Consider the following 113,567-nt stretch of genomic DNA (forward strand, 5'->3'; position numbering starts at 1 on the left):
CTGAGAATGACTTCAAATGAACCCCTGTGTGACAACCAGCTACCAAGTTGACATTTCATAAATGCTCGAATTATCAACCCTTAACCTATAATACAACCAGTGCAGACCAAGATCATGCAACACACATGTGCCATCTTAATAATTATGGTCTTCACAGTTCACTTTAAGCCAGTATGTATTTAGGAATTTTCTCCAAAATGATAATGGTTTTGTCCAGATTGAAGGACTGACATGTCCAATTGTGATGTATAGATAGGAAAATGGTTATAAGCTCCCTCCTGTAGAAAAGTAAGACAAATCTGACATGTTTCCAACCCCAAAATTGGCAAAAGAGGATTAATTCAGTTAGTTATCTTAACACCCCTGTATAAGAGGACACCCTGTTTAAGAGACCATCGTGTATAAGAGGCCACCCTTTGACACAGACTACTCTGTTAGACAGGGAACATATCAGGAAAAATGATGGGAGAGGCATATAAATATTACATAAAAATTACATAAAGGGGTGTAATATCAGTATATTACATAAAATCACAACTTACGTCGGCCATAGACGAGCCTGGAGTAACATAGTCCCCGCTACTGTCCGACTCAGTCAGGGACTTGGGATACTGTTTCTGTGTACCATCGGTAGTTAAGATCCTATGTGGTATACTCATTCTGTTACCCTCCAACCTGTAAATATACAAAAAACATACAAAAAATATTAATCTTTAAAACTGTTCACTTTTAAGAGGAGAAAATTTGTAAGTGGCCAGATAACTCAGACGGTAGAGCAACTTAAAGATATTCTGAGGGTCTCAGGTTCAAGTTCTAGTCAAGGTATTTACAAGGGTCTCGGGCTCAAATCCTAGTTGAGGTATTCCGAGGGTCTCAGGTTCAAGTCCTAATCAAGGTATTCCGAGGGTCTCAGGTTCAAGTCCTAGTCAAGGTATTTACGAGGGTCTCCGGCTCAAATCCTAGTCGAGGTATTCTGAGGGTCTCAAGTTCAAGTCCTATTCAAGGTATTTACGAGGGTCTCAGGCTCAAATCCTAATTGAGGTATTCTGAGGGTCTCAGGTTCAAGTCCTAGTCGAGGTATTCTGAGGGTCTCAGGTTCAAGTCCTAGTCGAGGTATTCTGAGGGTCTCAAGTTCAAGTCCTTGTCAAGGTATTCTGAGGGTCTCAGGTTCAAGTCCTAGTCGAGGTATTCTGAGGGTCTCAGGTTCAAGTCCTAGTCGAGGTATTCTGAGGGTCTCAGGTTCAAGTCCTAGTCGAGGTATTCTGAGGGTCTCAGGTTCAAGTCCTAGTCGAGGTATTCTGAGGGTCTCAGGTTCAAGTCCTAGTCGAGGTATTCTGAGGGTCTCAGGTTCAAGTCCTAGTCGAGGTATTCTGAGGGTCTCAGGTTCAAGTCCTAGTCAAGGTATTCTGAGGGTCTCAGGTTCAAGTCCTAGTCAAGGTATTCTGGGGTCTCAAGTTTTCATGTCCTAGTCAAGGTATTCTGGGGGTCTCAAGTTCATGTCCTAGTCGAGGTATTCTGGGGGTCTCAAGTTTTCATGTCCTAGTCGAGGTATTCTGGGGGTCTCAAGTTCATGTCCTAGTCGAGGTATTCTGGGGGTCTCAAGTTCATGTCCTAGTCGAGGTATTCTGGGGGGTCTCAAAGTTCATGTCCTAGTCGAGGTATTCTGGGGGTCTCAAGTTCATGTCCTAGTCGAGGTATTCTGGGGGTCTCAAGTTCATGTCCTAGTCGAGGTATTCTGGGGGTCTCAAGTTCATGTCCTAGTCGAGGTATTCTGGGGGTCTCAAGTTCATGTCCTAGTCGAGGTATTCTGGGGGTCTCAAGTTCATGTCCTAGTCGAGGTATTCTGGGGGTCTCAAGTTCATGTCCTAGTCAAGGTATTCTGGGGGTCTCAAGTTCATGTCCTAGTCAAGGTATTCTGGGGGTCTCAAGTTCATGTCCTAGTCAAGGTATTCTGGGGGTCTCAAGTTCAAGTCCTAGTCGAGGTATTCTGGGGGTCTCAAGTTCATGTCCTAGTCAAGGTATTCTGGGGGTCTCAAGTTCATGTCCTAGTCAAGGTATTCTGGGGGTCTCAAGTTCATGTCCTAGTCAAGGTATTCTGGGGGTCTCAAGTTCATGTCCTAGTCGAGGTATTCTGGGGGTCTCAAGTTCAAGTCCTAGTCGAGGTATTCTGGGGGTCTCAAGTTCATGTCCTAGTCGAGGTATTCTGGGGGTCTCAAGTTCATGTCCTAGTCAAGGTATTCTGGGGGTCTCAAGTTCATGTCCTAGTCGAGGTATTCTGGGGGTCTCAAGTTCATGTCCTAGTCAAGGTATTCTGGGGGTCTCAAGTTCATGTCCTAGTCAAGGTATTCTGGGGGTCTCAAGTTCATGTCCTAGTCAAGGTATTCTGGGGGTCTCAAGTTCATGTCCTAGTCGAGGTATTCTGGGGGTCTCAAGTTCATGTCCTAGTCAAGGTATTCTGGGGTCTCAAGTTCATGTCCTAGTCAAGGTATTTACGAGGGTCTCAGACTCAAATCCTAGTTGAGGTATTCTGAGGGTCTTAAGTTCATGTCCTAGTCAAGGTATTCTGGGGGTCTCAAGTTCATGTCCTAGTCAAGGTATTCTGGGGGTCTCAAGTTCATGTCCTAGTCAAGGTATTCTGGGGGTCTCAAGTTCATGTCCTAGTCAAGGTATTCTGGGGTCTCAAGTTCATGTCCTAGTCGAGGTATTCTGGGGGTCTCAAGTTCAAGTCCTAGTCGAGGTATTCTGGGGGTCTCAAGTTCATGTCCTAGTCGAGGTATTCTGGGGGTCTCAAGTTCATGTCCTAGTCAAGGTATTCTGGGGGTCTCAAGTTCATGTCCTAGTCGAGGTATTCTGGGGGTCTCAAGTTCATGTCCTAGTCAAGGTATTCTGGGGGTCTCAAGTTCATGTCCTAGTCAAGGTATTCTGGGGGTCTCAAGTTCATGTCCTAGTCAAGGTATTCTGGGGGTCTCAAGTTCATGTCCTAGTCGAGGTATTCTGGGGGTCTCAAGTTCATGTCCTAGTCAAGGTATTCTGGGGGTCTCAAGTTCATGTCCTAGTCAAGGTATTCTGGGGTCTCAAGTTCATGTCCTAGTCAAAGTTCAGTCCTATCGAGGTATTCTGGGGGTCTCAAGTTCATGTCCTAGTCAAGGTATTCTGGGGGTCTCAAGTTCATGTCCTAGTCAAGGTATTCTGGGGGTCTCAAGTTCATGTCCTAGTCAAGGTATATTCTGGGGGTCTCAAGTTCATGTCCTAGTCAAGGTATTCTGGGGGTCTCAAGTTCATGTCCTAGTCGAGGTATTTGGGGTCTCTATGTCTAAGGTATTCTGGGGGTCTCAAGTTCAAGTCCTAGTCGAGGTATTCTGGGGGTCTCAAGTTCATGTCCTAGTCAAGGTATTCTGGGGGTCTCAAGTTCATGTCCTAGTCAAGGTATTCTGGGGGTCTCAAGTTCATGTCCTAGTCAAGGTATTCTGGGGGTCTCAAGTTCATGTCCAAGTCAAGGTATTCTGGGGGTCTCAAGTTCATGTCCTAGTCGAGGTATTCTGGGGGTCTCAAGTTCATGTCCTAGTCAAGTTATTCTGGGGGTCTCAAGTTCAAGTCCTAGTCGAGGTATTCTGGGGGTCTCAAGTTCATGTCCTAGTCAAGGTATTCTGGGGTCTCAAGTTCATGTCCTAGTCAAGGTATTCTGGGGGTCTCAAGTTCATGTCCTAGTCAAGGTATTTACGAGGGTCTCAGACTCAAATCCTAGTTGAGGTATTCTGAGGGTCTTAAGTTCAAGTCCTAGTCGAGGTATTCTGAGGGTCTTAAGTTCAAGTCCTAGTCGAGGTAATTCTGAGGGTCTCAAGTTCAAGTCCTAGTCGAGGTAATTCTGAGGGTCTCAAGTTCAAGTCCTAGTCGAGGTATTCTGAGGGTCTCAGGTTCAAGTTCTAGTCAAGCTATTATGAGGGTCTCTGGTTCAAATCCTAGTCGAGGTATTCTGAGGGTCTCAGGTTCAATCCTAGTCAGACTGCACATTTTTCTCACCCTGTGACATTACTATAACACTAGCACTGAATTGAATCACCATGACAACCACTGAACTGATTAAAATTTGAGCCTGTGTCACATTTCTTTGAAACTGACAAACAATTTTTTTTCGAATCTGACAAATCATTGTGTGTCAGTTATGCCTAAATATTAAAGAACACACTAAATATCCAATTCTCCCATACCTCTTCTTTGGTACAACACCATCAAAGTGCTGTTTATAAACAATCATACCTTAAACAAAATGTCATAAAAAACAGTGAAATATCAATAAAACTTTTAGACAAAAATGTCAGCAAATACTTCTGACAAAATATCAGCAAAAAATCTTTGATGAAATGTCAACAAAAAGTTTTGACAAAATGTCAGTAAAACCTGACATTTGATAAAAGAGAACAAAATTGTTAAAAGTACAGCATACTAAAATAAAATAGTGCACGTACCCTAGCCTTTAAAGGAGAACAAATATTTCAATATTACAAGTATCATAAATACATACAAGGCGGAACCAGCCGTGTGTATATTTGGAAGATATCCAAATAATTCCTGAAACTGATGTATATCCATTTTCATTCATATATATATATCCGATATCTACTGTCAATTATTATTTATATATATATATATAATATCAAATATATACACATATATATATAAATATGTTATTTAAGCTCCATGCCAAACATTAAAACCGTCAAAAAACAAAAATAAAGTTTTTTTTTAGTCACAGATCCATTATCAGTTTATTATCACGCAAGTTAAGTATACATATTTTCGGCTTTACGATATAAAACACATAGAAATATTCTCCATTTCTTAAGTCGCGATCCAGTGTAAAATACAACTTGTGTAAAATAAATATACACTCCACTGATGTGTAAACACAATCTATTTTTCAATGTCACTCGTACACGTTCTTTATATTCAAACAGTACACACAATTTTTTTTTCAAACGCTTTAAAAATAGAACCAAATTTTTCTTTGGGAATTTGTCCAAAACTTGTGTAAGTTAAATTTCAAAATTTTAAATATGTTGTAAAGTGCAGTCGTATTCTTATCGCTTATAAGTCATAACTGTACTGACATATAATACGTCTTTTCCAATAGAATTAAATCAACAATACTGGCTGTGCCTTTTATCATAATATCTTCACGGATCAATAACCTAATAATATCATCCACTTAAACAGCAAATACGCTTCTTTAATTCACAATGTCTCCCCCCCCCCCCCCCCCTTATCTACGAATGGCTTCTCTCAAGCCAGGTTGTTTCGTCTTTTTTCCCCCCCATTGTTTTTTTTTAATAACCAGTTTGAAACCACTCTCTTGTTTATTATAGAGATTATGCCAGTCAGTGTTTAAAGAAAGAATTAATAACTCTGTAAAAAACTGGCTTCGAATCATTCAGGGAAATTAATATTATTCCCCTTTTGTATTATTTAGAGTTTATAACCACTTCTATATAAATATTCAATTTCAAAACATCACTCTGATTAATCTCAGTTTTATCAGTTTTAGATAGTTTTTTGACAAAAATGTTCATAAATAACAATATTAACATTTTAATTCAATTCATTCCATTTAAATTTTTTTTTTTAATACCTTGTATTATCAGAAACTTCAAAATTGTCAGAAAATAGCCAAACATTTGTGGTTAAATATCTTAAGTACATCAATCTTTAGTCTGTGACACCACCTATCAAGTATGTATTAAAAGATATGTCAACAATCAGCCTATGTTTTATATCTATCTTTCTCTCAGGTAAAAATATATAACCTAAGCCACGGTAATACTTTTGATTGTTTGTTTCTCCATCTATCTAAGTCCACTGGCCATCCATTTGGAAGTCTCAGACTTGACATTGAAAATCACATTATATATAGGTAAAAGATGAAAAGCATTATATTTTGGAAGTCACAAGGCAAATTCAAGGAGTTACAAATGACTCCCGAATGTCAATTAAATGAAACCCTGCTATTTTTTATATGTACAGTATATTTTTACACCTTTTACCGTCTTAAATTGTTTGTTACAGATAAAGGGCTATAACTCTAACAAAGGCCTGTCAGATCATAGTTTATTTGTCAAAGCTTTAACAGCTAAAATATCAATAAATTTTAAAAAGTTACACCCCCCCCACCCTCCTGCTATGCAAACATTTTATTGTTGCCTAATTGACACATTTAAATAACTATGCCATAGTGAAATAAAATTTTGAAACTGCATTAATTTTTGCATTAGAATGAAAGTGTAGAGTCTGCACATACCGTATGTTGACAAAACTATGTTTATCATAAAATCTGTAATTTTCATGTTGTACATTTTAATCAGTATATTGCCAGGTCATTCACGCCAGTTTGTTTTCATTTTATATGCAACTGGTGATATCATTTGAATTATTAACAAGAGCGATCAGTAATCACATGTGTCGCCTCATAATGGCCAATTTCATGTTGGGACAAATTTTGTGACAGACGGACAGACAGACGGACAGTGCACAACTAGACTTGGTACTGATCAATCATGTAAAGTTTCGATAAAATTGCACCAGTAGCTTATGAGGAGTAGTCCGGACAAGCTTTTGCGTATCTGGCAACACACAGAAAATAACACCTTTTTATCAAAGGGCCATAACTCAGCCAAAAATCATTCAACGGAAAACCCGTGCAATATGCGCAAGGACTTAAGCTACAGATCAATCCTGTAAAGTTTTCATTGAAATTGCATAAGTGGTATAAGAGAACTAGTCCGGACAAACTTTAAAAAATAAAAATATTAAAGGGCCATAACTCTGACAAAAATCATTGAACCGGAAAATGCTGACAATATGCACAACTAGACTTGTACTGATCATTTCCTGTAAAGTTTGGATGAAATTGCACCAGTAGTTTATGAGGAGTAGTCCGACAAGCTATTGTGTATCTGGCAACACACAAAAAAAAACACCTTTTTATCAAAGGGCCATAACTCGGCCAAAAATCATTCAACCGGAAAACCCTTGCAATATGCGCAAGGACTTGAGCTACAGATCAATCCTGTAAAGTTTCATTGAAATTGCATTAGTGGTATAAGAGAAGTAGTCCGGACAAACTTTAAAATTAAAAATTATTAAAGGGCCATAACTCTGACAAAAATCATTGAACCGGAAAATGCTGACAATATGCACAACTAGACTTGATACTGATCATTCCTGTAAAGTTTGGATGAAATTGCACCAGTAGTTTATGAGGGGTAGTCCGGACAAGTTTTGTGACGGACGGACGGACGGACAGACAGACGGACAGACAGACGACGGAGAAGTGATCCCTATATGTCGCCACTACTCCGTAGAGGCGACACAAAAACTGACTCAAATGGGGGCTCAAACACTCAAAAGAATCTCCTACTGCCTGTGGCCATTGACCAAGGAAATTTTACATCGCAAATTTTCAATTTCACAGCGTAAACAAACAATAAATTTCTAACAGCTGGCCCTTTAAATCACATAAACAGAGATAAAAATGATGTCAATCGCCACTCCTTGAGTGTCACCTAGCCCAAGAAAAAAATAATATTATCAAACCCGAAAACCAGGTCAAATATATCCCCACTGAGCTTCAATTTAACCAAGATGAATCGGAAAGTCAACAAAATAATACCTTTATTATCTACATAGTAAGTACAGTTGACAGTTAAACGGGCTTGTGTACAGATGATGTATTTCAGGGAATGGCAAATATGTTAAATATTTGATTAAATTAACCCATTTATGTAGATAAAAAACATCAAAGGTTTTCACAGCAAAACCGTTTTACTTCATTTGTTATGTCACATAGGTCATGTACTAAGGCACCAATTTGCTTACTAATACATTTCTTTGGGTTGAATATTACATATTGTGGCTGATTTTATTTGAAAGATGTATAGGTAACTGAAATATATACTTTTTAACACCTTGATAATTTTGAATTGATCCTTCTGAAATTTATCTAAAAGGAGCTATCAATATGTGGAAATGAATGAATGAATGAATAGATGGATGGATGGATGAATGAATGAATGAATGAATGAATGAATGAATGAATTGATAAATAAATAAATAAATAAATGATGAAGGGGAGGGAGCAAACAAAATGGGAAGTTGGTTGTTTTGTATGAATGGGTAAATAAATGAATGAATATGACAATGAATGAATGAAAATAACTTCATTTCCTTCATTTAATTTTTTCATTCTGCATCTTGGACATTACAAATTAAACAATACAATATATGGTAAACATGCGAATAAATCCTAGTATTTTTGTTGTTGTTTAAATATAAATGAAATTTTTATCTATAATTATGTAAACAATAATTACTTTAATAATAACACTTACAATAACCCAGCAACCATTGTGTAGTTATAATGAATCCGCAAGTTCTCCTCAAACTACACCATTTATAATTTAATGTCACTGTTTCTTTATTTATTTCATATTGTAAATCTTTTTATTTTTTTAATTCATATATATATATATATATATATATAATTTTCTGTTCTGTTCTGTTCTATGCCTCTATAATTCCTTCAGAAGCCATTATATGTGTCAATTTAAAACAAAGGAGGTTTTATAGATAATATATTAACACAGCCCCAGGCTTGTTAATCATACAATATAAATATCACCAAAATCTCATCTTTGTTAAATATCTTAATCTCTACTAATCCATTGATAAAAATCCATCGGAAGCCATCTTTTCTTATTAAGACGAAAAAATCACAACATCCCAGGTACAACAACTTTTCTCCCTCTTGTACTATAATGATCAAATATCAATCTTGTTTATTGAAATATCAAAAAAACTGCTTTGGAAGTCCTCTTTTGCAATCTTGGCATATTCAATACTGAAGATGAAAAAATACTCAAAACATCCTAAGTCCAATCTTGTACTGTACAGTAACAGATCCTATGTTGATGTAGATGGGTCAGTATAAAGGAATGACAATTATTTCACACAAACACATCAATAAACCTGTCAAACTGACCAAACGGAGGTAGAAAAACTGGAGATGTCACCTGGCCATAGTTAACTGACCAATGACTGACCAGCTGTCATATAAGATAAGGCTGCCCGTTTATTTATCTACTGTAAATAATCAAGACTGATGTAAATGGACCTCTACCAATATTTATAGTTACACCATTTCTGCACCCACTGTACAGAGGTTAATTTAACTAAAAACTGGTATCTGTGTGCCCACGATTTGCCTTAATGACCAAGTACCACTAAATAACAATTTGACCACGCTTAATGGGACAAATTTCCCCCATCTACTGTACCCTTTAATTCTCTGTCATAAAGTAAATTTTCTATTAATGCCATCTAACAAAGCTACATAAAACAAAATAGCAAATTAGATTAATAGCTTGTGAAACATCATAAGATAATAACAATTTTACATTTTATTCAATATTTGAAATTATTCCAACCATAATATACAAGTCTTAAAGTTTCTATTTTTGTTAAAAATATACGAGAAGAAAATTTAAAATTAGTTAACCAATAGCATACGTGTTTTAAACCGGATTACCAACCATCGGACATGGACCGATCAAATTCAATCAATCGACCAATCAAATCAACTGATTATTCAATCATGTAAAATACCCCTTAAATATACAAAGGTGAAATTAAGTGCCACCATTATAAATATGATACCAACGAAATGAGGGAACTAAAATGACCAAAATGAAATAAGGGAACTAAAATGACTGAAAAACACAATCTGACAATAACAATCTAACAAATCAAAATATGACAAAACATAATTTGATAATCTGACAAATCATAAACAAACTGACAAATCATGATCAGACAAATCAAAATCTGACACGTCAAAATCTGACAAACAAACTCTGACAAAAGATAATCTGACAAATCATAATCTGACAAAACATAATCTGACTTCATTTTTATGTTGACATCTCATGAGCTTGGAACAGACTGTCAGATTCAAATCAAGTCATTCAAAAGTCTTATTACAGAAAATTCAAATTCAGAGGTGTACAAGGTAAACACTACAAAAACAAGTTAGGACTGTAAAACAATGCAAAAACAATTAACACAGTTCAGTAATCAGATACAGGAAGGAAGAAGGAGATAAACAAATAACCTATATACAATATACCAGATATATCATGCTATATCAGTATCCAATTAGCTATATATACCATGCAATACTGATTATTATTGCATCATATGCCCTGAGGCTGGCCAATGGTTAACTGTCCATCAAATACTGTACAGTAATATAAACATATACTTACTGATGAGAATTGAAATTCTGAATGGGTACATTTATCATATACTGAGATTATATGATAATATATTAACTAATATTATTACATGGCCTGCAGATATGGGCCATTGTATGTAATTAATTTGTATGCACTTAAGTTATTCAACTATTCACTTATTGTAATATTATACACTTATTGTCATACTTAATGTATTATAATTTATATTGATGCAGTATTATATACATGTATAACAGCAACACTGCACCAGATTGTCTGGACAGCTGGTCTACTGCTTAAAGTTGATTGGCTCGTAAACTGTTTCCATTTTAAGTGATACTATCCAAAAGTATTTCAAAATAAAATAAATTTATGTCCACAGATCAAAAGCTATTACAGGAAGTGTCTTGTATATATAAAAAGATCTTCATTTATTACAACTACATGCTATGGGGCCCGTAATCTCGTGCAGTGCCTGAAAAGGTAGATATGGGCCATCAAATACCCTAAGAACAAACAAACACGTGCTATGGGTTCTGTACAGTATACTCTTAGTGCCTGAAAGGACAGAATGATGGGCTTGATATAAATCTAGAATGGACAATCATGTGCTACGAAGTCAGTACTTTTAGTGCCCCAAAGGGCAGATGGACCCTCTATACAATCAGATGCTATAGGGTCTGTACTCTTAGTACTAGTGCCTGAAAGGGCAGATGGAGCTGAGAGCACAGAACTTCATGATAAAGTTCAGCTGTCAACAATGTTGTGAGTGATCAGAGTCCTGGGTTTTCATTTCTCTTTCAAAGTCAAAGAAAACAACCAATTTTGCCAAGGTTCAAGGGTAATAGTTTGATATACAGGCTTGAAAATATAACCAATTTTAACAGCATTCCAACTGATGATATAGATCACTAACTTGTTAATAATGAAAACACTGAGAGTATGTCTGTAAGAATGTGTGTGTTACTGTAAAAATGATTATCTTCATCAGTGACCAACTTAAGGAATTATGCAGGCCTGTGTCAACGGGTGGAACACGCACACCCGCATTTTTGTAGACTTTTAAGCTCTCAACTCCTTAATATAATGGTCATTCAAGCCAGTACATATGTACTAATTCAACATTTTACATATACACCATTTACAGATTAGCATTTAAAATCTGTATTATAAAGAGATGTCCAGAATGTAGGTCTAAAATTCTCTAACTCCCACCGAAATACATGTACTATATAAGCGTTCTTATTTCCTTCAAATGTATGCAAAATTGCAATGTGACATTGTTATATCCCAGGTAACACAATCTATTTTCAAATTCTACTTTATGAGCCTAAAAAAATGTCATTAATTTTTTAACATTCGCAAATAAGCAGCCCCCCCAACACCGGGGATGGGAAATGCCCTTTTAAAACATTGATGTAATTAAAACCGACTTATTACGTTAACTGACCAAATATAACACAGGAAAAATTATGTATTTTATTTTTAAAGGTAGTTATATTTCAAAGTGGGGAAAGTGTGGGGGGTGGCTGACATTTAAAAAATTGGGAAATTTAGGTAGGGAGGTTGGGGGGGTTAAAAATTTTTCCCTTTTTACCTTTCCCTCCTGCTGTATCCTGATGATGTGAAGTCAGCCAGGCCATCAAACCCCTCCCCCCCCCTCCCAGTTCCTGTGTTGTGTTGTATATCTCAAGTGTATTTTATTGTATATTTGGCTTTTAGTTGACACGTTTATTGATAATTGGAGAATAAATGATTTATAATTATATATGTGTGAAATTATAATCAAGATTAACAATATGTTACGTAATAAGTTAATAATTATGTTTATTTTATTTTAATTATATTCGGCTTTTAGCTAACCTGTTTATTCATGATGTCAGAGAAAAAAAAATATGTATCAATTGATTTTAAAATGAGGAAATTAACATATATGTATATATGTTATGTAATATATGTACAAAATTATTCTAAAAGATGTGTACAACATCAAGTATAACATTATAATCATGACTGTTATGAAACATGTGTATTGTATTTGACAATCAATTTGGCTTAAAACTAACTTGTTTATTGACATAAGAGAAAAACATGTATCAAATAATGAGCTTTAAGTAAAAAAATATTGACGTCTGAGATATTTATGTTCTGGGGAAGAATCTAGTTTTTACGTCAAAACCAAAAGGTCAGACCTTTCTGTGGTGAAACGTTGATTTAGGTCTAAATGAAAAAATGCAGCAAATTAAAACTAAAAATTTATTCAACAACATAATTATAAGGTACTTATTATGTCGTAAGTAGAGGCAAGATATTGCCCGGTACGCGAAAATAGCACAATATCTCATCGCGCAGTACAATTATTTGGACTAATAATGAGCTTAAATTAAATTAACATAATTTATTATGTAACATAACACATTGTATTTGTCAAACATTGGTCAGATGTGTCTAATATCATTACTGATAATGGCAGTTTTATTACACTGGTCAGTTGTATCTATTTTATTATCCCAATAAATTGTATACAATAATAATTAAATAACATAATTATTTACCTGACATACAGTTGTTCTGAATTAACTAGGCATTTATAAGAGTTGTCCATTTAAGCTACTCTTGTCTAAAAATCATTAACATATTAAATTTTGTTAACAGTTATAAAATTTGCATAGAATCAAAAATTGCAGTTTCCATGAGATAACTACATTGTGACCCAACAGTTGTCAATTTTTTCACTAGACACAGATATAAACATCCCTATTTTAAAATATTATATCATAAAATTATATTATATAATTATAAATTATAAATTTACTTACGAACCATGTGAATTATGTAATGAAATCCATTTTTCCATCTGACCTTACGAAAAAAATTTAATGTTTAATAATAAAGATAACGTGTAACATCACCGCCTTTCTCCAATTATATACAAACAATAACCAGCAGATGACACTTAGATTAAAAAGGTCACTGATTAAACAAAGCGTGGGCCATTTTATCTCAAAATTTAACTTTAATATAACATATTTAGAGATTATTTTTTTAAATGCAATGCAGATATTATCAAGGAAAATTTTCTTTATTGTGATAGGAATTATCATTTTCAGATAAAACCTTTACTGTAGATCTATGGTACTTTTAACAGATTGCTAACAATTTCTCCATTTTTCCTTTGCCCCTCAGTGACCCACCTTATCAATAAAGGCCCAAAATAATCTTCTATTTCAGGACAATTTTTGCCTTTCACCTTTTTCAAAACCTTTTCTTTTAAACTATATATTTAATTCAAGTTACCTTAGTGCAGTCACAGGTTAACTTCTATTTAATAATATGTGTTTTTAACCCGTTACAGCACTTATGTGAAATGTGACAATATATCAGACAAAAATAATTTCTTGATATTCACCAGTACTAAAGATCTAAAAATAGCATACAACAGATATCAGACACTGCAATCCACTGGGAGACATTGTTACTAAAAGCAAAGATAGTTATGGTTATTAGGATCAAAGACAAAGTAATCTTTCTCAAGTGTGAAAAGTATTGATCATGGTTGTATAATGATTACCATTGTTATTTTATAAAGCCAATTCTAAGCCTGTTTGAACCACATAGGACTAGTCATATTGCCAAAAAATTTAGTCTCTTGAAAGCCAGGCCAGCCTGCACATTATGTGCTGACCTGACCTCACCTGACCTGTGACTCTATAAGGTTATTTCGTACCTCAATTTTGATATTTCCATATGAAGTTTTCTTTTAACTTTGAATGGACTGATCAAAATTAAAGCAAGCCAAATCAAGCAAGGCAAATCAAGCAAGGCAAGTCAAGCAAGGCAAATCAAGCAAGGCAAATCAAGCAGGTATTTGGGTAAAATGCTGTATTAACTCAGATATAAGACTGACCATTTATAAGTCTGACCATTTATAAGACTGACCATTTATTAGACTGACCATTTATAAGACGGACCATTCATAAGACGGACCATTTATAAGACACGGTTTAAGAAAACTCAGGCAGCCATTGAATCTTTTACAATTTTTATACTTTCTCTGTTTAAAACCTCCCAAAACAGTGTAAGTGTCTAAAACAGTCTAAACAATAACTGAAATATTTAATGTGCTACACAATATTCCAACTAATTTTCTGCCAAGAAAATTTAATATTAGCAAACAAAAGTATTATAATCTTTGAGACCACGTTGTCCATGCCAATTGCAGATGGAAATTTTAGTTTTAATCTTTAGTTTAAAGATTCTGTAACACAATTTTTTTATGGTTTTATGTCCTAAATATGATGCTCAAATTAAGATTATTTATAAAGATATTACTGAATTTAACATTTCATGTAAATTAAGGAAGGTAATAAAAAGTTTATTTTCTATAAAGTCTAAGTCAAATTTTTCAATAAGAAATGAATGCATATATTTTAATGATTACATATAATATGTACATATATTTGCAGTACATATTTTACATATTCTTTGATGTTTGAAAATCGTTTTATAAGCATAATTATATACACAAACATAATTTCACTTAAGTGTGGTATACAACCTCAATAACAACATACAGGATTTTTAAGTTAAGCGTATCATATTTTGGTTTTGATCAGTGTTATAAAGAAGATTGCATGATGACAATGTTATATACATTGTTGCTTTTTACATTGTATACAGTGTGAAAATATTGATCAGTGTTAGCTAGAAGATTGATGACAAAGTTAATACAGTGTGAAAATATTGATCAGTGTTATCTAGAAGATTGATGACAAAGTTAATACAGTGTGAAAATATTGATCAGAGTTATCTAGAAGCTCATTGACACACCTATAGTAGAGAGATACAGTCAAGTTAATTGATTCAACCAATTAATATATAATTGAAGTAGGCTTTAATACAATATTAAAACACATGTACTTCAAAACACTAGACATTGTTAACCCTGCCATATTGGTGCAAGTTTAGTATTATACATATCTATCTAAAATTTTACCCTGACCTGACCCTAAATATGTTCACTGGACAAAACCTTTTTTTTTCAGGGAATCTAAGTCTAAAATATGTACTGACTGAAAAGGGAATAGTGTAGCCTATGATCAGACAACACGGTTTATCTTGCATATTGGACTGGCGTTTCCGTTAAGTTTTACCCATGACAAAAATTTCATCTGGCATGTGGGGTACCCTTTACAATGACACACTTAAGATGACATAATTTTACCGTTATGAATGAAGTTGTAATTTCATACACTATTGTGAGAAAATAGTTATGGGTATAATGGCCTAAATTTCCATGAAAAATTGTTTTAATACAGTAAAGAATTTAAAATATAATGAAATATGGTAGAATATGCAAGATAAATATCTGAAACAATTGTTTGCGGTCCGGATCGGAATATCCCTCCCTAGGAAAACAGCCCATGGGCAGTAACTTGGCAAGCCTCGTTTCCGCCCAATTGGCAGTTCCCCTCGTGACGGATATTCTGAACTGAATCGCAACATATGACAGATACTTTTAATCTTGGTCTGCACAGGTCACATGGGTAGATTCAGACACTACCAGCACGCTAAACGTTAACACTATCATAAAAGTTGGAAATATTGTTTATAGATAATATTACCATTGTGTTACTTTCAGCAACTGGACGCCACAGCGTTCAAACACGTCGGTCATTTCTTCTTCCGGCAGTGTATATATATATCAATAATAGTTTATTCTTCTGTCATGAACTGTTAGCTAGAACATTACAATTATATCCTTCTGGTATCATGTCACATTACGGCAATCATGTCTCGTGTCATACAACTGCAGTCATGTCACAAAGTTAGCTATCATGTCACATAGCTGCTGTTATGTTGCTAAATTGTAATATCTCAAAATGTTACACCTTATATCAATAAGTCAAGTAATTGGAAAGTTTAATATTGGTAAATTCCAAGATCATGAAATAAATAGCACAATTATGTCTCCTAAACAAATCGCACAATAATGTCACCAAAATTCCAAGATTGTCTCACAAATCAAATCAAATAATTACACTTTTTAAATGTAAAACAAAATAATTTAATAATTTTAAATTTCGAAATGTTAAGAGGAATTTATTACATGTCCTTTCATACAGTTTTGGCACCATTATCTATTTCACCACCTATGTCATGTCACAAAAGTGTGACATCATCATAAAATTGCACTATTAAGGATGTCGATCATTATAATAATCCAAAGTCTGCATCCTTATGATTTATACACAGTGTGTTGAAATGCAGTCCAAAAACCACCACAACACTTAAATATACTTTAATAATGACCATCCACTTGAAGTATTTCACTACTGAGTCATAACGTCATATGAAACCCTTGTTGTTGTTGTTTTTTTGCTAGTTATTCTTTATTGTAATAAGAACACATTAAATCTTCCTATTAATTAAACTTCTGAATTATCCATAATCCATACAAGTTCAAACAAAAACTTTAAAATTAAAAAAAAAAACACAAAAAAAAACAACAACCTATACTAAAGAAAGAAATCAAGTTTTTTTACACAATGAAAATGTCCAAATTGTATCCAAATATAGCTATGTTCTCATTGAGTGATTTTTGTTGTTGTCCTGTAGGTTAGATTCATATTTCAAAGCCACAAGGAAGGATAAAAACTGGCCACAAGGAAGGATAAAAACTGATAATTTCGCCAATTTCTACCTGATTTTTATCCATGTTATTTCACACGATATTTCTTCCTGTTGCAATACAATAAAGGATAAAAATGTCATACACAATTGAAAAATTTCAACATTACAACTTCCTATTATTTAAATCCATTATCTTTCTTCCATCAGATAAAAATATTATCGGCAAATGATACTCAGAATTACAATTATTACAGTATTTCATCCCTGTATGGTTTTTACTTTATTGATCCTGGAATAAAAACTTTTTATTGAATATCTCGAATTACTTTAAAAAAAAAAAAAATTTGTTTCACTATAATCCCCCATCTCTCGATCATATTTGTACACATATATAACTGAACTTTCCTCGTCTCTGATATTATATACGCTACATCAAATCATCGCAACATCATTAACAATATATAAACGATCTATTTTTAGGCAAAAACATAAGTACACAAAGTACATCTCGGCACTTTACGCTATTTTTTAAGTGCCTGTATTTCCGAAAGCAATTCACAGCAATTAGGATTTGTGAGGCGACTCCAGTGTTTATAGTCGTTTGAACTTGACGTCTCTTGCATGAGGACAGTTAGAAACATCGCCACGTACAAATCAGGAAGTTGCAAAAGGTCACTACTTCCTGCTTATTTTTGTTTATACGCCCATTTAACACTTTAGTCGCACTTTAACATTTTGTACGTTGGACTAATGTCCTAATTTGAATCTGAAACAATTCGTTCAATTTAAATTAAACGGAATTCTGGACATTGAAATACCAAAATTGAGCTACGTACCAACAGAAAAGAGCCTTATGGTGCGACTGCACTGGCATGAGGGCGAAAGCTAGGGGCTATACTGCTGACAAGGCCACGATAATACGACTTAACTTTTAGTAACTGGTTATAGTAATAGCAGCCAAATTATATGCTGCAATTACTTGTCAATTATGCTACATTAGCGTAGTACTGCTAAATTCAAAATTGACCAGAAAATTACTGGAATAAAGGTTTTCCCAAACATGGGATAATTTGTGTATTTTAAACAACCCTTTAAATGCCTTATTTATTTATAACAGCTACCATTAAATATTTACCCACTCCACATTTTTTTAAACATCAAAATAAGATCATATAAGTTAACTATAGCTAAATCTACCATATTTTATAATAATATTTTAACTGACATTTTATATTAATTTTGTTCATGTAATAAAGCACTTCCATACACAAAATACATCTTGTTCTTTTAAATATTTTCACTAATTTGAGAGATAGCAAATTGCCTCAGGGGCATTTAAAAAAGAAGTTTTTTTTACCATGCCTTGTATGTCTGGACAATAATTTTGTTCTTATTAATTAGTCACTCTACAAAATAAAAACAAGTAAACAATACTACATATGACCCAAATAGCACATGATCGGGTTCACTTTTATTCTCATCGCCCCTGACAGATCCACCCACCCAAAGAATATTTACATATAACATCACTACAAAAGAGATGCCCCTCCATCAACTGTACAAACATCTACAAAACGTATTATATATTACACAATACCAATAATACATCCTTTGGTTAAAATCCAAATATCAACGCACTTTGATATAACATAAAATTATCATCCAAATAAGTTTATATAACCACCTTCGGAACAACTAACAATAATTCCAAATACGAAAGATATTAATAATCATCAAGAAAAAAATCTTACGAGAATGGCCAATTCCAGCATTTAAACATATACTCATTGAGCTTGAACTACGAACAGAAAACATGAACGCTGCAAGAGCCGTCGTGTTTGTTTCGAAAAACGAATAGTGGGGACAGATTTTGTCGGATGATCAAAAGGGGGGGCGTTATTGATAAGAGAGTTTGTGTGTGATATGTTTTCTAACGACGTGATTGAATCAGCATGGAGGTAAATCATATATTCGTATTGTGTCTGTACGAGCTATTGATTGATCGGGGAAATCAGCGTTATTTAAAGTCTCCTTCTTTAATTTAGATGTTGTAAATGCCAATAAATTAATTTTTTTCTAACAAACAAGATATTTTATTGGAAACTAAAATCAAAATGGAAGCTGAAAATTCGAAGATGGAAAAATACAGAAATGTGATTGGAAAAATACAGATAGGCGAAGGCCGAGCTTTGTGTCTGCGACATTGATTTTTCAGAAATCAGTGTTTTCATAATGGTGACTACATTTCTGTCAGACGTTATTATTGTCAATAGTTGTAATTTTCGTGAATAACTTTAAATGGTGAATAAATCTCTAATAGGTTATATAAAACTTGAAATAATTATTAGTATCTTTTACATGAAACTTAGTTACACAAATGCTGTTTTTAGTAACTTTCATGCAACCCCTAAAATAATGTTTTTTGAGTAATTGATCACTTAATGACTTAATATGTATATAATTTTGAAATTTATTTTTTGTTTTGTTCAGATTTTATAATTAAATGGCATTTAACTATATCGTTATGGGTCAAGGGGAGATATTTTTTTAATCTACAAGCTGAAATTAAATACAACCAATTTTAACAGCATTTAAAATCGCCACTATATGTTCATAATGATACCGGGGCTGTAAATTGTGTACATAATAATGATTTACGTATTTAATTCAATCAGATGATCAGCAAAACTTAACCTATAAAATGATAACTATCCCAGCTTTCCCTGCATTCTGATGAAAACTAAATGTACACTACTAAAATGTTTTTTCAATTATATTTGTTGGTCACTGACCCTAAGTGACCACTTAACAAGAATTTACACTTTAGCGAGAAAATGAGAAAATGTACAATAACATGTTTGTCCAGTTTATCTGAATCAAGACAACCTGATATATTCCCGCTCTTAATATATTACATGCACTAGATGTCCATTCTTTCATTAGTTTGTATATCGTATATATGTATATAGTATAGTAAATAATGGATGTGTCAAGGCCTGATCTTGTTCTACAGACCGTAACGTGTGATTCGCGTGTGTTGATTTGGTTGTGTTGATTCAGTTGTGTTGATTCAGACGGTAAATGGTGATTTGACATCAGATTATAACCTGATAGGTTACATTTATAGTTACAGAGTCGATCTATAATTGAATAATAATTATGTTCTCTGAATTATTGTCCTCGGACACAATGACATGTTTTCATTCATTGTTAAGCTATAGAAAATAAGCATGCAGCCAAATCAATATGATAGTCGGTCCAGACAAAATAATATATTAATATCATGCTAATATTATTGAAAATCTTTTGAACTTTCTAATCAACTTAGCCCTTACAACACAGGAAGAGAAAGTGATCTGCCTTGACCCTGCCATTAGTTATACAGCCAGGCTATCCATGGCTTTGATAATGCCATAAATAACTTCCACTCATGTTTTTTTAGAGCAATAACACAGGTGTACCGCACATTTGCCATGCCAATAATGGTCAAATTATCATAAAATAATCACCCCTTGAGCATCTAGAATAAAAAACTATCCAGCGCCCGTTTACTATATAAAATATATACATATATGACGGAGACTCAAACTCAAGACCCTTGGAATATTATACCAAACCGCAGCTCTATCGACCAACCTATCCAGCCGCTTACACACTTATAATCTCCCGTAAACAGTGAACAGTTCTGAACCGTGACATTTCAATTACTCTCAAGGACAACCAAAAATATTGTCTACAAAAAGGAACAACACCCTTTTCGTAGTGGTTGAACTGAATTAGAAAAACTTATTTATTTGATTTTCCCATAAAATGTGTATATCTAACAGATCTCATAAAGTATTCTGTAGCAGCCTATATTGCTAATATTACATCTTATAGCAGACACATCACACACACAGAATTCAATCAAATGTTATTTATGGGAACACACAATGTTTAAATTATAAGAAAACATCTGTAGAATTAAATTACACACCATTTTGACATGTTTACTGCATGTTACATGCATGAAATAAAGTAGGCATTATTCAGGCCACTCTTAAAAAATTATCTGTTTTGCTATTGCCGGGCCCGACCCCAGCGAAAATGGCCCGACTCAAAAGTTTTTTCAGCTTGAAAAAAATCAGATTTTTTTTATTTCCGCCAAAATCAGCCAGGGCATTCCACTTAAAAAAATTCCCTCGAAAACAAAATAAAATCGGAGGAAAATCACACATTTAATATGTAAAGTAACAAGTGATCATTCATGAGGGCATTCTGGGTGCGTTACTATTTAAAGTTATGTTACATAAATAGCAACCAACCAGGGAAGGATATTTTCCTTACGTCACGCCCAGTACTGCATGCGCGCGGCAATTAAGTCGAAATTAACTAATAATAGAACGTATCAAATTAGGTGTGGAAACGGGGATTAAAAATAAAGTTTGTTCAGTTAATGAATATTTGTAAAGCATTTATATATGGTCACTAGTTTACCATGTTGGTAATTTTAATGTGCTTTTTTGGAGTACATGTTCGTTTGTTTATTGACTGCCGACACAGATTAAATACTTAGCCCATGCAATAAAACATTTCTCGGTAGCAGCGGGGATTCTGTCATAAAATTTTACCGAAAAAAATAATTTTTTTGGAAAGCTGTGGTCATTATCATATGCATTATTGTTTTGATAGCAGACACTAAGTATTGCAAAATATCTTCAAGATCATAAAAAATGTAAATAAAATATCACAATCAAAATCACAGATTTACATACGTACTAATTTTAAATCTCCATGTCAATATATGCCACTTTACGATTTAATAATATGTTTCAATTTTTTTTTTGGTGCTGTAGAATTGACACGATAATATCCAACATTTTTACTTTGAGCAATAATTAAACATGTGTAAAATCATTCCTTGACAAAAAGAAATGACAGTTTTTTTTTCTGATATATAAAAAAAAGAGGTGGAAGTCAATTGAGTTCGGCATTTTCTTTTGATGATTCGGCAACAACTACAGGTGGTGTAAACATCGAAAGATCCACAGATTGCTTCAGAAGTAGCCGCGACCACTTCATTTGTCAGAGGTTCATTTCGTGTGTAAATTTTGTATTCATATTTAACAATGGAAACATTATATTCCTTTTATTTATGGATGCTACTTTTGCGCGAGTGTTTTTTGTGTCTTTTTAGCGCTATGTATGGAATTTCAACAATCTGCGATAATTTTCGGTAACTAACAATGAAATATTTTAACGATCCGCCATTCAGAATTATAGGGGAGACAAATCTTGCGTTTATTATTTTTTACAGACGTGTAATAAATTGAGTTTTATGATCATGCATCCGTGAGAACGAAATGTCCTCGGGGATCCACTATAATTTTTCCAGTTCGTACGGGACTTTTACGCAGGATTAGTTTATCACATCGGTAATTTGAACCATGCTTGAATTTATGTCCTACATAGTCATTTTTTTTTTATTTCATGTTATGTTACTAGTGAACATGTTTTTTATTGTTTTTTGACTGTCTTTTACAATGTTAGTTTTTGCCGATGATGATGGTGTAGCCCAAATTTCCACAATCTGTTACAACGTACTAAGCGTATTAACTTACGTTCAGTAAAAATTATATATCAAAAAAAAAAAAAAAAAAGCCTACCTACCGACCCACTCCTTATAACTCTGGGTCGGCAATAGCAAACATATATATTATTAAGGATGGCCTCAAAAGTAGTTTTTAGATTACCAACAAAATGTCACCTATATTTAAATACCAACTCTATATAATATAATGCTGCCAGTTGGATGATGTAAATGATATGAGCCGCGTCACGACAAAACCAACATAATTGGTTTGCGACCAGCATGGATCCAGACCAGCCTGCGCATCCGCGTAGTCTGATCAGGATCCATGCTGTTCGCTATAAGTTTCTCTACTTGTAATAGGGTTGGTAAGCGAACAGCAGGATGCGCAGGCTGGTCTGGATCTATGCTGGTCGCAAACCCATTATGTTGGTTTTGTTGTGATGCAGCTCATATATAGATTGCTAGGTTTGATTAAGGTAAAAACATTAGGTCTTCATTTACCCTTACCACCTTTAATATCCCTTATTTACCCTTAATACCACCCTAAACAGACTTCAAATTTCTTTTTTTGCTTCTCTCGCTTAATTAATCATATCTATAAATATTAAGTATTAAATATTGGTAGGATAAAAAAAACAACAATAGAACTTGTAAAATAAATTTCTTGTTTTGCTGTCACCTGTCTGAAGATTGCCAAGATTTGGTGTTTGGCAAGTTTTCAACATATTGCATGGTGTTACAAAATAATAAAGTTATCATTAATTTACAAGCACTTCAGTTAATTAATAAAATCTAATATATTATATCATTGAGCAGCTTGCTAGATGATGAAAACCTGTCACATTATGACATATAGTTGCCAGTGCTTTCAACCTTTCACCTACTGTCAGGGTTTTCATTATTAAAGGGACTCCACTGAGGTTTAAAAGCCTAAAAACATAACATTTCGCGAATGATCTGAAATTTTGCACAAAGATTAATGGTCTAAACCTACATCAAAATAAATGGTACATTTATCTGGAAAAGAATATTTTCAGTCCCATCATGTCATAAAACGTCAGTGGAGTCCCTTTAACCAATTGGTGATCCAAACCATCGGTTAAAATGCTGTTAAAGCTGCACGCCTCCAGATGAGCCAAAATATTTTAAGAAAATAAATATTAAGAAAAAATGTTTTAAGAGAGGTAAAAACATTTAAGATCTAAGTTATATTTAAAATGTTACGTGCTGTTTAAGACTGATTTTTTCAGTATTTTATCACCATATTTCTACTATATGTGTTACTAATGCTGTTAGGGCTGTTTTAAGTGTTTTTGCATATGTTGACCACTGTTTGGTAATTTTCATGGATTTTTTTTTGTTAGTGCCAATTGCAACATATAAATTACTTTATTTGTTCTCCTCACAATATTTTACTTTAAATACATTTCCAAAATTTTCATTAAAAAGTCAGAATTCTCCGGTGTCTGGTCATGCTCATGTCAAAGTATGGGGAAAACCCCTGTAGTCAGACCAGCAAGCAAATCCCTCAAGCACACAGATAGATACATATGAGCCGCGCTATGACAAAACCAACATAATGCGTTTGCGACCAGCATGGATCCAGACCAGCCTGCGCATCCGCGCAGTCTGATCAGTATCCATGCTGTTCGCTATAGGTTTCTCTACTTGTTATAAAGTTGGTATGCGAACAGCATGGATCCTGATCAGACTCAGGGCGGATGTGCAGGCTGGTCTGGATCCATGCTGGTCGCAAACCTATTATGTTGATTTTGTCATGACATGGCTCATATTTAAATGATCAATATTATGTTAACATCAAAACAGCCTCCTGTATATTGGGATGGATGGGGATGGGGGAGGGGGTAAATAATCATAAATCTGTCGGCGAGATAATCTTGGATAATAATTATTTACCTGTAAATCACAAAGAATATTCCCTCATCTTTACTCATTATCCTCCTCTATTCAACTTTTTCTAATGTCAAAACTGTTATCTAAGTTTGTATTGCACTCAAAATCTTTACTGAATGGTAATTATACACTGAATACCTAAGATCTGCACTCAAATTTCTTGATAAAAGACATTGCACTAAAATTCCATATTAAATTTAAGACATGCACTCAAAATTCCTACTGTTTTATAATATAACATCTGCACTCAAATTTTGATATCGAGACTTGCACTCAAGTTCCTTCTTCAACTTAAGACGTTACAATCAAAAATACTTCTCAATGCACTCAAATTCCATTTTTTTTACAGAAAGTATGCACTCAAATTCCTTCTTTATACAGCACACAAATGAATAGACTAACAAATGAAGGAAGTTCACTCAATTTAAACTCACTTGCAAGTAAAAATGATTAACTCAAATACCTTATGTCTTATACTTGAATATCCACAAACACACACTTAATATGTTATTTCCAAAACATCTGTAACTGTCTTTCATTAATAGAGTGGTGCAAATTTTGGCAAACAAACATTAATATATATTTTCTAGCTTCAGGTCTTGCACCACTAAATTCAATCCTTCATCAAACATTGAGATAACCATCTCTTTTCTCCGTTAAACACACACAACAAAAAAATCACTTTGCAGTGCCTGAAGCCATACTCTAACATTATAAACAAAACACTGTTTTAACTAGTTAAACAGATTTTATCAAGGGGATTAAGCACGAGTTAGCTCTTCATCTTTTCTCAGCAATAATCAAAGCACTTAGGAAGGATTTATATATTCCAAAAAAACAAATAAGCTTTGATAAAACATGTTCTGAGGCAGGAAAACTGTCTTGGAAATTCCAGCTGATATACTCTGAGGTTAAAATAGCTTTCCTTATCTAACTTATGTTTTCATGATGAGGGTCGGTCCATAAATATCAACACAGGAAAATGTGTGAATAAAAAATTATTCTGAGAAAAACGTCATGTCAAAGGGGAGGTAATAGATTTGTCAAAGGGAGGTAACAGATTTGTCAAAGGGTGGTAATAGATTTGTCAAAGGGAGGTAATAGATTTGTCAAAGGGAGGTAAAAGATTTGTCAAAGGGAGGTAATAGATCGATGTTCTAAACAAAAGCACCCACATGTCGTACCATGGTTCATCTGCGTAACGTTTTAAGGCACACAAACCCTGTCATTGAAAAACTAGACCATGGCTAATTGACACTGCAATAAAAGATTATGAAATAGTAAAGTTGGTTGGTTTTGTGTAAATTTTGATTATTTCTAAAGGAGTCTTTAAACTTTAGTTTTAAACAGAATTTATTTTAATTTGATAGTTTTTTGCTTTGTTTTTTTTAGTTGAGTTTTATGCTAACACAGAATACATAATATGGCGACTTTCCAGCTTTACTGGTGAAGAAAGACCTCAGGTGCCCCTTCTTGTATTATGCAGCACAATGGGCCTTTAATTTATTCAATTTAAATACTTTAACAAGCATACACCAGTAACAACCAAACCTTTACCATAAAATCATAAAAATACATAAAAATTGTGAACTTTTTGATTGGCCCTCATCAGATAAACATTTTAGCTGCTGTCATAAAGAGAGAGAGGGGTGTTTGTTGTATTATTTGGCAGAGGCTTATCAGGTGAGGTATATAAGCCAGTACATATAATGTTTGAAATGTCAGTCTAACAGAGTTGCTGCAGCAAAAAAAAGGTTATAAACACCTGCTATTGTGTAAATCTTGACCCCTCTTATCACCACCCATCCTAATGGGACTTTAATGTCCAATCTGGGCAAAATAGTTTTTAGGTTAAATTCAAAATATGTACATTGTACTGGCTTAATAGCCAACAGTTTCCATCTTCATGGAAAAATATATATATTACATTGTATATATTTCTTGCAAAATCACAGCAGTCTTGAAAATTAAACAATGCCATGGTAACGTGTAAAGTATGACAGCTAGGGGCTAAAGTCTATGCTACCAGCAGGTAAAATTGAGAAGTATGCCCAGGCCTTTATGGTAGCTTAATTTTTATTTTGACATTTAAAAAAAAAAAAAAAAAACCCAGACATAAACTAAAGCTAGGAGAACCTGTAGTAATGACAAAATTGTTTTGCAAAAGAGGTACTGGCATGCGAGCAGTTCCCGTACAGAAGCAGTACCCCTATTTTTCATTTAAACGCTTGATTTTTACTTGGAATGCATTCTTCAAAAATTCATTTCAAATCAAGCAGATACATAAACGAGACAAAATCTAATTGTCAGTTCGGCAGTACGTATATAAAGTCTCATTTTAAATCACTTTCACCTGTGCATCGTCAAAACGTGACCTTGTTTTCTCTGGGGGATTCCGTCCTTGCGCGCATGCGCAAAAATACTTACACGTGAGGCTTGTTAAAGGGTTTTCCACTAATACCATCTGTTTACAAATAAGTAGGCAATGAGATGAAAAATTGTTTAATTATTAGAATGTTGACCAATATTACTATAAATAATAATTTTATGGCTTTGATGCGTAAAATATCATGCATACAAGCATGTTACTGCATATGAATGCGTTGGGGTGATGGTACCGGGTAATAGATACCCGCGTTTAGTCTACGCTCTATTTCCTGAATTACATCTATCTATCTCTTAGATAATGGTCTGTTCAACAATTATTGTAAATGAAAAATAGGTCCGATATAATAAAATTGTATAATTATAATGGGTTAGATTTTATGTAAGGGAACTACTTCTCTTCATACAAAATAATGGATAATTTCGGTACCCCATATGAGGCCTCATAAATAAGGGTTATCCTATGTTTAGAACATGATGGAATTTCCATGATTTGTGTGACGAGCCGAATATTGATGTGTAACATTCAAATATTGGTGAGTGAGCGTAATAAAAAATAATGATTAAGTAACTATGATTTTTGTACGGGAACTGCTTGCATGCCAGCGGAAAAACTAATTGGTAACAAGTCAAATTTTACCTTGTTGCTAGGAGGGTACCAGATAGTCGTCGGATTAGCCGTTCCTGTTTCTTCCTTGACGCATTCTCACAGAATGAGTGCTGACGTTTCAGGCTCTGAAAATATACAACAACATTGTCTGAAAATATACAATGACATTGTTGATAAGTATGAAAATATACAACAACATTGTTGATTAGTAACAAATTGTTAGAAACTAAAACTTCAATTGCGTGGAAAACAGTGAATTTTAAATCCTAACAGAGGGCCTTAAAGGGTATTCAAATCCTGAATTTCAGGAAAATATTCAGGAGAAGTGGTGAAAGCTTCTACCAAATTGGAATATACTCTATATTTGTGAAAATGACCTATTTCAAGTTGGATTGGAATATTTTTCAGCAGCATTTCACTCAATTCTGAAAATGAAATTCATGTAATTATTCAAGTGAATAAGCCTTACAGAGTATAAAGACTTTGACACACTATAATATGTCTTGACTAAGATTTTTTGCTTAATAGTTTGAAGAAAAGGTATACTTATTGTATATCTGTTATTGTGAAAATGACCCATTAGGTTCTGTGGAAATGTGGTTGAAATCCCTACACTGTAATGTAGAGGATACCCATAGGGCCAGAGAGGAAAAAATTATGCTGGAGCATTTAGATGTCCCCACTCCATCCCATTGTCCCTTAATTTGCTGCCCCATCACATCTCATAGCCCCTTAATCTGCTGTCCCCACCCAATCCCATTGTCCCTTAATTTACTGCACCTACCCCATCCCATTGTCTCAATTAATCTACAGCCCCAACAGTGTCTATTCTAGGAGGGGGGATGGGGGATTAACTCATATTTTTGAGAATTCCCCTCTACTTTTTGAGAGGCAGGGGGGAAATTTTTCAAAGAGAAAGAAGGAAAAACAAGAGGGCCATGATGGCCCTGAGGTCGCTCACCTGTATATAGGCCCCCCCAACCATCACCCCCTCCCCCTAAAGTTGCAGAGCCAATTTAACCCAAGGGCTTTTATTTGCACAAACTTGGTAGACACCCATAAGAAGATGTTTCATGCTAAACATTTAAGCTCTAGCTCATTGGGCTTTTTAAAAGAAGATTTTTTTAAAGTTTTTACTATACACATATAGTTAAAAACAATGACACCCCTGGGGCCGGGCCAGTTTTGACCCCAGGGCTTTTATTTGAACAAACTTTGTAGACACTTACTAGAAGATGTTTCATGCTTAATATCTAAACTCTAGCTATTTGGGTTTTTTCAAAGAAGATTTTTTAAGTTTTTGCTAAACACATATAAAGAAAATCAATGACCCCCGGGGCGGGGCCAATTTTGACCCCTGGGCTTGTATTTCAACAAACTTGGTAGACACCTATTAGAACATGTTTGATGCTCAATATCTTAGCCATAGCTCTTTGAGTTCTTTAAAAGAAGATTTTTAAGTTTTTACTATATGCATATAGGGAAAATCAATGACCCCCCGGGGCGGGGCCAATTTTCACCCAAGGGCTTTTATTTGAACAAACTTGGTAGACACCCAATAGAACATGTTTCATGCTAAATATCTTAGCTCTAGCTCTTTGGGTTCTTTAAAAGAAGATTTTTTAAGTTTTTACTATATGCATATAGGGAAAATCAATGACCCCCGGGGCGGGGCCAATTTTGACCCTAGGGCTTTTATTTGAACAAACTTGGTAGACACACACTAGAAGATGTTTCATGCCAAATATCTAAGCTCTAGCTCTTTGAGTTCTTTAAAAGAAGATTTTTTAAGTTTTTACTAATATGCATATAGGGAAAATCAATGACCCCCGGGGCGGGGCCAATTTTCACCCCAGGGCTTTTATTTGAACAAACTTGGTAGACACCCATTAGAGGATGTTTCATGCTAAATATCTTAGCTCTAGCTCTTTGGGGTCTTTAAAAGAAGATTTTTTTTAAGTTTTTACTATATGCATATAGGGAAAATCAATGACCCCCTGGGGCGGGGCCAATTTTGACCCCAGGGCTTTTATTTGAACAAACTTGGTAGACACTCACTAGAAGATGTTTCATGCCAAATATCTAAGCTCTAGCTCTTATGGTTTTTTAAAAGAAGATATTTAAAGTTTTTTCTTTCGGTTGCCATGGCAACCAGAGTTTTGCATGGAATTAAATTCTTTGAACAATTTTTAAAGGTGACCACCAAAGGAACATTCCTGTGAAGTTTGGATAAAATTGGCTTAGTGGTTTATGAGGAGATGTCATTTAAAGTAAAAGTTTACGGACGGACGGACGGACGGACGGACGACGGACGGACGACGGACGGACGACGGACGAAAAGCGATCACAAAAGCTCACCCTGTCACTTTGTGACAGGTGAGCTAAAAAGATCAGCAAATGTAATAAATTCTCACAATTTGATAAAAATCACCCCTGTTTTTTGAATTCCTAGAATAGACACTGCCCCCACCCCATCCCATTGTCCCAATTAATCTACTGCCCCCCCCCACCCATTATCCCATTGCCCCCTAAATCTGTTGGACCTGTCAGTAACTAGCCAAGTGTCACCAGTTTAAAGCCTGCAGTCCTGACCAGGTTACATAATAATGGCATCATGACAGCTCAACTTTAAATTTGTACTTTAATATTAAAACCCCTTATAACCTCGAATGGACTATTCCAAACTAGAAGCAGGGCAAGTGCATTGCACAAATTCAGCAGGTAAAAGGTGTAAAATAAAATATGTCACTATGTCACTACTTAAAGACAATAAACATGTTTTTACAAACCTTCATTTCCAAGTCAAAGGATAAAAAATTCCATTAAAATGTCCAACACCGGAAAAACAACACATTAAATATTCATTCCATTGACAGAAATTTTAAGCAGAAAACTTAAAAATAACCTAAGAAATTTGTAACCTTATAATGTAAATTTAAAGAAAGAAAAAAACAACACAAGTATATTTATCTCATCCCGCTGTCAAAATGTCAGATTGTTAATAATTATAGTAACGTAATTAAGTATTCAATTATTATATAAATCCAACAAATTTTAACAATCCAATATACCAATAGGCAAGTCACAAATTCTCAATATATACACGTATGTCAAAACACATGCACACACACACAAAATGAAAACAAAGGAGCTGGGATTATTTTGTAAATTACAGAAATGAAAAAAAAAAAAGAGTTAAAAACAACAGCTGTCAACATTATAGGTCATCCTTATGTCAGGTAAATCTGACAACAGATCTTTCAAAGATAAAATAAATGATGACTGGGTGACAGTTTTTCCAGATGCGGCTAGTGTGAACAGCCGCACTGCATAATATGGATTGATTTCCAATAATCTATGGCCGACTCCCAAGATGACAATCCTTACGACCTTGGTCAATAAAGCGAGACCGTCTTTATTAAAGTGACATTTCATCGCTTCATCTTAATAACAAATCTCCATAAAAGGCCCATTTTATGCTTCAGAAATGCTTTTATTTTTATTTTTCAAAAGCTTTTTTGTTTTTGATGTTGTGTTAAATTTTTCCAAAAAGTTATTCATTTGGCCAATTACCTAAGCCATCTTTTTCTTCTGTTGCTTTTTGGCTATAAATACTGTTCGACTGATTTAGTGATTTGTATTTTAGGAAGTCAAAATACTACTTTGTTTGCATTTTGCGACCAATAATTTCATTTCTTCATGTGACATGCATCTAACATGACGCAGCTCATATCACATCATGTGACATGGAAGCTGCAAAAGTAATTCTGTCGGTAACATTATTACTATTCAATAACATGTACATAATGTAACAAGTGCAAGGAATTTGTTATCTGTGTTACATCACTATATTGACAACGAATTTCATCAATGTCTGATCCAACATAATAATGCTGTTACAGTCACCTCCCTGTCAGCCCCATCTCTCTCCCTCACATTCCAAAATGTGAGTATGCATTCAATTAAATTAATCAATTAATTAACGTAACCAATCAAGTATTCATGTAATTTACAGACAAAATGCCATTAACCAAATGTCATCCCTGTTGGCATTTTCTTAATAAAGCCTGGACATGAAATGTTAACTGTGAAATTATACACACTTGGTTAAATAAAGAATTTCAAGGGAGTATGAATTTGTCCGTTGCTATGGCAATACATTTAATGCATGGAAGAATAAAGCCTGTTTTATGAGCTAGGCTAGCATACTAAGTACATTGAAGATATAAAATATGTATGTCTGAATTACAAATTTCCTCGCATATTATCTATAATATCTAATACAGTGGACAGCTTTTGTCGGATTGAAGTTATTCAATTCTTCTTATAATAAACTAATAAATTGGAAACTCAAATCAGGATAAATCCATTACATTACAACAAGAGGTCAAGAATATAAATAACTACAAAATAACGAAATTGTAAATTCTATAGAAACATATTCTAATAAAATAATTCTTAAGTTATCAACAACAAAAAAAAGAATAAAAAAAATAAAAATACATAAATAAGATTACGCAGGAATGTAACTTTACCAAAATCAATAGTGTGTGAGATACATAATTATAATAACAATATCAATTTATCTGTCTGACAGAAAATCCCTCCATCAGAACACAATTCATCATGTTAAGATTTTAATGCAAATCGACTACAGGGCCGGCAAAATCTAATGTTGACCATTATATATGAAACATTTCTGTACCATATGATATTTATAGAAAATATTCTACAAGTTTTCGTTGTATTGAAAGTAGGTCAGTGGCAATTATTTTCCCACAGAAAACACTATCCTCTCTCTAAAAGACACTGTAACCTCACCTACTAGACATAATGATGCCATCCTTTACTTTTCTTTCCTATAATTATGTAATTTCAGATCAAAAATAGTTTTTGATCCAGTTTTATGTCTCTTGAAAAAATTCATCCAGAAATTATTTCAGAATCCATTAATCCATCATTTCAATGGTAAATTTTAGGAAATAAACAAGACTGAATTATATAAGCAAACAATGCAGACAATGATATTAAGACTGGGAGGATACACTGTTTGCATGGGAAGATTTAGTCTCTGCCCCAGGAAGTGACAGGGATGGGTGGGGGGGCGGGGGGCGGGGAAGAAGAAGGGCGGGTGTTTGTATATTTGGGCTGACATTATATACAGAATAAGTTGTAATCTATTCAAATAAAAGAGCCATTAAGATTTTACTTGCAAAAGCTGAGCACTGTTTAAGTGACGTGGGGTAAGCTGATTCCAAATAAAATTTACCCATTACACGTCATTTTTATTTTTATGCCGCACTTTACATGTTGTATTCAAATTATTAAAACATCATGCCCACATGTGCCACACAACAGGTGCTCTCTACTTTCGTTTTACAAAAACGACTTGCAAAAATTTTGTTAGTAAGCCATTTCATAGTGATGCTGCACACTTAAATTACACAAATTTGTTTTAACATCATTTCATCAAACTTTTTAGATGCTTTATAATAAACCCCAAACTTATATAGTCATTCAAAATTACTATTTTTATAAAGTAATATAAAAAATCTTTTCCACTCACCATCTTAAATTTACAAATATTATATCCAAATCACACACAATATCTGTAATTAATCCTTAATAGATTTCAACTAGAGAATACGTCTATAATATTCTATTAACACAATAAACAAAGAAAAAGGAAAACAAAAAGTAATTTCAATCAAATGAAAAAAACAACAAAAACAACACACACACTGAAAGTTACAACAAAATAATCTAATCTCTAAATTTTATGAACTATTCTCATCGCCACAGAAACAATTTGTCCTCTGTCTACACTATTAATGGTGATGACAACTACTTTATTGTTATAAGCAATTAAACATAAATCAACCCTTTGTCACTTAGTGTATAAAACAAGTGTTTTAATTCCCTCAGCAGTTCACATACACCAATCACTATATCAATCAATCAAAGAAAAATAAAATACCGTAAACTTTCTAGTTAACAGAATTACCGTAAACTCTCTGGTAAACCAAATTACCGTTAGAATTATAGACCTTGGAAAGCAGACTCCTGTAATGCTCTCAAATTAAGAATGTGATGTTTTAAACTATTCCTTCAGTAGTTTTGGATAAACCAAACCTGTATGCAAAAAGCCATAAGTATGATACCGATGCCTTGGTAAGTATACAATAGCTGTCAGTTGAGCTAAAAATCTCAGTTTTTCTTTATTGTTAAGCTTGTTGTAATTGGTGTTGTTACATATAATTATTTCCGTTTCAAAGTCGGTAAAATGTCGTCTGCTTATGTTTTGCATATTCATACAGCGTATGAATATTGGCGGGAAAATGCTCGTTTTTCTCGTGCTGGGTATAAAAGTACAACTCGGCGTGCTTTAGGCCATTCGAGGCTTTTACATTGGTAGCGAAAGATATCTGTTTAGAATGTCCGACACGGAAAATGCTTCGGGTAATTTCAAGGATGAAGTTGTTACCGAAATAAAAGACTTTTTTGATACAAAGTTTAGAGAATTGAAAAGGGATTTCAGGGAGGAAACTGAGTGGAACAACGAGAGTGTATCGTAAAAAGGTACGTGCTGACAATTTAGTTTCGTTTAGCAGTGCTGGAAATAAGAAGCAATACAACTTCAACACTGAAATTTTCGACATTTTGGATGCTTCTAAGAGGGCCATTGAATTAAGAAATGCTTCTAAATCTGTAGGTTATATTCAAGAGGCTCAGGATAAAATCAAACATAGAAATAAGATCATAAGAATTGCAGATAGCTCTTCACTTGGCTGGCCTGTTGTCGCTGAATATGAGAAAAATGATATTGCCAGCGACAGTGATGACGATAAAAAGATCCGCCGTGCAGAGGACCGAGCTCGTTCCAAGATTGAGAGGGCAAAGAAAGCTAGGGAGAGTTCTGGCTTCAATCAAGATAATAGTGTAAGTATTTACTGTGAATAATTGTGAGATTTACCCTGAAGTCATTCGGTTTAGATGCTAAATTTAATGTTATGTTTAGATAATTACGTAACTTTCATTTTTGCCTTAGATATACCCGTGATACACCGATAGTTGTAACGGTATTTTTATTGTATTTTTATCTCTATACTCTACTTTGTTAAACATACTATTACATGTATAACAGTATACTGTCTGATTTTGCGAGTGCGTATAAATTTGTATTTGTGATTTTTATCAAACAATTTATCAAGATAAGAATTGACGCAACTTGAGCTTATTCACATGTTAATTATTAATCTTGGTGTTTCTTCTAAGTCTTTTCGCAGCGTCCGTAACGCTAAAGCATTCAGTTCCGGAAGATCTTCCATGGAGAACCAGCGCAGGTACCAGCGGGATGTCGTCGTCTGCTATTCTTGCGGAGAGGAGGGTCACTTCGCTAACGGATGTCCGGACGTCTGGCGTCGAAAGCTTCGATCCATGGCTCCAGGAACTGTCCCCACAGCCACCGTTGGGTATGCAGCCGCTCAGAACGCAGCACGCCCGAAGTCTGAACAAGGAAGCGCTTCCGTCGGAAAACAGTGATTTACAATGTGAGGATGAATATGATAAGTACTGGGCATTTTCAGACATTTTCAGTGGGGTTGTAAGCATTGATTTTCGGGAAAATTTTTGTAGAAATTTTGAGAATTCTTGTTCTTTATCAGATAGTTCTGTCAAAGGAAAATTAAAAAGTAATATTGATTTTTGGGAAAAATACCATAGAAGCTAGTGATGACATTATTTCTATTATTGAAAATGGATATGTTTATACCGTTTATTACTAAACCTCCTTCTTTTTGTCTGAATAATAATTCGTCTGCTTTAAAAAATAAATCATTTGTTGAGAAATCTATTTTTTCACTTATAGAAAAGCAATGTGTTTATGAAGTGCCTTTCATTCCTCATAACGTAAACCCTTTGTCTGTAGCAACGAACAATGCATCGGGAAAACTTAGATTAATTCTTGATCTTAGCGTTTTGAACACTTATGTTCATAAAGATAAATTTAAGTTTGAAGATCATAAAGTTGCTAAAGAATTTCTTATTCCTAATGGTTATATGTTTAAATTTGATCTAACTTCAGGATACCATCATTTTTCTATTAAAAGCACACATCATACCTATTTGGGATTTTCTTGGGTTTTAAATGGAACTATAAAGTATTTTGTTTTTTCAGTTTTACCATTTGGTTTGAGCTCGGCTCCTTACCTTTTTTCTAAAGGTTTAAGACCCCTAGTCAAATATTGGAGAAAAAATGGGCTAAGATTGGTTTTGTTTCTTGACGACGGTTGGTGCGTTAATGCAAACTTCGAACTTGCACTTAAAGATTCCAAAATTTGTCTTTAATACTTTAAAGAAAGCTGGTTTAGTTGTTAATATTGATAAGTCAGTATTTGAGCCTGTGCAGTCTTTAGAATGGTTAGGTTTTTTGTGGGATTTGAAAAATGGCAGGCTTCTTATTCCAGAGCGGAGAATATGTAATGTCAGAGCGTTTATTACTCAGATTCTTACTGTTTTTCCTATTTGTTCAGCTAGGAAATTAGCACAGTTGGCGGGTAAAATAATATCTATGTCGCCTGTTTTAGGTAATGTTTGTTTGTTTCAGACTAAAGCGTTTTTTCCGTTTAATAGAGAGCAGATGGTCTTGGGACAAGCAGCTTAACGTTCATGATATTTATGATAACTTGGTATTTTGGCAAAAGGTATTTAGAAACGAATTTCATAAAAGTTTATTCAACGATTATTTGCCTACAGTGTTAGTATATTCGGATGCTTCAGCAGTAGCTGGAGCCGCTTATATACAATGTGAAGGTGCTGTTGCTCACAAAGTTTGGACGGATGACGAGAAACAACAAAGTTCTACATTCAGGGAGTTCTTGGCTATTAAGTTTGCTCTTTGCTCATTTAGAAATATTTTGTCGGGGAAAAAAGTGATTTGGAATACTGATAGTAAAAACTGCGTACATATCATTGAAAAAGGTAGTATGGTAAAAGATCTTAATCGTATGGCTATTGACATAGGTTCTGTCTGTGCTTCGTTTTGCATATCATTGGAACCAAGGTGGATTGAGAGAGAATATAATGTTGTAGCTGACGACCTTAGTAGGATAGTAGATTACGATGACTATGGTGTAAGTGATGAATTCTATCAGTATGTTGATGAATTATATGGTCCTCATAGTGTTGATCGTTTTGCAAATGACCAGAATAGAAAATTAGCTCGTTATAACTCATTGTTTTGGACGCCAGATACAGAAGCAGTAGATGCATTTTCGGTACATTGGGGAGGTGAAAATAATTGGTTGGTTCCGCCTATTTTTTTGTTGTCTAAAGCTTTGAATTTTTTGCTGTTTTGTAAAGCTATGGGTACTGTTGTTGCTCCATATTGGCCTTCCAGCTCTTTTTTTCCCGCTCTTATTTGCAGACGCTTCTATTTTTTGCGCCTTACATAGTAGAAGTATTAACTTTTAAGGAAGCTTCTAAGATTTATGTACAAGGCCAGTATAAAGGATCTATATTTGGCTCAGAAAGATTTTCTAGTAAAGTTATGGTTATTCGTTTAGATTGTAGGAATCAAACAGTTTAATCATAAACTTATAGATAATTCATTGTTTTAAATGTCTTTTCATTGTATAAAATATTTTTTATTTTGGTGTGTTAATTTTCTCTTTAAACATAACTTTGAGATAGTCCCTAGTTACACCGTGGGAAAATTTTTATACATTGCATTTTGATTTTGATTTTCTATGTTGATTACGAATATTGTTTTATATGTGAAAAGATAAAGATCGTTTTATTACTTAAATATATTTTATCGTTTACAGCATTGTTTAAAACTAAAGTTTGGCAAGAGGCTAAAGAGCAAGCAGAGTTATCTTCTCTTGGACTGTTCTCAGAGCTTAAGGAAGTGTGTTTACGAGGAAAAGAAATATCAACAAACAAGAATTATGCTTTGGCTTTTAAACATTTTAGTAAGTGGTGTGAGGCTTTTCACTTTGAATTTTTACCGGCTTCTCATGCGACTGTCGGTTTGTATTTGGTGCACGTAGTTAGAGAATCACCGAATTGCAGTCGTTCTAAGCTGAATCTGATTTTTTATGCTATTAATTGGGCTCATATTGTTTCAAATTGTGTTAGTCCATGTAGCAATGATTGGTTAAAATTGTGCCTTCATGGTTGTTTAAGAAAGATTTCTAAACCAATTAGTAAGAAAGAGCCTATCACAGTAGATATTCTTAAGACTTTTATTCATAAAATATGCTTCTGAGGACAGTTCTTTAGGAGACTTGAGAAACTGTTGTATGTTTGTATTATCTTTTGCAGGATTTTTTCGTATTAGTGAGTGTTTGAATATAAGGAGATGTAATATTTCTATTTGTGATTTTTACTGTGAAATTTATGTAGAAAAATCCAAAACGGATGTTCTGAGGGATGGAAATACTGTAGTTATTGCCCGGACCGGAACTTCCTCCTGCCCTGTAAGTTTATTAGAACGTTACTTAAGGCTAGCTAATATTCAACCAGATTCAAACGAATTCATTTTCAGACAGATTTATTTTGACAAAAGTTCCCGTTCGTATGGATTGAAAAATATTGATAAACCTATTTCATATTCCTGCATACGTGACGTACTTAAAAGGAATTTAACGTCTCTTGGCTTCGATCAAACAAAGTATAGTTTACATTCGTTTAGATCCGGTGGTGCTTCTACTTCAGCAAATAATAACGTTTCTGATAGGTTAATTCAAAGACATGGCAGGTGGAAGTCCGTGTCTGCGAAAGATGGATATATTAAAGACTCAATGGAAGATTGTTTGTTTGTGTCTAAACAATTGAATTTATAAGATGCTCCTATGATGTTATGTTTAAGTATACACATTTATAAATTAAAAGTTGTTCACATTTATATTTTGTTTACTTGTTTTATTTTAGATGTTAAATAAAGGTGGTGATGATGGTTATGGAATTGGATGACATTTACTACTGTATATGGCGGCCGTAGGCTGTAATATTTCTGGCGGCCGTAGGCTGTAATATTTCTGGCGGCCGTAGGCTGTAATATTTCTGGCGGCCGTAGGCTGCAATATTTCTGGCGGCCGTAGGCTGCGATTTATTTATGGCGGCCGTAGGCTGCAGAATTCTTTGGCGGCCGTAGGCTGTGTTTTTTAGGCAATTTGCCGCAAGTCAACGGATAGTATATTTTGATTAACAACGGACTTAATGCATAGGCTTTATGCTTTTCTGGAGAGAAACTTGTTACATAATATCAAATCTATGCTGCAAAATTAGAATTTTCAGGTTTGAACTGGGTTTCTATTGGATTTACGCAGATGCCCGACTTATTATTCGCAGCTGTTTTCATATAAGTATTTTCAAATTTTATTTCTTACAAATTGTTCAAAATAATAATTCATTTAAATTCTTTCTTTGTTTTTTCGCTATAATTATGCTACCAATAATAAGCCATAATCCTACTTGTGTCTTGTTTTGTATTAATTATATATTCAGTGTAAAGAATGTATTAAGGTTTTATCACTGTTAAGGATATTTACAGTTTGACGACTTTGATAAGGAAATAATTGTTTTACTCGCGTTCCAAGGGAGTAAATATAATTATTTTCGTTTCAAAGTCGGTAAAATGTCGTCTGCTTATGTTTTGCATATTCATACAGCGTATGAATATTGGCGGGAAAATGCTCGTTTTTCTCGTGCTGGGTATAAAAGTACAACTCGGCGTGCTTTAGGCCATTCGAGGCTTTTACATTGGTAGCGAAAGATATCTGTTTAGAATGTCCGACCCACCCACCCACCCAATTCATCTTAATTAGAACAGCTTATAACTAACTTTTTGTTTCAATGTATATATAGATCGGATTTGTTAAAGTTTTAATAATAAGTTTTTCGTTTCAGTTTTTCTTTATCCGATGTTTTCCGAGAGATAGATGTGGTTTTCGTCATTTTCTGGTATTCGATGTTTTTTATTTTTTTGTGCATATAGAGCTGATTCTCCAGTTCGACGAATGCTTTTAGTCCATGATAGCGACGAAGTATTACAGACGTCAGGCGATATATCTTGATTTTGAAATGAATTGTCGATATAATTATGCTACCAATAATAAGCCATAATCCTACTTGTGTCTTGTTTTATATTAATTATATATTCAGTGTAAAGAATGTATTAGGTTTTATCACTGTTAAGGATATTTACAGTTTGACGACTTTGATAAGGAAATAATTGTTTTACTCGCGTTCCAAGGGAGTAAAGGGATTTTTTTTGCCTTATTTTATAGCCAATATTCGGCATATTCCCAATTGAAAATAGTATATTATTTTCCCAATCCACAGGAAACATTCCCAATTGAAAGTTACAAAATGAAAATATTGAATAACAAATTCTAAAATCTTTGAAAATAAGTGCTTATTCACTGTTATGCTGTTTAAAAGTTTGAAAATGCCTTCATTGCTGAAATTCCCAATTCCATGGGTATGGGTCATGTTACCAAAATCCTGGGGAAAAAAACTGTTGTTTTTTATAACAAGCATGGTAAACCATCTGTTAAAGTAAACTTGAAAATCTGTTTTTCCAAATGTTTCAACTTTTCAACCAGATGACCTTTCACTGGAGTGGTCAAGCTGGTCAAGCGGTAAAAAAAACCACAATACAGTGGTCAAATTTTTTTCTGCTGCACTTGACACTATATCAACTTGTAAAGCTGTTACAATTATCCCCAAGATTTCGCATGAATTTTATTGGGTAACATTTCCACTGATCTGAATTGATCTTTATTTTTGTTTGTATTCTGCTATAAGGGATTATGTTTTACGGGTCACTAGATATTCATACTCGGCTCAACTTGCTAGTCATAACATAACATAAGATTATACAGGGATTTAAATACATGCTTAATTAGAGCAGATTTTTATAGCTGATAAAACAAAGTCTTGTAATCCAATCAAATCCAAAGAACTGTTATCCTTATAAATCAACATATCCGAAAACTGTTACACATTAAATTGATATAATATGCCCTACCAAGGTATATTGAGGGCATGAACTGGTGAAAGTTAAAAATGAGGCTTTATTTTGACAAAAATCCTCTCAATTTTATAATTAACTTTGCATGAATGTTAACAAAACTCATCAAGCCAAGAGTAATTTCTTTAAGTATTCAACAGTATTTTACTGTAATGATCATTTTTATAAGAATAGTTAAGGCACAGTCTTTTCTTTTTTTTATATTTTAGGCATATTAAAATTTTATATCTTATCCTAAACATTTTCAAGTATCAATTGTTGTTCAATCACTATTAGAACAAATTCAATCTTTTGAAATATGTGGTCAATTCAGCTCAACTTGAAAATGAAAACATCTACATAATGTCACTTTAAGGCCTTTACAATGCTGCAAACATAACAGCAACTTTAAAGCTTCAATAAAACTGAATTCTGTAAAAATGTGTCTGAGAGTGAGAGAAGCGGTGTTAAAATCAGTAACTGTGTCTAGCTGCCCTTCTAGTCCCACTGGGATCACAAGTTCAGGCCCTGCTAGGGTCATGACCATGTTCACTTAATGTAAATGCAAAAATTAACGTTAATATCAACACTATATAATGGGTTTAAAGTTTGTAGGGGGATTTTTCTGGCTTTTACTGGGAAAGAAGATCCATGGTTGGTACATAAAACATGCAGGGAGAGTAAAGTACATAAAACATACAGGGAGAGTAAAGTACATAAAACATACAGGGAGAGTAAAGTACATAAAACATACAGGGAGAGTAAAGTACATAAAACATACAGGGAGAGTAAAGACTCAATTATAGGCACCTGATTAAATGCACAAACCTTCCCTAACAGCTCAAAGAAAGTTCAAAGAATTAGTTTTGGCAACTTACATCATAACAATAAACAAGAGGGCCATGATGGCCCTGAGGTTGCTCACCTGTATATAGCCCCCCCTCCCCCCCCGGCCAATTTTTACCCAAGGGCTTTTATTTGAACAGACTTGGTAGACACCCATAAGATGTTTCATGCTAAACATCTAAGTTCTAGCTCATTGGGTTTTTTAAAAGAAGATTTTTTAAGTTTTTACTATACACATATAGTTAAAAACAATGACACCCCTGGGGTAGGGCCAGTTTTGACCCCCGGGCTTTTATTTGAACAAACTTTGTAGATATTTACTTAAAGATGTTTCATGTATAATATCTAAACTCAAGCTATTTGGGTTTTTTCAAAGAAGATTTTTAAGTTTTTGCTATCCACATATCAGGAAAATCAATGACCCCCGGGGCGGGGCCAGTTTTGACCCCAGGGCTTTTATTTGAACATACTTGGTAGACACCCATTAGAACATGTTTCATGCTAAATATCTTAGCTCTAGCTCTTTGGGTTCTATAAAAGAAGATTTTTTTAGTTTTTACTATATGCATATAGGGAAAATCTATGACCCCCTGGGACGGGGCCAATTTTGACCCCAGGGCCTTTATTTGAACAAACTTGGTAGACACTCACTAGAAGATATTTCATGTCAAATATCTTAGCTCTAGGTCTTTGGGTTCTTTAAAAGAAGATTTTTTAAGTTTTTACTATATGCATATAGGGAAAATCTATAACCCCCTGGGGCAGGGCTAATTTTGACCTCAGGGCTTTTATTTGAACAAACTTGGTAGTCACTCATTAGAAGATGTTTCATGCTAAATATCTTAGCTCTAGCTCTTTGGGTTCTTTAAAAGAAGATTTTTTAAGTTTTTTCTATATATGCATATAGGGGAAATCAATGACCCCCTGGGGCGGGCCAATTTTGACCGCAGGGCTTTTATTTGAAAAAACTTGGTAGACATTCACTAGAAGATGTTTCATGCCAAATATCTAAGCTCTAGCTTTTACAGTTCTTTAAAAGAAGATTTTTTAAGTTTTTACTATATGCATAAAGGGGAAAATCAATGACCCCCCGAGCCGGGGCCAATTTTGACCCCAGGGCTTTTATTTGAACAAACTTGGTAGACACTCACTAGAAGATGTTTCATGCCAAATATCTTAGCTCTAGCTCTTTGGGTTCTTTAAAAGAAGATTTTTTAAGTTTTTACTATATGCATATAGGGAAAATCAATGACCCCCTGGGGCGGGGCCAATTTTGACCCTAGGGCTTTTATTTGAACAAACTTGGTAGACACTCATTAGAAGATGTTTCATGCCAAATATCTAAGCTCTAGCTCTTACGGTTCTTTAAAAGAAGATATTTAAAGATTTTTCTTTCGGTTGCCATGGCAACCAGAGTTCTGCATGAAATGGAATTCTTTGAACAATCTTGACAGAGCTTCATACAAAGAGTATTCCTGCCAAGTTTCATAAACATTGGCCTTGCGGTATCATAGAAGATGTCCTTAGAATATTTAAAATGTGGACGGACGACAGACGACGGACGCCATTTGGTTGGCCATCCTAAAAGCTCACCTGCACTTTGTGCAAGGTGAGCTAATTACAGAGAAAGACGGTGGTAGGCAATGAAAAGACAACATTTGTATATACAAAAGCATATCCCAAGATAAATATACAGACATAATAATAACATCACGAAAATGAAACATGATATTTCTTTTTAAAAGACAACACTGGCAAAGAAAAACGCCTAGTAAATAACTCTTCAAAGGAAACATCTTAAAAAAGCCAAGAAAAACAATTGTATGATAACACTAATATACTTCAAATATACTTCAAAGATTTAAGTGACAGGAGACAAAACATTAAAGATATGAATTGAAAGAATTAACAATATACATGCTACAGGAGACATAGAAAACCATGAATTGTTTGTCGTTTGGGTTTAAATGTACCAATCTCGACACATTTTTGGTGTAATTTTGGCAGGTCAGTCCAGCTAACCGGTTTTGGTTTTCCTGGGGGAAAAAAACAACTGACCATCACTTGAGAATTTTTCTCCTTGAATGATCAACTACTAATCAGTATTCCCACATGATTTCTAAATCAGTAGTAACAAACATAAATAACCATTAAACTCAATGTCTAAGATCTACTGTCACAGAGAAATTTCCGATAGCCCAGGGATCAAACCTGGGGGGGGAACCCCATGATAACAAATCCAATGCGCTCCCTTTTGAGCACAGCTGGTGGACAAGAAACCCATGAAAGGTTGAAACAAGATATGTTACAGGACAAATACAGTAACAGGATATATACAGAAATAGTTACTCAACTTAGTGTACATAATTAATGTAAATAAATATGCACATAAACCTTTCAAAAGACTGAATATATATTGTGTTATATTACACAAAATACTAGTACAGCATTGATGATTTTTCAACCGGCTTAACAACTTAGGCCTATTTCAAGCCTCTTCCCAATCAAAATTTCCATTAAAATTGTACAGTTTTCCTTAATATTTAAACTTGCACCAGCATTTTTTTTGACTTCCCAAATTACTTTTCACATTAATTTTTCCCAAAATCAAGAGTCTATAAAGGTCTTAATTCCCAATTAGAAGAGGTACATACTTGTGTCTGCTGCTCTGTTGTCACACACTTTTCTTCCCAGAACGGTGATAATAAAGATCTAAACATTATTCTTGCTGTACCATTCAAGGCCCTATATAGGTGACCTTGACACTTGACCTTTACTTCCGGTTAACAAGTTCTCAAATGACCTTTGTACAGTAAGGATCACTCATAAAGATAACTCTTAAGATCTAGTCAAAACTGAATCTGTCGACTTTCAAACTAAAGATACACTGTAATACGAAATCCATCAAAATGTATCAAGTTCATGCAGTCAAGTTCAAACTTAACAGTTTTATGTAACGTCTCTTACAATAGAAGCTGAGAATTCAAAAGTTAGTGTTTATTCCACATTGAGTGATTGACGGACAAAATTACCTGATTCTAATCAATCTTATATTTGCATAAAACTAATCACAAATCCTAGAAATTTACATATACAGCAGTTATATTGCTTTTCCAAACGTTCCCAGTGCTCACACATATAGGTTATCCAATCCCAATTGGTTTTTGCGATGATTTAATATGTTCTTAAAATATCTGTTATGAATCGGACGATGTCAGCTAAACTTATATGGTGCGATGGCAGTAACTAAAATTCCAGAATAAAAACCAAAAGACAAAAAGCATGGCCTCCATTTACAATACAGTTGACACGAAAACCCACAAAGTTTGCGGTATGAGGCGATCCCAACTATCCCCACAAAGCTTTAAGCAGCACTAAATATCCAGCTCTTTAAATCTTGAGACTTTCAGAGGCAGGAAAGTGTCAAACACTAACATTTAATCAAGAAGATCCTGAAAACTGTAACTCAGAATTATGTCTATGTAGAATGTATAGAGTATACTTATTATACTCCATTAGCTATTTTTCTTCTTGAAAAACACATTTATTTTTACAATTTCTTTTACCGTATCCTGTATCCTGTGTTTAATCACTATCGGAGGCCTTCATTTAATGAACACAATTCATTTATGATATTTACGAAAGTTACGATGATGATTACCATAGTGCACAAAATGTGTATTGCTTTCCCTTCGAAAATCATAGCAAAAACATCACTGATTTCATCGATTGAAACGAAAAGCCTATACTGAAATAAGTTATGATCGAAAGTGTGGCATTTTTGAACAGAGTTCAGAGTTGGCAGAAATAGAAAGTATGTTATATTCCTTTATAACATATGGCAAGAGATAACATTTTATCTCTTTTACAGATCTTGCAATGATAATTTCAATCCCAGCAGTCTGTAGAGACAGATTACACTGTGGGTATATGTTTTTTATTTTTTTCTTACCTGGCAGTATATGAAAAGGTATGGGTGGTGGGGGGGAGGGGGGAGGAAAAAAGGGGGGGGGGGGTGTTTATAAATTTAGCAACAAGTATCTTAAGATTATAATGATTAGCTATCAATGATACGTGTATAAAAGAAAACATATCTCACATAAAATTGGCACATAGATCTTTAAAGCATCTTACATTTACTGATTGAAAATATTGGATGGGGTTGGAATGTACAACAATTTTTGTGGTTTTTTTTTTTTTGTACTTGCAATTTAACTGTTCCCAGTATACAAAAAAACAAATACACATTTTAGGAGCAAATAAGCAAACATGCACAATTTTTTCTACCTGAAAACAACTTTATCAGAGATAAATTAAAGGGGTCTCAGTTATTCATATAATGTCGTGACCATTACTTTGAAACAAACTGTGTTGAAATAAAAATTATGTTGATGAAAATGTAAATTCAGTCAAAATTTCTGTTTAACATGTAATAGTGTTAATTAATTAATCAATAAGTGTAACTGAATTAATTATGTAAGTTTTTATACATTTTTTTTAAATCCCTTAACTCATCATTTTAAAGTTCTGATTTATTTACATGTTCTGTTCTTTCTTTCAATTATCTGGAGGCATGCAGCTTTAAGTTTTGTGCCATGATAATGAGGATAAAATATCGTTATATTATGATGTTTCTTGCTGCAAATTACATGATAGATTTAATATTGTATAGAATTATCCCCTTAACATCTTAGTATCTTAAATGGACTTGTTATAGAATGTAGGTGCCAAGCTGGTATTACTTAGGTGCCTGGACTATTGCACAGAGAGGCACTGCCACCTGAGGTCTTCATCCAGTAAAGCTGGAATGTCACCATATAACCTATACTGTGTCTAAATGGAGGATATTCAAGTTTTTCTATAAATACACGATTTATTTTCATCGAGTGGTATGAAAATAAATATTTCATGAGTTGCGGTAGCCACGAGTGAAATATGGTAATTTTCATGCCACAAGATGAAAATAAATCATGAATTTATAGAAAAAACTTGAATTTTCTGTTTATTATATACATTTTTCTCTTTTTTGCGAGAAAATTTGAAAGACTTTCCCTTAAATTTTGTGTACTGGCAGAATTTAAAAGAAAGTAGTCCGACAAGACACCAGTGAAAATACGGAAAATATGTTTCACTGCAGTGAAAAATAAATTTTTACAGTGAAAATACGGAAAATGAAAATACACATTTTATTTCATCAATATTTCTCAATATTTCATTTATAAGTATATAATAAATTAAACTTATTTAAAAGCTCTTCTTTATTTTGTTTTCGTCATTTATTGTTATGCTAAATTTACACACAATTAAAATGCAACATTATCTGTTAGAAAAATGATACAAATTACTGAAGGGTCCAACATTGGACAAATTTTGAGGTGACTGTCACTAACAGTAATAATCAAGGTGCAACTTTTCAGCCACTTTTGATGAGAACTCAAAGATCATGAAAAGGTAACTCTGACAACTGCAATGTTAACAGTACAGCAGTAGTTATTCCCCTTGAAAAAAAAAATGCAAATTTAAGAATACAGTGCTTAAAAAATGTTTACTGCATGAAAACTGTAGGTAACCCAAATTGGTTAGAAAAATGGGAGTTGGGTGGGATATGTAATTTAAAATTTAACCCATCCAAGTGTCAAGTTACCTACGTCACAATAAGGAAACATTCTAACCCAACACAATACTACATGTACCTTCAATGAGTCCTATTAAAATTGGTTACCTCAGCTAAATACCTAGGCGTTGATATATCAGAATACCTTACATGCCCACATAAACAGGACATCTGAAAAACCAAATTTTATCATTCCTTATACATGTTATAATGCCAAAACAAATTAAACGGTTAAATCCTGCCCACATAAACAGGACATCCAAGAAAGCTAATTACCAAAGCTTAGGATTCCTACAAAGAAACCTTTAAAAAGATTAAATCCCAAACCATTAAGTCTGTTGCTTGCCAAACGTTAGTCAGACACCAGCTTGAATATCGTTTCGAAGTAATCTCCCCAACACCAAAATACAAACATATCAAATTGAAAATGTCCAAAGAAGAGCAGCCCGATGGATTAAGGTAGATTATGGTCAGACGTCTAGCATCACATTATAACTTCAATAACTGGAAATAACGACATATAGATGCTAGGTTATCCCTTTTATTTTTATTCCCCATTGTCTAGCTGTTATCCCAACAGTAAATATGTGACACCCCTCTCCTGAACATCATGCCTTCAGTTCACCATCTCTTGTGTTACAAGTTATTCATAGCAACTTAAGATTATTATAAATTCTCATTCTTTCTTAGGACTGTATACCATTGTAAAAACCTACACCCTGCAGTTGTCCTATTCCTAGAGCAGTTCAGTGCGGCCATAGTTTGCACTGAACGAGTCAAAATATATTGACTTGCCAAAGCTAGAATCTGAGATATTTTTGTTCTGGGTCAAAATCTCATCTGAATAGGGGAGATATTGCCCACACACAAAATAGCACATCTCTTTGCTTAGTACAAGTAGTTCGACCTTCTGACTCCGTTAATCTTCTCACTCAGTTTTGTTTATTAAGCATTTATATATGATACAAATCAAACTAAAAATATTTACGTTATCTTTTATTTTCTTAGAATTATTTCTCTTTTTCCACTGGCATCAGAGCTTCAAGTTGTGTTAATTATTTTTTTTGGTGATATAAATATGTGTTCCAGTTTGTTGGTACAAAACAAAAACTACACTTTTGTTCTTAGTCTTAATATTTGAAGTTCATAAAAATTATGTTGTAATGAAAAATTCTTAACCCATTACGCCATATATACGCCTTTTAATGCCTTTTTCACCCCCCCCTCCCACTTTTTTGTGTCTCAAATGGTGAAAAAATGCCTTTTTTAGGCCCCCAACACTTGATTTTGTTTGAGAAATGTTGTTTAAAAAGTGACAAATTATTTCAGCGCGGCCCCCCATTTAAAAGATAGATCAGGGGGTTGCCAGAAGGGGGTTGTACCCCCTTCTGTTTGGGGATATGAAGGGGGGAGTTCCCCCCATCGCCAAGAAAATTTTGGACGTGTGAGAGGCTAAAAATGGCCCCTGATTGATCATAAGGTAATGTGTAACCAACACTGAAAAGCATTTGACTCTATCTCAATCCATTGAGAAGTTGCGGCACTTTGAAGTCAATTTTGATGGAAAAAATCAATGCAAAATAATGATTTTTGGCAATTTTGAGATGCCCCCTCGTTGCCATGGTAACAGGAAATTTAAGCCTGAGCATGTTGTTGCAAAGGCAATGGTCCAGTCAACACTTGTGCCATAAGTTTGATTAGTATTGAAGCAGTTTTTATAGTTTTATAGCAATTTGAACTTGTAACGGGAGACTTTTCAATGAAAACACTTACAGCCATTTTTCACAAAATGCTTATGAAGTAATGGGTTAATAGAAATGTGTCTAACAACTTCATTATAATGCTCTAGATTATTGCCCCGGTATCTGTATTCTACATATTTTGATTAAATATTCTGTTTCTGGCATCTATATTTTGACAATGCTGTTGGCGCAATGAATTAGAGCATAAAGAAGTTATTAAACCTATTTTGTTTTACATTTTGCATATGTAAAATATTTTTTAAGGACTTAAAAAAAACTATGTGTTATAAAAACAAGAAAAAGGGGAAATAATTCTCACAAAAATGACAGTGGCCAAATATTTTTCTTTCTTTCAGTTTATGTCAAATATTATTTTCAAAAAACAAAGTGTTGCATCACCATATAGTTAAATGAGGTAGTAAAGCTAATCAATTTTTCAGATATGTTTAATATTTATTTCTAGGGGCGATCATATTGATTTCGAATTTTCCCTGCCAAAAATTTTTGCTATTTTCTTTTCCCCTCATTTAAGGTTTTTATCCCGGGAAAAAAACTAACGAAAAGATAAAATTTAAATCCCCCACCCCTTTTTTTAATGAATAAGAAAATGCCAAATTTTTTTCAAACTAAGGAAAGCAAAAAAAAAGTTAGGGTTAATAAATTTTTGCAAATTTATTGGCGAAATTTTGTTTGCACACCCTTTAATTTATGACGGGCCCAAATTTTCCCAACCCCGAAAAGGTTAAAATTAAAATAAAAAAATACTCAAAGTTTTAAATTTTAAGGGTACTTTAGGAAAACGTAACGGAAAAATTTTGCCCCCTATAAATTAAAAATGTTTAAGGGATAAAATTCTAAAAATAAAATGTACAAGAATGAGTATTGTCCTTTAACTTTTAGATTAATTTGTAAATGATTACAAAATTTATAAAGTCAAACGTAAAATAAGTAAAGGGGACACCTTAAATAGATATTATCATTGTAACAGGGTCTTATTTTTAAGATCAGGTCTAAGGGACAATACTCTTGCTTTACTGTTGGATTTTATAATTTAGCAAAGGGAGACAAAATCCGTCGGTCTTGTCTGATACTTTTCAAGGGAGATTACTCTATTGGTTTTAACTGATTTTATCTTGTGTTTACATTGGTCAGTATTCTAAGAATTCAAATGATTGGTTCATGGATCATTGGTTTTAAGCTATTTTTATGTCATGTGATTTCTTGGTGGGAAAAGTCATTGTGTCTTTGTTATGTTGTAAAGGAAAGGTTAGAAAAATTAGTGTTTGTGGTCAAGTTCTTTATTTCATAAGTTGGTATGTATTTATCCTGACTGCTGCTAAATGCTTTATTGTAAATATGTAGAATTGCATTATTGTGATTCTGTTGTATTTTGATTCAGTCCATTGATTGTGAAATTTGTAAATAAGTATGAGTTTCAGAATGACATGTATCTATCAAATCACCTTTCATCTTTTATTCACTATTAATATTTAACCTTGCAGTTAACAGTCACTGGTGTGAAAGTAAGAGAAGGTATTAGGTTATAGATTGATGTACTACACTCATCCCTCAGATGGTAAGTTACATGTGTGATGTATTGTGTATTGTTTAAAAGATAAGATATGTTAATTGTGTGTATAATTTCATAAGCTATGATATGATATTTAAGGACTGTTGCTGAGTGTAAAGAACTAAATTGGCCACTAGACATGTAATTGATTATGTAAGATATGATAATAATTAATGCATTGTTTATACTTTATTTTACTTTATATTTACATATTGTTATATACTTATTTCAGAGTGTTGTTGGTTTGTACCTTAACTTGATGTAACCACCATACAGTAATTGAAGAATGGATTGGAATATATAAATAATATAACTGTAAAGCTGTTTGTTGATTTGATTTTAATAATCCCGAACTCATTTGACCCTTAGGGGCTCGGATAGTTATATTTATATTGCGCCGAACCACCCCTATTACATCATCAATATCAATATGCTATAATTTAATTTCAATGTTAACCAAATGGGTACTTTCTTAGCTACAAGAAATCATGGAGCTAAATATTGAATAAATTTATGTATATCTGTGAAGAAATTATTATTATGCCATTATTCAGCAAGCATTGCCAAAAAAATTCTTTTTGTATTGAAAACTTACAAATAACATAATATAGTATGTTAACCAGTTTTACTTCGGCCGAGTATTTTTTTTTTATAAAGATACTTCTTGTTATGTACTTACAGTATCAGTAATCGATATACAATATAGAATATGAATTTCATCATGGCTCGCTTAGAAGAAGTATAAATTTGCCCATCATTTATATTAAAACTCAACAACTAAAGCCTAAATAAGGTACTTGTCAGGGGGTGTTTCAAATAAATCATTATATACCTTTTTTACAATTCGATATTTCCTTAGAAAGGGAAGTAGGATTCCGCGCATGTGCAATTTTACGTAGTTCAAAAAGCGAACCTTTGTACACCAGCAGTCTTGTAATGAATTAAGTGTGCTTTTCGGTATATACTGCTAAAAATTCAAGTATAATTTTGACCAAAAACTCGATATAAATATAGGCCTATATAAGATTAATTGAAAATGTGATTATTTAAAAAACAACAACAACTGCAGAACGTTGGTAAAATATGACTACATTTAGAGATGATTGTTTTTTTGGATATACGCAGAGCTCTAATTAATACAGAGAGAGAGAGAGTATGACATTTAAGATGTGAAGTATACCTGGCAATGTTAAACGAGATAGTTTTGTTGTGAAGTATACATGGTTAAGCACGATCAATAGTAGTTGAGCTTTGATCATTTTGTGTATATATCATAATGTCAAATGTGTGATATTCTCTTTCGGAAATGGGAGATTTAAACAGTTTGTCTCATTTTCTAGCTAAACTTCTGAGACATGAAGCTAAAAAAAGAGGTTTGGAAGTAACACCAGGTATATATACGTATACATAAGCATTTATTGAATGTTCATGAATATGTTAATATTATATAGAAAACGAAAGTAAAAAGTAAATTCTGGCAAAAAAATCATTTGTATTCATAAACATAAATTTTTTGATGAAAACAGCATTTAGATTACTATACGTGTATATTTCATTGATGTAAAAGCTTTATAAACTGTAATGATAATTTTATTATTAAAGTATATTGTCTAGTTAATTACTGGCACGATCTAAATCATTTTTCGAAAATGCTTTAAGTTTTTGCTTTTTGGAAAATTATAACGAGGTAATAAAGTGGCCTGATTTTCGGAAAACTAAATGCACTGGTTTAAATTGAATTATATGTAAGAGGGTGTCGGCCTAGCGGTTTAGGTTTCGTGTTCGAGCATGATACATAGACACATAGAAAAAAGAAGGTGCATTTAACATGCATGGAATTGTTTTATATACTAAGTATACTTCACAGAAAAGGAAAAGGTTGTTATATAGTGTTACATGTATATTTACATCTTTAACACTTTATATAAGCCGCTTTTTAACATTTTTCATTTTTCTTTCTTTCATCTGATGCGGCATATAACGGGTAGGCTGTCCGTTGTAGAATTTAAGCTAATTTAGATATATAAAACTGATACGTAAAATAATGATAGTTTAAGTCTATCAAATAATGTTGACGCCCCCCCCCCCCCCCCCAAAAAAAAAAAAAAAAAAAAAAAAAAAAAAACAACAAAAAACAAAACAAAAAAACAACAAAAAACCCCCCAATAACAAACAGCAGCAACCCCAACAATTATGACACAGCACTTTATTAATCTACTGAATGCAATCACAACAGTGTTTAGTAAGTGTATAGCACAGGTGTTCGGCACTAGCCGCCCCCACCCCGGTCAGGTCGCTGTCGACTTACACTTGAGGTGACTTCGATGTAACTTATCTTCTTATTGTTATGACAACTTTATTTTCTTTAAGAGTGATCAACTCCCTACCATCTGGTACCAAGTTTTGAAACTTGGTGAAAAATGTTGCAGTTGTGGAGTTCATATTAAGATTAGTCCTGAAAAATGAGCGGCGAGTTGCATACCTTTACTAAATATACTGACGGAAATTAAATTAAAAGCATATATCAAATATTAAAACATATTTCAAATGAAAATTTACATGGTTTTGAAGAGGTAGGATGGTTGTAGAGTGGGTAACGGGGGTCGGGAGGAAGGGGTTAGTGACCAATCAACGCGCCGAACACCTGTGGTTTATAATACTTGTCAGGTACCAACCATTTGTTTGGTAGTCACTATATATATTCATTATTTTCATTTCGTTTCATGTCGTGATAAATGGATGAATTTAACTAAAATTAAGTAATCAGGCAAACATAGTATTTTTCACAGATATATATTTTCGCATAACACTTTATATATCAGCGTTGAAACTATTTTATATTTATTACAGAGGGTTATGTCAATATAGAGGATATTCTTGAACTCCCTGAAGCACGGAGATTCTCAGTGTCTGACGTAGAAGGAATTGTAAACAGAGACGGGAAAGGGCGTTTTGGTTTACGAACTAGAAATGGCATGAAACAAATAAAAGCTACTCAAGGCCACACTATGAAGGTATACATACATCTTAGATTTCAAATTATCACCCCGTCCCAAATTGCATCTTCTCGGCTATTTCTGCCAAACTTAGGAAAAGAACCTCGAACATATTAGTAAGAATACGCAGAATGGGTGCAGCATTTCTGTCTAACTTACACTAAGAAAGTCAACATGGTATCATAGGAATACTTATATGTCTTCCTTTCTCTATCACCAATTAATGAGAAAAGGACCTAAGAGCAGCAAGACTACTCCTAAAGTTCAATATGTCTATACAGTTCAGATATTTTTCAAAATTATAATGTAATTATTATTGTTACATTTAAAATTTCTGTAAAATATTAGCTTTCTATTTTCTAAACACTCACGTAAATAAATAATAATGCCGGGAGTTGTTGACTTAGTTTATTCCAATATGTATAGGTTAGTGTTTAATAATATGTATTAACAAAAATAATTGGTCAAGCCTGCCACAGGCAGGCGACCAATTATTTTTGTTAATGCATATTATTAAACATTAACCTATTTAATGATCAACATTATTTTTTCAACCAAAAACAAGGCATTTCACTAAATCACCGATAACTCCGCCCTTTCGCTCTACAAGATGTCTACGCCTTGTCAAATTTCTAACATATCACATTTAGATATAAGCTAAATAAATGGCCCTGATCAACAAATAATCAGGCACATGTTTTCTGAAATGTCACAGAATTTATACCTTTATCTACAGTAAAACAGTTCTTTTTTTTCTGTGTATCAATTTAGGTTTACAGGTGGAGGGGACTCCATTAACAATCAGTTTTCCAGCCAAAAAATGTAATCATTGTATTCTTAATATCAATGATTGTTAATGCAGTTCATTCCTATCAAGTGGAAAAAAAATGTTTTGGAAAATATAAAGTTTAAAACAGTCAGCAATTTATAACAGACATTTTCTTACAGTCAAAAGGATATAAAAAAGTTACTATGTAATCATTTGTCTCTACATGCCCCACATGTATTATCTATGTAATAAATCAATTGATTGTATCCTCACATTTACAAACACCTGACCTCGACTGTTTTTTATGTTGCCATTGTTTTGCTAACCTTAACATTTTACAAATCAGAGTGTAAACCATACCTCTAACTCCTCCCTAATATAATGCATTATTGAAATTTGTTAGACTGCGGGTTAGACGACAGATAAAGTGAATTTTATTTAGTTAGTACACATTAACCAAAGTTAGACTAAGCAGAAATTTGAAAAATACTACAATGTGATTGGACAAAAAATAATGTTGATCATTAATACGAGTAAAAGACCACCTTAATTAAGTAGATTTATAGATATAAAGATAATCAGTAAAATATTTATATATTTATTTGTATGGTTGTTGAAACGGAAAGTACAAAAAAGTCTACCGGTTGACATTAATTCAGATAATTATGTACATAATTGTTTTTCGGCGGAATGTGAATGTAAAAGTTCACTACATATAATATGATGTTTTATATTATAGCTGGACAAACTTGAGTTGACACCAATCAATCGTCATACGGATGTCAGGACTGTTCTACATGGTACGAGAAAAATGAATTGGCAGTCCATAAAGACAGAGGTATAATACTGTATCCATAGAAACGTATAAAAATTCATTATTACTACCTGGGACATATATCCCAGTTACTACAATATATATTAATATTTTTAATTTTATCAAGGTAACATTTGATTTTGATCTGATTATATTTGATAATTGGTGGATAACGATGGGTTATAAAAACCATAAATCGGACATAATAATATTTTAAAGTGGAAAAAAGGAGTCTACTTTCGACGATCGCAACTTCTCGGACCTATCCGTCAAACTTCGGATAAGAATATGAATAATAGCCGAGATTTTCCGATTGTTCTTTCGATGCAATCGGAACACCTCGGCCGACTTCAAGTCAATCTCCGAACTTGACGGAGATTGCCGAGTTGTTACGATTGCTTTCGATGGTCGTGTCGACTTCCGGTTATCGCAAGAAAAAGTAGAAGCAGGTGCTTGTTAATGGCAAGACATGATACACAATGACTCGCAAGATAGATGCAACGATTTAGATTATCTTCTGGGTATATCGAACTCTTTGGAGTGGTGGTTAAGGCCGATGACTAAGTATCACTCAATTGGAACATCTCAGTCTTTATCTATGATAACGGTCCTTATCCACAAACTGGCGGAATGTTTTTATTTTGGTTTTTTAAAATTGGCTACAATTGGCTATTGTAATCTTTCTTTTCATTTCTAGGGATTGTCAAAAAGAGGAAGAACTCACATTCATTTCGCTGCAGGGGAAAATGTGCAAAGCGGTAAGTTTTAAAACATGACAGTAACTTGACCTAGTTTTCGGCTTTTAAAACTTTATTTTCCGTTTTTAAACAATTTGTTCCTGCATAATTTGTACCCACTTTGCCACAGTGTAAAATAAGGAACGCTGACCTATAAGCTCATCCTGTCCAGCTTTGTCGGTCATGTGAGGAAGGCAGGCGGTTTTACTAAGGTGCTCATTCGTACCTGAAATATGCAAATTCATTAATATTCCTTTACCAGTAAAGCTGGACAACCGCCACATGGCCAATATCAAACCATATTAAATCGTATACAACTTAAAAAGGCAGTCGTCTTAAGCACAGATATATTCTTATATTTAGCTCCATGTCTTAAGTATAGAATTTCTTACTTCATCAGGACAGTGTTAGCGTATCAACAAAAGTCTCGGGTTAAATACTTAGACCTGACTGAACATGAATTTATCTTGTAATATGCAAGTATATGACGAATTCAATCATGCGAGTAAATCAGGTAAACACCCAGAAACAAATACACAGATACCATCATCTGATATATGTAATTACTTTCTTAATTATGTGGATATCATGACATTTTTTCAGGATTCCCACCACGATGTGATATGGTTATAGAAATAGATCTACAGAAGGCATTGGCAGGTAAAATGGGATTTTTTTAGAAAGAAATAGAATGATATTCAATTTGTATTGACACTGTTTGAACGCATGCTAATAGGATACGTCTTTGAAAATGTAACTATTTTTGTCAAATTACCATTCTAAGGTCAGATTACTGTATTGTAACATAGCGATTTGCTGCAGAAACCCGAAATATTCAATTGGACAATTGGTGAGTGATTGGATGAAAATGTGATGTTTACAAGATGAAAATTATTTAAGAAATAAAAACTACATTGTTTTGTTAAGAAAATGAACTGCTTCATAAGTCTCTATGATAATTTTTCACTTGGATATTTGCATTTTAAAAAAGTATATGTCAGTCCTGTGATCAGCATACAATTTCAGTGAAAAGGGGGGTAATCGTTTTTAAGGACATTTTGCGAAACATTTGGTCGGTCAACCCTATAAGTAACAATGTCATTTTGATATGTCAGGCATGTCATTCTCCTAGAAAAATTACATCTTTAGCATGAATATTCAATTTTAAGGAAGGTTTAGAGCTAGTTTCTTATAATGTAAGTTTATTTGAAAATTAATACAGTAGTCTGGCCCTCATCATGCAATTGTACGTAATATTAGTTAAATTAAGCTTGTCTACTGTGTCGAGCATTTTAATCGTGAATGTGGTAGCTAGCACATTGTTAATTTGAATTTATTAGCATACGATTTATTTCGATTTTGTTTGTTACGTAAATGAATATGGGCATCTTGGCGACAAAATTTACTTTCGGTTTCTAAAGACATAAAATTAAGGTTATAAATAATGTATTTTTACTGGTATGTCTATAAATTTATTTTATTACAGCAGACTGTTACACGATAACTGGTGCAATTTCATCCGAAATTTACTGGAATGATCAGTGCCAAGTCTTGTTGTACATATCGTCGGCATTTTCAAGTTCAATGATTTTTTCTATCAAAAATATGGTTCAGTGATTTTTTATCAGGATTATGGCTCTTTAATGATTTGTATTTTAAAAGTTTGTCCGGTTATTTTTCTTATACCAGTTATGTAATTTCAATGAAACTTTATAGGATTGATCTTTAGCGGAAGTTCTTGTGCATATTACACGAGTTTTCCGGTTGAATGAATTTTTACTGAGTTATGGCCCTTGAATAAAAAAGGCGTTTAGGCATGTTATTGATACACAGTGGCTACAGCATTCTACAAAGTTTCCGCAACACACAGGGAACAAACTAGTCAATCAATAACTTCTTAATTGGCTCTCATCAGGCGACACATGTGATATCTGATAGCTCTTGTTTATTTTTCTCATTTTAGATGGCTATAAATTTTACAAATCGGAAAACGATGTTATTTTAAGTGAAGGGAATGGTAATGGTGTAATACCACCAAAGTATTTCAAACGTGCATACGACCTCCATTCTCGTAAGTGTATTTTTTAAATATATACTTTTTTCTTGTCCTGTAGAATTTTATGTATATGATTTAACTGCTTTGGATTTGAACAATCCATTCAAAGTTGAAAGGAATTCTTATCATAATACAAAAAAGAAAGAGGTACCACCAGTATAGAGCAGGGCTGGAATGCACCAATATGCAGATTTGCACAGTTCTGTATTTGTGGTATTGCTTATTACTCTAGGAGGGGGCGTCCATGGCCGAGTGGTTAAGGTCGTGGGCTTCAAAACACTTCCCCCTAACCGTAGGTTCGAATTCCGCCAGGGACTTTGGATTCCTTCATGTAAGGAAGCTATCAAGCTGGTACGGAACGTCATTGGTTCTTCTCAGGCGACCGCTCGTGCTTGATATAATACACGGAAGGGCACTACATGTCTTTTTTTTACCCGAATGTGTCCAGTATTGTGAGTTTCGTCCAAGACTTAAAATGTTATTCAGTGTTTGCTGGTGCGGTTCTCCTTGTATACTATATAATTCCCTGCTATTAACAACTTACAATAAGTGCCAAGCTTTTTTCTCTATACATGTCAATGAAAAGCTTTTACTCGTATGTGGTGTATTGTAAACATTCAAACTGTAAATATAATACTGGAAACATAAGTGTTTTGATGTATGGGAATGAAAAAAAATCTATTGACTCTTTGATCATATTTTCTGCCAATCTTTTTTTCAGATACAGATATCTCGTTACAGTGACTGCAAAAGAAATTTGATTCAATCATTTCATATCAATGCCTCGAAACTACGTGACACATTTTGTGCCTTCTGTTTATGGATTTTTTATCCACAAGCTGGGACGGAAGATAACTGTATCATTCTGTCCAAGCTACAGCACACTTGTAAATATATCACAGGTTACGGTATTAAATGAATTATAATCGGTATGTGCACCGTATAGGTATTAAATGAATTATATACGGATCATGTACCGTATAGGTATTAAATGAATTATATACGGAATGTGTACCGTATTTTTATCAGATTATTTATATACGGAATGTGTACCGTATGATGTTTAAATAAATAGTGCCATCTGTGATTATTTATACATTTAAACTGCAAGACGTAATTTATTTTAATAACTACGATGTATATTTAGTGCCATATGTAAATAGTTTAATCATTTTAAACTACTAGACACTTTTTTATTTCCTCCTTTTTATATTTCTATCTGCATAACACATTTTATGTCACCTGTGATAGTTTATTTTCCTTTGAACTACGAGACACATTTTGCGTCATCTGTTGTTTATACTTATACTTTTAAACTTCATGACCTATTTATTGTCATCTGTTAAACGGTTCTCCACCGTGGAACATAAAATTTGAAATTCTTTCATAGATCAACTGTGGCACTTAAAGCGGAAAACACGCAACATATGATAAAGACATTTACTTAGAATTAAACTGAAAACGGCTAGCTTAAGTGTGAATCTTCGTCTGATTTCAGTTAAATGCGTTTAAATGCTTTCTTATTTTTATCATTTTAATAGCAATAAAATCCTTATTTTTTTTTTGGAAAACGACAACAACAACAAAATATGAAAAAAAAACCAGTCCATTTGCGTAAAAAATCTCAGTGTAGTCTCTTTTAATATCTACAAAACACAGTTATTGTCATTATGTGGATACTTAATTAACTTAAATGTCATTTGTTTGTATCTATTTATACCTTTTCTTACAACGAAATACCTTTATTATTGAAATTTGTTAATTGTTATACTTTTAAACTTCGAGACACACATACCTACTTGTGCCTTCTTTTGATAGCCAAACATTTTAACTACCACATTTAAATTCTATTAAGTATTACTTTATGCTGTTATATGATAAGCTCTTTTTACTGATTTTTTTTATTCTATGAAGTTATTGTTATTCTTGTGACTTTGTGTAAATGACTGACATTTTTATCTGTAATAAAATTCATATGTATGCTATTTGTTTTGTTTCTTTAATATTCAGTAGTTTAACCTACTATTGCTCCGCCCACGTAATCACGTGATCAAGTAAGACACACCCATCCTTAAACGAGTAGATATGGACATGGAGTTTTTGGTATAGTAAACTTTAGAGAATTCTAAACAAGAAAATAAAATTAATAATTCCTTGAATGGAACAGACAAAGAAATTGATCTATAAGCACTATAATGTACATGCATGCATTTGGGGAATAATGACATAGGTCACGAATTTGCACGCGTGTGAATTACTGAAGAAATTGATACAATAGTGTCATGTAAATTTTGTGGCCGGTTATAATACTTAAAAAAAATCATTTTATATTATTATAACAGCAGGTGTCAAGTGTTATGTGGCAGTCCATACTTCGCATAAGTGATGTTATATTTTCTGGTCCTTCGGGATCATTGAGTCCAGTAGTTTTAAATGTTAAAAATTGAGTACCGCTCAAGCCGGCGCTAGGGGGTTAGGGATGTTGCACTTCATTATCCCTCATGTATAGACTCAATCAAGCCGCGTATGCAATTTTCATGTATATTTGCTGTTTTTAATGCTTCCAAAGGATCAATATATTCCAGATTTGGTCTATTTGGAAAGTGATAGGAAACGTCGCCATCTTAATGTCACCGTTTCCTCTTGCGCAAACCAAAGAACATCATTAAACATCCGCGTAACAATAGAGTCCGATGCATTTATGTAAATCACAAAATAATTTAACTTCCATAAAATGAAATAACAATTTCTTTAAATCACCAAAATTGCATCGTTTTATGAAAAATTATCATTAAAACATAAATTGTGGATATTTTATGAAATATGATCGAGGCATATTATCTCATGTGCACCACCAAGTAACTTGTGTTTTCTCATTCGCACGACTTAGTACGGTGGCACAGAGGTGACATATTTGCGTGTTTATTTATCTCATGCGCACGAGATACTATGTCACCGTAAAGATGTCAAAACTATGTTACAATTAAGAATAGAACATCCTGGCTTTTTACTCTAATACTGACCTACATTGACTTAATCAGCATATAGTGAACACGTTCTTCCTTATAAAAATTATATGATGATTGATATCTCATACAATATGTCCCTTTATTGGAAATTAAATTAATTATATTATTTTCTATTCTATCATTCTATTCTATTTTATTCTACTCTATTCTATTCTCATATTCTATTTTATTATATTCTAGATGTACCTCCATACCACACAACTAAATCCTAAATCAGGAGGTGTTTCAAATAAATCATTATAGACCGTTTTTTACAATGCGATATTTCCTTACTTAGAAACGAAAGTAGCAGTTCGCGCATGTGCTTTATTGCATAGTGCAAAAAAATTTAAACGAAACTTTTTAGACCAGAAGTTTTGTACTTCAGTGTACTTTTCGGAATATACTGTTAAAGATTTAATCATATTATAATAATAATATATATACTTTCTTTAGAGATGATTGTCTTTGAGTATTGCTATTTTGAATACACGCAGAGGGGTATGACATATTTAAGATGTGAAGTATACCTGACAATTATGTTGTAATGTTAAACGAGATATTTTTGTTGTAAAGTATACATGGTTAAGCACGATCAATAGTAGTTCGAAAACAAGTTAAATTTGTGTATATATAATAATGCCAAATGTGTGATATTCTTCTTCGGAAATGGGAGATTTAAATAAGTTTTCTCGTTTTCTAGCTAAACTATTGAGACATGACGCCAGAGGCTTGGAAGTAACACCAGGTATTATATGCGAATATACATGTATTAAATGTTGATGAATACGTTTATATAGAAAACGAAAGTAAAATTCTAGCAAAAAAAAAGTCATATGATTAATATACTTTCTGATGTATTGAGATTATTATACATTTAAATGTTGTTAATGTTAAAGCTTTATAAAAGCTAGTAATGTTAATGTTATTATAGAAGTTTTGTCTAGTTAATTACTGGCACGATCTAAATCATTTTTCGAAAATGCTTTTAGGTTTTCTTTTTGGAAAATAATAATAAGGTAATATAGTGACCTGATTTTCGGAAAACTGTTTGCATAGATTTAGGTACCGTGGCCTTAAACCAAAAGACACAATATAGAGACCAATTGACCAACCAAAACCGAAGCTTCGGGGTGAGCTATTAGTTTCAAAGGGGGATGCTCCGTCGTCCGTCGTCATGCGTCAACACTCATATTCTTCCCTGAACCTGCTGGACAGATTTACTTCAAATTTGGTCTGTAGCATCCTTGAGACAGTCACACTTAAATTTGCTCATGCCTTTTCAATTTCAATTGGTCGTTTTTAGGGATCAACAGTGCTAACAAAGAAAAAAACTTTCACTGAACTAATTGATGGATGATCACTAAACTTTGTCTGTATCATTCTGTAGTAGTTCTCTATCAACGTTGCTCATATTAATTTGATTGGCTCCTTTAAGAGGCCGATAAAGCTAAACATAGAAAAAAAAACTTTAAACATCTTTTTCAACTAAAATATTTGATGGATGGTTACCAAACTTTGCCTGTATTATTCTTAGAAAGTATTTTATCAAATTTGCTCTTATTGATTTGATTGGCTTCTTTTAGAGGCCGCTAAAGCTAAAAATAGAATAAAATCTTGAAACACCTTTTTCTACTGAACTAAGTGATGGATGATCACAAAACTTTGTCTATATCATTCTTAGATAGTCTTTGATCACTTTTACTAAAAATGAATAGAAAACCTTGAAACATTTTCTACTGAGTTAATTGATGGATGACCACCAAACTTTGTCTGTAGCATTCTTAGGCCGTCTTTTATAAAAAGGCTCCAGAATAAAAAGGAATTTAGAAAGCGTGAGTTGACATGCATAACTTGCCAGGTGTACAGTAACATGAACTTAGGCCATTTTTTAAAGATTCCTTTTTTATGCAAAATCGTGAAACTATTTAACTAGAAGGACAAGTTGAAGTTGATCTGAATTTGCCTTTTGGCAATTGCATTTGAATGATTATTTCTAACACTGAAAAACAGTTGTTTCTGATGAGCGATTCAGTGCCATCATTCCCCTTATGTTTTTCTTTGTCCATTTCTGAATATTCGTTTACTAAATGGTAGCTCGAAAAACATTTTGATGATCTTTATATATTGTCTTTCTAACAATTAAGATAAATTGTTTGATTTTAACTACGTTTAATAAACTTCAGAAAAATATCATGAAAAAAATGTGTAATCAGACAATAAAAGGTGTACTTTGCATGCATGCAATTGTTTTATAAACTAAGTTGACTTCACATAAAAGGTTTTTAATTATTATTATTTTTCAGTCAAACTTATGGGTCAATATTAATGCTTATAATTGCATGGACAGAACTATCTATTGATAAAATAATTATAATTACAATCAATGAATAATCAAAATTAGTGCATTTGAATCAGACAATATCAGTCAAAGATAATTACACATGTTCTGAGAATCAATTGAATAAAAAACAAAACAAAAAACGCCGGCATTTTGTCTATTTCATATTTGTATTTTTATTCTTCCTTCATCTCAAAACAAGTAATATATACAAAACATTACCTACAAAACATTACCTTTACTAATTGACAACTAATTAAATAACAACGTTTTAAAAACCAATAAAATAAGACCATTGTATAAAATTGTCAAGGAAATATCGGTGACTAACATGATATTTGTTGAAACATTTGGCAGTTTATATTTGACTAAAATAATTAGTTTACAACCAGAAATGCTTAAAGTACAAGATTGCAACCAAAATGCGTTTGAACAAGATATTTTTTGTGTGTTGAAACTTTATTTTCAACAACTTAGAATAAAAAATTTACACAAGATTGACAGAAAATGTTTTTTTGGTGAATTTTAAATCTTACAGATGTGAATAAATGAGTAGAAAATTTGACCAGAATTGTTACTTGTCTTTTCGCAAAATGTGTACATGACCAATTTATATCTTCAACAAATTCGTCAAATCAGAATCTAGGAGCTAAAACCCCAAACCGGATGAATCATTAGCATTGCCTTGAGAAATGGATATAATAAGGATGTGTATTACAGCAAAAATCGGTGATAACTTAATAATTTAAACTTCAAGGCCAAGGTCAAAAATGACCATATGTTACCAACTTTACTTTGATATTCACGGAGGTCATATCCAAAAGAATTTTGAATCTTAATATGAAGTCAATCCATTAATTAATTACAAAGTTATAGCCAGTTTAGGCAAAAAGAGGAAAGTTCGACCTTCTTTCGTAAATGACATCGACCTTCAAGGTCAAATGTCTGAATTTTGCTTGATTTTTGCTGATTTTGCTTTAAATAGGTATAACTCAGTTATGGATTTTCTGCAAACTTGAACACAACTATCTTTTAGGATAGAGATTGTTAACTAGACAAACCTTGACCATCATTCATAAATAACCTTGACTTTTGAAGGTCAAATTATTGCAATTTTCATTATATTTATTGACTGTACATCACTATGTAATAATAAATGGATTATCTTCAAACTTGAACAAAACAACTCTTTGGACAAAATAGAGAAAATAAGAATCCCTAAAGAAATCGCAAAACGGCAAAATTGAAAATGTTACAGGCTCGGCTTGATTGACAGCACTGTCAAGTGCAAACTACTTCTTTATTAAGCAAAATTCAACATTTAAACATGGAATGGTAAACTTTGAATTAAGAAATATCCGCAGATGTGTTCTTACGGCGGATATCATGGAACCTTCAATGTGACATTTCCGTGCCATTCCTTGAAAAGCGGCGTATGGTAAAATTTAATTTTGTTATCGGCTGACCTAGATTTCGATAAATTGACATACTGTTCGTTGATGAAAAGCTATGACATTTGGACCATGTGCACAGTTTTTGATGTATCATTGAACTTTGATATCAGCTGATCTAGATTTTGACAAGTGACCTACTTTATTGTTCTTTAATGTGCAGCTATGTAATTTGGACTATGTGCACAGTTTTGGATGCGAAATTGACATGAACGTGACTAGACATCTTTTTTAAAGGTTTGTTTAAACATTTTATTTGTAAGATTTGAAAAAGAAAAAGAAAGTCGAGCGTTGGCCCCGTCCGGCAGTGGCTTTTGTTTCATTTCGAGAAAATTGGATTCGTTATTAATTAATTTTTTGTTATAGATGGCTATGTCAATATAGAGGATATTCTGGAACTCCCTAAAGCACGGGGATTCACAGTGTCTGACGTAGAAGGTATTGTCAACAGAGACCGTAAAGAGCGTTTTTGTATACGAACTAGAAGTGGCAAAAAACAAATAAAAGCCGCTCAAGGACACTCTTTGGAGGTACATGTATACATACATTGTTCTTAAATCGACTTGCATACAATGGGGTCAACGTTTTCATAGTTCTTACAGTCATAGAACAATTCTAATATGGTGAAGAATTGATGAAAATGTTCTAGTTCTTCACGTCTATTGAAATTAATTTTTATGTAATGTACGATAAGAGGCGATTCACTTTAATATTGTCTTATATTTCAAAGTAGCAACGCCACCGCCAGAATCACATTTTCTTTTGATCGTTATTTGTCGTGAATATGTGATGATTGGTTAATTAGTTTATAATTGCCTTGGTTAATTTTCACAATATCACATACATACATAATCTTTTATACATGTATTAACGTTGATTATGTTTTATTTATGCACTTTTATCAGATAAGGAGGACCGCCTCCGTGGTCGAGGGGTTAGAGTCGATGACTTCTAATCCAGTTACCTCTCTGGCGTTGGTTCGATCCCCGGGAGATGCTTAAGTAGTTTAGCACGGAGGAAGGTAGTCTGGTACTGGTGTAACTCTCCAGGAACGATGGTTAGGAAACTACCCGCCTATATGACTGAAATACTGTTGGGAAAAAGGCGTAAAATGAAACAAATAAACAAACAAAAATCAGATAAGGATAGTTTTAATTTAAAAACACACCTTGCGCATTATATGATGTTTTATATTATAGCTTGACAAACTTGAGTTGACACCGATCAATCGCCATACGGATGTCACAGCTGTTCTACATGGTACGAGAAAAATGAATTGGCAGTCAATAAAGGCAGAGGTATAATACTGTATCCATAGAAACGTATAAAAAATTCATTGTTACTAGTCTACAATTTATAATATTTTTAATTTTATCAAGGTTACATTTGATTTTGATAAGATTAAATTTGATAATTGGTGGATAACGATGGGTAATTAAAAGCATAAATCGAAGATAATAGTATTTTGAAGTGGAAAAAAGAGTCTACTTCGGACGATCGCAACATCTCGGACCTTTCTGTCAAACTTCGGATAAGAATATGAATAAAAGCCGAGAATTTCCGATTGTAATTTCGATGATCGTGTCTACTTCCGGTTATCGCAAGAAAAAGAGGTAGCAGGTGCTTGTTAATCGCAAGACATGATACACAATGACTCGCAAGACAGGTGCAACGATTTAGATTATCCACTGTGATGTAATATAAATCGAACTATTTGGACAGGTGGTTATGACCGATGATTTAGTACCACCCAATCGGAACATTTTGGTCTTAATCTACAATAACATTCCTTATCTACAGACTGGCGGCATATTCTTATATTGGTATTGTAAAATTGGCTATTCTTTCTTTTCTTTTCATTTCTAGGGACTGTCAAAAAGAGGAAGAATTCACATTCATTTCGCTGAAGGGGAAAATGTGCGAAGCGGTAAGTTTTAAAACATGACAATAACTTGACCTAGTTTCCGGCTTTTAAAAACGTTATTTTCCTTTTTTAAACAATTTGTTCCTTCATATGTTGTACCCATCTTGCCACAGTGTTAAATCAGGAACGCTGAAGACCTTATAAGCTCACCTTGTCCAGCTTGGTCGGCCTAAATTAAAAGTCTTTGCAAAAGATGGAACAGCACAAGCATACAGCTTTACAGATTTACGTATGTGTTTGAATTCATCTCGATACATCTTCATTGTCCAACGTACAGGTTAATGTTTTCTTTTACTTCAAACCACAAACCCTCACCTGTGGGTTCTTTCATGTGAAGAAGGCAGGTGGTTCTACTAAGGTGCCCCTTCGTACCTGAAATAATGCACGGAGGGGCAAATTCATTAATATTCCTTTACCAGTAAAGCTGGACAACCGCCACATGGCCAATATTAAACCATATTAAATCGTATACAATTAAAAAAATCGTCAATTAAAAAGGATTCTTACAATTTTAGCCCCAGGGTCTTAATATAGAATTCTTATTTCAACGAACAAAAGCTCGTTTGAATACTTAACTGACTAACATGAATTTCTTGAAATATGCAAGTATATAAACGAATTCAATCTGGAGTAAATCAGGTAAACACCCAGAAACAAATTCACAGATACTATCATCTGATATATGTAATTACTTCCTTAATTATGTGGATATCATGACATTTTTTTCAGGATTCCCACCACGATGTGATATGGTTATTGAAATAGATCTACAGAAGGCATTGGCAGGTAAATATTGGATTTTTGATAAAGCCTGTAAAAGAAGGAAAATAAATGATATTAAATTTTTATTGACAAAGTTTGAACGCATGCTTATATGATACGTCTTTGAAAATGTAACTCTTTTTTGCCAAATTGTCTAACTCTAAGGTCAGATTACTGTATTGTAACATAGCGATTTGCTGCAGAAACCCGAAATATTCAATTGGACAATTGGTGATTGGATGAAAATGTGATGTTTACAAGTATGAAAATTATTTAAGAAACTAAAACTAGATTGTTTTGTTAAGAAAATGAACTGCTTCATAAGTGTCTATGATAATTTTTTCTCTTGGATATTTGCATTTTAAAAAAGTATATGTCAGCATAAAATTTCAGTGAAAAGGGGGGTAATCGTTTTAAGGACATTTTGCGAAACATTTGGTCGGTCCACTCTATAAGTAACAATGTCATTTTGATATGTCAGGCATGTCATGAACAAACTATCATAACCTTATACACCTAAATTTTCATTCTTGTTTTTTTTTTCATTTTAGATGGATATAAATTTTACAAATCAGAAAACGATGTTATTTTAAGTGAAGGGAATGGTAACGGTGTAATACCACCAAAGTATTTCAAACGTGCATACGACCTCCATTCTCGTAAGTGTTTTTTTTAAATATACTTTTTTTCTTGTCCTGTAGAATTTGTGTAAATGATTTAACTGCTTTGGATTTGAACAAACCATTTAAGGTTGAAAGAAATTCTTATCAAAATACAAAAAAGAAAGAAAGAGCTACCACCAGATAGGCCTGGCTGGAATGGAACCTTCGTTAGCACAGCTATACTGGTCATTGGTTTTTCTGGGGGCGTCATTTGGCCGGGGTTGGTCGTTGCTTAAAAACTTGAAGAGCAACCGAGGCTTTCCCTCCAACACTAAAAGCTGATAAGTCGGTCACTGAAAGTCAGGTTTTTGGTCGGCGATGGCCCCTTTATTTTTTTTAAGGTTAAAAAATAAATTACATGTCTCTTTTTTACCCGAATATGTCCAATATTTTGAGTTTTCGGCCAAGACTTAAAATGTTATTCAGTGTTTGCTGTTGCGGTTCTCATTGTATACTATATAATTCACTGCTTTTAACTTACAATTAGTGACAAGTTTGTTTCTCTATACATGTGAACGAAAAGCTATTACTCGTATGTGGTATAATAGGCTATTGCAAACATTTAAACTGTAAATACAATACTGGAAACATTAGTGTTTTGATGTATGGGAATGAAAAAAATCTGTTGACTCTTTGATCATATTTTCCGCCAATCTTTTTTCAGATACAGATATCTCGTTACAGTGACTGCAAAAAGAATTTTGATTCCATCATTTCATATCAATGCCTCGAAACTATGTGACACATTTTGTGCCTTCTGTTTATGATTTTTTTTATCCACAGGACACTTGTAAATATATCACAATTTACGGTATTAAATGAATTATAAACGGTATGTGCACCGTAAAGGTATTAAATGAATTATACAAGATACGGAATATGTACCGTATAGGTATTAAATGAATTATATACGGTATGTGTACCGTATAGGTATAAAATGAATTATATACGGAATGTGTACCGTTTAGGTACCGGTGATGTTTAAATAAACAGTGCCTGTGATTTATTTTTTATACATTTAAAACTGCAAGACGTAATTTATTTTAATAACTACGATGTACGTATATTTAGTGCCATATGTAAATAAGTTTAATGCCTTTTATAACTATCTTTACACTTTTTTATTTCCTCTCCTTGTTTAAATTTTTCCGCCCTAAATCCTGCAATACCACATTTTATGTCCACATGTGATTAGTTTATTTTCCTTTGAACTAGGGGAACCATTTTTGCGTCATCTGTTGTTTATACTTATACTTTTTAAACCTTCAGGGACCTATTTATTGTCATCTTTTAAAAACGGTTATCCACCGTGGAACATAAATTTCAAATTCTTTCATAGATCAACTGTCATTTTCAAGCGGAAATCAAGCAACATATGAAATAAAGAATTTTACTTAGAATTAAATGAAAGACGGCTAGCATATTTTATAAGTGTAAAATCGTTCGTCTGTTTCATTTTAAATTGCGTTTAAAATGCTTTCTTATTTTTACCCTTTTAATAATAAGTAATATTGTATTTTGGGAGGAAAAACAACAACGAAAACCAAAAACAAATAGAAAAAAAACCAGCCTTTTTGGGTCAAATTTAAAGTGTAGCCTTTAAAATATTACAAAACAAGTTATTGTTTTCTTTGATATTTAAATTAATTTGTTTAAATCTTTAAAATTTCTTACAAGGGGAAATACCTTTATTTTAAATTTGTAAATTGTTATATTTTTTAAATTTCCCGAACAACCCTACTTGTTGCCTTTTTGAACCCAAAATTTTTAATTCATATTTAAAATTCTTTTAAGTATTATTATGCTGTTATAATAAGTTTTTTATTTTTTTTTTATTCAAATAAGAAAATTGTAATTATTTTGATTTGTGTAAAAGATGACCTTTTTAAATTTTAAAATTTTATTAGTTTTTTTTTTGTTTTTAAGATTCTTGATAAAATTGTCCCCCCCATGAAACTGAAAATAAGCCAACCCCATCCTTAAAACGATAGATAGCTCGGGGATTTTTTAATGGGGTAAATTTTTTAGAGTTTTTTTAAAAAACAAGAAATTTAAGGTTTTTTAATAACTTTGAAAATTAAACAGACAAAAATTGATCTATTTGCACTTTGATGTACATGCTGCATTGGGGAGTAATAATAGGATAATTTTCACGCGATTTTAATTAGAAAATTGATAAAAATAGTGTCATGAAAATTTTGGCCCGTTATGATACTAAAAAAAATTTTAAAAATTATAACAAGGGGCCCAAATGCTTGTGGGAGTCCGAACTTACATAAGGGAGTTAATTTTTTTGGTCCTACGGGAAACATTGAGTCCCAAAAAAATTTTTAAATGTTTTGAGAATTGAGTACCCCTCAAGCCGGGCAGGGGCGTGAGGAATGTTGCCCCTTTTTTTTTAACCCTCTTGTTCAACCGGTTTGCAATTTTTTTGTATATTTGCTGTTTAAAATTTCCAAAGGGGTCAATTTTTTTCCAGATTTGGGGCTATTTTTGGAAAGGTATAGGGAAAATCCCATTTAAAGTCCCTTTTTTTCCTTGCGCAAACCAAAGCATCATAAACATCCGGGGGCCCAAAAAAGCCCATGCATTTATGTAAATCACAAAAAAAAATTTTTAAATTCCCCTAAAATGAAATTTAATTTTTTTGAAATCAAAAATTTTTTCGTTTTATGAAAAAATTTAATTAAAACATAAAATTGGGATAAATTTTTTGAAATTTATCGAAAACATTTATTTGGCACCACTTTTTAATCGTCTTTTTCCCCGCACGATTTTTAAACGTGGCAGACATAGTTCTGTGCGCACGGGATAAAAAAAAAATTTAAAAACAATTTTCACCCTTTCCACCCTAAAAATGTTAAATTGAACTTAATAAAAACATCCTGGCTTTTTCCCCTAAAACCTAATTACTTTAAAAGTTATAATGAACACGATTAAATACACATATTCTTCTTTATATAGAATTTATTTTGGTTTATATGCCATACAATAAAGTAATTCTATTCTTTTATTTTCTATTCTATTCTATTCTATTCCATTCTATTTTATAATATTCTAGTTACCATTTCGTGTAATTTTATTCTGTTTTACATAAATATCTCACAAGCAATAAGGTAGATTTTCACAAAACTTCAAATAAATCATTTTATCTGGCCTTTTCTTCTTCTTTCTCTTCTATCTCATTTTTCTTTCTGAACTCACCAGAAATGTTTGTTTTTTGATATTTTTTATATATATTTATGTATCTAACATGACTCGGTATCTTTATTTTTCCATGAACATACTTCTCCGCCAACAAACGACATTTCGTTCGCCTGACTAACAGGGAAAATACTTCCATAAGCATTTGGTTGCTTCCAGTTTAATTCTTTTTTGTTTGTTTGTTTGTTTGTTTCATTTTACGCCTTTTCCTAACAGTAAATTTATAATGGGGGGAGTTTCCAAAAAACGTTCCTGGGGGATTACCCCGTACTAGAACCTTCCCCCGGCTAAACCCACCAAAAGGGTTTTGGGGTTGATTATAAAAGTCATCTTAAAAATTTTTTCATGTGAGAATAAATATGTTTTTAGGAATGACCATTTGGGTATTCAAAAGTTTATCCGCAAATGAATCAAAAGTAACTGTTCAAAAATTTAGCTTAGTAACTTAGTTAATATATATGTATATAAAACACTTGACAAACATATGTATGTTTGTCGAAAGCCACACTTGCCGCCATAGTTTTCGCTGAAGAGTTGAGTCCATCGCTGCGGCGGCGAAGCATTGGACACAGCTTTGTATAAATATGGCTTCCAGTTCATTTATCGCTGTCATCTTTAAGGTTCCTACCGGATTTTACATTATTTAGAAGCCATGACCACAAGCCAGTGTGAAATGAAATGAAAAATACGGTGTTCCGTTTGGACAATCGTGACTCTTTATTTAGTCTGTACCCGCAATGCACGATGGTACGATGGTAAACGCGATGGTACGATGGTGAAAACGCGATGAAACATCGCGTTTTTAACATCGTACTATTGCGCCATCGCGTTTTCATCATCGTAACATCGTGTTTTCACCATCGTACCATCGTGCATCGCTGTAACAGACTAAATTAAATATCATGCCTGTCCAAACGGAACACCGTACAAAGGCCACTATTTTTTCGCGCTTTGTTTCATTGATAATACTCTAATAATGCAAAATTTAAGAAACTTTGCTGCGCTTGTTTAATTTCTTCTTTTTAAAAATGCATAACTCCCAGAAATGTCTTGTACTCGAACGAATCAATGTTCAAATATGTGACCAGGAGGCAGGAACTGAATGCGATGATTCAATGCTGAAGTGACAGCCAGTTGTTAACCGTTAAAGATCCTGTATGTTGTGACTAAGTGGTAAACCACATTCAGTGAATTATACATACATTTGTATATGTATATAATTATGCTGATGAAACAATTTTCAAACATCAAAGAATATGCAAAATATGTACTGCAAATATTTGTGCATATAACATGTAATCATTAAAATATTTGCATTCATTTCTGATTGGAAAATTTGACTCAAAATTGATAGAAAATCAATTTCTTATTACCTCCCCTTACTTACATGAAATGTTAAATTCGGTATTATCCTTATAAATAATGTTTTTTTTGGAACCTATAATATTGATAAATTTTAACTTGAACATCACATTTATGATTTAAAACCATTCAAAAAATGTGTTACAGGATCTTTAAGTGGCCACGTTGAATAAATATTCAAATACCTGACAGCAAATTGGAAACCGTTAAGTGGCCACGTTGAATAAATGTTCAAATACCTGAAACCGAATTGGAAACCGTTAAGTAGCCAAGTTGAATAAATGTTTAAATACCTGACAGCAAATTGGAAACCGTTAAGTGGCCACGTTGAATAAATGTTCAAATACCTGACAGCAAATTGGAAACCGTTAAGTAAACGCGTTGAATCCATGTTAAAGCGAGAAAACTCATTTGAAGCCGTTAAGTTTAAGCGCTGAAGGAATGTTGAAATATCTGACAGTATTTTTGATACCGTTAAGTTAAAACGTTAAACCAATGCTGAAATGCGTGAAAACCAATTTCAAACCGTAAAGTGGACACGTTGAATGAATATTTGAATACGTGTAAACATAATGGAAACCATTAATTCGGTACGTTGAAGAAATATTGAAGAAACGTTCAATGTTCCAGTAAACGGGCGCTTTTTCATTGAATGACACTTCTGTCTAACATTAATTGGAGGTTCCATGATTACCTTACGAACATATCTGCAGATGTTTCTAATTTCAAATACGTGCGTTCCGAGTGAGTGTCTAAAACACAAACTAAAATTAATTCTGTATGAATATACATACGTTTTATCGCACAATTTACAAAGGTGCCTTATTTAGTTCCGCCCATTTTTTTTCTCGTAACGGGCAAGTTCTTTTACCCGGGGACCATACGCCGCTTTTTCATTGAATGACACTTCTGTCTAACATTAATTGGAGGTTCCATGATTACCTTACGAACATATCTGCAGATGTTTCTAATTTCAAAATTTCACCATTTTCATGTTAAAATGATGAATTTTGCTTCAGCCGGTGCTAGGAGGCGTGGTCGGTAGTTTGCCATTGACAGTATCATCCATGCACAAGCTCAATCAAACCGATCCTGCAACATTTTCAATTTAGTCGTGTTGGGCTTTATTTAGAGATTCTTATTTTCTCAATTTTATGATTTAAAATCGTGAAATGGTTTGACAAGTATATCCAGATTTTATACATACGAAATCACGATTCCTACAATGAGCGCAAGGCGCGATTATACTCATATTAAAGGAGTAAGATAGTTAGAGTCTTTTGGCACCAAAATAAAGCTTTCATCTTATCTCCAAAGGCCTGAGAACGTAAGTAAATCAAACAGACGTAAAAGTGTTCATGTATTTAGACCAAAGTAGCTAGATTATCTTGCATTTATACAGATAACACCATGGTTCCTATGAAGACAACCGTTGCTCTGTTTGCTTTAGGTTAGTATGATATTTTCTGTATCTTATTTTCATTAAAAATGGTGTTATTTTGTTCTTACATATACATATATAAACTTAATTTGTGCGTTAACACATGTCTTTGGCAAAGAAACAAAAATTTTGGTGAAAATGAAACAAAAATTATGGTCACTACCTAGTGTCGATGATTTAACTCTGAGAATAATATTTTTCATTTCGTTGTAAATACACTTTTCCAAATTAAGAAAAGACAACATTATTTTGTGATCTATTTTCTATTTACTCTTTTTCTTTAATATCACGGTATTAACAATGTGGGAAAAAGGCATTAACTAACCGCACAAATAATTGTGTTTTTTTTTATCCCTACTATATAACACAAGGAAACAACATGCTATGCATCAGAAATATCGGCTATGGTTCAGCTATGTATTCAAACATAACTTCATCATTTAACTGGTAAGCGGGACAAACTTACAGGGATTGTCGGGAGTCAATGTACTTTTATTCAAACGACGTAATCATTATTTTATTACATTATTAGTGGCCTTGTCAGCTGCAAAACCACCGGGAGGCGGCCATGTTCCAAGTCCAGGAGAAGTTGATGCTGCTATCGTAAATATAAACTTGCATTACAATGACAAACTATGTTTGGAACTTCTTCTTGTGGACTGTGCCACTCATGTAACACAAGGAGACGAGATGGTATGCGGATCCGACGGAATTACCTATGCCAATCAGTAAGATACTTACATACATGTATTCAAGCTCCTTTTCTTATTTATGGTCCCCAGTTGTTGTTACACCAAAATACGGCTATATACGCCCAAGCCAATTGTATCAATTAACGCCCTTCACCCACCGTCAATATCACGCTGCAGGCCACAGTTCTTTATTTTGATCTTTATCAAGCTTTGTCAGTCTGATCATATTAGGGATCACTCGGATGAGTTTGATATGGTTCCAGGTCCAGTGTTTACTGAGAATTAAGGATCAGGATCGAAGTTAAAACTCTAATATTCTACATTGATTATCCTCTTTGAATTAGTATCTAATATTAAGTTGACAGAATTTGACTTAATATAACACTTTTTTGAAATTTTTGACATGTTTTGTGATTGAACAAAATATCGGCATTTAACAGTTGCTCCAAACATTGATCTTGATATTTTGTAAGTGGTTATCGGGCAATTTAGATTTACACTTTTAATTTGATCTTCATCAAAGTTTGTCAAAATTTTTATCTCAATGATATCTCGAACGAATTTGAAGATGGATCATTTTAGCTAAACGCCTATGTCACCAGGTCAAATCTAAGAACATCCCAGCACTATTTTAATGCACAGACACTTGGGTGTGGAGCTTAAAACGACTTTAAAATCCAAATAAAATGTATATTTGAAAATCCCAGCACGTGTACTGATAATATATATATAAATATCTTAATATTAGCCGTTTTGAAAAATAAATAAAGTTCAACGTCTATATAATATATATTATAATTTATGTATTATTATAGACGTTGAAATTTGAATTTTAAGCTCCACTACCCATAGGTCTGTGTTTTACTGATGAAGAAATCGTTGTTAACGGTATAGAAACAAGAATAAGGTAACCAGGTCAGATATAAAAAGAGAAGCCTAGTTGTATAGAGTAAGTCGAAACATTTTAAATAATCATCTTGAAACTTTATTGTTGGAAATGGTGTGCATTGCTAAAGAACAGCTCGTTTTATATTCATAGATTTTGATTTAATGCCCTTCGTTTTGTTTCAAATTTGTTCGGAGTGTGTTAAAGGTAACAGCTTATAGCTGATCTCATTCAGGGGAGGTCAGTGCACAATGATAACTCTACCTTATACAATTTTTGCATTGTTGTTCTTTGTAATTTTTCGTGTTAAATCTTTGTCTTGAGCTTGAAAAGGTTTCATGATATAAATTTGAACCTTATCTTTATGATTAAGAATACAATGACACTTCCCATCTTAGTTGTTGAGGTAATATCCTTTGCTATTTTTGATTCCGCTGATTATTTTGAAAACTGACTATCACAAAAGCTTCATATTTCACAAACCGATTGGTCGTACCTAGTAGATAATGCCTACGTCACAGGGGCCTTAAATATCAGAATGGTTACATTTATATGATAATATGTATTTTATTCAAGCTACCCTCTAACTTGGTTAACTTATTAATGATAGCTTTCATTTAGTTTCACGTCCTATATTGGTCATAATTTTTCCCATAAGTGAGCATTTCTATGTACCCATGTTTCTTTAACTCAATTACCAATAGTATGAGTCAAGGGCTATAAAGGTGTGTCGTTCAACATTTCTTGTTATTTATTGCTCTTTTTTGCGCTATTTTCATACTCTTTAATAATTTCACATACTGATTGGTCATAACAAGTAAAATGGTTTCCACTCAATTATCTTGAAAACTATTTAATTATTTATTACAAAGGCTTCATATTCCATATACTTATTGGTAATTACTAGTAGATAACCATATTTATTTTAGGGCCACTAGGCTAAAATCAAAGGACACAGGGGCCTAAATTGTTAGAATGGTTTCCGCTCATTATCTTGAAATTTTTTAATCACAAAGTCTTCATGTTTACATACTTATTTCATTATCTTAAAAACTATTTGTTATCAAGTCTTTATGTTTCGCATTTCCATTGATCATCACTAGTAGATGATTTTGAGGTCTCTAGATCAAATGTCAAGGTCACAATAACCTTAAATGTAAAAATGGTTTCCGCTTATTCTCCTGACGCCAATTAGTTAACAAGTCTTTATATTTTACATATTGAATGGTCATAACTAGTAGATGACCTTTTCTGATTGTGGGGTCACAGGTCAAGGTCACAGGGGTATAAAATGTCGGAATGATTTCCGCTCATTATCTAAAATCGATCTGTCGCAGAGTCTAATATTTCACACATTCATTGGTCGATAGATAGATAGATATTTATTCAGGTTAAAACAAACATACATGTATACATAAAACAAACACTTTAGCATTTTATATAAAACTGATGACACAATTGTAATAAAATATTTCGGAAGTTTGTCGATCAGACATAAATATCACAGACGGCTCATTAAATAATAAAATATTATAACTAAAAACAAAATCTAAAACTCTTTCTTTCCTATGACTAGATATCAATTTACTAGTTTAATAAAATGTAAGGACGTAAGTGGAAACATGTATAGAGTAGTGTGCAATAACCTCGGATTGCCCATGAAAGCCCGAAGGCTTATTTCCAATGGGGTCATAATTAAAAGATGATTTTAGGGTCACTAGGTCAAAGATCAAGATTACAGTAAAATAAAATATAAAAGTGTTTCCGATTAATAAGTATTGCATGGCTAGTCTCACAAATGTCAAAATTGGTTGAACAATTTTTGTTCCCATTTTGGCATATTTCTATAACAAAATTACCAACAGTATGAGTCAAGGGTAAGAAAGTGGTACATATGGGTCGTTCGACATTTCTTGTTTAATTTAGTTTTGTTCCAGGCTATATATCAAAATGTTGAAAAGATAACTGCTTTTACTTTCTTGGGCAAATGCCCTGTTAAGTGCTTGCAAATGGACTATCCTTTCTTTATCTATTTTTTATTAATTACTTATGTTGGGCGGGGGAAATGACAGTCGGTTGCTGTTTCTTGTTATCTTATTAGACTGAATGTTTATATCCATAGTTCAGGCTAGAAAATGGATCATTTTAGGTAAAAAGGAGTTGGTCATAAGGTTAAATTAATAGAATGCCAATGTATGCTTCGTCAGTATTTTTCTTTTCATTTTTTTCCCGTAGTTGTGTCTAATTTTTAATTTTGAAAAACTTAAATGTTAATGGTAATCTTGAGCCAATATGTTGATAAAATTGTTGTCAAATCCATTTATAATCATGTCATCCTCCTAGATGTCACTGTTTAGTTTGGATTTTAGCAATTTTCATAAGAATTAACATATCTTTTCGCATTATTTCGTCACGTTCACGTTTTCAAACCAATTATATTTCATTTTTGTGTGATGCTGTCTTTTATAGCTGTGTGTTTACACATGCCATGTGTGAATTCCTCCATTCTGATGTGCATGATCTAAAGATTAACCACCGTGGTGCCTGTACAACAGCAACCGGATCGACAATGCCACCAGCAACAGTTGCCTTAGGGTCCACAATGGCACCAGCCCAAGGATCCACAATGCCACCAGCAACAGCGGCCCAAGGTTCCACAATGGCTCAAGCTACAGCGACCCAAGGTTCCACAATGGCACCAATAACGACAACAGTGGTGGTGACAACCACGTCTGATCCTATTGGCAGTATTGTGCAAAATGTGTTTTGTCAAAACGTTGCCACAATTAGTTGTGGAAGTACTTTTGAAATCCTTTGTGGATCTGATGGGCAGTTTTACCCGAATCAGTAAGTTTTAGTTATCAGAGAAATAAGTACATCAAAATCTCAATGTGCTAGCACGGTATGTTATGATTATGAACTTTCCAGGGAAGTCAATGCATACATGGCACCCCGAGTCACGCATAATAAAAATATGTGCACTCTTAATTGTATCCGTTAACTCTGCATGCGCATATTTTATGTAATGATATTCGCATTGGATATATATTTTGATGCATAAATATTTTGATCCATAAATACATAGAGATGAATTAAGTTAAATGTGTTAATCATGTTTTTACATATATATTTGTGGCACGATCTTTGCCACAGACCGGAATGTGTGAGATGTGCCCATTGTACGTTTACACAGGTTTTAAATGTAATCTTTACTTTTTTCAGATGTGAGCTGTCAAAACAAAAATGTCAGGACCCAACGCTTACTGTAGCTGACAAGTCTACATGTCCCATTTCAGGGTGATTGTAATTGAGTTTATATGAAAGATTAATAAAAGTCATTGTTTCAATATGAAATCAATTCTTTATGTTTAACCGTTTGAATCAAAACCTCTGATTCTGGACTGAGTTCTGGTCCTTGAATAAACATATTTTTGTTGTGTGTTGTCAGCTAGAATATTGTCTTGACCTTTCCTCAGAAACTACTAGTGCAATTTCATCCACACTTTACAGGAATTTTAAGTACCAAGTCTAGTTGTGCATTTCATCGAAAGTTTCCGGTTCAATGATTTGTGTCAGAGTTATCGATCTTTGATGATTATTATTTAAAGTTTGTCCGGAGTAGCTCCTTTTTTGCAATGTACCAATAATGCAATTTTGATGAAACTTTACAGGACTGATCGATAGCTCAAGTACTTGGGCATATTGCACATGATTTCCGCTTGAATGATTTTTGGCCGAGTAATGGCACTTGAATAAAAATTGTCTTGTTTTTTTGTGTTGCAAGCTACACGAAAGCTTGTCAGAAACTACGGAATGATCAATACCAAGTCTAGTCGTACACTTCATCGGCATTTTCTGGTTCATGATTTTTGCCACAGTTATGGCAAATAAGGTTAACTTTAAAAGTTTGTTCGGACTATTCCTCATATACCACTAATGCAATTTCAATAAAACTTTACAGGATGGATCGGTTGTTTTTAGCTGAGTTATGACCCTTGAATAAAAGACGCGTTCTTGCCCTGTTTAAGATTTTTGTGTCTTCTGTTACACAATAGCTGCAACATGCAATTGGCAATTGTGATGACTGACCGCTCTTGTTTTATATGTTTTACATTTTAAAAGATATACTATGCTCATCCCTGAGTAAAATATTTTAATTACACTATGACATTTTTTATTAATATGTCTAATTTGAATAAAAGAATAAATAAATTATGTATTGGATGCTGCTTTCTCTATAATAGGCCAAGTAAAGTTGGTATTTTCTTAAATAAACTGCCAGCTTTTTAATGACACCATATACAATGTATTCATATTTTGACTATCTAAATTGTGTAGAATTTTAAACACAACATATATACTTTGTATGAATTCAAAACATGTTTTTTTATATTCACTAAGAGACTGTATAAGCAATTATCAAAATTTACTAATATCAAATTTCAGCATAGTATATTTTTAAACAGTTTTAATAGTTGTTTTAATTGAAATAAGGGCTTCACATTTATTGATAAATAATTTTTGGATATCTAAACAAATGTTTGATTCTTGTTTACAAAAATTTGCATTTATTAAAATATATACTATGTATTGTAAAATATTAAATTATAATCTTACGTATGAAGTGTGTATTTGTTAGGAACTGACAAAACCATTCATTACATCTACAGTTATAAACAGTTGCTTAACTCACTATCTGAAGCTTCTATACACATTAGTAAGAAGCATTCTATACACAGTCGTAAACAGTTGCAAAACTCACTATTTGAAACATTCTATAAAATACAGTCAAGTGGTCAATGTCAAAACTTTATAAAAACACATATCATTAAGTTATACAGTATTTTTAAGCAATAAGAAAACGTTGAATACAAATACTAACACTTAATGACAATAAACAAAACATATCTCGAATAAGCATGATATTATACTAGCAAATAAATATTTAGGTCATACACCATGCTATCAATAGGGGTATACAAAACAAAAAAAAAATAAAAAATGTATATTATAGACACATATTTTATTTATCTATTAAGTCTCAACTTTGTTTGTGTAGAAAAAGTACAATTGGAGTGTGTAGCTTTTATACAACGGCCATTCTATATAATAGACAAGAGAATCGCTCACACAAGAAACTACTGATCTCCAAAATCAAGTAAAATATTTGGTTTAAGAAATTATCAAAATGAAAAATTGTAAAAATATAGCCTAATGCTAAACGAAGTTTCTAAAAGAATGATTTGATTAAAACAATGATATATAGTTAAAAGGGTTTAAAAGCCTAAAAACATAAGATTAGTACCATGATCTAAACTTACATCAAATGGTACATTTATCTGGAAAAAATATTTTCAGTCCCATCATGTCAAAAAACCTCATCGGAGTCCCTTTAATGGTATACTTGTGAAATTGATCAAAGTCCTACTGACAGACCCTTACATGTTGCAGCGTTTTCGATAAACGTTTTGAATAATTATAAAAGTAGTTTTTCGTACATCGAATGCTTTAAAAATATACATGGTTATGTTCCTAATTTCTATTTCATTTTCAGAATATATTAATGCATTGATGATAGGTATATTTAGTCTTTTTTAATAATGTTTATAGATTTGTTTTAGATTTTATTACAAAATGCATGTGGGCATTATACCCTTGATTACACAGCATACATACACGCACGCACGCACGCCGCACGCATGCAAGCATGTATACACGCACGCACGACGCACGCATGCAAGCATGCACGCACGCACGCACACAGGCACACACACTAATACATACATACATACATACATACATACATACATACATACATACATACATACATACATACATACATACATACATACATACATACATACATACATACATACATACATACATACATACATACATACATACATACATACATACATACATACATACATACATACATACATACTTTTTCAGCTCATAAAGGGATTCATAAGAATCGCACAACCCCGTTCTATATAACCCAATTGATCTAATTACGAAGTTAAAATGACAAGCCCTTTAGTTTTGTATGTGAAAAAATATTTTATGAGAGATGTTGTTTTATCTTTTTGTTTTATCTTTCTGGGTCAACAATACATCATATTTGAGACTTATGCTCTCTGAAAATCTTGAAAACAAATAGGCTTGCCATAAAAACGTTTCTGATTGATTTCCGTATGCTATTTCATCGGATCTGAACATTTTCCCGCCTACTTCTGATACATAGGTGGCACAATCTATCGACAGAAATTCTCGAATCATGTTCCTTTCTTTGATGATAATTACCCTTTGACAGTGACAATCACCAAAGATGACCTTAAATCATTATTTCAGCGCTTTAAATACATACATGCTTTTGTGGGTAAAAAAAGTAAAAATTACAAATGTCTGATGTATTTATCCGTATTGTTTCAAACTTTATATTTTGCTTCAGTCAAGGTATGTAATGCAGCAGTCCTTGGTGAATGTGGACGCTATAGCATGTACTGTGTTACTGCCAAAAAGGCTGTAAAATATTGGTTCCGAATATTACTTATGCCAAATTATCGTTTTGTCAAAAAATCTTACCAGATGCTTTTATTATTTGATTGGTTATAAAAACTGGGCTACGAAGATTAGATTACATCTATACCAACTTGGGTTTGATTACGTTTGGGATGCCCAAGGTGTTGGTAATATTAATCTTTTTTTATTTGTTTATTCCCAACGCTTAACGGATATGGATCGTCAAAACTGGTCGAGTAAATGCCAGGATTCAAGTAAACTTTATTTTTATCATACATTTAAACTAATTTTGGCTTTGAACCGTATTTAGATTACATTAATTGATAAATATAAATACAGAAAAGACTTAGTTGCTTTTAGAACATCTTCACATGAACTTATGATTGAAAATGGGCGGCATCTGAAATTATCACGTGAAGAGAGAACTTGTATATATTGTCAAAACAAAGTAGAAACGGAGTACCATTTCCTCCTTATTTGCCCACTATATACTAGTTTACGTTTAAAGTATTTTAATGAAAAGTTCTATGTAGCACCTACTTTACATAAATTTAATATTTTAATGTCAAGCAATAAAATATCAGTTGTAAGAAATCTAGCTATGTAAATATATTATGCTCTTGAAAAAGAACTCATTTTATTAGTACATTTCCTTTTTAACAACTTGAACATGACATGCTATATATTGTTAACGCAAAATGTTGATTGAACTATAGAACTTGTCTTGTCATTCACAATTTGTATTATTTGAATGTATATTCTGTATATGTGTATTGGCTGGTTGCCATATATCGCAAATAAAAGTATACATATATCTTTAACTTTAGTGTTCCCTTGAGGTCCAAAATCTAAAAGAACCGATAAAAAATCAATCTTTTAACACTAAAACTAATGAAAGGACAGGCGTATAGTATTGCCTTACATTCGAACAGAATAAAAATCTACACTTTATATAAAGTAGTAAATTGTATTGGCCAATTATTAATTATCTGTCATTAAGATTTCAAGAATCAACTATTTTCAATCAACTCGACTAAAGCTTTTAAAGTTTTATTTCACTGAAGGTAATTTTGTTATCTACATGACATATTGGACACAGGGGAATCTTAATTGTAGATAAACATGATAAGGCCGTAAATTAACTTCAAACACGTTCAGATGACATCATGATGTCAATAAAGACGATATTTCTTTTGATTACTTTAGGTTTGCTTGTTTTCTTTCCATTCTTTTTATAGAGTGTCATATAATTACAAAATATGTATGTTCTGCAGTAATGACAATGCTGATGCTAATTGTTTAATAGAATCAATTTTTTTTCAGATATTTAGTGAGAGATTTTACGCAATCAAGCCGAGTTTGCAATTTTCATATAGATCTACAATTGTTTTTTTCATTGCTTCTTAAATTAGGGATCAATCATTTTTTCAGATTTTTATTCTTCACAACAGATGGTGCGATATGTCGTTAGGCAGCTGTAAAAAGTTATAAGCCTCGTACTTCACTTCACTGTTGTCATATCTTTTTGCTCCTTCGGAATAATTGATTCCAGCAGGTTAATTATAGAAGAAGGCTGAATACCGCCGGTGCTGGGGGGGGGCATGAGAGATGTTGCACTTTAAATTATGTCTCATGAACTGATTCACTTAAACCGAGTCTTTAATTATCTTTTAATAGTGTTGTTTTCATTGTTTCTGAGGGATCACATCTATCACACCTTTTCCAGCTTTTTAATATGAGAGCACATGCTATCTTCATGATCTTGTACTTAATCAATGCGACTGGTCTTGAATAGGCCAGGATCGCACGAAGTACTAAAATGCTGTATTTGATCCCTTGTAGTAAAATCTATGATCGACAAATGCAAAGAAGTACATCAAGATACTCACATTACGAAGCCTTTTCATATACATCCTCATACCATATTTGCAGCCATCATTCCGTATCGCACTCGTAAACATTACAGGTTTTCTTTTTTCAAGTTAGATAAATTTGCAAATGTGAAACATGCATTGAATATGGCAAGATATGTAAAGTTTATAATTAGGCCTAACGACATGTTATTTCCATCAATAGGGGTTGCAGCAGTTGCACAACATGGAAATCATGCCGGAAACCACGTCCCAAATCCAGGAGAAGTTGATGCAGCTATCGTTAATTTAAACTTGCATTACAATGACAACCTGTGTTTGGAACTTCTGCTGGTGAACTGTGCCACTCACGTAACACAAGGAGACGAGATGGTGTGCGGATCCAACGGAAGAACATATGCAAATCAGTAAGAAACGTTTTCTGTTTTTTTTTGTGGCAAGCCGCTTGAGGTATAGGAAGAAAAGATTTTTAACGAGCATAACCAACTATATAATATGTTTTATTGTTGCGCCGCAAAAATAGCTCCGAAAGTTGAAACAAAAACTCAATAAAAGTGTAATATTCTAAAGAACTCTGTATTATGACTTTAATTACACCTACAGTGCAAAAGGAATTTAATGAGCATATGTAAAATAGAGAAAAAAGAACGGAATTCCGAAAGTACGCTCAAAACGGCCAAATTGAAAATATTGCAGGCTCGTTTTGTTTGACCCTGTTCATGGATGTTAGCGATAATTGCAAGTTACCGTCCATGCTTAATCTTGCCCAAAGTTTGAAATAGAATATATTATGTCCGCAACTAATGCATGCGTAAGAGCGTCTGAAGTTGCTTAACAAATCCAAACGTTTTGGACCAGGGATATCGGCAATGTGTCTGTCAGAATTGCGATCAGCACTCCATTTCTACCTGCCGACACACATTTGCAGGGTCTTTAATAATATAGAACCATTCAAACAATCTTAAAAATATCTCCAGACTATAATTTCTGAAATAAAACAGCTACAAATATGCCATTGATTTAAATCTCAAGCTGTTTTGATTCCACTAGAATGGAGCCAATACTGGACACATTTTTAATACTGTCGGTTTGGGGAGCAGGGAGGGGGTGAGTGGGCGTTCTGAAAGGTTCATTTTTGGCTGATTTATTACGATGAAAAAATATAGAAAGTCACAGATAATTAAAAAAATTAAATAGATACATGGAAAATAATATAAGAAATGTTCTGATACCCATGAGTATATATGAGTTATTGTTACTTTAAACAATCATTGTAAACATTTTTTTTCATGTTTAATAAACTCAGAAATAACAACTTCAAGTAAAGCAAGGTTGGCTCCGGCCAGCACCCTTTTAAAGTAATTTTTATTTCTATACTTCTAAAATATGTCATTGACTAAACGTGCAGCGCGTGTACGAATATGTGTCCTATCATTTTAGCTGTGAATTTACCCAAGCAGTATGCGAGTTTCTCCATTCACCCGAGCATTTAAGTATTGCTCACCATGGTTTATGCATCATAACAACACCAGCGCCGTCAACAATAGCATCCATGATTGCCAGTATGACGACTACGATGATGGCGACAACCTCAACGGACCCAATAGCCAATATTGTACAAAATGTGTTCTGTCAAAATATTGATACCATCAATTGTGGACATGCTTTCGAACTTATCTGCGGATCCGATGGAAAATTTTATCCAAATCGGTAAGTTTTAGTTTTCGTTGAAAACAATCTCCATATTCGCATAGAAATTTTAAATTGCATATCTACTCCTCTATGTAATTATGTTTATATTCGCGGTTATACATTCAATTTAGGTGTTTTCGAAGATAAAACATATGTATTGGTTGATCATATTCGTTTCCGACACATTTTCTTTTTCATTTCATATTAGAAGATAAACAATTTACCGAACCACAACGTTACGACCCTTTTCGCGAATAGTATAATTTGAGTATAATGTTATTGTGTTCTGATTGCTATTTACCCCAATTGTAGGTTAAACTTACATAACTACTCGTGTTATTCCGTATTTGATATTCTTCATTATCGATTAGACCTGTTACGCTCTCATAGTCAAATGTGTCACTTAATTCTGAATTCTACTTTCCTTGATAAATTATAGTCGTATTCTGTCTTCAACTTATATCATCAATACTTTACAAGTAAAGTGAGGCCAAAAAGTGAGGAAATAATGCAATAAGAAAACTGCATTTTCTTGCGACACTTTTTAAAAAAACTCCTGTCTGCAGGCGATAACACCATCTTTAATCCTTCCGCCCAGGAGAATATGCAAAAAGCAACTTTTAAAAAACATGCTTCACACAAAAAGTACACGGATGCAATAAATACACTTTTCAATTTGTTCAATAAACTGGAGATGAATTAAATAAGGGCACTTTTATAGTCTAAAACTAATTGTGTCAAATTATGTACCCGGTTTGGTTATTTTTCTTGCTTATTGATTCTTGCTTAACGCGGAAAAGGAAGAAATAATTTCGACGTATATGTATAATAGTACTTGTTCTCTTATAAATTTTATGACTTTAAAGCAAGATTTTATCCAATTAACTATAAGCAAAAAAAAAAAAAAAAAAAAAAAAAAAACAAATTTGTTTTTATAATGAACAACAGCGAGGTAGATTTTAATACATTGTTCGGTTTCTTAGTGCAAGTCAAATTACCTCAAATAACATGTAACATTCCGACAGTTTAAAATATTTCGACCAATATTTCGTTTCAATAGCGTAAACATACAAACAACACTTATGTGAACTTATCTTCACAAAGACATTTAATCGACTTATTGTTAATAGCTGTGATGTTTAACAACTAAGACATTTCAGCGAGACACAGGCAAAATTTTCATTTCTTCGTTTCGAATGTTTCATTCATTATACTGTAAATTTCTACAAAATGAATGCACTAAGCAGTCACAGGAACAAAACTTTTCTTCTTATAAAGAATAAAATGGTGGTTTCCTAACTTGACGTTACAGTGTTAAGATTTCATAATTGTTGTCACAGTAAAATCTAGAAATGTTCAAGAACATGTGAAAAGAATAACTTAGATTTGTTTCAATCATGCAATATCCACAATGTCTGTAACATTAGTTTCCAGGGTTTGTTAAAGTATATGACTTGTTTAAAAAATATTCGGTGATTATATCGGCGTCTACATTTTAAACTTGTATAGATATACTTACGCTTCAAACGCAAAATATTATATAATTTATACAGCAATTCATGCTGGCACTTTAAAAAATGCTATTTTAACGTGAATTGAGTAAATAAGAGCATTAAACAATTTTTGTCATTAATATAATTTGCCTTAGTATCCCTGAGTATTTAAAATACGTGCTTTATAGATCATCGTTGTTAATAAGGCTTAAAAAGACACATGTTTTCTTCTCTAATACACGCCTGGTAAATGATAGAGCTACCTCTTTCGGGAGGCATACGGTCAATCGCTCTATCGCTACTTCCGAGCAAGTGCATGTCGCTAAAATCAAGTGTCAAGTGTTTTTTTTTATATATGTTTTGTAAATTCTACACCAACTATCGAAAATTAGAGAATGTTATGCGATGTAGATTTGATTACAGTGTCCAGAAAACGTAAAGTTGTTATAATTGTATTTGAAATGTAGTTGTGGCGGCGTTTCGCATTAGCTAATGCAGCGTTGAAATGGACTATGAAGCAGATAATTTTTACTCCAATTTTCATATAAACAGCATTTCGGATTAAAAACAAATACGTTTCAAATAGATATTAGGTCTAGAAATGAAATACGATTAAAATCAAACTAAAACATTAGTTAATAAAGAAAATATAGGATATTTGTTCTTAGAGAAAGCTCTGTCGTGAAGAAGGTAGTCATGTCGCCAAGGAGATAGTTCGACGGTTTCAAAGGGACCAAACTGATAAGGCAGAGAATGTAAAAAAGTTTTCGGTGAAAAAGATCTTTAGGATGTTGATACAACGGGTATATTCATTATGAAGAAAGAAATCAACTATTCGACAATATTTGTTTTGCATTAGCAGTTAACCCTGCTACATCTTTTACTTTTGTTTGTTTGTTTCATTTTTACGCCTTTTTCCAACAGTATTTCAGTCATATAGGCGGGTAGTTTCCTAACCATCCTTCCTGGAGAGTTACACCAGTACTAGACTACATTCCTCCGCGCTAAACTACCAAAGCATCTCCCGGGGATCGAACCCACGCCAGAGAGGTAACTGGATTAGAAGTCATCGACAGAGCGATTGACCGTATACCTCCTAAAGAGGTAGCTCTATCATTTACCTGGCGTGTAATAGTAAACTGTAAATAATTAAGACGTTAGAGATAATAGATGTGGCGAACAATGTCACTATTGCAAAATATACGTATACTTTTATTTTATTTAAAGGTGCGAGATGTCAAAACAAAAATGTAACAACCCGTCACTTACTGTGGCTGACAAGTCTTCCTGTACCTTATTAGGGTAAAAGTTGAGTAAAACATTCTGTGTACCATAGGCAAAAGACAAATACAAATACGTTATTGTTTTAGTGTTTATAATTACTTTTGTCCTTAACGGTTAAATGCTTATTTCTAAAATTGACTTGTATGGCCGAGTCATGTCGTGGGTTGCATTCTGAGAACGTCGCCTTGCCTTGTTGATATTTGTTCTCATTTTTATGCCCAGCTTCAAATTTTAGTTTGATAAAAGTTGGTCAGATACTTGTCATATCGCATGAATGTGTAGGCTGGCCTGGCTCTATGCTGATGAGAAAGGCTTATCATTTCAAGCATGGTCAAGGTAAGGGTAAGGGTCAAGGTCAGAGTAAGGGTCAAGGTAAGGGTCAAAGTAAGGGTTAGGGTCAATGTATGAGTAAGGGTCAAGGTAAGTGTAAGGGTCAAGGTAAGGGTAAGGGTCAAGGTAAGGGTCAAGGTCAGGGTAAGGGTCAAGGTAAGGGTCAAGATAAGGGTCAAGGTAAGGGTTAGGGTCAAGGTAAGGTTGAGGGTCAAGTCCCAATGACAAAATAAGTGCAAAGCAATTGTTCAGAAAAAATTGCCCCTAACTCCATCCACTTCGGTGTATATTTTTCTTGTCCTTTGGAGTAGTTAGGTGGACTCGTATAGACGACGTTGACCTCAAAGTTTTTCTATATATTCAATACAAATCCATACTCTTGGATGGGATAGAAATCGTCAATGGGCTCGTTTAGACGACCTTGACCTTTAGGTTTTCCTATATATTCAATACAAATCCGTACTCTTGGGTGGGATAGAAAATGAGTCGTGTTTTGAAGCGCTCTTGCTGACGCGTACTACAATGAGTTATGGATAGAAGGTGACAATTAAATTTTTTATAAGTCCCTTATCGATTAATAGCAGAAGATGCAATGTACTCTAAGAGACAGGACAGGGATTTCCACAGGATCAATCATCCAGTCTTATCAATTTCTATTACAAGAAAAGCATTGATGCAAAGCATCAAAGGGCGTCCAAGCAAGAAATGCAGAAAGTGAAGATGAACTAGTAGACATATGATGTCAAGATATTCTTATAAACTTTTCAATGGTTAATTGGTTTTTACCAGAATGAACGGACGGAAGACATTGTTCATTATGAACTTTGATTGGCATGCTAGAGATTAGAATATTACTTGTTATTTCTTTATGATCGTGATTATTAATAGCAACGGATATACATGTTTACAATCATTTATAATCCATATGTGTAACGCATGATCAACACCACACTTGTGGAATTGTCCCTTATTATGTAATCGCTATTAGCGAAGACCCCCTCTTAAGGTATCTGTTCCACTTAGTAAAAATATGACACTGGTTATATTACCATGTCATGTTGAGCATTATTGTTTATTATACAATAATTGTAATATCTATTTTAATAACAAAAATACAGATTTTATGAATATTGTTTTCCTCTCTTTTTTGTGTTTTTATGTGCTATTTTAATACTGAGTTTTTTACGTTTACTACTCTTTTTTATTAAAATTGTAAAATAAATTTTAAGAATTCAATTGTCATATTGACCGACGATTATAAGTCAATAGTCAGTAAATTATGGTTAATCTTTCAATATATAATATTGTTTATTCTTAAACCATGTACATGTACATTTGTATTTTTCTTTATCATTTTTTAAATTATCAATCAATTAAATAATTAATAAAATCTAATTTGTAACTTTGAATAATTCCTCGGCATCTTTACTAAGCACGAATAACAAATTAAATAAAATGTTTCAAAGTTGATAGTGTCATATTAATACCATAAAATGTACCTTTTTTCACAATTATTGTACATATTTATTGTTTTTATCTCATATTGATAAAATGAAACATGCTATTGTTGTTGTTGGTCTTTTTTTCGAATTGTATGTTTATGTATAATAATAATCAATAAATTTGAGAGTTGATCTATGTAATTATTGTAACCAAACTAAGTGACAAACATTCATTTTGGAAAAAAGCTTATTTATCTGTAAAATATTTGTTCTGTTAGTTTAAACAATATTTTATTGATAATCCACACATTTACATAATAAATTACATAAAATAAAATTTACGGATTGAGTAGGAAGCTTGTAAAGCTTTTTTGAAAACTCTCTCCGTAATCAGTATATAACAAATTTCAAATAAATGGTAACAAAATATAAATATCTAAACTAAACTATACATATCATATCGACTTGTTCTTGCTTTCTTACTATACATACTATGTTTATGTCAAGTATTCATGAACTAAATTTAAGATACATTGGTGTTAGATTAGAGGTATAAGCACAAGTATGAATTAATTTTTAAAGGGATATATTGCTTAGTTTAGTGATTGGTTAATTAAACTAATATGTTGAGAAATTTAATTAATAAAACATGTACATTGGAGGAGAAGTAATAATAGAAGAGAAGAAGAGATAAGGAACAAGAGAAAGAAAGAAAGTCACTTTACTACTATGGAGTTGGAGGACCTTTTTCTTTTCAAACGAATATTATTATGTATCAAATCTTTTTGTTTTTTGTATGTATTTATGTATCTGTGAAATAATTGTTTCGTTTTCAGCACCGGTAAGTGAATTATCGCCGTATAGTAAAGTATTCAATGTTATAGTTGTGATTTGACTTAAATTGTTTATAAGGACAGTGCGGTCATCTTGATACATGGGGCAGCGGAGGAAATAGTGTTCTGTATTTTCTATTTCACCACATATACAAAAAGGGCTGTCTATTATGTTTTTTGAAAACAGATGTTCTTTCAGAGAGCTGCAATGTGTTCTTAATCGAGTATGTATTATTTGATATCTTCTTTCACCTATATAATAGTGAGCTGGAACTTTTTGGACATCTTCATTTAGTCTTTTTTTGAAAATTGCAAGCGATGGAGCATTTCTTAGTTCGACAGGGAGATCATTCCAGTCTTTAATCGAAGATGGTAAGAATGAATTTGAATAAAGTTGAGTTTGACAGAAAATATTTCTAGTGTTACTTGCATTTCGTAAGTTGTATACTGAAGTTTGTCCTACTGTGTTTGGAACTATGGAAGATAGATATTGTGGAGATAGGTGATTGAACATTTTATATAGCAGAATTAGTTTGTGTTTATAGCGTCTTACTTTTAGGGGTTGAAAACATGTGTCTTCATACAGATTTGAGAAAGAAACAAGTTTCGTTGTACCAGTTATAATTCGGCAGGCTTCAAGTTGGATTTTTTCTAACTCGAATTCATCTTGTTGAGTAATATTATCCCAGACTACATCTGAGTATTCAAGAAGAGGCCGGATGAAAGAAAGATATATAGTTTCGAGTGATCTACGATCAGTGATGAATTTTAAAGACCTCATAATATTAAGTCGTTGCCATGCCTTTTGTGATATATTCATTATATGGGTATGCCAAGTTCCTTCAGATGAAAAAGTTACTCCAAGATGTTTGTGAGTGGTCACCTCATTTATTTGTATTCCGTTCATACTAAGGGGAGGATGGACAGGTTTATTAACCTTACGGGAAAAAATGACAGATTCAGTTTTATTTGGATTGAAGGTGACAAGCCATCTATTTGCCCATACAGTAATTTTCTCGAGATCTAAGTTAAGTGTTGCAGCAGCGGTAGCAGGATTGTCAACGATAATATACAAACTTGTATCATCTGCAAAGAGTCTGATATATGAATTTAAGTCGAGGACAATATCGTTGATATATATGAGGAAAAGAAGCGGACCTAATATAGACCCTTGTGACACTCCAGCTGTGATAGAAGCCATTTGTGATGAGCCGCCAGGAAGAACTACTTTTTGTTTTCTTTCAGAAAGATAATCGCGAAACCAATTTAATAACACACCATTTATTCCAGTAGACTCAAGCTTAGAAATGAGACCTTTGTGCCAAACACGATCAAAAGCTTTGGATATATCACAGAAAACAGCTCTTACTTCTTTGCCATCATCAAGGGCTTTACAAAATGTGTTATATATAGAGAAAAGTTGATTAGTCGTAGAGTCGTTTGGAACAAAACCAGATTGCAATGCAGTTATTGTGTTATTTGAGACAAAGAAGTTGAAAATGTGTTTGTGTATAATTTTTTCTAAAGTTTTACTAACTGTGCTGAGGAGTGATATTGGTCTATAGTTAGAAACAATTGTTGGGTCTCCTTTCTTATATACTGCACAGACATTGGCAATCTCCCATTGTGACGGGACTTTTGAAGTTCTAATTGATTTATTAAATAGACGACATAGAGGTGCAGCAAGTTCTCCTGACAGTTCCTTTAGAATTCTGTTATTAATATTATCAGGCCCTGATGCTTTGCCTACACTTAGTGTTTTTAGAGTGTCCTGAACCTCTTCATATGTAATATGTATTATATCAAGATAATTATTGTTATTATTATTATGATTAATGAGTTAGGGACAGGTTTATCCTTATCATCAAGTGAGGATTGCAATTGGAAAAAAATATTTAGTAAGTTTGCCTTTTCAGTGTCAGATGTCAACAAGTTACCATTGTCATTTAATATTTTAACATTACTATTTACTGCTGGCCTAATAAATTGTTTGAGGATTTTCCAGTAATCTGATGTGTTTAGATTTTGATTTCTTAATTTTTCCGACAGTTTTTTGGTATGTTCAGATTTAGCATTTCTAAGTAAGTGAGTTGTTTTGTTTCTTAATGTTTTATATTTATTCCAGTGTTCTTCATTATTTGATTTTTTAGCTTTATCATACGCTCTTTTCCTTTTTCTTATACATTTTCTTATTTCGTTATGCATCCATGGAGGATCTGATTGTCTAATTGTTACTGTTTTGTTTGGGATGTGTTTCTTTGATAATGATATAGTTGTCTGTGTTATATTGTTTGCATAGGTATCAATATCATTATTTTCTAGAGAATCCCAGTTATATGCAGCTGCATCACGTCTCATATTGTCAAAATTACATTGGTCATATTTCCAGACAAGACGTTTAAATGATTTAGCATGTGGTTTGTTGCAGTGAAGTAAGCAATAAACTGGACAGTGATATCTTTGTTGTTGATCAAGAAAAGGATCACCAACACCTGATGTATTGACACTACACTCAGAAGAAACAAGGTAAACGTCGATAAGAGAAGAGGATGATTCGGTAAAATGTGTTGGTTCGTTTATAATTTGTGACATTTTGTACTGAGTGGCTATATCTAACAATTTTTTAGATGTTGCTGGTTTTAATATATCTAGATTAAGATCTCCTGTAACAACTATGTTTTTAATGTCAGTATCAAAGGCAAGGTCAATTGAACGTTCAATATTTGATAACACGTGTGAATGTGAATTTGGAGGTCGATAAAAAGTACCAATGAGGAATTTTGTATGATGAATTCTTAGTTCTAACCCAAACACATTCAACACCACTTATCTCAAGGTCTTGCCTTCTTATGGCTGGAATATTACTTTTGACATACACCAGAATTCCACCGTGATTATCAACAATCCTGTCTTTTCTGAAAGGTGAGGAAAAATTTTCAAAAGAGATCGAATCAGATTCTATATTGTTGCTAAGCCACGTTTCTGTAAAGGAGATGACGTCGAAGTGCTGTAGTTCCCCTTGTAAAATGTCTCTTTTGTGGAAAAAACTATGTACGTTATAATGAACCAAAGATAATGAATTTTTGAAGCTATCTAAGATATCATTTACACTTGATGTAGAAGATGAAGAATAAGAAAACTCAGAGCTATTTGTGTCGGGTCCGGGATTTGTATGGATATCACCTGATCTTTGCAGAAGAATATATGCCCAAAGTTTAAAAGACAGGAATACAATAACACCAAAAGAAATATTATGGAACCAGAAAGATCCTATCCTCACCCTGTGTGTTATTTGACTATCAATGATAATTATGTCACTCCAGGACTATAGATTTTGTAGGGTGAGGTACTCCGTAGATAAAAGTGACAAAGATAGAGAAAGGAAAGAGGATAAGGGACATAGAATAATGAAAGTAATATATATACAATACCAATAATAGGAAAACATAAACACATTGTCCTATTATACAAGATGTTCACGACAATATTAATTTTATATGGATCAAAAATTATTATAACTATATTGGTACATAAATTATAATTAATTTTGATATGATATTTTAAATTTGTATTTACCAATTTGTGACACTTGAGGACACGCAGGCTATATAATTGGAATTTACTATTATGACAGTTATGGATGCACAGTCTATATATACATTGTTTTGGCCGAAGATTAGTCACCTGTGAAATTTCAAATAAACACATGCGTTATGAATGGAGTTACATGGCTTTTACTACGCTATCACACGCTATGAATGAAATTTGTGTACTCGATTACTACTTTGTTTACACGTGTGTTCTGTTCTGTAACGATATCAAACATCTACTCCAAAACCGGGAGAGACCGGACAATAAACGTGTGGTCACTAGTATCCCGGTCAAAATAGACCGGGAGAGACCGGAATTACCGATAGGAGTACATCCCTCTATAAATAGATTTTCGGAATATTTAGGTCATCAACTCATCATTCTATTTTAATTAACATACCATGATAACCCACTGTGTACTTCAAAATGATAAATAAAAAAACCGAAGAGACGGAAAAGGTTATTGCATTTGAAAATTGTTACATTGCGAAATCCTCCAGTTCGCTATTCATTGTACATATCGCGACATTTCATTTTTAATTAATAATAATCAAGCACCCTCATACCGATCGGAATGATCGGCTTTTATTATGACCGACTAAAAGGCTCGAGAAGTTGCTGTCGCCCTTTCACAAAATCTGATTTCATTCCATAAAGGGGCGCCGCGCTTCGGCGCGGACGCCAATAACGCGTTATTTAAACATTGCGTTCAAGTATTACTTTACACTAGACGGACAATTATCAAACACGCTTTACAACTCATTACTCTTGACAGTCAATTAACCAACATGTGCTTTCCATCGTATCAAACAAATTTAATCTACGACAAGGGGGCCCAATTTTAAAGGGTTTAATTTTTAAAAAATTTTTTAAAAATAATCTCAGATATTTAACCCTAGATTTCTTTTTAAAATGTAATTTTTTAAAATCTTTTCAGCTGAAGCGCAAAACTCAACCGGGGTCCAAGCCCCAAAACAACACCCCCTCGTCTTTTTCTGGAAAAAACAAGACTGTGGGTATGACAGCACGTCGACTTTATTTGGTTTATAGTAAAAGAGCCTTGAAACGAAAAAATTTTCAAAGTTCAAAAAAAAGGTTTTTTAAAAAATGGGCCCTTAAAGAGAGTTATCGCTCACAAAGAAAGTTTTTTACTTTTTCAACTTTTTTTAAGTATAATCCCAAAATGGAATAAAAAAAATTCGCAAACTTTAAAAAAAATATCAAGCCCAAAAAAAAGGGCATGGTTCTGTCAAAATGGTTGATAGTGTTACCTCCTCCTGTCTATAGGTTAGGTGCATGATAGCACCGATTTATAAATCCGTGATGATAGTTAACAAGTGTGCAAAGTTTCAAAGCCATATGTCAAAAGACTTTGAAAATAAAAAGACTTTAAAAAGACTTTGAGCTGGTACGCAATCTTTAACATAATTTATTAAGTCCAAAAAGAGCATAACTCTGTCAAAATGTTTGATAGCGTTACGTCCTCCTGTTTACAGGTTGGGGACATAATGGTGAACAATCATGCTTCACAATCGTGTTTAAACCATATGCCAATGGACTTGAAAATATTCGAGGTGGTACGCAAACTTAAACGTAAATTTTAAGTCGAAAAAGGGGTTCTGTCAAAATGGTTGATAGTGTTACCTCCTCCTGTCTATAGGTTAGGTGCATGATAGCACGGATTTATAAATCCGTGATGATAGTTAACAAGTGTGCAAAGTTTCAAAGCCATATGTCAAAAGACTTTGAAAATAAAAAAGACTTTAAAAAGACTTTGAGCTGGTACGCAATCTTTAACATAATTTATTAAGTCCAAAAAGAGCATAACTCTGTCAAAATGTTTGATAGCGTTACGTCCTCCTGTTTACAGGTTGGGGACATAATGGTGAACAATCATGCTTCACAATCGTGTTTAAACCATATGCCAATGGACTTGAAAATATTCGAGGTGGTACGCAAACTTAAACGTAAATTTTAAGTCGAAAAAGGGGCATAATTCTGCCAAAATGCTTGATAGTGTTATCTCATTCTGTATACACGTTGGGTTCATGATGGTAGACAAGTGTGTAAAGTTTCAAAGCCATTTGTCAATTGACTTTAAAAATATTTGAGGTTGTACAAAAACTTTAACATAAGTTGTATCGCGGACGCTCGGGTGACTAGGATAGCTATACTTATTCTTGTAAAAAATAATTTCAAACATAGAGGATTCAGAAATTTCTCTACTTTAGAAACTTCCTAGACCTATACATCACAAACACACAGGTGGTTGACCCTGGTAATTTTTTTTATTTGGCTTACAGTTTGTATCCCTGTAAAACATTTTGATTTTACCGAGCATGCTGTTTAAAAATACTGTTTTAGCAAAAATGACCGCCTTGGCATTTTAAATCAACAGTATGTGATTTCTGGCAATATTTTAGAAATTGGCATGTGTCATATTTAAAGGAACAAAAACAGATTTGATCCTGAAAATACATTTTAACGACAACCAGTCATTTAAATTCAGAATAGTCACTATATGCAAGAAATCCTTCCTGGCATTAAAACATGTGGCTTCAATTAGTGTAGCGTGCTACCTTACTGATATTAACAAGTATATATCCTCCATCGCTTTTAAAGCAACTTCGTTGGATTGATTATACAAAGAGCCATTCATAGAGTTATTTATATTTCAATTAATAAAGCTATTATTCATCGAAGACTTTCAGCGGCAAAGAGTTTGCTATCTTTATTGGTAATGAAACGAAACTTCCAACATGAGCAGTGTCCGGCCAAAACGTGCTAATATAATAAATAAATGACTTCGTTTGGTATAAAAAGTTTGAAACAATATTTTCATGAAAATCTGAAATGTCATTTTGGTCATTCTAAAATATGTTACAATGAAAGGATTTTAAATTCAGCCGGGACACTTCACATGGCCAATATACACTGTCCTCCAAAAGTTCCGTCACACACAACATTTTTTAAGTTTTTTGGCATTACTTATTTAAAACAAAGTTTTATATTATTTTTCATAACTTTCATGTATACATTATATCCATATTTCAAGATATTAATCAACAAACTATACCCAAAATAACAAAAATACACAACTCAACAAAAACAGAACATAACACCACTTTGCTAGATTTCATATAATGGAAATCAACTTCTGTCAATACTTAGTGTAGCCACCATTAGCAGCTAAGACAGCCTGAACACGCCTAGGCATGCTATTCACTAGTCTCTCACAACGTTCCACTGCAATTTCCTCCCAATACTGCCTCACATTCATCTCCAGTTCGTTAAGATTTGCATTTCTTCTTGTTTTAAGAGCTTTCTTGATGTCCCGCCACATATTTTCAATCGGGTTCAAGTCTGGAGACTGAGGAGGCCACACTAAACTTCGAATTCCATTTGTATTCTTCCATTCTTTAAAAACCCTTGCCCTATGACATGGTGCGCCATCGTCCTGGAGCCAGAAATTACTTCCATAGCCCAAGTAGTGGGCCGATGGCACAGCACTATTGCCAAGAATATCAATGTATCCAACGCACCCAATTTGGTCTGCAAAGTATTTGATATTGACGCCTTGATCATGTAAAACCTTGATGGTGACCCGTTGTTCCTGAGTTAAAGCTACCATGATGACAATGTTGAAAACTTGATTTAATGTTCTCGTATAAACAAATAATAAAATGTTATTTCATTAAGGTTATGAAAAATTGTCAAACTGGATGAATGCTTTATGGAAGAGCTACTCTTTGCAATGATTTTGACCACCCCCAAAAAACTCATTATTCTGACCCATCTGACTGTTTTACTAAATTTAGAAGTTAAATTATTCTAAAAAAAGGGAGGTAATATGTAAATTATTATAATTTTAACCATTGAAGCATCTGTACTGATTACTCAAATAAAAATACTTAGGAAAAACAGTGAAAATAGGTGTATGAAGTAATTTTTGGACGGTGACACTTAACTTTAGTGCAAAATCCTTGCCCAGCATAACGTAAGGAATAACTAGCCATGGTAAAGCTATTGCTCTTTAACATTATGTTAGATAAGTGACAACTGAAATCAAATATTAAAGCCTACGATACATGAGATTTAACTTTCTTAAATCACGATTTCGACATTTGGTTCAAGATTCAGTTATTTTCAGTCCACTAGAATAAAGCTTTTAGAGTTCTATTGCAACGAAGTTATAGACTGTTGTCTTATCTATATTAAATCAGAGACACTAGGTGAACCATATAGATGCACATGTTTACGTCATGAAAGATGAGAACAAAGATCAAAGAGTAAGTACTATCTTAGGTTAAATACCTCACACAAATTCAGACATCAAGATGACAATAAAGACGATTATTGCTTTGATTTTTAATTTAGGTTTGCTTGTTTTCTTTGTTTATATTTTAATTGTGTAATTGCCACATGATTTCAAGGTGTGTATGTTCTGCAGTACGTACGATGCTAACGCTAAAAATATAACCTTATTAAGATAGCAACAAATGGTAACTTGATTTAATTTGAGTTGATTTTACTGCAGGCACTGAAACGCCGTCTTTGATTCCTTCTAGTAAGTTACACGCAAAACTAATACAAAAAATACACCAAGCTACTCATATTATGAACTCTTTTTATATATTAATCCTAAAATTTAAGTAATATTTGAGCCATCATTCCGTATCGTACTAGTATACATTACGGATTTGATTTCTGTTACGTTGTGTAATTTGCGAGCAGATACGAGGGATAAAAGTTCTATCGTGAAAAATGCATTTAAAGGAAATATTCTAATGCACTACCAGAATATCTAACAGAAAATAATACGTTATTGCCATTTTTTAAATTTCTATTTCAATTAGTTTAAACTTTGCCAAATGGCGCACGCTAAAATTTTGGTTTTCACCTGCATAAGATGTCTTTTTGTCGCCATTTCTGGAAATATACAATTTACAAGATATGAAAATTTCATCTTTTACACCGAATGCCTCAGGCCAACCATACTGTAGAATCTTAATTAAGTCACATGCTAACAAAATGAACAGTAAAATATTTCTAAAAGGGGCGCCTACGGGGTACGCCATTCGCCATTTTCGACGGGTTACTTTTATGTAGATTTGATGTACGAAGTTCGAAATAACAACTCTGCCTCCCTTCGGCATATGCACGCCTTGAAGGAACAGAGGATTGATGATCCTCTGCAACGCGTAAGAATATCTGGAAAAAAGTAATCCCTTGGAAGCATTAAAAACTGCAAAACTACATGAATATTGCAGAGACTCGGTTTGTTTGAAATTTATACATGCATTTTTAACACTTTCCGCGATCTAGAAGATATCCTTCACATGAATAATTCTTATTTTGGTCACCTGGTTACTAAAATATATCCATGTGAACTTAAAATGAATAGAACTTAATCTTCAGACATTACCACATCTTTTTTTAGATTTGATTTAAACATTTCTATCATAAACAATACGATAGTAACTAAAATCTACGATAAAAGAGATGTTCTTTAACTAGCCACATTTAGATGGAGATTACCTCGTGCAACATCATATTTGGTATATATTTCCCAGTAAATTAGTATTGCTAGGGCATGCAGTCGTGTGAATGATTCTAATGAAAGCAATTTATTTATTACTGGCAAACTTCTTCAACAAGGCTTTCTCTATCATAAATTACGTAAATATTTTACAAAGTTTTACCATCGTAATTCAGATTTAATTTTAAAATTTAATTGCAATTTAAATACTCTTTTACGACAAGGTATTAGCAAGCCTGACTTTTATAGATATATTGTTTACAAACAGTAATTTTTCTGCTGTCTTCACTAAAATTATCAAACGTTGCATTAAAAGAGGTAATGACCTAATTATTTTAAGGCATACTGCATGCTTAATATTCAACCCTTTTACAGTTGGACGTATGCTTTCCTCTTTTAATTGCATCTGAAGACTCTATGATGGACAGTTCTGGACATAATTGTTTTGATTTTTGTCTTCTGTCTTGCATTGTCGGGTTCATGTAGGTGATTTTCTTGTTGCTCTGTCTTCCTTTAAGGCATCGAGTATTTTGTTATGGTCATTTGGTGGTACCTTTTTGTACATATTTACATGGTCATTTATGTGTTTTACGTATTTCGTCTAATGTAACCATGAAAATTGTTAGATTTTCACTTGGCGGGGATTTGTTTTATTTACTCTGTATCGTCATTTAGGAACATATTGGGGCTAAGAGTGAGGTTTGGCCCGCCTCAATTCCAGTGGCGTTATTACTACTGACCTCTCCAAGGCGGTACCCTTCTGTGTTCCTCCACATTTATGTTTTGTGTTTTTGTTAAATGTTTTGAATGTTTTCACGTTTTATTAGATCCTTTCTTGTTATATTGTCTTTAACGGTAGTATATTCTTCCAATTACCCCTCGTATTCCGCCACACCCTCATTGTTTCCTTACTACCCTTGTTCCTTTTATTCCTGTATTAGCCCCTTTTAGTTCTAAACATTTAACTTATAACATATCCTCACTCCTTTCACATCCCTTGTGTCTTCTCCAAGTTTTTTAGTTCGGTGCCTTCTGGGTGCCCTACTGGTGCGACTGGATTGTGTCGGGACTGCGTTCTTTGAACGTTGCTTTACCCTGTTGATCTTTTATTCATTCTTTTTATTCAGTTTGTACAGAACGCAAGGTCAACAGTTCGATGATAGATTTAAGGCAGCACGACTAAGCTTGTATGAATTTAGCTAACGGTGTCCTGGCGATAGCCGAGCAGAATTGTAGTATAAAGTAGGCAGATACGATGAGGAAGGGTAGAGGGTTCGTGAGCGTGTACAAAGAGAGGGTTTGAACGGCAGCATCCTTAGCTGGCTTAATAATATAATTAACTTTAGGATATATTGCCTGCTTTTTAAATTGACAGCTTATTTGTGGTATGCAAGCTTCATAACTTCTGATCTTTCAAAGTTTCATTTTGTTCAGTTCTGCCCAGTGTATTCTCCGTTAAGGGCACAAGCATTTTTACTTATGGATCGTGAAATTGCACAAAAGTGTCATATTGAAATTGCAAACAAGTGTCATATTGAAGGTTCCATGATCACAGCCGTATGAATACATCTGCGGATGTTTCTAAATTCAAAATTACATTTTTAAATGGTGGATTCTGCTTAAGCTGTTGCTAGGGTGCGTGGACTGTAAATTGCATTTTCCAGTAATGTCCATGAACAGGCTCAATGAACCAGATTCTGTAATATTTTTCAATTTCAATGTTTATGACTATCTCTAGGGATTCTCTCTAGGGTTTCTTTTCCAACTCTATTTCATCAGCCCTTATCAGGGCAAACCTTATTGTCACTTGTCACTTTACGTCAAGGAACTTATTAACCGCTGTACAGTGACCTACTTCCGGATCAAAACTATATTCTTTGCCTGGTTGAATATCGCCATTTTGTGCTTCAAAATTAACTTTTGAAGGGCATGACTGGTGATATGTCCATGGAGCTGCTTTTCGTGTGGATGGAAACTCATTAAGCATAAACTACATACATAGCTCGAAAGCAGTGTATAAGCTTCTTTTGGGTAAAGAATTTTTCTCTTAAAAGAAGAAAAAAAGCTGTACAAACAAAATACTACAAGCACCTTGTGTGGTTTTCTGCGAAATCCATAACCAGTGTATGTGATGTCGTTCGTATATAATTTTGCCATTAAAGTGATTTTGCAACACCCATAATTTACTTAACCAGTTGAAAAACAAAACAAAACGTAATTTGACTTTTATGTACAATTGCATTCACAGAGTTACGCGTATCTCTTATATTTATCAAATGAAACAATTTAAACTATAAAAAGCAACAGGGAAGAATAATGTGAATGCGTAAAGTTTGCAATTTTTAAACTATAAAAACCAACAGGGAAGGATAATGTGAAATGCAATTTTTCAAGGACGAACAGATTTTGCAGGCAGTTTCCTAGCGGAAATACTACCATATATAGTGACATCATTGTGATCTCACTTAAGGATTAACTAGAAAGAGAAAGGCGAGCACAGGTGTGCAAAATATGTGTAGGCTTATAGATTTATTTTTATCACCAGGGGCTGTTGTAGTTGCACCACCAGGAGGGCATGTACCAAGTCCAGCAGAAGTTGATGCTGCTATTGTCAATATAGAACTGCATTATAATGAGGGGTTATGTTTGGAGCTTTTGCTTGTGGACTGTGCCACTCATGTAATACAAGGAGACGAGAAAGTGTGCGGATCCGACGGAATTACATACGAAAATCAGTAAGAAACGCTTATTTAATTCAATTCGAGAATAGTCCGGTACCCTGTCCTATTATGTTTCATATTCGAACAGACACCCATTGAATTTATTTGCAGTCCAGTCTAGATAATACGTTTTACATCAAAGCATTACTATGGTCATCAAATAAAAAGGAGATTCAAAATTATTGTATGCCCTAAATTTTTCTTGCTAGCGTTCAATTGGTCTGGTTGGGCCCTTAATCAGATCATCTTATTTTCGTTCTAATGCACTATCAACCGACATTATGTGTAACGTACTTTTGTACTTTTTTTAATGAGGGCTAGACAGCAACATGAAATTTGGTATTGATACCTTCACGAAAACCCATAAAGTAATTCTATTTTATGTCATTTGTCATTAAATATGAGCAGATGATTTAAACCAATGAAACAAATTCGATTCGCGACATTTGTAAGTTACAAATTTTCATGTGCCAGTAATTAATTTAAACACAAGAATTGAGTTAATATTTGCATAATTATTTTCGACCACAATATTCCTCCTATTGAAATACAAAGAAAGTTATTGATTCAATATAACTAAACGTGATATCTTCACCCCACATCCAGGCTCCCAAAATAACACCAAAACTCAAAACTAACAAGAAGACGACCAACAAACCATGTACGCACACACACACGCGTTTACGCATACACACACATGCGCACGTAGGCGAACTCGCATGCACGCACAATCAAACAAACCTTACACAACAAACTTCACATGTTTTTATCAACATGACATCATTCCGTTTTTGTTGACTCTATACGTTCAGATTTTTTGACACATTCTCATAATATCATTTCAGCTGCAAATTCATACATGCTATGTGCGAGTTTTCCCACTCAACTGGGCAGCATCATCTAAGTCTTGGTCATCGTGGCGAATGCATGACAAGTACATTGCCCTCGCCAACAGCAGTTATTGGATCGACAATGCCTCCAGCAACATCGGTCATGGATTCAACAATTTCCACAGCAACGGTAGTTATGGGATCGACTATGCAACAAGTATCATCGGCCATTGGTTCAACAATGCTCCCAGGAACAGCGGTTCAAGGATCACCATCAACAATGCAACCAGCAACTGTTGGCACTTCAACTACCACGGTGATTGTGACAACCACAAAGGACCCTATTGCAGATATCATGCAAAAGGTGTTCTGTCAAAACGTTGCAACAATCAACTGTGGAAATTCGTTTGAAATCCTCTGTGGATCCGATGGACAATATTATCCAAATCAGTAAGTTTCAGTTATCAGAGAAGTAAGAACATTTAACGTGCTTCCCACGTGCTAGATATATCGTTATATTTTGATAATGAAACTATCAGGATCGTAATTGCAGTAAACTATATTTACATGGTACCCCGAGTCACGCATATGAAATGCCCACTATTTTATTTTATTTCATTATGCTATTTATTTTTGATGCACTTTTATACTTTTCAAAGAGTAACTCATTGTCAATACCTGGACTATCTTTTTTTTCCCTTTGCGTTTTGGCATTAAGTACAGTAATAGTGATTTAGTATTTTGTATGAAAGTCAAAATTCTACTTTGTTTACATTTTGCTACTTTTATGACAAATAATTTTACATTTAGTGCTGCTTTCCTCGGGGAACATGCATCTAATATGCTATTAATCCATTATTTAAACAAATAAAAAAAATCATGCTTTTCTTTCCTAAAGAGGAAGAATTTATTCGTTTTTGAGGAATAATGTGCCTTTAAACTTACCAAAAGTTCATTGAAATTCGACCTACACCCACCATCAGGTCCCATATCTTATATTCGGTACTTTCAGAGTAAATCCATTGGTTATCATTGTCAAGCTTAATTACCATTGGCATACTAATGAGACCAATGTTTACAAAACTTGATATTGATAGTATAATTTGCAGACAAACTAGTGCTATGGTAGTGTCGGTAAGTTGGAATCCTTAAAGAACGCAAAAATTGGCATAACTTACAATGTTTCAAGCTTGGTTTGATTGAGCCTATTCACTTAAATGTTTCAATATAATTTATGATTTTATGAACATATGTCATGTTAAGTCAACTGTGAAAAGTTGTCCCGTACTTCACTTCAGTGTTGTATTATTTTCCTGGTCCTTCGGGATCATTGGTGCCAGCACTATTGAGTGTTGAGAATTGAGTACCGCTCAATCCAGTGCAAGGGGGCGTGAGGGATGTTGCAGGTATTCATTATCCCTTATGTACAGACTCAATCAAACCGAGTCTGCAATTCTCTTGTAATTTTGTTGTGATTAATGCTTCCGAGGAATCACTTTGTTTCCAGATTTTTAAAGTCAATATTAAATGCTTAATTTATAAGAATGAACTTAATCTGTAAAAAAATAAACAAAGTAGTAAAGATTTAAATTATTTTGATCATGATATTGAACCCTTATTTTGCTAAACAAGGGGACAGGTTGTTGAAACTTTTTTCTCCTTTTAAGATTGCAAAAATAAATAAAACAAAATTTTGACAAAACCAACTGTCGAGCTGAAGATTGTTGTATGTTTGTGCCATTGTAACATTGGTTTACAATAGGTACCATTGAGTATTATTTTGCCAATGACTTAAGAGGATTGACAACATCGGTTGAAAGTGAATTGTAAATTGAAATGTAAATTGTTATTTTTTTTTGTATCATATCACAAACTCGCATGTAAACTTAATTCTATTTTCAGATGTGAGATGTCAAAACAAAAATGTAAGGACCCATCACTTACCGTGGCCGACAAATCTGTCTGTCCAGTTTCGGGGCGATAATTGATAAAACATCTTTATTGTATTCTTGGGAAAATACAAATATATTAGTTACTGTTTCAATGGTTTATTCTTTTTATTCTATACCATCAACATGCTAAATTTCTTGAATTGACTTGTCCAGCAAGATGCATTTTTTCAAATCCATTATCAAATTTGGGAAAACCAAGATAAAAATTTGAATGTGCAGGTTGGTCTGGCCCTATGCTTGTGAGAAAGGCTTGATCCTTGAAGATCGTTCAGCACGACATTATTGTTGTGCTAGTGGTATTTTAAGTTTAAACTTTTCGGCATTTTCTAGTTGGGTGGTTCCAATATTCCTACTTGAATAATGTTGATTCACCCTTAGGATATGTTGCCTGCTTTTTATATTTGTCTTTTGACGTCTTATCTGTGATATGCAGGCTTTATAACCTCTGATCCCCTTTCAAAATTCTATTTTAATTAGTTCCGCCCATTGTTTTCTCGTTTAGGGCACACGCTTTTTATTACTTGGGGACCATACGCCGCTTTTCATGGAATGGCACGGAAGTGTCACATTGAAGGTTCCATGATAACCGCCGTAAGAACACATCTGCGGATGTTTCTAAATTCAAAATTTTACTATTTCATGATTAAATGTTGAATTCTGCTTAAGCCGGTGCTAGGGGGCGTGGACGGTAACTTGCACTTTCCAGTACCGTCCATGAACAGGCTCAATCAAACCGAGCCTGCAACATTTTCAATTTTGTCGTGTTGGGCTTTCTTTAGGGATTCTGTATTTATCTATTTTATGGTCACATCCGTGTTATTTGTGTCGTGTGGCGGCTGTAAAAAGTCTCCCCATACATTTAATCAATGATGTTATATTTTCGATCCTTGAAGATCGTTCAGCACGACATTATTGTTGTGCTAGTGGTATTTTTAGTTTAAACTTTTCGGCATTTTCTAGTTGGGTGGTTCCAATATTCCTACTTGAATAATGTTGAATCACCCTTAGGATATGTTGCCTGCTTTTTATATTTGTCTTTTGATGTCTTATCTGTGATATGCAGGTTTTATAACCTCTGATCCCCTTTCAAAATTCCATTTTAATTAGTTCCGCCCATTGTTTTCTCGTTTAGGGCACACGCTTTTTATTACTTGGGGACCATACGCCGCTTTTCATGGAATGGCACGGAAGTGTCACATTGAAGGTTCCATGATAACCGCCGTATGAACACATCTGCGGATTTTTCTAAATTCAAAATTTTACTATTTCATGACTAAATGTTGAATTCTGCTTAAGTCGGTGCTAGGGGGCATGGACGGTAACTTGCACTTTCCAGTACCGTCCATGAACAGGCTCAATCAAACCGAGCCTGCAACATTTTCAATTTTGTCGTGTTTGGGCTTTCTTTAGGGATTCTGTATTTATCTATTTTATCATTTCAAGCAGGGTACAGCACGAAAAAGGTTAAGTCCCTGTGGCGAGATATACGAACTAAGCACTTATTTTTCATGAACAGACTATAAAACAACAAGTGTCATCTAAAACCGAATATTGTATGCGTTTTAAACTATTTTTTTGTGTTTGTGACTCCACAGTGACATTATGAGTGAATTTTTTTTCCGGTCTATGACATAAAAATTGATACGCTTAAGTCTGTTTAACATGGTAGAGTAGCTGTACTTTGCCGAAAGATGACCCTTTTTAATTTCTTGATCGTTATGTCATAGGTCAAGGCCACGGCGACGTAAAAATCCTTGTTTAATCAATTACTGGAGTTCCTGACGGTCATAGGTTTATGAATATTATTAGTTATAATACTATTGCTGTCACTTATTAATACATGTATAACACTTTTCCTTTTTTATTGTCTAGATCAATTACTTAATAACAACAGCAGTTTGTCCTGATCAAGGAGCAAACTTTCGATCAGAGACCGTTAAAATTAATTATGCAAAGATAAAAAAAAAGACAAAACCTTGTGGACAAGGGAAGTTCTGAAAGATTAAATAATTTAAGCATCGTGCTGTGCTAAATGTACCAACGTTCATTATTTCCCAAAAGTTGAAAGTAAGATCAGAAATACCAACAGTTGATAAGATTTTATTTAATATATCTTATAATATTTAAGCACAATGGTTTGGTTATCTACTGCTATCAACATAGAAAAATACTTCAACCCTCGGATCTACGACCATTCCCCGACTTCTAGTTTAACAACGTCAATTTCAGACTACTTTAAAATAGAAAATTCTGAAAACGAAGGTTCAAAACGACAAAATTAAAATTCAAAATGCTGCAGCCTACACCAGATAGGGTATCTTTGCCAAATCTATTATTAAAAAGGTATCTATCTTGATTGAATCATTTGCATTCCCCCGCCCCCTTGTTTTCTCATTTTATTTGCTTATTATTTTTGCCTAGCAAAAATGTTTACGTACCCCTTTACAGATAAGTAGGTATCGATATAGGTGGGTTGCTGTATATCTGTGGCTGCTGTGAAGAAGGCAGCTAGGTAGGTAGGTAAAACAATGAAGTGTAATCTTAAAAAACTAAGAGTTGAAAGCTTTGAAAAAGAACAGTTTTTTTTAATCTCATTGAGCAGACTGTATCGATAGCAATTATATTGACCTTTTCGAAAACCTAGCTAAACACCGTTTTCCGGTACGTTACCGTTTTAGCTCTGGGGAATTACACCAAATGAAGTACATAACACAGTCACGAGATATGTCTATTTTTCTATCATTATTTAACCGTTTAAGGTGAAAAAAATGATGTTTTTGAAGATTATCAATATTCGTTTAATATCTATTGCAAAGTATTCAAAAAAAATTGTTTATAATGAAAATCAATAAAATTCAAACAGACGTAGTGGAATCTTCCATAATAAATAAGGTTATTTTCTGCGTAAACTTGTGTATTTACTTTATTTTTTGTATGGAATTATTCATACAATGATATTTAATTATTTTCTTATAAAGAAATAACTGTTTTATTTCAGTTTAATTTAAAAAAGGCCGAAAACATTTAGTTCGCTATTATACATTCCATTAGGTGAATTCCCCAGAGCTATGTACAGAAAGTACCGGAAAACGGCGTTTAGCTAGGTTTTCGAACCACAAGCTCTTTTCGCGGGAAAAAGATCTTTTCTGTATTTAATCATACCGGTATAGCACGTCTCTTAACGAGAATTATACTGGACAAAATTTACCGCTTAGAACAATTCAAAATGTAAACAAGTTGCACAACCGGCACAAAACCGAAGAAATACTGTAGCTGGTGTTTAAATTATAAAAAAAAATTCCTTGTAATAAGTGAGTATAAGGTAAGCAATTTTTGATAAGATTTATGTTTTATGAAATTGATAGATACAAGTAAAAATCATTTTTTTAGACAAAATTAGATTCTAAATTTATATTTTATCAACTTTTTCTGTTTGGTTATCTGCAGGATAAGACCTCTCGTCTATTCTGTTGAACATTTGTTATTCAGCAAACATCACTCTGTCCAGTAGTCCAATATATCAGACGTTACAGGCTTGTTATAGTTTATGTTGGTCAAGCCTGTTGCTGTGCCCAGAAGCTAAACTATCTCAAAACGATGTCATGTTTAAAGGACTATCTGCCCAGGTGATTGTTGGGATTTCGAGTCAACTCGTCCCGTGGTCAACTCGCCCTTTATTTACTTGGCATTCATGACACATATTTTCTTTCATTCAACAGACTAAAAATTCCACAGGGACCCAGCACAGTGTTGGGATAGTGTAAAAAAGTAATTCTATAAAAAAAAATATATACCTTATATATAATATATAGTCTATATATTATATATAAGGTATATATTTTTTTTTAGAATTACTTTTTTACACTATCCCAACACTTTGCTGGGTCCCTGTGAAAAATTCTGTTAAAAGTGAAAAATTTAAAATGCCCAACTTATTATCTGAATTTAATTATAGTAATACATATCTGTCCAGACATAATTATGGTATTGTATAATTGTAGTGCCAACAATTGAGGCAATTTTAATAGCCTCCTGCATAGGCCTAAAGTACAAGTATCGAAATACTCGGACATAAACCAACTACATGAACCCATAAATACCAAGGACTTTACACGCAAGCTCGAGATGGTCCAGAGGAGAGCTGCAAGATATGTGACGAACCGCTACCACAACACCATAAGCGTATCCTCCATGATCCAACACTTGGGGTGGGAAGACATTAGAGTCACGATGGACTTAAGCCCAGCTGACCATGATGTTCAAGATCTCCAAGGACCTTGTAGACATACCAGTCAGCGATTACCTCACCCCTGCTCTGAGCCGCACTAGAAGTGACCTCTCCAAGAAGTTCCATCAACCATCCACATCTACATCGTACTACAAGAACTCCTAAATATCTTAAATGGGCTTTTCGATCTAACAAACTGGACAAAAGCATTCATGGTTTTCAAGGAAAATTTCGAAATATGTAGTGACTGAATAGCAAACAGTGATGATCTGTGTCGTCTGATTGTGGTATGCAGTGTTAATGTGTGTATCCATCCGAAGGCAATGGGTTAAATATTCTCTGTTTTATGCTTGAATATATATTTTCAGGACAAAATGCCAAAATATCCAAAAGGTATCCTAGGTGTGAGGAAGGACCCAAAGAACCAGATTCTGTTTTCATTTAGTGCAAGACAAGGAGATGAATGGCCTTCAGATGATGATGAGGATTCAGATTATAAACCTGGGTATGTATTGTCTTATTTTCTCTCATTTATAAAACTGGGGTCAACTAACAAGACTGGGCCATTAACTTTTTTAGGATTTAACTCAATATAGTGTTGAAGCATTACCTATAGAGGCTTGTAAAAATCATGATCACAAAGTAGGAAAAAATCACCTTTGTTTTGCCAATTCTTATATTTTTCGTTCATTTAATATTGTACATTAAAAAATTTTGTATATAAATCAAGGTGAAGAGATGAATTTGATGTTTTAGAGTTCATTCTGTTGGGTAAAAAGGCAAGATTTAAGCATTTAATCATTCAAGTGCCTTTTCTGGTATGTACCGGAATACAGTATTTTAATTCACAGTTTATAAAGTGTTGTGCTCCAACACATTTTTTAGTCTCACTCATTTTATTATGTTATAATTTTTTCTCTTGGGTAAAACCCTGAATGAATAATGTAATCTTTCTATTCAAATTTGGGTTTTGATATACATTTGTAGATTAAAATTTAAATAGCTCACGAAAGGATTTATTAGAACTCTGCACTGCTCATTTCAAGTTTTCTGACAAAAGTCATGAAAATTATTTCAGTAAAATACATGTTCTGTTCTGTGATTGTTTATAAATGTCCATTGCAAGATTTTTTTTCCTGACCATTTATTTGTCATCATTGCTATGAAATATTTACATAATCTAATAACAGCATAATGTTTAACATGGACACCTTCTTCTGTATATATTTTGGGTGAATTTTTGTAATTTCAAGACATTTTAATTATTTAGTCAAAATTGTCGATTTTGAAATGGTTTTGATTATCAATCAACAAAAAATATCAGCAATACATTAATGTTGTTTCTATCATTGACGGCTGTGCATGCATTGATATGAAGTTTCTGGTTAAAGGGGACAATTATTAAAAAAACTGTAAACGGTGAAATATTTTTTATAAAAATTTATAAACAGTAAAAGTATGTTGTTTTTGTGATCTAATGACTAATTCTCAAAACAATTGTCACATAGAATGTCACCATTGTCTCTGAAGGAAATATACTATACCAACATATTTCTTTTATACAAATATTTTGGTAATTTTCTTTTTTTTAAAATTCAAACTGTAATATTGTAAACTACAGGCCTGACATACAGCAGATATACAGATTTATACAATTTAAAGCTGAACTAAATGTTACCCCAATGCTCATGCAGATATGTAGGGTAGCTAAAATATGATAAACAAGATCAACAAGGAAAGGCTGCGTTCAATGAACGCAACCCCCAATGTAGGGTACCAGACATTTATGTAGGGTAGCTAAACATTTTTCTGATTTGTTGATCTGGAAGTTTTAACATAAAAATTGGGAAAAATATGTAAGTTCAGCAAGGATTTTGACTGAATTTATTATACCCATTTGTATACTTACAACATTGCCTTTTTTCATTGAATCCATCATTGAATTACTCCCCTTGATGCTTTTTTATGTCAGTCATACACATCATAGTTATCATAGTTTTAGGTCTACGATCTAGTCTAAAATAAAATTTAAATTTGAAAAATGATGTTGAATGTGTTCTTACAGGAAAGGCTCAGACTCGGACAATGAGGGTGCAAGCACAAGCAAACAATCACAGAAAAGAAAAATAAAGCACACAAAGACAAAAAGAAGCACAAAGAAGAAAGTCAAACAGAACAATGATAAATGTACAGACAAAAGAACAAGGCCAAACAACACGAGAGACCACGATCATCCAGCTTTCCACGGTAGGTTTAATTAAGGGTCTCCATGGCAAAGTCGCTAATGTCAGTTTTGAAATTAAAATCATAAAAAAATTCTGTCTGTGTAAATTATGTTGTTTCAAGACAAGAGTTACTTTTACTAACATTAACTTATTTAGTACAGGTTTGTAATTGCTAGGCTTGTTTTTTGAGTAAGATTGGGCAGTATAATAAACCACATGTACCACATGTGCTATTTTCTTTCAATGTAAAAAGAAAGGCGTCTTCTAACTGTTTAAAAGGCCCTGTCATAAATACAACAAAGGTGAAAGGTTTATATCTTCTACTAAGGTGAAGTTCCCTCATTACCAACAGAAATTTGGGAGAAGATCTTCAAGATAATAGTTCAAAAGGATGGAGCATTACCATTTTTAGAAAGGTTTGATTTTGTTATAATTTCTTTTCCATTTCAGTATCAGACTTTAATTTGTTAAATATATTTTGTAACCAGTTTCTCTGACATAAGTATATTTTATGACCTGTTTCTCTTACTATGACACACATTTATTTAGCGACCAGTTTCCCGGACAAAACTTTATTTAGCAACAAGTTTCCCTAACACATTTATATAGCAACCAGTTTCCCTGACACAAATTTATTTTGCAAACAAGTTTCCCTGACACAAATTTATTTAGAAACCAGTTTCCTTTTTTCTCTAAAAAATGATGTTTTCTGTATTATAAATTCGTTATAAAGATTGCTGACAGGTTATATGGCCGTATATAAACGGCTGTTTGCAATATAACCCTCGCCTAGCGGCTTGGGTTATATTTACAAATAGCCGTTTACATGGGGCCATATAACCTGTTAACAATCTTTATAACTAATAATATAAACATTAAAACAAGCAGTATAAACAGCAGAATAGGTAGGACCATATGTGCATACTATGTAATAGATACTTTCATTATTAGCTTGACTATTCGATAAGAATAAGTAGAGCTATTGCAGTCAACCGGGCGTCAGCGTCTGCGTCGGCGTAACCACTTCTGTTAAAGTTTTTGTAATAATTCAAATATTTTCAAAGTCCATCGACATATGGCTTTGAAACTTTGCACATTGGTTCACCATCATGACCCCAACCTGTAGACAGGAGAAGGTAACTCTATCAAGCATTTTGACAGAATTATGCCCCTTTTTCGACTTAGAATTTACGTTAAATTTTTTGCAATACCTAAAATATTTTCGAAGTTCATTGACATATGGCTTTGAAACTTTGCACACTTGTTCACCATCATGACCCCAACTTGTAGACAGGAGGAGGTAACTCTATCAAGCATTTTGACAAAATTATGCCCCTTTTTCGACTTAGAATTTATGTTAAAGTTTTTGTAATACCTCAAATATTTTCAAAGTTCATTGACATATGGCTTTGAAACTTTGCACACTTGTTCACCATCATTACCCCAACCTGTAAACAGGAGGAGGTAACTGTATCAAGCATTTTTTTTTACTATCAAGCACTTAGAATAGTCGAGCGTTGCTGTCCTACCGACAGCTCTTGTTACATTTACTTATAATTAAAGGGCTTCTAAAGTATGCAAGCTATGGAAAGATATAAGTGTACAGCCTCATCTATGGGAAAAAGTAGACATGTCATTTGGATGGATGAATTTAAATGAGACAGCTTTGAGGCAATATGTCAAGAGACTTTGGGCTGGTAAGAACTAAATGCCGGGTGCAAGATAA

The 113,567-nt window shown here is 33.4% G+C and overlaps 8 protein-coding genes and 1 long non-coding RNA gene across 10 annotated transcripts; 8 read left to right on the plus strand and 1 right to left on the minus strand.

The window, feature by feature from the left end:
* Positions 1-525: 525 nt before the first annotated feature.
* Positions 526-44,411, minus strand: LOC132728918 (uncharacterized; the record flags this gene model as incomplete). The annotated part of the gene is made up of 3 exons (XM_060714638.1): positions 43,913-44,411; positions 27,428-27,522; positions 526-675 (listed from the first exon to the last, which is right to left on the minus strand). Coding segments are annotated over exons 1-3 (311 nt in total), but the record flags the coding sequence as incomplete, so codon positions are not given.
* Positions 34,090-39,528, plus strand: LOC132728925 (uncharacterized). The gene is made up of 4 exons (XM_060714648.1): positions 34,090-34,336; positions 34,673-34,947; positions 37,222-37,368; positions 38,330-39,528. The coding sequence occupies exons 1-4, from the start codon at positions 34,206-34,208 to the stop codon at positions 38,338-38,340; spliced, it is 564 nt and encodes a 187-aa protein (XP_060570631.1). The 5' UTR covers positions 34,090-34,205; the 3' UTR covers positions 38,341-39,528.
* Positions 44,412-49,687: 5,276 nt separating the features above from the next.
* LOC132728917 (uncharacterized) lies at positions 49,688-50,596 on the plus strand. Its single transcript, XR_009625545.1, has 3 exons — positions 49,688-49,927; positions 50,117-50,190; positions 50,417-50,596. It is a non-coding gene; the product is annotated as an uncharacterized LOC132728917 (long non-coding RNA).
* An 818-nt stretch (positions 50,597-51,414) lies between these two features.
* LOC132728920 (tRNA 2'-phosphotransferase 1-like) lies at positions 51,415-59,541 on the plus strand. 2 transcript variants are annotated; one of them, XM_060714641.1, is made up of 7 exons: positions 51,415-51,575; positions 53,035-53,198; positions 54,689-54,787; positions 55,461-55,521; positions 56,104-56,160; positions 57,464-57,571; positions 58,278-59,541. In XM_060714641.1, exons 1-7 carry the CDS (start codon positions 51,491-51,493, stop codon positions 58,298-58,300), a joined length of 597 nt encoding a protein of 198 aa, XP_060570624.1. In that variant the 5' UTR covers positions 51,415-51,490; the 3' UTR covers positions 58,301-59,541. The 2 variants fall into 2 exon arrangements, with proteins under 2 accessions (XP_060570624.1, XP_060570625.1); XM_060714642.1 differs by lacking the exon at positions 51,415-51,575 and adding an exon at positions 51,935-52,062.
* A 1,582-nt stretch (positions 59,542-61,123) lies between these two features.
* Positions 61,124-68,784, plus strand: LOC132728921 (tRNA 2'-phosphotransferase 1-like). The gene is made up of 7 exons (XM_060714643.1): positions 61,124-61,312; positions 64,723-64,886; positions 65,556-65,654; positions 66,223-66,283; positions 67,010-67,066; positions 67,594-67,701; positions 68,369-68,784. The coding sequence occupies exons 1-7, from the start codon at positions 61,234-61,236 to the stop codon at positions 68,389-68,391; spliced, it is 591 nt and encodes a 196-aa protein (XP_060570626.1). The 5' UTR covers positions 61,124-61,233; the 3' UTR covers positions 68,392-68,784.
* A 4,800-nt stretch (positions 68,785-73,584) lies between these two features.
* On the plus strand, positions 73,585-78,643 carry LOC132728922 (uncharacterized). The gene is made up of 4 exons (XM_060714644.1): positions 73,585-73,720; positions 74,244-74,439; positions 77,759-78,136; positions 78,512-78,643. The coding sequence occupies exons 1-4, from the start codon at positions 73,681-73,683 to the stop codon at positions 78,588-78,590; spliced, it is 693 nt and encodes a 230-aa protein (XP_060570627.1). The 5' UTR covers positions 73,585-73,680; the 3' UTR covers positions 78,591-78,643.
* A 5,210-nt stretch (positions 78,644-83,853) lies between these two features.
* LOC132728924 (tomoregulin-2-like) lies at positions 83,854-88,236 on the plus strand. Its single transcript, XM_060714647.1, has 3 exons — positions 83,854-84,089; positions 85,123-85,392; positions 88,095-88,236. The coding sequence occupies exons 1-3, from the start codon at positions 83,869-83,871 to the stop codon at positions 88,171-88,173; spliced, it is 570 nt and encodes a 189-aa protein (XP_060570630.1). The 5' UTR covers positions 83,854-83,868; the 3' UTR covers positions 88,174-88,236.
* A 10,334-nt stretch (positions 88,237-98,570) lies between these two features.
* On the plus strand, positions 98,571-105,480 carry LOC132728923 (uncharacterized). The gene is made up of 4 exons (XM_060714646.1): positions 98,571-98,724; positions 102,432-102,621; positions 103,452-103,886; positions 105,339-105,480. The coding sequence occupies exons 1-4, from the start codon at positions 98,685-98,687 to the stop codon at positions 105,418-105,420; spliced, it is 747 nt and encodes a 248-aa protein (XP_060570629.1). The 5' UTR covers positions 98,571-98,684; the 3' UTR covers positions 105,421-105,480.
* A 3,108-nt stretch (positions 105,481-108,588) lies between these two features.
* LOC132728919 (F-box/LRR-repeat protein 6-like) lies at positions 108,589-113,538 on the plus strand (the record flags this gene model as incomplete). The annotated part of the gene is made up of 5 exons (XM_060714640.1): positions 108,589-108,710; positions 109,985-110,121; positions 111,682-111,863; positions 112,170-112,257; positions 113,405-113,538. Coding segments are annotated over exons 2-5 (535 nt in total), but the record flags the coding sequence as incomplete, so codon positions are not given.
* Positions 113,539-113,567: the final 29 nt, after the last annotated feature.

Source organism: Ruditapes philippinarum, unplaced genomic scaffold (assembly GCF_026571515.1).
Source record: "Ruditapes philippinarum isolate M1 unplaced genomic scaffold, ASM2657151v2 ctg2481_1_1_1_1, whole genome shotgun sequence".
Taxonomy (NCBI): domain Eukaryota; kingdom Metazoa; phylum Mollusca; class Bivalvia; order Venerida; family Veneridae; genus Ruditapes; species Ruditapes philippinarum.

Bases quoted from the DNA above. Each gene is read 5' to 3' on its own strand.
- LOC132728925 (XM_060714648.1), top strand. From the start codon at position 34,206: ATGAGAAAAATGATATTGCCAGCGACAGTGATGACGATAAAAAGATCC. The intron at 34,337-34,672 runs GTAAGTATTTAC...GTTTCTTCTAAG, and splicing joins GCTTCAATCAAGATAATAGT to TCTTTTCGCAGCGTCCGTAA. The intron at 34,948-37,221 runs GTGAGGATGAAT...TATCGTTTACAG, and splicing joins GGAAAACAGTGATTTACAAT to CATTGTTTAAAACTAAAGTT.
- LOC132728920 (XM_060714641.1), top strand. From the start codon at position 51,491: ATGGGAGATTTAAACAGTTTGTCTCATTTTCTAGCTAAACTTCTGAGA. The intron at 51,576-53,034 runs GTATATATACGT...TATTTATTACAG, and splicing joins AGGTTTGGAAGTAACACCAG to AGGGTTATGTCAATATAGAG. The intron at 56,161-57,463 runs GTAAAATGGGAT...TTCTCATTTTAG, and splicing joins TCTACAGAAGGCATTGGCAG to ATGGCTATAAATTTTACAAA.
- LOC132728921 (XM_060714643.1), top strand. From the start codon at position 61,234: ATGGGAGATTTAAATAAGTTTTCTCGTTTTCTAGCTAAACTATTGAGA. The intron at 67,067-67,593 runs GTAAATATTGGA...TTTTCATTTTAG, and splicing joins TCTACAGAAGGCATTGGCAG to ATGGATATAAATTTTACAAA. The intron at 67,702-68,368 runs GTAAGTGTTTTT...ATCTTTTTTCAG, and splicing joins TGCATACGACCTCCATTCTC to ATACAGATATCTCGTTACAG.
- LOC132728922 (XM_060714644.1), top strand. From the start codon at position 73,681: ATGGTTCCTATGAAGACAACCGTTGCTCTGTTTGCTTTAG. The intron at 73,721-74,243 runs GTTAGTATGATA...TTACATTATTAG, and splicing joins CGTTGCTCTGTTTGCTTTAG to TGGCCTTGTCAGCTGCAAAA. The intron at 78,137-78,511 runs GTAAGTTTTAGT...TACTTTTTTCAG, and splicing joins GGGCAGTTTTACCCGAATCA to ATGTGAGCTGTCAAAACAAA.
- LOC132728924 (XM_060714647.1), top strand. From the start codon at position 83,869: ATGTTATTTCCATCAATAGGGGTTGCAGCAGTTGCACAACATGGAAAT. The intron at 84,090-85,122 runs GTAAGAAACGTT...CTATCATTTTAG, and splicing joins GGAAGAACATATGCAAATCA to CTGTGAATTTACCCAAGCAG. The intron at 85,393-88,094 runs GTAAGTTTTAGT...TTTTATTTAAAG, and splicing joins GGAAAATTTTATCCAAATCG to GTGCGAGATGTCAAAACAAA.
- LOC132728923 (XM_060714646.1), top strand. From the start codon at position 98,685: ATGACAATAAAGACGATTATTGCTTTGATTTTTAATTTAG. The intron at 98,725-102,431 runs GTTTGCTTGTTT...TTTTATCACCAG, and splicing joins TGCTTTGATTTTTAATTTAG to GGGCTGTTGTAGTTGCACCA. The intron at 102,622-103,451 runs GTAAGAAACGCT...ATATCATTTCAG, and splicing joins GGAATTACATACGAAAATCA to CTGCAAATTCATACATGCTA.